Source organism: Cervus canadensis, chromosome 26, assembly GCF_019320065.1.
Source record: "Cervus canadensis isolate Bull #8, Minnesota chromosome 26, ASM1932006v1, whole genome shotgun sequence".
In the NCBI taxonomy this organism is placed as follows: Eukaryota; Metazoa; Chordata; class Mammalia; order Artiodactyla; family Cervidae; genus Cervus; species Cervus canadensis.
This window is the reverse complement of record NC_057411.1, coordinates 48,665,485-48,778,888: the sequence shown is the minus strand read 5'-3', so window position 1 is coordinate 48,778,888 and position 113,404 is coordinate 48,665,485. Positions and strand designations below refer to the sequence as shown.

The 113,404-nt window shown below is 50.4% G+C and overlaps 2 protein-coding genes across 8 annotated transcripts; one reads left to right on the top strand and one right to left on the bottom strand.

Moving 5' to 3' along the window:
• Positions 1-17,976: 17,976 nt before the first annotated feature.
• Positions 17,977-100,046, bottom strand: KIAA0232 (KIAA0232 ortholog). 7 transcript variants are annotated; one of them, XM_043447569.1, is made up of 10 exons: positions 85,349-85,359; positions 83,378-83,380; positions 65,858-66,359; positions 50,779-50,916; positions 40,316-40,382; positions 39,012-39,093; positions 33,625-36,922; positions 26,977-27,088; positions 22,589-22,686; positions 17,977-20,215 (listed from the first exon to the last, which is right to left on the bottom strand). In XM_043447569.1, exons 3-10 carry the CDS (start codon positions 66,086-66,088, stop codon positions 20,036-20,038), a joined length of 4,206 nt encoding a protein of 1,401 aa, XP_043303504.1. In that variant the 5' UTR covers positions 66,089-66,359; positions 83,378-83,380; positions 85,349-85,359; the 3' UTR covers positions 17,977-20,035. The 7 variants fall into 7 exon arrangements, with proteins under 7 accessions (XP_043303504.1, XP_043303506.1, XP_043303503.1 ...); XM_043447571.1 differs by lacking the exon at positions 85,349-85,359 and adding an exon at positions 83,557-83,567; XM_043447568.1 differs by lacking the exons at positions 83,378-83,380; positions 85,349-85,359 and adding an exon at positions 99,913-100,046.
• On the top strand, positions 82,537-82,788 carry LOC122427978 (40S ribosomal protein S27-like). The gene has a single exon (XM_043447576.1). The coding sequence runs from the start codon at positions 82,537-82,539 to the stop codon at positions 82,786-82,788; it is 252 nt and encodes an 83-aa protein (XP_043303511.1).
• Positions 100,047-113,404: the final 13,358 nt, after the last annotated feature.

Below are 113,404 nucleotides of genomic sequence, written 5' to 3'. Positions count from 1 at the left end.
GATGCCCCGCCTCTAGGATCATGCAAAGCCCCAGAATAAGAGAGCTCTTGTTCGCTAGTTATTGACCCATTCCTCAACGTCCTCCAAGAATGTGGGCTGCCTGAGCCAAACCGGGCTTATCTTGTTTACTGGTATGTTCCCTGAGCCTAAAAGACTCCAGAGATGGGGAGCTGGAAGGCCTGGATTCCAAGCTGGGCTTGGCGCCTGCCTGCCAGCAGCACTGAGGGCTGCCCCAGGCAGAACTACCAGGAAAGAAACCTCAGAGGGACAGGAAGGGTGATCTGTCCATCAGAACATCTGGAAGCATACAGTGAAGATTAGTGTTGGCTGCAGTCATTAGTGTTGGTCCCGAGAACCCCGGGCTTGTTTCTCCTGCCTGGGTCATAGCTCTAAAAACTCTCTGCACCTGCAGTCATGATGGCAGGAGGAGTGAGAGCTTTAAAAAGGAAACCTGTTAATAGAATACATGAACACCCTTCACAGTGCTTTGGGCATAATAGAAGCTTTATAAATGGTTGCATTTCTGGATGTTTTAAGGAAAGCTAATACCAAAGCCCAGTGTCCCCTCCTGAGCTGATTTTAAGAAAACACTACCAGAGAAGTACCGACTTGCTTTGGGCCTGACTTAATTCCCAGTTTAATACCTCAGATTAATAAATCTGCTTTTACAGTGTTCTTTGCAACCCTCCAAATCCCTTCCTGCCCTCATTCTCAGTCTTAGGGTTTTGAAAGCCGCAACGACAGAAACCCTTGTTCTAAATCCAGAGCCAAGAAAGTTTTCGTGGTCCCCGACTTGTGTGCCCTCTGTTGCCTGTTCCTCCCTCTCTTGCCATCCTGCGGCCACCCACCCCAGCCCAGAGCTCCTCCCCAGAGCCCATGTGTCACTCACACCCTCTGTGATTTGACCCGTCTCACCCCTTGTCACCAGCACCCACAGGTGCTCTAGACAAATCCTCATTACAGTTTCAGTCTAACGATTAAAAATATAATGCACAAGATTAGCCACGCAGCGGCAGGCACTCTCGTCACCTCTCAGAACCTCACACCTCCCAGGCCCCCATCTCCAGTGTGGAGACAACTGGATCAGGGTGGTCAGCACCCTGTCCCACTCTGCGGGCTCACTGCTGCCCGTCAGGAGGATGGGCGGCCATCCCAGTTACCCGGTGCAGACCTAAGCTGAATCCCAGACTGGTCCTCACCTGGGCCCACCTCCGGGGCCTGTGGAGCCGCTGCTCGGTGTAGAGAAGCAGCCGGCCTGCAGTTCCCTCGCCTCCTTTCCGGGCCCAGGCCTGGTGGGTGGCGGCCTGGCCTCACTAAGCCCTGAAACCTCCCCTTCCCAACTCTCCCCATCTCCACGAGGCTCATAGCATCTCCACCTCCCAAACTGTGTGGTGATGAAATGTAAAACAGCTGTCTGGCTTTGTGGGTTTCTGGCATGTTTGGGGAGTTCTTGGCGCTTTCCTAGCAGTGTAATGTATATAGAAAGTGTGTTGGTCAAACTGCCAAGGTGAGGAGAGACAGAGACCACTCCCCCGAGGGGTCCCACGGAGGGACTTCTCCAAGCCCGACCTCTGAACCTCCCCAGACTTGCTAAGCAGGAGTGGGAAGCCCTTCCCAGGGTGTCTGATTCCCACGGAAACCAGCCCTGAGCCCACTCTGTGCCAGCCTTCCAGGCTCCGGAGCACCAGAGGAGTCCACAGCCCACGATTCCTGCCCCACAGAGCCCCAGGGCCAGACCGACGTGGCAACTTACAAATGCAGCCACGTCCCCTTGCCAGGAAAATGGTAAATGACCAGGTGCAGACCCCAGAAAGGTCACAAGGAGGGTGTCGGAGCTGGCGGGACCCCTATGAGTCCTCAAGCCCACCCCTCTCGTTATTCAGGAGGGAATCCGAGGTCCAGAGAGAGACGTGCAGAGGGGCCCAAGTTCAGGTGGGGAAGCAGGTGGGCACTGGACCCAGGCCAGCAGCCATGCCCTGCCAAACTGCCCTGGCATCGCTTCTCAGGAGGTGTGGGGATCTCATCACCCAAATGCATATTTTACCCCTGACTTCCCCCCTCCCCAAAGGTGAGCTCCTTAGATACTTGTTGAATGGATGAATAAACCTTTCTCGTACTTGCACTCAGGTGAGCCCTCCAGGTAGCCTCTGCCATGCCTGCTGTTTCACCCTATCACCACACCTGCCAGGTGAGCCCCACACCTGCCAAGCTGGCACATGGACTCCTATTTCACAGGTGAGGAAACGCACTGGGAGGTAAGGCCGCTCAGCCCGGGTCTCACCACTCGCCCCCCCACTCCACTGTCCAGAAGCTCCTGCCCACTCGCTATCCCCCTCCACCCTCCCTGCCCCCACACAGCCCCCGTTCAGGGTCACTGTTTGGGTTGGGGGGGGTGGTGCAGGGTGCAAATGAAAGCATTTGTGACAGTCACGCTTCCCTCGGGCTGGCAGCGGGCCCGTCTCCACCGGGCAGAAGCCGGTTGTGCAACCATCGTTTATTTCAGAAGAGCTTTCCTCTGGCCCAAGGGCTTGCAGAAATCCAGGAAAACCTATCCTTTCTGTCTTTATGCCTTGGCACATGGGAAATCACCATCGAGTTGGAAGTTCTCGTTTTTAGGACACAATGCCTGGAACTTGGGTTTCTCTTATTGTTTCTGAAAACTGAGCCAGATGAGAAAAAAAAGAAAAAGTCAGGAGTAGCCCAAGTAGCTGGAGGTAAGCCTTCCGGCAACCTCAGGCCCAGAGAAGACAGAGACAGAGACACAGCGATGGAAAAAGAGTCATAGCAACCAGGGTAGCCACCACCAGCCTCTGTGCTTTGCTCCTAGAAGCAGCATCTGACCCTCACCCCAGGCCATCAGCTCACGTTTACTCAGCTTTAACAAGTGCCGTTACCTGTTTCTTACCATCAGAGATTAAAATCAGAGGCTTCAGAGAGGCGGAACTCCTAGAAGTAGCACATTTAGAAGAGGGAGAAGGCGTGGCTGCAGAAGAGGAGATTATAAGACACTGAATACTTTTTGTCTAATGGTGCACTTGTAGGGAAACTGTCCTTATAAAATTACCCCCAATTTCAGGCCAAAACTGTTGTAAAAAGATGCTCCGTGCAGTTGTTACTTACAACAGGGAAGCGGGTGTGATGTGGATGTCCAACCATGGAGGGAAAGGTTAAGTAAACAGAGAAACTTCTTCTCCAGGGGATCTTCCCTACCCAGGGATTGAACCTCGGTCTCCCACATTGTAGGCAGACGCTTTACCCTCTGAGCCACTAGGGAAGCCCAAGTAAACAGAGAAACTTCTATGCAGCTATTTTAAAGCCCTCCAAATAGTTAAGTATACGACTTCCCTGGTGGCCCAGTGGTTAAGAATCTGCCTGCCAAGGTGGGGGACACAGGTTCGATCCCTGATCCGGGAAGATCCCACATGCCATGGGGCAGCTAAGCCTGAGCCTGTGCCCTAGAGCGCCCAAGCCGAAAAAAAGCACTGACAACCTTGCACCCTGAAGCTTGTGCTCCGCAACAAGAGAAGCCACCACAATGAGGACCCCATGCACCACAACTAACGCGTAGCTCCCGCTCCCCACCCCTAGAGAAAGCCCACGCGAAGACCCAGCACAGCTAAAAATAAGTAAACAGCTTTTGAAAACTCTGTTTAAAAAAATTTTATCATAGCAAACAGGAAATGCTTGTTATAAGAGTGATACTGAATTTTAAATAAGACATAAGAGAAGACTATGAAATATCATCCACCAAAAGAAATGGGAAGACACCCTGAAATGATATCAGAACACACATGATTTCTTCTGATGACATATTTCAAAACTTGTAGATCTCCCACAACAAACGCGTGCTCTGTGATGAGATGTGTTCAGCTGCCAACTGATGGGGAACCAACAGTATTCAAGAGGCACAGGCAGCCGGGCCATCGGATGAGGGCTCTGCCCCCCGACCCTTCTCCCCAGACCAAGACAAGTCCTGTTAGCACTTTGCAAGAGGGAACACTCGTGCTCCAAGGGGTTAGGTAATCAGTGCTCAGCCAGACACACTTGCTGTGATGGATGGCCGACAACAGAGCCCTGTGACTGTGGTGTGTAGCCCAGGGTCTGTGACAGCGTCTCTAGCAACCCAGGGGTGCTGTATTGTTACCCTGTTTACTGGGGACACTTGACTCCTGGTGGGTCTGGATTCAAAGGTCACTGAATCTCAGGGCATCCCCTGTAATTGCTTGGAAGAAAGAAGTTATAATGAATCCAACAGACTCTGCAAAAAGCTTGGAACCCCCGGCCTGGCAATGGGACATGGTGGTGGGGAGTGGTGCAGGGGACCCCCTGTGGCCTGCAGCCCCCTGATGCTTAAGAGATGCCTGGAGCTGGAGGCCTTAAGACTCTGGGTGCTGAGAAACCACAGAAAGCCCGTGGGGGTGGGGCTCCACGCTGCAGCACACCACAGTGGAATTTTCCAAATAGCCTTGTTTTTTAAAGGCATTGCCCAGTTGCCTGCTGCTGCCTCCACCATCGGGAAGCTAAACCAATTTAGAAGCTGCGGGGTCGGGTCTCCCGTGGGAGCCACATGAGGTGGGGGCAGGGGAGGCAAACACTTCCAGGCCTGATGATCTGCCGTGGGAGGCCCTCCCAGCCCTTGGCGCGCGAGGCTCTCCCTCAGGCCTGGGGGCTCCCCAGCAGCATCTCGAACTCTCCAACATCCTCACCTTTGTGCCTGCCCTGCCCTCCGCCTCGGGCCCGGACCTCCTGGGATTCCCCACTCATACATACTTCCTGGTTCCCTCAGGGGTATGTGGCTCAGAACGGTGCTCCAGGTGCTCCCACCCTCAGAACAGCATCCCCAACTCCAACCCACCCCCACCCGCAGGCCGTACCGGGCTCCAGCACCGCCTGCCCCCCACCACCTTCCATGTGCCTTATTTCCTTGCCAGGTCTCTGGGTGATCCCCAGGTCCCCAGTAGCATTCAGGGCCCACACGGAGGCCCACCCTTCACCCTCACGGCCGCCGGGGTGCGCAGAGGACCTGAGGCTCCCGGGGTGGGGGGGAGACCTTCCTGCCCAGGCCCCACAGCTGCCGAGGATACAGGCAGGATTTGCATCCAGGCCCTCTGGCTCCAGGTAACATCAGCCGGGGTGCTTGTTTGGGGGTGACTGACGGGGCCCCTGGGGTGAGGTCCTGCCCCCTCCACACCCTCCCCACCCTTCCTTCCCCACTGTTCCTCCACCCGAGACCCCACTTTTTCCAGCCCCTGAGAAGAAGGTGGTGATAGGAGAGGACGTGAGCCTTAGGATCAGGCAGGTCTAGGCTGGAGTCGCAGCTCTTGATGTTTTTACTGTGTGACTTTGGGCAAGTTTCTTAACCTCTCTGAGTCTCGGTTTCCTCTTTCAGAGGAAGGGGTGCTCCACATACCTCGGGTGGGGGAGTGGTTTGGATGTCACACAGAGGAGGTGTATGATGTGTGTTGTCTCTCTTCCTGATGCGTCCACTTGCCCTGACTTACTGACTTCAACCTCTTCCCTTGCTCCACCATCCTAAGACAACCCGAGGTCTCACCTACCTTAGAGGAACCTTCTTTGAAGCACCCCACATTCCTCTTCTTCTCCTCAGCCCCTGTTTTCTCCTAATCCATCCACTCACCAATAAACAGCTGCACACACACACAGACGCACACAGTTGGCCCCAGCCCCATCCTGTCTATAGAAATTGGCTTCCTAAGTATCCCAGCACGGAGTCCACCTCCCATCCTTCCTCTGTCCTACACCTGGAGTGGCAGGTGTCCCCAGACCTCACGAAAACACTCCTGGAGGCTCCTTGTCTTTCTCTCTCCAGAGCAGCCCACCCACCTCTTTAGGGAGGAAGCAGGTCTGCGACAAACCTAGACAGTGCATTAAAAAGCAGAGACATCACTTTGCTGACAAAGGTTCATCCAGTCAAAGCTGCGGTTTTTCCAGTAGTCAAGTATGGATGTGAGAGTTGGACCATAAAGAAGGCTGAATGCTGAAGAATTGATGCTTTTGAACTGTGGTGCTGGAGAAGACTCTTGAGAGTCCTTTGGACTGCAAGAAGATCAAACCAGTCCATCCTAAAGGAAATCAACCCTGAATATTCATTGGAAGGACTGACGCTGAAGCTGAAGTTTCAACACTTTGGTGACCTGCTGCGAAGAGCCGACTCATTGGAAAAGACCCTGATGCTGGGAAAGATTGAGGTGGGAGGAGAAGAGGATGATAGAGGATGAGATGGTTGGATGGCATCACCAACTCAATGGACATGAATCTGAGCAAACTCCGGGAGATGGTGAAGGACTGGGGAGCCTGGCATGCTGCAGTCCTCGGGGTTGCAAAGAGTTGGACAGGACTTAGCAACGGAACAACAACAAGACCTCAGCCTCCCCAGGCTGGGTCTCTGCCCTGAGGGGCCCCAAGCCTCCTGACCCCCTTCCTGGCAGGCATCACCCATCAGGAGACCTGTCCCTCCCACTACCAGTCCACCCTCAAGCCCCAAACCTTATAGGCACCCTCTCTGCACCAGGCCTTGTACGAGGCTCCAATGTCCAGCTGACACCCCGGTGAACGCATAAACCAGGTCCATCTTGTGGACTCAGAAGCCTCCAAGGAAGACCTTGAGACTCTGCTAATCACGGCGATCTTCTGAGCATGGGCCGCCCACCACCTGTGGAGGGCGAGCTCGTGGCTGGGAGAGAGTTGGCTGCTAGCTTTCTGTTCTTGCTTGAATCTGGGCAAGGGGGCTTCCCAGGGACAGGCCTGGAGAGGTGAGGGTGAGCGCGGGTGGGCTTGAGAGGAGCAAGGTGGAGCCCGGCACAGTGTCCCAGGAGGCCAGCCGGGGCGACTCTGTAGACAGATGGGCAGACCCACCTCCAGAGCGCGCCTCCTTTAAGTCTGGCCTCCGGCAGCCATCAGAATGTCCCCCTTGGCCATCAGCCTGACTTTCCATCCCCTCCCTTCCCAATCTGGCTCTAGCCTGACCTCGCAGCCCCCCGCCTCCCCTCTCCCACCCAGGCTGGCCATTTTCCAGACGGGTCACAATCGTGGCTGCACAGACCCCACCTTTGCTTGACCTGTTCCTTCTGCCTGGCCCCCCTTCCTGCCTCCTCCAGCCGTCATGACCCAGGTCCCCCTCGGCCATGTGCCAACCCCACGCCCCCCCATTGCCCACGCCCGGCGGAGCTGGTCCTGCCCTCCTGAGAGGCTGGGGAGCCCCTTGCTTATCCCCTCTGGCCCTCCACAGTGGAACATGGCAGGTGAACCAGATTCTCCAGAGGAGCATGGCCCCCAAATAAATTAAGGGTCTCCCAATCCCACGCAGCTTGGCCTGGGAAGTACTGGGCCGTAAACACCTGCCAACCGGTCCAGTCCTCCTCCCATCTCTGGGGGTAAGGGGGTGGGTTTGGGGGTGGAGAGGACCACTCCTCAAATCTAAAATGGGCCAAGAGATTCGCCAAGAACCGCAGCTGGTGAAGGGCGCTGTCTGGAGCCGCCGGGGTGACAGGTCGAGCGCCCCGGAGACCCCTCCCTGCGCCCTCAGAACCGGTCAGTGGCCTCTAGACCTGTGTGTCCATCTGTCTCCCCATCAGGCTGTGAGTCCAACCCTGGCACACAGGCAGAGCTCAGGATGGTTGGAGGGCGGCTCTTCCTGAGGTCGGGGGCCCACCCCCAGGCCTCCCAATCCCAGGGGGCCCAGTCCTCCAGGGAGATTCAGGCTTCGCCGAACAAGCGCAGCCACTGCCCCAGGGGAGACCCCGCCTGGGGCTGCCCCGGGGAGGTGAGCAGAGCTGGGTCTGGGCTTCAGGGGCAGGAAAGGGAAAGCTGGTCACCTGGCCTTCCCCGGGGTCCACCAGGCCCCTTCCCTGCGGGCCCCCTCGCCCCCAGGTCCACCCCCCCGCCCAGCCCACGTGTGGCTCAGAGGCTCCCACTCCAGGAGACAAACCTCTTCCGAGGCTCATTTCCAGCTGCCACCAAACCGGCCTGACCGAGCTTCCAGAAAGAGCCGTCCACACGCTGCCGCCCACGCTGCCTCCCGCCCTCTCATGGCCCGTGAAAGGCAAGGCCGCGCTTCCTCACCGCTGCGCCCCCAGCACGCGGCGGGGCTTGGAGACACCTGTCTGGCACTGTTGCCCCTCTCTGAGCCTCAGTTTCCTCATCTGTAGAATGGGGGTGACCGTCGCCCCCTCCCTGGCTCTTGGGAGCCCTCGGGTAGCTGTGTCTCTAGGGGGAGGCCGGGGCTGAGTGCAGAAGGGGCAGGGGCAGCACCACCCAGGGGAGGTGAGTGGGTGGGTTTCGGGGGGCCCTGACCCGGGCCCACACTGAACACAGAGCCTCCCTCAGCTCCCCATCAAGGCTCCCAGCAGACATCTATGTCAAAGTTATAGGAAGGGCCCAAGAAGCCTCTCTGAGCCTCTCCAGAGTCTTGTTCGGGGAGACCATGTGGGGTCAGAAAGAGGTCTGGGCTTACAGCCAGGAGACCAGGGTCCCCATCCTGGGTGTGGTGCCCAGTGTACCCCATGATGACGGGGTTGGTGAGTTTAATGTGCCCCAACTTAGACTGCTCATCTGTGAAATGGGCACATCAAGAGGTGTGGGGTTAGGTCTTCCCTGGTGGTCCAGTGGTTATGAATCACCTCACAATGCAGGGGTTGTGTGTTTGAGTCTTGGCTGGCGAACTAAGATTCCACATGTCACCCAGCAACTAAGCTGGCATGCTATAATGAAGACCCAGCACAATAAAAAAAAAAAAAAAAGGCATGGATTTACCTGCGGCGTGGAGCATGTGGCACAGACAAAACTCTGACATGTGCGTGTGGAGTGAGATGAGCTAGACTCTCACAAGGATGACTTTAGAGGTACAGGGAGAGCACTTGCATTCTTGTGCATTTTATATTGTAAATGGAAATAAGTGGGAAAGGCTGGCCTTCCGTTTGCAGAAGCTATTAATATAAAGCACCTTCATGGAGACCCTGAGTGGCCCTCGATGGGTCCAGGGCCCAGGTAGTCTGGGCCCCTGCTCATTAACCAGCTGGTGGCGTGATTTTTGCCTACCTTCTATGGGTTAGGAAACTTGGTCTCTTACCATGACTTTTAAAATTTACCAAATTATCTCCTGTATGCCAGGTCATGTGCTCAAAGCTAAGGACCCAGGAATGATTCAGGAGCAATCCTTTTTCAGTTTACGGGGGAGACAAGTGTGTAAAAGGATATTACATTTTTTCAAAGTTTTACTTTCCCTCCATGTGAGAGAGTAATACCCATTGTGGAAAGTCAGGCAAATGCAGACGTGTCCACAGAAGAGCATACAGGGGCTGCAATGCTGCCTTCCCGGTGAGAGCCACTGGAAAGCGTGCCACGCAAACCTCCTGTGTCCTCCTGTGGGGTGGGGTGGGGGCTCTGGGAGCCGGGGGCCGGGGCTGCACTGGGGCCTAGGAAAGAACCAAGGTCCCCGGACAGAACCAGCAGAGCTCCCTTCTCTGAGGGAGCAGAGGTGGAGGCCCAGACGTCACAGCTCCTCCTCCTTCGGGTCCAGGCAGACTCCAGAATTAGGCTCCCCTGCTGACCGAAAGGGCTTCCCCGGTGCCTCAGATGGTAAAGAATCTGCCTGCAATGCAGAAGCCACAGGAGATACAGGTTCAATCCTTGGGCCAGGAAGATCCCAGGAGGAAGAAATGGCAACTCACTCCAGTGTTCTTGCCTGGACAATCCCATGGACAGAGGAGCCTGGCAGGCTATGGTCCATGGGGTCGCAGAGTCAGACACGACTGAAGCGACTTAGCACGCATGCTGACTGAAAACCTCTCTTTGCACTTCCAAGTTATTATTCTTTACCTCTGGAGAGTGTTTTTATTGTGAAAGTTTCACCCACACCCAGAGTAGACTGAATGGTACAGAGGTCCCCTGCGAGCCCATCTCAACACAGATCCGTACTCTGCTCCTCCTGTTTCCCTCTCCCCATTCTTGTTATTTTTATTTTTCCTGGATTCATTTAGCCTGTACCTCAGATATATCAGAGCCCATGAAAATACTTCAGCTTGTTCTATGCACATCTGTAGTGGTAAGTGGCTTTTTTGGGGGGTTTTTTTGAGGCATAATCACAATACCATCAGATACCTAATAAAATTAATAATTCCTCAAGGTTTTATAACCCCCCCAAACATCTCTAAAAATGTCTTTTTATAGTTTGTCCAAATCAAGTTCCAAAGGTGTCACACTGCCCTTGGCAAACAGGTCCGTATATATAATATGTATATATTCATTTTTATTTGTTTATTATTTGGCTGTGCCGAGTTTTGGCTACAGCACGCAGGATCCAGTTCCCTGACCAGGGGTGGAACCTGGGCCCCCTGCGTTGGCAGTGTGGAGTCTTAGCCACTGGACCACCAGGGAAGTCTTTGGTAGCAGAGTCCTTTTGTCTCTTTTACTCTGAAGGGGCTCTCCCTTGGTTTTTCCCGGTCCACGTATTTGTTGATGACATTGCATTATCTGTGCTGCAGAATTTTCTGAGGTATGGATTAGTGGATTGTATGCGTGTGGTGGTGTTCAACAAGCCCCTCCTCCAGCCGCAGGATTCCCTTTAGACTCGGTTTTCATCTCAAGCAGCAGTTCTCAATTTTGCCCCCAGGGGAACATTTTGCAGTGTCCTCTGAAGAGGGTCCCTTAGGAGGCACTGAGCCGGAGACGGGAGCAGGCCCAGGGGAGGGGTCCCTCCCAGCATCCACACCTGGGCACTGGCCACACATCCGTCAGGAGAGGGCGGCTCGTCCCCTCTTCTGGTGATGACGTCACCTTGGACCAGTCTGTCCCCGTGCTGACAGCACGGGAGCTGATGAATCTGCAGCCACTGGTGATCATGGTCTTGATCAGCCGCGAGGGTTGCAGAAAGGTGAGACCTGCTGTTGTGTGTGTGTGTGTATAAGGTAAAAGGAGAAGGGGACCACAGAGGATGAGGTGGTTGGATGGCATCACTGACTCAATGGACACGAATTTAAGCAAACTCGGGGAGACAGTGAAGGACAGGAAAGCCTGGCGTGCTGCCGTCCCTGGGGTCGCAAAGAGTCGGACACTACTGAGCGACTCGGCAGCAAAATTATGACTTTAACACTTTCTCACATACAGTTTGCAAAGGGCCTTCCCATCCAGGATGGAATAACCAGGCTCTCTCACTGCTCTGTCGGAGGCAGGTCCCATAATCCTCTAACGACTTTCTGCAGACAAGGAGGCTGAGCTCAGGGGAAGGAAGTCCCACGGGACCCCGCGGCTCAGTGAGAGCACCAGGCTAAGCCTGAGCGGGACCACCCAGAGGGCCGCCCGCAGACTGTACTGAGCTCGCCCGGCTGCAAGGAATGGAGGAAGTGGTCTGTGATCGTCTTTTTAAAAAAAATTTTTTTTGTCAAGCCTCATGGCATACAGGATCTCCTGTGTGATTTTCTTTTTAAAAGCTACAAAAGTTCTACGAGATTCTCTAAAATCCCTCTCCAACCTGGGAGACCACCTCTCACCCAGGACACAGCGGTGCCCGGCTCACCCGCCTTCGGGCTCCCTGCCGCCTCCAGGCTGAGATCCAAACCCTCTCGAGGGGCGTTCAAGGCCCTCTCCCCACTGTCCCCCGCCTCACTGCGCCCGCCCCAGCCAAACCCACTGGGACAGGGAACTTGGGTTCTGGTTCTGACCCTGTGGGCCCTAAGGAGGGGATTAGTCCCTGGCCAGCACCCACAGGTGCAGGCACATTATTCCTTTTAACTCTGGGAGGTGGATTTCACATTTCCACTTTTCTCAGATGAGAAAACTGAGGCTTAGAGAGAGTGAGTGTCACTTCAAAGGCCACAGGGTGGAGGCCGGAGCTCCCGGGAGACTGGCGGGCTGGCCCTACCCTGGGCTCCCCGCACGGCCCCCGGCCAGCCGTCCTGCCCAGGGCTGGGAGGAAGGTGGAGGCCCCCCCGCGCTGCACTCTTATCGGACCTCCCCGGGGGGCGCCTCTGTTTTCTGTGATCTGCAGCGGCCCTGGAGAGCGGATCATGGCCAAGCAGGAAACCACGTTGTTAACGGCCGGTCTGCAGAGTCCCGGGGTGGAAATGGAGCCCCGTATGTTTCTTCCAGATGAAACGGGTAACTCGTTCCATGGGAAGGCCCTTTGAGGGTGTCAAGTTGAGGACTGTACCGCCTTCCTCCCCCGCCTGCCCTGCTCAGGGACACCACGTGGCCTTGCCAAGGCCATCAGACCATTCAGGGCAGAGCCGGGTCCCAATGCTTCACCCCACACCCCCAGCCCACCAACTTCCGAGACCGCTGAGTGGGGTGGAGCTTGGGGGCTGCCAGGCAGGGAAATTGGGGGGCAAGATGAAGAAGAACCAGCCTTCTAATGGCATGGCCACCTGGGCTTGGGGTCTTCCCCACTTTTCCTTCAAACTGCTGAGAAATTCTAGATGTCTGGAGCTCGGGCAGGCTGGAGAGACCCTCAGAAGTTTATCTCGGAGAGATGAAAGAGGAAACCGTGGTCTCCTAATCATTGCACAAGTAGGGCCAAGGGAGGCTGACCTGCTTAGAAAAATGAAATTTATTTCCAGCATCAGGCTCAGGGTCTGGCACATCGTAAGCTCTAAACTAAGCTCTAAACTCCAGCTCTAAACTGGAGAAGGAAATAGCAACCCACTCCAGTATTCTTGCCTGGAGAATCCCTTGGACATAGGATCCTGGAGGGCTATAGTCCATGGGGGTCTCAAGAATTGGACACGACTTAGCGACTAAACCACCACCTCCACCAGGCTCTAAACGTGTTTGTCAAATGAATGAATGCAAGTTTCCAAACTCTGGTTTTGCAACCAAGGCCCAGAGACGTCCCTTTCTTCCGAACCGGTAGCTTAATGCCAAAATGAAGTGACACTGGCCCCCAGAAGGCTCCAGACTCTCCCTCCTTCCATGCGACGACTCAGGAAGGTCCAGGCGTGGCCTCCAGGCTCCTCTGCTCACAGGCTTGTCCAGGTCACAAAAGGCCCTCCCAGCACGATGCCGCCAGGCCTGGGAAAAGCGTTTTTGAGTGAGGACCAGAGTTCAGCGTGAGGACAAGACTCAGAGGCTCAGGTCTCCCCACTTCCTCCCCAGCTCGGGAAGGGGAGGTCCACGTGAGGGATGAGCCTGGGGAAGTGAGGCGCCCAGAAGGATCCCTGAGATGCTACAAACACCTGCATCATGGGAGAGCGGCCAGACTCAGCCAGCACCCTGGTAGGGCCTTAATGGGCAGGGGAGGTAGCCAGCTGGATGGAGTGCCCGGCAGTCTTAGGCTCCCGAGGCTGGGCATGGAGACAGTCACAGATGTGTGTGTGTGCACGCGTGGTGACCGGCGCATTGCAGGGAGCCAGGGTCTGCCACTGAGGGCGTCTCCCCAGGGTCCCCAATCCCTCTGAGCCAGCCACCCTGGGGCCTGGATGGCTGCAGGGGGGGAGGCCGAGGGCCCAGGCAAGCGTTGGCTGAGCAGGGCTGCCCGCGATTGTTGGGGAGCAGCTCTCGGGGTGCGGGAGCACGCCACGGTCACGTCTGACGTGTGTGACGGCAGGAGCTGGGTCCTGAGCGGGGCCACGGGAGGGGCCCCAGGCCTGGGCGGGGAAGAGCTGGGAGGCAGGCCTGGAGGGGCCGGATGTGCTTGACCCTTGGTTAGCCCGGGGGTCTCAGCACACAGCCAGGGCTCGTCTTGGGCAGAGGGAGGACCTACCCCAAAGTTGGCCACCCGGCTTGGACCTGTGCTGCGGCCCTCAGTCTCATGGCCTGCGGCCCCCAGGCCTCCCTAGCCCAAAGCTCTGCAGTCAGTTCAGCTCCCCCTCTGGGGGGATGGGATGGGAGGGGGGCAGTGTGGAGGCCGCTTGGGGTGGGGGTCCCCCCCACCCCCACCCAGGGGTGACCTCACAGGTCTGCTCACTCAGGCGGGCGGGCGATGCTCTGGACCAGGCCCCTGGACTTCCTGAGGCTGGAGGGGGCGGCTCAGAACCGGAGCCCAACCCGCAGGGACAGGAAGGAGCGGAGGGGAGGAGCAGGGGGTGGGGAAGGCCCAGGTGGGCTCGGGGCCTGTCCCCCCACACCGGGGGGTGGTGGGGAGGAGGCAGCGTTCCCTGCCCGTCACCGGGTTGGCCCAGCCTGGCCCTGGGAGCCTGGGGAGGGGGGTGTCCTCGATCCGCGGCCAGGGAGAGGGTGCCCAGCCCAGGGTCACAGGCTGGCCAGGCGCCTTCTCGGGTGGGCAAGGAGAAGGGAGGTCCGCGGGCCCTCACGCAGCCCCCTCTGGGACGAGGCTGGGGGCCCAGGGCAGCCAGGGTGGGGCCCAGAGGGTGGGGCCTCCTTGGTTCCCCCTGAAACAGATCCCCCCACCCCCCACATGACCCCTGGGCTGTGGCAGGAAGTGGCCGGCCCCGGGTCTGAGTGGCAGCAGGCCGTGTGCCTGGGGCCCTTCTGCCCGCCTGGTGACCCTGAACCAACAGGCACACTCGGTTCTGCTGCTACCGCAGCCGCCCCCACCAGGAGGGACACGGTGATCTCGTGACGGGTGAGAGGAGGGCTAAGGCGCCGCCTGAAGGCCGCGTGACCGCGCTGAGCACCCAGCCCCCGCCCCCGCCCCCCCCAGCCCCGTGCTCTGCAGGGCCTGACCCTGAGGCAGGGCTGGGCAGCCACTGGGTGGAGGGAGGGGAGAAGGGGAGGAGAAGGGGAGGAGGGGTACCCGGCTGTCCCAGGCTGGGTGTGCCAGCTTCCACTGACAGCCAGGGCAGCGAGGCGTGCATGCTCACCCAGGAGTGGGTGGCCAGCGGAGGGGGCGGGCGGGGGGGTGTTGGCTGGGCCGGGACTTGGCCCCCGACAGCCTCACTGCACGGCTCACGAGGACCAGAAAGAGACTGTTTGGCGGAAGCGGCTGACCCCACACGCTTTGTAGAATGGGGTTTTGGCGAGACGAGAGAGGCTTTCTTTGGGATGGGTTCTGTGGTCAGCGTCCACTTCGAATCCTGGCTCCACTGCCCACCAGGTGTAAAGTGGGAAAAGAAAATGTTAAGTCACTCGGTTGCGTTCGACTCTGTGACCCCATGGGCTGTGGCCCACCAGGCTCCTCCATCCGTGGAATTCTCCAGGCCAAGAATACTGGAAGCCATTCCCTTCTCCGGGAGAGCTTCCCGTCCCAGGGATTGAATCCGGAGTCTCCTGCAATGCAGGCGGATTCTTTACCATCTGAGCCGTGCCACAAGCTGTGAGACCTTAGCAAGTGATTTAACTTCTCGCTGTGTCTGTTTTCTTATCTGTAAAATGGGGCCACTGTACCTACCCCACAGGGTTGTGAGTAAACCCTGCTTGGATGGGTGCCCAGTGCGTGGCGAGCCCCCCGTGTGGGCTGGCAGTGTTCCCGGCCCAGACAGGGTGATCCCCGCCGCCCACCACGTGGCAGGCCAGCTGCAGTCTCTAAAAGCAGTGGCTCATGTCCTGGTCTCTGTGCTCCCTACAGCGCGGCCAGGGAGGCCGCCCACCAGCGGCTCTCAGGGGAAGCCGGGCCCCCCTTTCTGCCCCTGGACCGCTGTGCAGACAAGCTGGCCTCCAGGCCCCCGTCTCAGCCACTCAGCCCACGTGCCCGGGCCGCCGGGATGGCACGTGCAGTGGTACTGACTGAACCCCAGCACTGCAGGCAGACACCCACACGGGGGCCGTCACACCTGCGCCGTCCACTTAGCTGTGACGCCTCGATTCCTGGGAACAGAAACAGTCTCCAGGTGACTAGCTACGGTGCGCAGGGCGCCCCCCTCCCCAACCCTGCTTTGGCCGGTGGGTGCCCTTGTGACGCTCACGGTACTTTGTAGAACCACAGTGAAAGGATGGAGCTGATGGCTGGTGTGGCCTAAGGCGCACACCTGTGCCGGGAGGTGACCGACGAGAGAAGCCCTGGACACAGCGGAGGGTGCACTCCCGGGACACCAACCATCTCGGTGGACACACGCCCTCTGCTGCACTGCTGGCCTCTGGTCCTGCCTCCGTGTGGCGGCCCCTCGCCACCATACTGACCACCCAGCCGGTGCCAGGGCCAAACGGAGGAAGAGGTTAAGGTCCAGCTGGTGAAGATGATGGGGGCATGCCGAAACAATGCCGCCCGATGTGTGGTCTGCAAGTCAGCGCTCGGGGGCTCATCTGGTTCCAGGAGCTGCTCTAAGAGCTGGGCCCTGGGCCTCCCCTTACAGATGTCCTCTCAAACTGGGCTGCCTGCGGACTTCACAGAAAGCGGGGCTGAGGCGGGCTGGGAAAAGTGAGGCTGACCCCTTTAGCTTGTCTGCAAGATGCAGGCTTCAGAGATCTACTCTCCACAATCGTGGGAGAGCAGCTCTACCCTCTTCAGAGGGAGAGGTATGTATGTGTGCTAAGTCACTCAGTTGTGTCCGACTCTTTGCAACCCCATGGACTGTAGCCCTCCAGGCTCCTCTTCCGTGGGCTTCTCCAGGCAAGAATACTGGAGTGGGTTGCCATTTCTAACTCCAGGGGATCTTCCTGACCCAGGTTTCGAACCTGAGTCTCTGTGTCTCCTGCATTGGCAGGCAGATTCTTGACCATCACACTACCTGTGAAGCGTGTAAAAACATGCCCGCACATCCCAGAAGCCAGAAGGATGGGCCGAACACAACTCGAGCCCTCTGTGCCGATGGAAGGCGAGTGCTCAGCGTCCGGAGGGTGAGAGAAAAGGACGTTTGGGTTCACACACAGGTCCATGGGACCGCGTGTCCGTGTGGATGTCCATCCAGCGGCAGGCGTCCCGAGGGCTGGAATTGACCTTCCAGGGCCGCTGCCCGAGGAGGCCCGTGGTTAAAGGCTGTCAACAGAGAAATGTGACTTAGGGTACTGAACAAACGTGAGGGGAACTTTCTCCATGTTGGCGGAACTTATTAAATCCGTGTAATAGAATCATAAGCTATAAAAGTGACACAGATTGTTACTGACATGAAAAGATCTCTGAGGAAAAACCTATTTCTGAAGCTACAGAAGAGCAAGTGTAGTACAACCCTTACTAAAAACTTCTCTCTATATACAGATACCCACATAGACACTCAGCTGTCTGGGAAGGTGTTTCGCACAAAGCTTAGAAGCTGTCCTCTTGGGGTGATGGAGGTATGGATGAGTTTTCTTTCATACTTTTAAAATAATACATTGATTTCTTAAAATGTACAGTCATCATGTTATATAAATACACATTCCCCTAGCGCTCCCCCAGAACAAAAAGACTAAGGTTTTTCTACCATCACAGGACAAAAAGGTGTTTTTCTTTGCAAGATTCAGGCAGTAGTTCCTAGGGGTGGGAATGGGGGGGGCAGGGTAGGTTCTTTTCTCAGCAAGGCCCCACCCACTTTCTCCTCCAGCAAAGCAAATGCCAGTACTTTCAATAGTGCCCCTAAGGAAGAACTAAAGAACCTTCATCTGGAATTTAACACATTATTGACTGGGGGTGATCTTTGCAGAAATTAACACCTATGGGTGTTACCTAAGTGGGAATTACTAAGGTGATTTGTTACATTAAGTGAATATCCACATGATTTCTGGTAAGTTGCTAAGAGGAGGCTGGTGTTCTTTTATAAAAGAATCTTTGCTACAATAAACAAAGACAACCAATGGCTTTTTTTTTTAACTTTTTTATTTGGTGTTAACTCCACAAGAAAACAAAACAAAACAAAAAAATCGGTTACTCTGGTGTACGTGAAATCAGAACAATACAACCACGGGAAAAGAATCTCAGCCCAGGAATGGGAAACTGGTGCTTCAGTGCTAAGATGTGCAACGCGCTTCATACCACAGTGCGTTTCAGCGTTTTGCCAACTTTTTAAAGAGATGCTTTTTCTTTGTGATCACTCACTTACAAAACTGAAAACCACAACTTTCAACTCCGTCGCTGAGAGCCTCCGGGCTTCAGCCACTTAGCTACGAAAACAAATAAATACGTAATCTGTTCACTCCCTCGCCCGCTTGTAATCCATTCCCGTTCCCCGTGGGAGGTGCGACGACTTCCCGCCAGTGTGAGGAAGTCTGCACCATGACCACCTGGAGCCTTTTCATGAAAAAAAAAAAAAAAAAAAGCAGCTGTCCGAAATCACCGAGCTAAAGGTTGTGTCTGAAATCTATTTATTTGGTCTCGGCTACACAAGCAACGATTTCTAGGATGATCGTCACTGTAGTGATTTTTTTTTTTTTTAGGAATTTTACAACTTCCAATTCTTTTTTTGCCTTTGCTGTTAAAAATTATATTTCAGTGCAGACGCTAATCAATTTTTAGGAAGCTCTGGAAGAAAGAAAAATACATAAACCCTTATAAAGTCTGTAAATAAATAACAGCAACATAAAAATCTTACACACGCGCGCGCGCGCACGCACACACACACACACACACACACACACACACAAACCCACTTTAAAGTGTCAAAGATGTGCTGTATAAAAACAAACCCTGACGTGTGGTGAGACCAAACCCCACGGCCCATCAGGTTTCCCACAGTGAGGACAGAGAGTGCCGGGGGGGTGACTCCACGGCCCTGGAGGGAGTTTCCTGCGTCATCATGAAGGCAAGGCAACGAAACCCAATGCTTGAAGCAAACCACGTATTCTCGGCCAGCTCAGCTCCCAGCTAGTACATATTACGTGTCTAGTGCCTGCCAGAATCAGTGGTGGTGCTGTCTCATCCAGTTAAGACTTCCCGACGTTACGGACACGCTCAACTGATCTCACACGTCGGTTAAAAAAAAGAAAAGTAACTTTAAACGTTTAGGTTTTGCAAATATTGCTCCTTCTAACTTCAGCCTGTTGCGCGGCGGCGTGAAAAGCTTGAGGAAGTGACCGCTGTGAAACGGATGGGCCTGGACGAGACGGATCGAGCCCTGGCTTCCCGACGACACGGGCGGGGGGCCTGTGGAGCCCTCACACGAGTACGGGAGAAACCAGGGCTCTGCTCCCCAACCCGCCACACACAGAACTTGCCCAGAACATTCTCTCAAACACAAAAGGAGATCTAAGCTACGCTAAGTCAGAGCCACGAGCGCAGCCAGCTGCTGCAGCCAAGGTCTCTTTGGGGTCGTGAGGTGGCCTTTGTTGCAGGTCAGACGTTTACAATCTCAAGTTCTGGGGGGGGGCTTGGATTCCATGTTGGTCACCGCAAGAATCTCACCTGCAACTCAGGTCCTCACCGAGTATTGCAAGACTCACCGCAAACAACCCTGACCGGTGTCTGGGGGGGCGGGGGGCAAAGAGACTGCGACGCGAGAGCGGGCTGGGGTGCGCTGCCCCGCCCTCCGCCCCACCTGGCCTCACATGCCACCCTGTACCTCCAAGTCCTTGGCTGCCTCAGCTAGCGAGGAGGTCACCGACCATGGCACTGTCCATGGTACGTACTCTAGGGGAAGATCCTAAGATAGAAAACACAGTATTTTTGTTAAGTCTCTAAAAGCACACCCTTGCAGTTCCTACGTTAAATGTACATGAGATTTTTTTTTTACTGAATGGAGACCCAGGATGAGTCACCCGGGCTGCCCTCTGGCCTCCAAAGACAGGCACTGACCCGCTGCGGGGGTAAGCGTTCACACCCCAGTTCAGAGAGGACAGAGCCTGCGTGTCCCCGAAGCTAGAGTCTCTGAGGAGTGGACGTGGGCGCTGACGCTGCGATGCTAGCAAGGGGGGGGGAGGGGGGGGCAGGGGCGGTGACGGACTGCGGCCGGAAGGGGGCGCTGCGGCAGCGAGAGGACGCGGAAGGCAGTGATGCTTCTAAGACGAGCACATGCACACCCGTTCTAGTCTAGTTCAGAGCCAAGAATTTTAACAGCTTGGAAGAAGGAAAAAAAAAAGAAAAGAAAAGAAAGAAAATTTTCAACAGGACAGCTGTCCTCAACTCTAAAATAAGCAAGAAGAGAATTACTGATCTGAACCAGTTAATTGAAGAAGAAACCTAAGTTGTTTAGATTAACAGGCCTCACAAAAGGGTACTTTCCCCCTCACATAGCAATTAAAAAAAAAATAACTTGTACTGCTCTGCGGGGGGGCGGGGTTAGAGATGAGTTCGGGAGAAGAGCTCCTCCTCGCCGGGGTCCGCCCACTCGCCTCCACCGTCCGAGCCCGAGTCCTCCGCGGCAGAGCCCGCGCTGGAGCGCGGCGTGCGGTGGAAGCCGTTGGGCTGGGCTCCGGCGTCCGGCTCCGCTGTGCACCTCGCTTCATAAACAGAAGACACCTGAGGGGAGAGGGACACGGTCACAGAAGGGGCCGGGGGAGGCGCTTTTTTCACATACAGAGATTAGGGAACAAACTGATGGTGGATATTTCCCGGTGGAGAGTTACCAGACTCTCAAGTTCTCCTGTTTGAAAGCAAAACGAACCACCTCTCCCTCCTGACCGGTAAAGGACCCCAGACCCTGATTCTCCACGTTCCAGCCCTCCGGAGTCTCCGAGTGCGGCCTCGCCCTCCTGGGGCTCTCATTCCAGGGACGGACAGCAAGCAGACCGATCCACCCACTGCCCTCCCAGCTTCCTGCTGCGCTGACCAGCTGGGGCGGGGCGGGGCGGGGAGGGGGGCGCTGATGGGGCTCCAGACAGGAGTGGCAGGGACAGCGTTTCTTTCGAGGAGATGCTGAGAAGAGAGCTGGGCCACAGAAAAAGCAGAGCTGGCGGGGACCCTGGGGGTGTTGCTTCTGAACTGGGGGCCCGCTGGCATGGGGGACTTTTTAGAGAAACTCTTGGTTGTATGGGACTGCCCCCCCACCCCCAGCAGACAGGCAACATCTCTGGCCCTCGGGACACTAGCTGCAAGTGGTGGTCCCTCCCCAGTCACAGCAGCCAGCAATGCTTCCCTGCACCGGTCACAGTTAATTAGCCACGTCACCCTCCCCCGACAGTGACTGGGTAATTCTTCCCGCTCCTCCAGTGATGAGCAATGCCCCGTCGGTCATAGTAACTAACAAGCGCCCCCCCCCCCCCCCCCCGCCACCCAGTGGCTAGCAAAGCCCCTCCCTCGTGGTGACCAGCACCCCTACTTACTACAGTAACTAGCAATGCCCCGGCCAGTCATAGTGGCTTAGCAACACCCACCCCGCGCCCCAAGCATCCGCCCCCACCCCCATCTCCAGATGGCAGTACTGTCCCTGGTTGAGAGCCCCCAGAGGAAGGAGCACAGAAAGACTGCCACACCAATGGGGGAGCGGAGGACGTGGGAGCAGAGAGGCACGCAAGGGCAGACACAAAGGCCTGGCAGGGAGATGCATCCACTCCGTGCCCAAGGGCGAGAGGACATCGCGGTTAGCAGTTGGCGGGGGTCGAACTCGGGGGCTGAGGGCACGGCTCCGGCCGACACGCAGGCTCTGGCTGCGCGACTTCAGAGGCGTGTTCGGGAAATCTGTGATCGTGTGTGCTCGGTCGTGTTGGACTCTCTGTGACCCCATGAACTGGAGCCCCCCCCCACCCCCGCCAGCTCCTCTGTCCACAGGATTCTCCAGGCAAGGATACTGGAGTGGGTTGCCGGACCCTCCGGGGACAGGGGGTGGGTGGGGGGAATCTTCCCGACCCAGGATAGAACCTGCATCTCCTGCTTGGCAGGCGGGTTCTTTACCCTCAGAGCCACCGGGGAAGCCCCTCGGAATCTTTCCAGGCCTTTAGTTTTCTCATCTGCAGGCTGGCACAACAGCACCCGCCTCCTGGGCGACTGAGGCAACAACGCGTGGCTGCTGTGCCTTGCGGTGTGAGAGAGACTGTTGGGGGTGGAGGGGCGGGTGGAAGCAGGAAGCCCGCGGCGAAGCCCACGGCAGCAGCGGTGCGGCAAAGGGGGCGGGGGAGTGTGAACCGCGGAGGCGGGAGAGGCCGGAGGACTGGGGTCGGCTGAGAGGTGGGCGGGCACACGGACTGCGGAGGTGAGGAGGGACAAGAGCGAGGAGGTCTGGGCACTGAAGCTGGGGCGGCGGTCAGGGGGCAGAACGGTCACGGAGCTGGATGCAGAGAACGCTGGGGACCCCCAGACGCCTGTCTTGATGCGTTAAGTCCAGCAGGTCCACGGACACAAAGACCACGGGGGCGCTGGGGGGTAGGGGTGGGGGGGACTTTCACAAGACTTCGACTGACACTGACAAATCACGCCGAGAAGCCAGAGGGGCTCCTTTGGACTCATTCAGCTGCTGGCCTAACCAGGCGAGGTCCGGGCCCTCCCTGAGCCGGCCCCACAGAGAGCTCGGGCCGGCGGACACGGTGCGTTCAGCTGCTGCAGCGCCGCAGCGGAGCCCCACGCGGGCGGCGGGCGGGTAGGGCACACTCGGGGGTGTGAGTGGGGGGCTCCTTCCTGATGCGCATTTTGAAAGGTGGAAAGGGTGTCCACCCGAGCATTTTAAGGGGGAACGGCAGGGTCAGCCGTGTGTGGGGCAAACACGCTCTGGCAGGAGGGACGGACTGCAAGGAGAAGGGGGGCGGGGGGAGGCCTTGGCGGTGAGTGGGAGGCGAGGCAGGCCAAAGGGCCGCAGCCGCAGAGCTTGGTGACGGGAGAGGCAGCCGGGAGGCTCCCGGGTTGTGCGGGGCGCTGGCGGCCACTGCGAGTTAGTAGTAAGGAGGAGGACAGTCCACTTACCCTATTAAAATCTAACAGACGCTCTTCATTACTGGGCATTTCTTTAACATCTGGATACTCTTCTATACCATTCTCTCCCTTGGCATTTGTATAACATTCTTAAATCATTTTGAATGGAGAAGGGAAAAGAGGGAAAGGGAGGGAGATTTCATTAAGACACAGTCATGAAACGTACCATTCTTCTTTTTTTTTTTTTTTGCTGAACAGTCAGATGGCTAAAAGCAGACATGGTCAGCCTCAGCCAGGTGTGCGCCAGGAAAACGTTAGGCCAGTTTTAAAAAATGCTTCTAATGAATTGTTCATGGAGTAAAAAAAAAAAAAAGAGGCCAACATAACCGTTAATCCCACCACGAGACACTCTCTCAACAACACACTCGCACCTCTAGGTGACAGGCCCTGGGAACACAGGATAAAAAGGGCCCGCAAGGCCCCGGGGCTGGACGTGGTGCGGACGGATGACGCGCCGCGAACACGCTGCTGGAGAGAGACGCAGCGCAGATGAGAGGAGGGGTGACGGGAGGAAACACAGGGCAACACCCTCTCTGCTCTTCCTCAGCTCAGCTCCGAGCTAAGCCCTCGGAGGACAGAGGAGGAGGGGGAGGGGGCGCGCAGCGTGACCGGGGAGGGCTCGGGACTGCACGCTGGGAGCCGAAGGCATCAAGTACGAGTCACCTAGCCCTGTGGGTCTCAACCCTGCTTTCGCGTGCAGATCACCTGGGGAGCCTTAAGACCAGCCTGGAAGCCCCAGTCTCAACCATTTCCGGAGGGGCTCCCCGGCGGTCCTGACGCTGGGCCGGGGCTGAGGCTTACTTAGCCCAGGCGCCTTCACTCTGTGGGAAGGGGGCAGGGCAGGGGGCCTGACGTCACGTGAGTCAGCATCCAGCCAGCCGGCAGTTACTGCGCGCGCGATGAGATGGGACCCGCGGGGCCCACGGCGGCAGGGCCAGCTGGAGGACCACGCCTTCCCGCCACCCCCGGAGGAGGGCCTGTGCACCCTGTGTGGCCTCCCCACAGAAGGCTGCACTGTCCACAACCTTCAGTTCCGACAGCCTGGGGCCCTCAACCTCCCGGTGCAGATTCTTGAGAAACCCCAGGCTCTGTGATGAGACAGGTTGTCAGCTGACTCTGGAGGATTCTACTTAACTGTGCTGTAACTGGGGGCAAATTAGTGAAAGAGCCCCAGTGCTCTCATCTCTAGAGAGACTTCTGTGCAAGTTAAGATGGGTGCGCGGCCTCAAGTGCAAGGTTGGCACAAGTGGCAAATGTCTTCTCGAGCACTGCTACCCACGGCCCTGGCTGTGGGCCCACCCGCCCTGGGATGGGTTAAGCTGGTTAAGACGCCCCGGCTCCACCGAGGCAGGAACCCAGCACCCTGCCTGGGCCATCAGGTTTTCTCAGCTTGCCTGTCAAGCTCTCATCATCCCCGCATCCCACGGCACTCGCTACCCCTCGGATGAGGTGGGATGGTGACTATGTCCTTGGCTGGGACTTGCCAGTAGGTGGAGCAGGTCTCCCCCAACCCCGCCACCGTCCCATTCTCTTCCTTCTTTAGGGGTTCTATGCGGACAGAAGGGATCAGTGGATGCCACGGGTATCAGGAGAGGGCGATGCTGACTGCTGTCAGGGTTCTCCATGGTCCCCACGTTCCGGGTGACCACAGGCCAGGCCAGTTCTGGGCATTTTAGCCTTTGCAACTATTCTCTAATTAAGAGAGCCATCACTTTCAGCCTCGTTTTACAAATACAGACTGTGGAGGCACAGACAGGCCTGTCATCGCCTGAGGTCTAGCAGCTGGTGTAGGAAGCACTGGGTTCCAGCTCAGCTCCATCTGCTGAACCCTTAACCATCACGTACAGAGTCCCTGCAGAGCCCTCTAAGACCACAAGAACACAAATACTTTTCGAACCCAGTGCGGGAGCCCCACAGACGGAAGCCTGGGACAGCCCAGGGAGGCACAGTCGCACGGTCCTCGTGGCGGGCGCCCTGGGCCCAGCAGGTGCACTCCTCTCCCGCCCGGCTGGGCCCCCGTGTGGACCTCTGTCCACACACGGTCTCGGCTGTCAGACGCAGCCTGCCGAGGCCCCTGCGTGGACCAGGCCTGCAGCTAGTCCCAGCTGTCACATGCTTGGGTCCTGATTCCCTGGGGTCCCTGCGTTTCTAGTGCCCAGAACAGCGCCTGGCATGAGATAGGTGTGCAAGAAGACTCTGCCAAGGGAGCGTGTGTGGGGATGCACAGCAGGGCCAGGGAGGTTCCCTCGCCGCCCTCCGGGGCCATGCCGCTGCCCTCCGGGGCCTCCGTCTCCCGACTCGCTTGGAAAAAGGGACGCTCCGCCTCCTCCTCCCCCACAGGGAGGCTGGGGCTCCCGGGTCAGGCCCTGACTCAGAGCTGCACGGATTCTTAGGAGGCGTGAGTGGCATCAGAAGCTTCAGGAGCGAGGGGAGTCAGCAGGCCTGGCTGCTGAGTGGGTGAGAGGCCACCTGGTCTCCGGGCTGAGCTTCTCCTGAGACTGTGCCCCACCCTCACCGCCCCGCCCCCCCGCACTGGAAGAACCAGGCTTTGTGACATCACCACCAGGCAACCACCAGGGGTAGCTGTGAGTGGCAGGCAGGTCATCTGAAAGCCTGGCTACCGTGCTTGTCCACTGAGAACGTTCCTGCAGGCCACACCGCAATTACAGAGAGCCCCGTGTGCCACGAGCTGCGTGCAGCGCCTCCAAGGCACGCGTGGGAACCACAGGCCAAGAGCTGCAGCGGCTGCCTCGCCAGTGACAGGAGGCCAGGCTGAGGCCACCAAGACACCCCGCGGCCCAGGACGAAGCCGCCCAGGGTGCTTGGGTCACCCCCACGGCCCAGGGACGAAGCCCACCCAGGGCGCTTGGGGGTCGCCCCGCAGACCAGGGTGCTTGGGGGCCACCCCTGCCTGCCCCGCACCTCCTGGGCCCCCTGGCCCTCCCCGCCCCCGTTCCCCGTGACCGCCGCTGGGGCTCGCTCAGCCAGGGCGCCGACGGGACTCAGGTCAGGGTCCAGTCTACACTCCTATCGTCCCCGCGTCTCCCAGGCGCCCTGTGTGGAGGCCGCTGGAGAGAGAGCATGCTTGGACCTCAGGGCTACGGCCTGCGTGCAGGCCTGGGCTGAATAGCTAGTTCTGGGTGTGCCATCTGAGGCAAAACCAGGCTTTTTGTGGGTGCTGTAAAGACTGAAGCACCTTGGAAATAATGAAGAGCACCTAAATATTAGCTAATAGCAGAGGAGCCGGCCTTCAATAGAGGCTGTTAAATAAAAAAGATGCTGGAAATGAAGACTCTGCTGGCCCTCATGACCCTCGGGGAAGGAGGCTGACAGGGGTGGGGAGCCGCTTCTGTGCCCACAGGGCAGAGAGGAGACTCGAACAATCCCAGGTCCCCTGGCCGGCTGAGGCCAGGCAGCAGGGCGCTGCCCCGCAGGCGGGGAGGGGAGACGGGACGCACACGTGAATACGCAAATACCAACCGGAGCCCGGCCTCCTCCCACGGCTCTGCGCGGAGAGACCGTGAGGCCAGCGCTGCAGCCGGCAGAGCGCAGGCGGCCACGGCAGGCCGCACAGGGTTAGCCTCGAGCTGACCGCTCAGCCGCCTCCTCGGTTCTCTGCCTCCCCCAGAATGGCAGAGCCGGGCCGTTTATTGCTTCCAAGCCCCCCCCCCCCCCGGGAGGTTCATGGACCTTGGGCAGGTTCCCCAATCTGCCCTCCGTGTCCCGCTCCCTGGTCTGCCCGAGTGCCCTCCCATGGCTCGCTGTCACGGAAAGTCACTCGGCGAACTCTGGCCTCCTCCGCACAGCACCCCGGGGCTGCGCTCTGCTCTCCGTCCCCCACAGCTGCCTTTGTCACCCCAGACCACGGCAAGAGCCCAGGCTCCCCGGCAGGTGCCCTCCAGTCTCTCCATTCCTCCCCACTCCAATTCTGTTGCTAGAATTGCTTTAAAAAAATAAATGCACCCAACCTGACACCCTCCAACGTGAGCTCTTGTAGGTGGCCCTCTCCTCCTCCCTGTTCAAACTCTGCCTAACGCGGCAGAACTCGCGAGCCTGCTGACCAGCTTGGCTTGTCCCCTGCTGGTCTCTCCAGCCTCGCCTGGGCCCGGCGATTCCCACCCTGACTGGCCACTGACACTTCCGCCTTTGCCCCCCTCACTGGGGGCTTATGTGTCTCCACGGCCCGCCCAGCCAGAGGCTGTTGATGGGTGTAAGAGCAGGGTCCAGCCTATGCTCACCTCTTGTGTCCCCAGTTGCCCCTGACCAACGCCCGCCACACAAAAATGCTTCTGGACCAATATTCACAGCCAAAGGAATAGACTGCTCTTTAAGGAGTTAAGAGATCTGAGCGGGTGAAGGATCACGTCAGGTCTCCTTACCTTCACACTCCGAGGCAGGGAAAAGAGGCGAGTACAAGGCTTTTTCCCACCAGGTTTGTTTCTCTTGACTTCGGTTCATTCCATGCACATCAGTGTTCAATACAGGGAACTGCTTAGATTAAACCAAACACAGACCAAGTTTATAAACTTTCACGATAAAAGGGAAAATTCAGGCATTATCAATAAATAACTGCAAACCCAGGATTTTTTTAATTGATCATTTTTTTTATATTTTTCTCCATTTTATGGGCTTCCCTTGTGGCTCAATTGGTAAAGAATCCACCGGTTCGATTCCTGGGTCAGTAAGATCCGCTGGAGAAGGGTTGGCTACCCACTCCAGTATTCTGGCCCGGAGAATTCCAGGGACTGTACAGACCACGGGGTTGCAAAGAGTAGGACACGACTGAACGATTTTCCCTTTCACTGTTCTACTAGACAAGGTGAACAACAACAAAAAAGCCACGTTCACAGCACATAAAGGAAGTTTTTGTTCAAAAAAGCACTGATACTGGAAATGGGAATATGAAAAATACAACAGGATTATCACAAGACTAAAAAAATAGGAAGTAACCTCGAGGAAAGCAGGTTCCCAGATTTGGGGACAGCAGAGCTGGAGGGGGCGGGGTGGCCCTGAGCCCCTCCCCCCACTCTCTTCTCCTTCACACACACAGGCAGGAGGGGGTCAAAGAAGCAATGCCACCTAATGGTCTTTGCAGCAGTGATCTGCTTCAGCGAGAACCAGAAGGAAGCTGAGACTGAAACCACGTAACCAAAGGGACAGCGATTCAGATTCAAAACAGGAAACGGAGGTGGAAACGAGAGGAGGGCGGGACTCCGGAGCACAGAGAGACCCCGCAGCCAGCCCGCGGAGGCCGCGGCCCCCGCACAGAGGGAGGCGCCCACGCCGGGGAGGGGACCAGGTCGGAGCCCGGGCCCCACCCTTCACTGGCAGAGCTCCCGTGCTCCAGCGGGACCTGCCCACCATCCTGGGTGGCGAGGGCTAGGTGCAGTGTGGCCATCACACGTGATCAAGGAGGACCCAGGCGAGGGGTCCTTAGAAGACGGGGCAGGGCCAGTCACAGCCCCCACGGGTGCACCCCAGTGTGCTGGGGACAAGGCAACCCCTGCTCCCTGCTCCTTTCCTGCTCGGCCTGACGCCAGGCCCTCCAGGGTGAGGCCTGCTTTGGGCATCTCCGCACCTCCCACCACCCCTCACAGCCTCAACAAGGGTCTGCTGGATCGATGCACACGCTCTATGAACGCTGCTGCATAGACCTTTGTTTCAGAAGATGTTTCATCAAGTTTAAAACCTGATCTGTTTCAGCAACCAATGATCTTCAAGTCTCAGATAGGATTTTTAAAATTCTAAACAATGTAAATCACTTTATCAAAAAGTTTTCTGACTCAGGAACGTGTGTTTATTAAACTAAATGAAAAATATATGTCAAATCTTGATTTTCATTTAACTTTGAGAAATACTCTTCAATCAGAAACTGAAGAGAATTTTGTTGTCTGCCCAGAGCAGTCAGATAACCTTTACCATTTTCTCTTGCACCTTATTCTAACAATAACGATTAGTAAAACTATTAGACAAGCAGGTCAATTAGACAAGGTCAACTGCACCGAGGAGGCCGGGGTTAATGCAAATGAAGCCAGCAACGTGCCAGGTCTGCGGTTAACTCGAGGTGATGACTCTTGCATCCAGCATGCAGCTCACAGCACGGGAAGGCCTCTCTGGAAAGCCCTGGCCTTGTCTGCAAGGCACACCTGTCTGCGTGCAGATCCCCAGTGCCTCAGTGCTAAGGACGGCTCCCTGGACAAACGTGTCTCCATCACCCAAGGCACTACAGAGGGGCAATGGATTTGAAGGTAACCAGCTCCTACCTGATAAAGAAAAATACCTGGGGTGGCTGTGGAACGACCAAGTGTTTATTCAGGTGGCTGCAGCTGGACTGCTTATCTTTTAATCCTTTCCTGGGATTCGGGGCATGGGGTCAAGAGTAGGAAAAGGGAGAGGACCCATCAGGACGTACAGGACAGGTGGGGAAGAGCAGGCTGGAGGGCGTCAAGGGACAGACAGGCAGCTGGGTCAGCAAGGAAGGGAGGAGATGAGACAGACACAAGCCGACCGGGTAGTGAGTGCAAAGGCAGGAGCCGTGTCTTGCTGATGGGCAACCCCCAGGAGGGCTGGCACAGAGTGGGGATGCCACGGCCGCTGGCCTGGAGAGAAGCTCCCCTCCCGGCCGGAGGCCCTGATGGTCCGGCACACTGCTCCCGCGGCCCTCCTGAGACCACCGTTAGTTAGCTCGTGCAGTTTCTGCCATTGTCTTTAAGTTTTTTTTTCCTGCATCCTTCATTCGAGTGTCAATTCCAATGGTGAGGACTTATTTCTCCTGTTTTGTTTACACTGAATACCTGGTCAGTGCATATGCATTACGTTATTGACATCTTTCCACTTAGCTATTTCCAGCATTGAAGCCTGCACGCTAAAGGTGACCAGGAGATCTTGCTTGAATAATGTCTGTTTAATGTATTAATTCACCTTCTGGCGTGGCTGAGAATAAGAATGAAGACAGGCTGGAGGAGATGGAGAACAGGACCGAGTACAGCCCTGGACGATCCCGGCACATCTGTCTCAGCTCCACTCCCTCCCCTCCAGGCCGCTCCAGGCTCGCTGGCTACCCGGACACCTCTCTTCAACTGTGCCTTGGCAACAAGCCCTGCCCTGACTCGGGGGTTCACTGCGGCAAACTGCTCCGAGGAACCCCGTCCTGCCACGTCCTCCTCCGCTCAGCCTTCCCACGGCACTGGTGTTCTAATGTACAGGCAGCTTCACGCTGCTCACGGATTATACCTCCACGATGCAGGAGGCGCATCTCTCTCTGTTCCTTTATGGCCGGCACCTAGAACAGTGCCCAGACAGAGTCGGCCCTTAAACGTGTGACGGATGAAGGAAACAGTAAAGAGGGAAGATGTGGACACTATCCAGAAAGCCTTATCGGAAACGTCTGTAGCAGGAGATGGAATGGTCAGTAATTCTTCAGGAGATGAAGGTTGGGTAAACGCTCGCTGTTTTAAATCCTCACTGAACACTCCTGCTTCTGGGGATAAGAACGGAGTCTGGGGCCCCTGCTCTGGGTTCTGTTCTGCAAACAGAGCGCCGAACGGCGCCCTCGGCCACAGCCAGCTCTCGTTATTCACCTCACAAAAGGAAGAGGAAGAGAGACGCCCTGCGCCAGGGAGCCCCGCTCGGGCATGACTGTCGCAGTCCTCCTTTCCGGTCGGGAAGTGCGTGGCGGTGGAAGGAGCTCCGGCTCTGGCCCTCATGCAGGGGTCTGGGGCGAGCACCCCACCCTCCGGGCCCACGTGCCCTGAGCCGTCCCCAGGGGGAATGTCACTGCGGGCATTCGGTAGGGAGCTGGTGGCAATAGAGGGCACAGCGTCTGGCGCAGGTGGGCTGGGCCCTCGCGCCCTCCGATCGTCAGAGCCCCTGACCCCCACGGCACTGCTGCCTGTCCCGAGGGACGCTTTCCCCTCCTGGACTGCAAACTCCTGGAGGCACGACCAAGCCTCTTGCTGCTGCTCTGGGCCTTCAGGGCGGGCACGACAGGGAGTCAGCCATCGAGCAGACGACAGCGCGGACGCTCCTGCCACAAGGTCACGCAGAGCCGGGCACCAAGGCACGCAGCCGCTCACCTGCCCTCACCTTTCCCTCGCTCCTCGGCCGCCGCGACCACGTGCTGGCTGCCACCCTGCACAGATGAGCTGCTCACCCGCGCAACTGCTGCTGCTTCTGCCTGGCATGCCCTGCCTCCCCCTCTCCGCCCTGGACGCGCGGGTCTGTGTGCCAGCCTCCTCCGCACTCTCAGGCCAGGTCGGTCCTCCCCTGGTTCCCACGCATCCTGTGTTCACCCTCCCCAGGCTGTCACCCCTGCCACGGCAAACTGTGTGGACCTGAACACCCTCAAAGGACTTCTCTGTGGCTCAGTTGGTAAAGAATCTGCCTGCGATGCGGGAGACCAGGGTTTGATCCCTGGGTTGGGAAGTTCCTCTGGAGAAGGGAATTGCAATCCACTCCAGTACTCCTGCCTGGTAATTCCATGGACAGAGAAGCCTGGCGGGCTACAGTCCGTGGGGTCGCAAAGAGTTGGACATGATTGAGTGACTAACACACACAAACATCCTCAAATGTAAGGAACCAGCTAGGAAATTCTAGTACCTCCAAATGATGGAGTAATATGCAGAAAATAAAGAAGGTTGATTCTAAATAAAGTGTCATTTCAGTCAAAAAACCACAAAAAACGGTCGGACCGAAAAAAAGTAGAGAGAACATATGTGAACACGTATGTGCTTCCACAAGCACACAGGTCCTCAGAGGCAACATGCCGGGACTCACACTCGCGGCTGGGAGGGGACCAGTGTGCCACGGACACGCCCTCCTGGAACGCCCAAATCGGAACCACGGCAGAGAAGACCTGCGCGATGGAGAACAAATCAGCTGCTCACAGACTGGTCTTCAGGACCAGGCTGAATTCTCCCGGGGCAAGGACAGCCTCTGGTTCATTTAAGGCACCGGCCACAGGATGTGGGCGATGTTTAATAAATGTTTGCTGAACTGAACTCAACTAAGGTTTTGAAGAGGATCGTTAATTCATGCTTCTGGGTACCAATTCTATCAGAAATCCTACATTCTAGACCACCTGTGCTCTAAAACAGATGGGCAACTAGTGACTTCTTAAAAAAACAGAGCCATGCCCTCTGCAAAGATTGCCCTCAATCAGGGAAGTGGGGGGAAGATGACCTGGCTGGAGATCTCTGAGACGGACAGGCAGCGTGAGAGTGAAGAGGCAAGATCCTGGCCCAGCCTGGGGCCTTTCGGGCCACCCTCAACCTTTCTGCAGCTCAGATGCAGCTACGAGGTGGGAGCTGTAGGCGACACTGCTGAGACCAGGGCTGCGGGGACCAGCAATGGTGTGGGTCCTCTGAGGACTTAGCTGGTGCCCCAGACCTGTCAGGTCTGTTGGCAAAAATCGAAGGCGGGAGGAGAAGGGGACGACAGATGATGAGAGGGTTGGATGGCATCACCGACTCGATGGACATGAATTTGAGCAAGCTCCGGGAGTTGGTGGTGGACAGGGAGGCCTGGCGTGCTGCAGTCCATGGGGTCGCAAAGAGTCAGACACGACTCAGCAACTGAACAGACCTGTCAGACAAGCCAGAGCTCTGATAACACACAGAGACGCCAACACGCTAGGAGGTGGAGGCCTGTGGTGGTGGCTCTGACGCAGACTCTCCTTCGTCCCTCTTTTTCTTCCTTTCCCCATCTGGAGCCAGGCGAGACACACAGGACATGCGGGCACTTTTAAGGATGAAAGTGGGCGACCAGCAAGCAGATGGAGGCTAACAACGTCATACTTTTTTGTTGTCCTGAGCAGCTCAGATGTTACTGTTTTGGTGGGATTCAATTCCTGGCTAAAGATCCCCACACAAGCGCCTCAGACAGTGATTCTCGGGTCGCTGTGGGGGCTTCCCGCCACCACCTGCACTTAGGGCCACTCCGAGGCGCCGACGGGACACATGGATGAGATGCCATCTGAATCCAGGAGGAGCTCACAACAAAGAAAGGACACCGAGGACTCATGCAAAATGGCAAATGCAACTAAGAGGAAAGGCATAAAGTGCATGAAAATTAAAAGGAGGGAGAAATGATTTCTGCTGCAGGTGGAGCAGAGAGGAACGGGGGGCACCTTGTGGGTCCAGCTGGACGGAGCCACGTGAAGGGCAGGTGGGCAGAGCGTGCAGGACCACGGACGCAAGGAAGGGTGACCCAGCTGCTCTCCAGCCACAAGTGGCCTCACTTCTTGACACCTCCACCTGACTTTTCAAAAAGTTGCCTCTGGAAAAGGACCAGGCGTGCAGAGCCCCAGGCTTTTCCTTGGGAATGGGTCATCCCCTTCACTGTTACTTCTTGTACAGTTTAACCTCAGACCACTTCTCAGCAGTAGTCAAATGGTACAATGACTCCATTAACAAAACTATTCCTATTAACCTCATTTGACAGGCTGACCCATACAGTTGGTGTAACTTCAGGAATACATACTTTGTAATAAGCATGGGCACACCTGCAGGGGTTCTGTGGAAGTTATTTTGTTACATTTGTATTGAGGGTTAATTGCTACACGTACCACAAAAAATTCCAGAGAATTCTACAGAGATGCAATTTATCTTACATGTAAAATGTAACTTTTTATAAACTAATCAGTGTTGCAGAGACAGTCAGACAGGCTTCCTACTTCAAGAAACCCTTTGCCGCCACTTCTGAGGAGCAACAGGGCCTTCCAAAGAGTGAACAGCCACTTCTGGATTCATCAGTTGTGAATGCTTTGCTTTAAGCATAGCACATGCATGTTAAGACCACCCAGAAACACCTCATACTCTGATTTATTTAAAAATGTCAACTGTCTAGTTCAAATTGATAAACATCAAATCCACATTAAGTCCTTATGTAAAAATCATAGGGATGCTAAGTTTTAAGATGTTCAAGCTAAATTCCCAATAATTTAACCCTATCTTTTCTTTGCCTGAAATGGCTGTTCTTAAAGTCTGATCAAATCCTCCCACCAAGCACCGATCCCCACTGACACATACCTCTTCCAGCTGTCCTGAAGAAACTGGATCATCTTCATAAGCAGGGAACTGACAGCCCGCTTTGCAGCTGCAGAAATGACTAATTTCCTCCTCGCACTGTGCCGTGATTTTACAGTTTGCCTCTGGGCTTCCCAGGTCGATCTCCAGAGGTTCACTCACGCTGCACGCCAGGCACGGGTTCCGCTCTCCTGCCGGGAGGACCCCGGCCGACTCCTCCTGGGAATCCAGGGACGTCTGCGCACTCTTCTCCATCCCAGACTTCTTTAGCCTGGGGAGGAACTTCCCAGACTCAAGCTCGGACTTCCCATAGTAATGGCCTTCTTTCTCTGCGTCCTCTTCCAGGGGTTTGAGATCTGCCTGTGGATCTTCAAATGTATCGACTTGAGAAGGAATGGGAATATTTGCTTCATCTCTCTCGGATTCAAATTCTGACTCGCTTCCTCCTCCGGGGGAGAGTTCAGACGCAGAGATGGGGCGAAAATGAGTCCTGGGGGAGATCCGGATGGCCCGGTACTGGGTTCTGTCGACATCGCATATCCTGGGGTGGAAAACTTCGCTATCGGAATCAGAGCAGAGGATCGATTTCGGTTTGAAGCTAGGACTGAAAGATGCAATCCCTTCGGGTTCAAAGGAACACTCTACATGGAGAACTTGTGAAAACGGATTGCTTAAGTCAAAGGAAGAGAAGGGATACTCGAGTCCAGGATCTTCAACTTGAAAGTTGCCACAAGCTCCTAGTAAGTCTTCATGGAAGATGAAGGAAAATCCCTTATTCAATCCGTTTTCCCCGCTCTTCGGCTGGTCGCTCTGTTCGAAGGACACAAAAGGTTTCCATAACTGCCTGTGACCAGGAGCGAAGCTGTTTCCGGGGGTCATAAAGACATCTGTGCCCGCTATGGTCACCACGTCGGAAGCGGCACACTGCAGCAAGCTTCCTTTGGCGTGGCTGGGTGGTACGACCGCCCACTCCCCATCGCTGTTGAAGGTTTTGAGCTCTCCGTAAACCCCTCCCAGGATGAATGAGTTCTCTTTGTCTTGGGCCACGTCCCAAGGTTTCGAGGGGGTGGTGTAGTCCCCGCCATCCACCTTGGACAGCTCGCCGGACACAAAGGCTCTCTTCTCCAGGGTCTCTTTCTGGCCCTCCCACAGATGGTATTCTGATCTCTGCACGGCCTTGTTGGGCTCCTGGAGGGGCTCCATTGGAGCCTCAGCATCCAAACAGCAGCAGTAGTTATTTACATCTGTCGGAAACAACTCATCATCAACGCTTTCTATTTCTAGCAGAGCTGCAGAATTTCTATCTGCCATCTTTGTCCAAATGTCTTTAATAACCCCTGAGCTGTAGCCATCTCCGCGCGGACTGCCTTCACTACACACCTGCGTAGTTTCGAAGGCTTTGTTCTCTGCTTTTTGTTCTAGCTGAATACCACAGACAGATTCTAGTTTAGATTTTTTTTGGAAAACTAATGTTGGGATTTCTCCTAAAGTCCTATTGTTTTGCTGGCAAGTTTCATCCTGCAAAAAATCTAGGAGTTCTTCATCTACATAATTGGACGAGACTCTAGGAACTATATAATTAATATCCTCTGCGTTAAACTGTGTGGATTCTTCAAACTGGATATTTAACGTCTCATTGTCTGAACGTGTTTCTTCTGAATGGGACCACGGACTACAAGTTCTTGTTGAAAGATTAGAACAGTGTTCATTTTCTTCAAAGGCACTATTTTTGGTCCATATTAGTAATCTAGACTGTGTTTTCCCAAGCATGTTAGCACTAGAATCTGTATTTTCATTTCCCAAGTTGAGTGTTTCAAAAGAAAATGGTAAAACAGAATTACTGCATTGCACTTCAAACACTGAAAAACAAGAGTTTATACCAGATCCTTCATTAATATCTGAAAAGAGCTCTTGATTGCCGGCCAGCAAATGCGGATTGAGCACTGTGCTGTCTAAAGTCGGGGAGAGTCGAACCGGGGAGTCCCCCGCAAAACTCTCCCCGTCGGCATCGCCAGAGCTGGACGAACAGCACTCCCAGAACTGGGCCAGGCTGCCGAGGTCTTGCAGGAGAAAGCCCTCAGCGCCCACAGAGCTGGTACAGTCTGCCCATATTGCACGTTCCCCTTGAAACTCCATTCCATCTAACACTATGCAACATTCTGCCTCAAAATCTGTCTTCTCTTTGCTTTTTTGTCGAATCATATTCAAAATCCGACTTTCTCCTTGCGTGGTTTCTGAGGCACCGGGATCCAACATGGATTGGTCAATATCCACTTCGTAGAAGTGTGTTAATTCTGACAGATGAATATCATCCAAGTATTTGTCGTCCTCTGGCAGAGGACAGAATGAGGTCCCAGCGAGGTCGATATCCTCATTTATGACTGCAGGCATTTCTACAAAGTGACCATCGATGAAAGTGCCTGCCGCGAGGTATGTCTTGTGAATATCGTTGTTGCTGATGCAGAGACCGTGCACCGACTCGGACAGCTCCTCCACGGCGGCCGAGGCCGCGGCGCCGGCGTCCTGCCTGTTGCGGTAGGTGGTCTCCAGCTTGCTCTTTCTGCTCAGAGGGACGAAGTACTCGGCGATGGGCTCCGTGTACCACAGCGGCTCCTCCTTGTACTCGCGGTCCGCCCTGCTCTCCAGGAGCAGGTCTCCGCCCTCGGCGGCGCCCGCCTCCTTCCTGCCCGGCTCCTTCAGCGGCCGCCTGCCCCGCTTGCACAGCTGTCTGACGGAGCCGCCGCCGCTGCTGCTGCTGCTCCCGGCGGCGTGCGGGTGCCTCTCCGCCTTCTCGGCGTGCTTCAGCGAGAGCCGGCCCTGCGCGCCGCGCGCTCCCTTCTTGCTCCGGATCTCGCGCGCCTTGTGCCTTGCCTTCACGCACTTCGCCGCCGCCTTTGGCTCCCCCTGGTTCCCGCTGGAGCTCGAGCCGGCTTCGCTGGAGCCGGAGGACCAGGAGCGCGGGCGCGGCTTCCCGTCGGGCCGGTGCCGGCTCTGCTTCTTGTACGGCGGCGCGGGCCGCTCTTCGCCGGGCCCGTTCCTGAACCTGTTCTCCTTTTCGCTGTGGCTGCGGCCGCCCTGCGTTCTCTCGTGCAGGCTGGCGGGCGCATCGCCGCTTCTCTCCCGGATGACCTCGCCTTCGCTGTTGCAGTCCTTGGGGGAGGGCGTGTCTGTGCTGGCTGGAGGGGCTGTGGACGACGAGGACGAGCTGGAGTAGGAGCCGCCTGCGGACTTGTTCCACACGGTCATGATTTCCTGCAGGCAAACGGGCTTCTCGGAGAGCGGTGGAAACGCTTCATAGTACCTGAAAAAACAAGCAAGAGATTTCAAAAGCAGGCGCTCAGACGTATCCGATATAGTAAAACATCACCCATCAGAGAAATGGGATATTTCATTTCAACAGTCAGTGTTTACACGTCATCCATGAGTGAGCAACTTAAAAAAAAACAACTGACAATACAGTAAAACCTTTAAATTTAGGTCCATGGATCAAGCACTTTCAACGTTCAACATCGAGGTAAGCGCTACAGGAATACTTAGAGAATATGTTAAGATGATGACTTTAAACTTTGGATTTTCGTAAAGTTACAAGTACAAATGGGATACGGTGGGAAGAATGTTAATATTCTGATAAGGACTATCTGAATGTGAATCTCAGCTCATTTACTCTGCTTGTGACGTTAAGCGACTCAGGGCCGCTGCCTCACCTGGAAAGTGGGGGTACCGTGGCTTCTCTCACACGGCTGTCACGCGCACTAGAAACAGATGCGGGTGAGGAGCTGGAGAGCAAAGCAGCTGCGAGCACACGCTCTGAAGCCACGCTCCCCGAGCCGGAGTCCTCACGCTGCTATCTGCCAGCTCCGTGACCTGAGGCACAGCTCCTAAACCTCTCTGTGGCCTAGAACACGGGCTGACCACAGTATCTATGTCACAGAGCTGAGGAGGGGAGGAATGAACATGCACAGGAAGGCAGAAGGGCACCTTCGCAGACTCTCACTGTGTCTCCTTCTCAGGAGCCAAGCGCGACACCCAGCTGGTTAAGCAGGCCGTCAGAAATGGCAGCGATCGTGGGATTCGAGGGTTCGGGAAAGGGGATGGATGCTGGCGAGGCCCGGAACAATCAGGTTGTGACTGTTCAAACGAGGTGGACCACACCTGGGCCTGATGTTCCAGGCATGCTGCGGTCTGCTGAGCGCCCACTGTGTGGCGTGGGAACCTGGGTGAGGATACGAAGATGCCCCCTCCCCGCGCCTCGTGAGAGCAGCGGCTACTGCAACAAGGGGCGGGAAACCAGGGAGGCTGGCGTCGGAGGGCTTGGAAACAGGGTTTCAGTTTCCAAGAAAACTGGTAGCCATGGAGGGTTTCAGAGCCACACAGACCAGACTGGCAAAGGAGGACTCGGGAGAGTCAGACCGGCTGCCAGCGTGGGGACTGTCATTGCGGAGGCCAGTCAAGGTCACACACGGAGTGATGGAGGGCTGGGTTTTCACGGGCCTACGCCGGACTCTCGTTTTCCATCTACACCAAGCTGCCCGACGGAAACATACTGTGAGCTTTGTGAGTCATTTTTAATGTTCTCGGAGTCCCGTTAGAAGTGTAAGAAGAAACAAGTGACATTAATTTCGACAGTGTATTTTACTTAGCCAGATATATCCACACGATCATCTCATATAAACTCAGTAGTAAAAACACTAATGCAATGCTTTACATTCTTTTTTATATGAAATCTTTGGACTCGGGTCGGAACGCAAACAGCTCATCTCCATCTGAAACAGCCACGTGGAGAACGGGCACCAGCCACAGGCGGCCACGCCTACCACGCCGGACGGCACACGCCACGCCGGACGGCACACGCCACATGACCAACGATGTCCTGCTTTCCCCTTAAGATTTACAAGTTTGGAAGACTCCCCTGACACGTGTGGTAAGGAACTCTGCTTACAATGCGGCCAATTTAAATACAAACCACTTATGAAGAAAGCTGGAAAAGCATCTTCAGGAAACAAGTCTGACACAGGCTCCTGACCTGCCCACGCTCCCTCTGTAATCAGCAAGGGGAAGCTGGCTTCCTTGTGTGTAAAACAAAGACAAACTTCATTCCCACTGCTGGCTCAAAGGACTGGCATTGAATTTCAAAGGTCATATATGAACGGACCATAAATAATAACCTTGTTTGTTTCATCAGATTCACAAATATTGATTCAATGTGTGTGAAAAAAGATGAGACCATCTTATCCACCTTTGGATTCTCTGTGTCGGGCACACAGTAAGTGCTCAGTAGACTCCTGAGTTATAAAATAGCAAACTAAACAGAAGATGACAAACTAAACCTGTAAACCACGCAGCGGGGCAGTCATTAGAGTGACTTTATCATGGAACACAGTCTGACGTACATTTCCACTTGATCCTTCGCTGTGGGCGATAGTTCTGCCTCTGGAGAGGGAGACCCCTCTAACTTCTTGTGAATCTTCTCTTCTGTTAACGAAACAAAAATTCAGAAAGATCTGTCTTGTATCAAGTCGGTAAATGCTCCTGTTTTTAAAAGTTTCTCAAGTAAATTTACTCAGAAATGACACAGGCTTCTATGGCTTAAAAAGAACTCAACACCAGTTTATCTTTTTAATAAAAATCTTATTTCTTCAGGGGCTTCCCTAGTGGTCCAGGGGTTAAGACTCCACGCTTCCAATACAGAGGGTGTGGGTTCGATCCCTGGTCAGGGAACTGAGATCCCACATGCTCCGTGGCACAACTGAAAAGACAGTCTTTCTTCAGCCACTCTTTCTTCAGTGAGGCAGAGCAAACTCTGCTCAGCCGTTAACACTGGGCCGAGCTCTCTCACCTCATCACTGACAGAGTGCGCTAGAGGCACGTAGTTACAAGACTGAAATCTCTGGGTGCTTATTAATTACACCGCAAGGGCAGAACATCTGTTAGGATTCTAAAAATATTTTCTCACAAGATTCTGCACTCACGGACTTTATATTGCCTCTTCCTGATTAACACTGATATGTAAAGAAAGTTACTACAATTAGCTCTGTTACTTAGCATCTAGGGGAGCAAGGGCTGTGTTTCAACTCTTAGCTCACGATCCTGCCCTCAGATTAGAAACAAACTGTGCCTTTAAAAAGGCTTGGGACTTGGGGGCGTGCAGCAAGATGACCATGAAGAGGACAAGCAAAATAAAGACCCTTAACAGGTAATTCTCATTCTATGGGCCTGCAGAAATGCTGGGAAAGAAGCTGTGAGTGTTCACAGATCACAACAACTCGATGGGCCTGTCGAGTCTGCCTTTCCGAAATCATCAAGACTCAAGGCAAGAGCTCCCGCGGCCAACCTGAGTGAGAGGTGACACACCTCTGCAGGCCTCGCTGCCACCCAGGCAAGTGTTAGTCTGGGATGGTGGGGAGGAGGGGGAGGATGGAGGAGATGAGAGATGACTGCTCCAGATCCAGAGCTTCATCTCCTCTCCGGGAGTGCTCCGGCAGATGAAGTCACTCCTCTGAGAGCAAGGGACCTCTCTGCAGAGGATGGCCGTGGGCTGACCAGCAGCCACCCACAGCCAAAGACGGGGCAGGACACCGGCCTGGCGACACGCTGGGCATGAAGACTTCGGCTCCGTGCGCCTTCTTTCCGATCGGTTCTGAGGCCGGTGCCCTGCGTGGTGGATGTGGACGGCCCGCGGCGACCGCGCTCTCACCTTGCTGGCTCTGCAGGTCCTTCAGCCTGGAGCAGAGCTCCTCCACCAAAGTCTCAATGCCAGAGCTCTGCGGGGACAGAAGCGACACGGTGACTGCCAGGTATGGACGAGTCAGGCTGTCGGTACACTGTCATCTTAACAGGAAAGCTTTACAGATCTTTCATGTTTCAAAAGAAATACATTACCCATATTTAAATGAACATAAGAGTCTAAAAACTACAGGTCTGTAGATTCAATCCAGCAGACACAGTTTACTAATAAAGCATATTCACCGGCACTTGCTGATAGAATGTGAAAATACTCATGAGACTCCCGGACTGGCCCGTCTTCCCGGGGGTACAGCAGCTTGCTCACAGGGGAGCCTCAGGGCCTAAATGCCTGTCTTACAGCTAAGAGCCCATCACTGTCAAAAACATTATTCAACATCTGTAGCATCCGTGTGGGCAAAGGGCTTGTCCCAGGCTTGATACAAATTAAAATCACAAAAACTGCCTTCTGGTCCTCTCAGCAGTTCACGGTCTAAAGAAAACAGGTGATTTCTTTTTCTTTTTTCCTCTTTTAAAGTGAACCACTCATGACTGGAACAGAAAGAGCAGATGGAAAACAGATGTCATCACTGTGAACAAATGTGAAAGCTGCACTGCATGGGTCATGGGTAGGGTGCTGACCTCTGTACAGAATCAGGGTAAAATTTAAGGAGAGGGCGTGGAAGAGTCTGAAATTGGTGGGAGGGTGGGGGGAGAATAAGAGCCTCACTTGACGGAAAAATGAATGATGCAGACAGGCGTGAGCAAACCTTTCACTACGCAGACTTTCAAACTGGTAAAATTCTCTCTCTCAAGGGAGGAAAAGGAAACAACCTTTCACAAGGTACCAGAAAAGTGAACGCATTTCCCAGGAGCTCTGTGTTTACTCAGCAGCTGAAAAGTCCTACTTAAACTGGAACCGAGTCCCTCTAGGTGGGCATGACCCGAGCGGACGCACAGGACTCTGCTGCCCTTCGCCCTCGCAGGGCCTCGAGGGGCTAAAAATAGAACGTTACCCCATTTGCTTCCCTCAAAATGACTCAGCATGAGCATTAGAGATATCCTGAAGGAGAAACAGCACGGTCACACAGTCTGAGCAGCAAGAAGGATCACAATGCGAACGGCTAATTGTACACACTGATTAAGTTACATGCTATCCACATCACAGCACAGCGTTTGATGGGAGACAGGACAGAAGGAGAAAGAGGGAAAATGGGCCAGGAGAGAGCTGACCTTTCCTGAAGAAGCCCTAGAAACCACGGCAGGGACTAAGTCATAAACACGACTCCAACTACACAATTCCACCAGGGAGACTCGCTTACCATAGCGTTCAAGGTGTGATGAGTATGGCTGCTTTATTCCATTTCCTCCGGACCATGAACCTAACACCAGTGTCAGCTGACTGCCGGCGGCACGCTGCTCTCTGCACAGCAAGCCTGTGTCGCTGTTTCTAAACCCGGCGCCAGCCTCCAGCGCAGAACACCCAGCCCAGGGCATCGCTTATTCCACTCCGGTCAGTGCTCTGAGCCGGTGGGCACGTACTGTCCTCCACGGGCCGGCCGTGACCAGTCACGGGACGCTACTCGCTTCTAGGCTTTGTCTTGGAAACTCCTTCCAAGCAACTGTAAAATTCAGTGGCTCTGGACAGTAATGCAGCTTAGGAGTGTATCCATTTGCTCTCATATGCAAATGGGAGAGGAGCAACATGCGTGCTCCACAAGGGACAGACGCTGCCACCAGGCCTGTCTGCCTTCCTTGATTCCTGCAGCATCCTAACTACAGCTTCTCAAAAACAAAATCATTAGACCGCTGGGTTATCCCATGAGCAGACAGAACAAAAAAGGGTGTCAAAAGCCGCACTGGACCCTGTCATCTCCCAGCAGGCATTCTAAAGTGAGGATCTGGTGCTACTAATGAGAAATCTTATCCTTCTTCCCAATTATATTAATTAGATAATTTTAATTATCATACTTTAATAGCATATCATATCCACAAGGGCATTCAAGAACACCCAGAGCCTACAGTATTTTAAGGAAGAAGTATATTATAGTCATGCATTAGGGATAACTCAAAGGGAGAAAAATGGTGTAGATTAAAAAAAAGAAAAACAAACACTAACATTCTACCATTTAACTCAAGAACCACTTTTGCAGCTGCAAGATGGATAATACCCATTTACCTCCCAGTATCAAACCAACATGAAAAATTTATCTGGAGACCATAGGATCACTCTAAAATGCAAGTTACAGTATCCAAATCTTTATACCAGGAAACCACACACAGAGCCTGGTGCTTTTCAGGAGAGGTCTGGGAGGCAGTCTTCCGTAATGGCCATTTACTCGTTTATTCCTCCCTCATTCAGAACAGCCTGCGAGATAAGCCCGTCGCCCCCGTGGAGCTTACACTCCACTAACTCCCACATCTCAGGAGACGGCCCAGAGCAATGGACCTGGGCCTGGGTCCCCGGCCCTGCCCACACTTGCTGGGCGGCCGAGTGCAGGCCTGCTCCTTGTGTCCGAACACCCCCATCTCAAGGTTCCCGAGAGTAAACCAAGGTGAGCGTGCCTGTCACGTTAGTCACTCGAATACTGGTGCCTCTCTAGATGGTGGGTATGATTTTCATTTTCCAGAGTCTCATTTTTGGATTATCGCTTTTCAAACACCTTGGGATTTTTGCTCTGAGCTTGAGGTTGGACGATTAAGGATGAGAAACCGACCTGATCCAGGGAACGCGAGGTCCTCTGGGTCCTGCCTGCCCCCCACGGTGGGGCCCTGCCGCCTTCACTCCCCCCAGGCCCAGGGTGGACCCAGGGGCACTTCCGGGATGAGGGAGCCCGGTCAGACCCTCAGCAACGAACCGTCCCCAGGCTTCTGGGAAAGCCTTTTCACTGGTTTCCTGACAAACTTCCATTCCCACCCCACAGCACGGGGCTTCCTCCTCCTCTCTTCCCATCCTGCTCAGCTAAGGACTTTAATCTTTAGCATCAAGAAAGCAAAGGCAGTCTGACTTGTCCTGCCTGGTTATCCCTCCTCTCCGCAAAGGTTTCTGTGGGTTTCATGTTAATCATCTCAAAGGCTAACCTTTTACGGAGAACCTTTTCAGACTGGACATCCCCTAAATGCTGGACGGACAGCCCCACACCAGCCCTGTGATCACTGACCGGTGTGACATGCAGACGCACTCAGCTGCCCATTCCGTGCGGACCGGGGGTGGGGGCGGAGTCAAACAGACGTGGGTCTGAATTTCGCCTCAGGGTTAGCCACAGGACCACCCGAAAGTGATTCACCTACTGAAGCCTTCCTTTCCACACCGGGAAAATGCTAAGAATACCACTTCCAAATAGCTGGGTTTTTGACTTCTTATGTGTTAGCTGCTCAGCCGTGCCCGACTACGATTCCACGGACTGTAACCCACCAGGCTCCTCTGTCAGGGGAATTCTCCAGGCCAGAATACTGGAGTGGGTTGCCATTCCCTTCTCATGGAGAACCTCCCAACCCAGGGGTCGAACCTGGGTCTGCCGCATTGCAGGCAGATTCTTTACCATCTGCGCCACCAGGGAAGCTGACTTCTTGTACTGCTCCCCTAACTTCTTCTATCTTTTCTATTTACCGCTGCTTCATTTTTGGGTCTACTTCCTGGGAGACTTCCTCAGCTATACCTTCCCACCCTTCTTCCAGCCTTTCATTCCTATTGTCACGTTTAGGACTTTCAGGAGACCATCCTGCCACGTGACTGTTTCTCTGCAGCAACCTTCCCCTCAGTGAGGAGCCCCCCGTCTTCAGAGCTGTGGAAGCCAGGGAGAAGAGAGCCCCGCGGATCCACCCGTCAGCCTCCGGTTTCGCCGTGCGATCTCACGCTTCCCCGCAGAGGTGCGGGGCGCTGCGCGCCTGCCTGGCTCCCCCTCTCCAGCAGTACCGACGGGACGGCGGAGCCGCACACTGTGCACTCTGGGGACCAGGTCTCGGGGACTCGCCCCACAGGTCTACGGGGACTCCTTGGCGAGTCACCGGCAGGGGCGACGCCTGTCCTCTGGGGATGCCGACTCCGGACTCCATCGGCCATCAGCAGAGCCCCAGCCTCGTGCGGAGAGGGTCTCGGCGCTGAGCCGGCCCTGCGGAGGCGCTGGACAAGCCAGGAGGGCAAGCCCGGATGGTCGGGTCCCCACTCCGTGGGCGGCAACGGGCTGGCCCCTCACACAGGACCGGCTCGGGGCTGCCCAGCGGGGCCCAGCCCGGCCCACAGTACCGTTCAGGAAGAAACAGACGGGAGAGCGGGGAGCGCGCCCAGAATGTACGCCAGGGCTCGGCGCCAGGCCTTCCGGTGGCCGCGGAGGCGTACCAGCGCGTGGCGGGGTCACACAGACAGTGCTTCAGGCAGCAGCGGGACACACGGGCACGAGGATGAGAACACATCCGAGGGTGAGGAGCTTTAGAAAAGCCCAGACGCACAAAAGGCGGTCTCTGCCCTCCCGGGGGGCTGGAGTCCCACCCCTGAGCGCAGGGGCGTCCACACACACCCGCCCACGGGCGTCCCCAGCTCTCACTGCTGCTGTGAGCTCTAGTCCGTGCTACAGAGGAGGAGAGAGGCGCCTTCCACAGGCCACGGAGGCAGGTAAGAGAAGACCGTCTTTCTGGTGAGGTCCGCAGCTTTCATCAGACACTCAGCCTGTGATGCCAGAAGATGCTGAAAGAACAGCTGACTGGAGTGCAGCAGGCTGAGGACGGAGGACATCCTTGAGCAAAAGCGCTGCACGGGATGGGGACTCAGAAACAGTCCCCGCTGCGGTCTTCACCACGGTCAGAACTGGGAAGCCCCTGAAAGGGCCACGACCCGGAGAAGAAACAGCTTTATAAGTGTCACAATGGACAGTGAGCAGTCAAAGAAATAAGGTCGTACCATCAACATAGATAAAATCTCTCAAAACGGTAACTAAAAACAAGTTGGAAAATACATACAGGACGATACCGCTCCTTTAAAGTTTACATGCAGAACAGTCCGGCTTTGGTTATCGTCTCACGGAACATTCAGTAGAAGGATACAGACGTGCAGGGGAGATGGACAGGTCCCGCGTGGCGGTGCCCACAGAGAGAGACAGAGGGGGCGCACCCAGGGAGGGGATGTGGGGGGCTCAAGCCGTGCTCACAGCTCCGTGCTTCCCCAGCCTCGTCCACAGGGGCGCAACGCTGCTCCGGGCTCCACACTGTAACCCCCCCATATGCCTCTTTTTATGCCCTCACCCTCACATTGTTATAGCAGCCCCTCTCATTTGTTTCCTTTTTCACACCCTCGCTTAGAGCACTTAATAGTTCAGGAAATTTCCTATAAAAATCCCCACATTTTCCTAAAGAGACAAAAAGACCCGGCACCCCCAGGACGATGCTCCCTGCTGAGATCACCAGCCCCTGCACCCCAAACACACGTATCCAACTGCATTTTCAAGATCTCTGCTGGCTCTCCCAGGCACCTCATGTTCAAGTCTTAATTCATACCTGTCCACTCAGAGCTAGTATTCCTTCCTGAATTCCCTTTCCTTGGTAAGGGAAGAGTCCACTCCTGCAGTTGTTCAGGTCTGTCTTCCTTGATTCTGCGCTCCTTGCAGGGGTGGCACCCCCCGGGGCTGGGGGCCGCACAGCAGGAGGTGGGGGGGGGCAGAGCTTCATCTGCCTTCCCCATGGCTCACATGATGGCCTGAACCATCCCCCCGCCCCCCATCCCATCAGGGGGAAAAGCTGTCTTCCGCTAAACCGTTCCCCAGTACCAAAATGGCTGGGAACCGCGGCTCCACCCCACACCTGATCTTGTCAGCTCTGCTTCCAAATATATTTAGAATCCAACCAGGCCTTATCGTCGGTGGCCTTCTGGACTCCTGTAACAGCCTCTCACCTGCTTTCTGGGTCTACCTCTGCCTAGGAACCTACCCGGCCTCACCCGGCCCATGCACTCTTCATGTAACAGCCAGCGGCACGCTATTAGCAGGTTAAGTCAAGTTGCATTACTCCTCTGCTCCAAACTCTCCAACATTAGAGGCTTCTCAGAAGAAAACCTGGAGCCCTCATAAGGGCCTATGGGCTTCCTTGAAGGCCCAGCTCCATCTCTGCCCAAGGAGATAAGGCCTGGGCTTCCGTGGGCAGGGCTGGCTGTGAAACACAGCAACCAGGAACATCTCAGCTTTAAAGCCCACGGGCTTCTCGGGGGTCTGGCCTGTGGAGGGAGCACGGCATCACAGCGCGCGGGGCACACAGGGCACCCAGACGGGGCCCTGCACATGTCGGATGCTCTGTTATCCAGAATGAATTAAGTCCAGGTGCTGGCAGGCAAAGGAGCAACGTACCTGGTCAAAATCCACCCTGACAGTAAACCGCCATGAACAGCCTTATGTGTTTTTTATACACATCTCTGTAGAGCATATAAATAATACATATGCAAAATACTGAGATGTACTATGGACTTTTACTGGCAAGAAGAATGTCACTGGTGAACTTAGCTCAGTGAGAGAATATGAGCAACTGCAATGAGACTCCACGGTACCAAAGACATAGATTCTCTACAAGGCTCTTCAAATAACCACAGATCAAGTCAGGGGCCCACAGTAAGCAGTGTGCGGTTATTTTCAAAACTAAGTTATCCATGGCTGATTCATGTCAATGTATGGCAAAAACCACTACAATATTGTAAGTAATTAGCCTCCAACTAATAAAAATAAATGGAAAGAAAAATAAAAATTGAAAAATATATATTGAAAAATAAAAACTAAGTTAACTGAACTACCCAAGTGATCATTGCATTCTAACTTTATTTCTTCCCCAAACAGGGCCCTTGTTGAGTTTCTAATATCCTAATCACTCCCCAAATGGGAGATGAAATACTAGCTTTGATTCAGTTTTAAGTAGCTCAATAAAAATGAAACAAATATAATTATTAAAGACAAAAGCAAAACGATACAAAAAGCTCTAACTCTGCAGAGAGAAAACAAAAGGAAGTAAACTTGAGGATTCAAGAAACAATCGCTGGTGCAGTTCAACTCTCTCTGTTCTGGAAAGGGGGAAAGGGGGTCCGTGTCCACTTAACCACAGCAGGCACGTGCCGTGTCCACCGGTGACAGAAACAAGCAGCTCAGGCTGACATCACGTGCGAGAAACGCCACTGGGGGATGTCCAGTGGCCACCACTGAGTCACAGCACCATTCCTCTACGGCCCCAGGACCAGCTGCACTTGAAGTGAATGCAAAATGTTACAGAAAACAATGAGTACCAGAGAATTCCACGCTACCTGCATGTGTGAATGAAGACTGTAGCAAAGGCAGTTTCAGCTTGGACCTGACAAACAGCCAAGTCCATTACAGAGCAGGGTCCCCTGGAGGAGTAAGCCAGCGGCTCGCACATCTTCACGGTGCTGCCAAACTATAACCAATGTACAAAGTTCTGACATAACTGAACTTGCCTATGGTTTTGAACACTTCTCAGATGACTACAGAGCGGAGCAGGTCCAGAGGCCTGCTGTGATGTGGGTACACCTTGATGCCAGGGGTGAAAGGGGGACAAGAATCACATCACAGGGATGCAAAGTGCAGTCAGAGAAGGCCGCTGTTCTGCTTAAATCACGACGCAGTCGAGAGTCTGAGGACAGTGGACGCTTTTACAGAACAGCCAGCGCTGCAGCTGCAGTGGTCACGTGTGCACACAGGCAAGAAACAAGAACTCATCTCACACGTGACAGGTGACGTCACCGCTACCTGTCTACCCCCCTAACAGGGTGAGAGCATCACCTGCATCCCCGTCTCGTGATTACATCACTAACACTGCACTCGATCAGACTGTGAACTTGTTAGTGGCTCTGGCTCTCATGGTTCGCAGTGACCGCAGGGCGCTGCGCTGAGAAGGGCGTGCAGCTGGTATTAGACCTGCGCGGGAGCGAGCGAAGCACAGAACTGCAAACGTCACCGTCCTCGGTACTCGGGGAAGGAACACCCCCCCAACCCCCCCCCCCCCGCATACAACATACACTGTGGCCGAAATAGAAGACATCTGTGCTGTAACTCCCCACGTAGGGCCTTCTCCCATCTTTTCTTTTCAGTGAAGCAGATTCTACAAAGAAAAACCAGGGGACTTGCAAACGGCCTACACCAAGCTCCTGGTGAATGCCTGGCACTTCCACTTCCTCAGCCAACTTTCATTTGGTAAGATTAGGGAAAAAAAAAATCCTTGTTAGGAAAAAGCAATGCAACAGTTTTTAATAAAAGAAGGAAAGAAGACATATATGCTTCACTGGCTTTGAAAACAAAAACCCCACCTTTGACAGCCAGGCTAAAGCAACAATTCCCTGCACTGTCCTCTCTGCCTGACCTCGACCTCCGGTGGGCACCCCGAGACCCCACGGGCTCCTCACTGCAGGAGGACAGGGCCCTGTACTGCACATCAGCTGTCTCTACTCCCCCTCTGCCCACTGACCTAGCTCCTCATCTTTCGCTCCACTTCGCCATGAGTTAAAGGCTAGAGTCATTTCTCAGCAACTTTGCTCCAAAGCGGAAATAAGATCCTTTCCCAGATTGAAACTCCCTACTCAGATTTTCCTCCCAGCCATGACTCAGCAGTAGCGTCTTTGGATTTTGCCCAGAGAATTTACCTGAACTAACCTCTCACTTTTAAAAGCTATCTGCATTTTGAATTCCTTTAAAAACTCTGAATTCCTCTCCCAATCTACTACCCCCTTCAGGGTCACACAGGAAACACTTTTTGGGTAACTGTCCAACCACCCCCTTTTCTCTGAGGACTGCCTATCACTCAGCCCCTGCTCCAGGCAACTCTGTCCCCTTGATGCAGATTATCAAACCAGAGGTAGACAACTGGCCCCAGTCCAGCCAATCAGATTCTCCCTCTAACTGAACGGGCTTGGGTACCAGACGTCAGGTAGAGAAGGAACAACCCAGAAACAGGGAGAGGAGCAGATGAGAGACTGTAGGTCATTAGACACAATAACTCTGGCTGTCAATCATTTGGCTCCCAGCTCAGGCTGCTGCATTTCCAGCACTGGGTTTCAGGGAGAGACCCTTGTCTCCTTCACGTATATTTCCACTTTGTCTTAAACAAGGTTAATTATGTTTCTACGCTCTGTAATGAAAAGGTTCCTAAGACAGCCACCGGAGCGGTAATTTTCAAACTCCTACCCCACAGTCTATGAGGCCACAGCTTCAAGAAATCTGAAGTTAACAATGTCGAAGGGGGAGAGGGAGAAGAAAGAGGAGGACAGGGCGAAAGCCGAACTCTTCATTCAGAGGCTGGAGTTCATTCAGCTCAAGAGAAGGTCAGTACCTTCCACATGACAGGCACGCACTCTGCTGGGCACCAGGAGAAGCAAAGCAGGGGAACGGGGAACTCAAGAGTCCTGGCACAGCTGTGAAGGGAAGACGGGAATGCACAGACAGGGCTCCCACAGGCCGCCCTAAGCAGGATGAGAACACACGGCTGGGAAGCGCGGAACGAGCTTGACAAGGCGCGCATGGAAGGTGGCAGTCAGAGAGAATATGCGGATTATCAAGTGTAGCAAAGCTGGCTACCCCAACCTCAGACCACTAGATAATTTAGGGAGGAAGTTTCTGAAGGCCAGAAGCCTCTCTACAGACACCCTGTAGGAATCTTCTCACTTTAACTCTGTATTAGAAAGGCACCTAAAAGCACCTAGGTCAAATAGCATGGTAAAAACAAAATAATTTTCTAAGTAGTTATAGAGATTACATCTTTTTTTTTTTTTGGAGATTACATCTTATAGTGAGTAATAAAGTGAGAATTTGTAGCACGAATTTAAATAGGTGATTATACTCTACAACTATTCTATTTCAGGTTGCTGAAGGACATGAGAAATATTTTACATGAAATGTTAAAAGAGCAATAACATCATCCTACAGTATTTTCTTTAAAAACAAACAAAAAGTTATGAATTAAGCAAATAAAGTGATCTTAAATGTCAGAATCATTATCACACTTTTAGCAATATATCCAAAAGAAGTAATAGAGATGTGGAAAAAGCACACATGAAAACATTCTACATAGTGTAACAAAAAATAAAAAGCCATCTAAATACCCAGTAACAAAGAGCATACCAGATGGCTATTGGAATATTACTGGATAATATAACTTAGCCACTAAAAGGTAATGTAATAACAAAATGAAGTATATGTTGAGTGGGGAAAAGATATAAAATGAGGTATTCTCTAATCACAACAGTACTTAAAAAAAAAACACATTACAGAAAACTCAATACATACAGAAAAATGCTATAAAGGAAAACATGATAATGTTTACATAACAGTGGTAAGATAATGAGTACTTTATTTTTCTAAGCTATATTTTTTTTTGGTCAAGATGTATTATTTATAAACTTTTAAGAAACACCTCCCCCTTTTTCCTCCCCGAAGTATTAGAAACCAAATGTAAACTCACTTCATCAGAAGCAGATCGAAGACACTGGACAGCAGCCTGTTTTTTCATTTCTTCTAGAGTTAGATCTGAGCCCTTTCTCTTACTCTTTCCCCATTTCTTATAAGCTCCTTTTTCCCAGCCCAGGAAGATGTCATTCTCCTGAAATAAAATTAAGACCAGTTTCAGTGATCAACATAAAGTTTCAAACACTTATTATTTCCCACATACTTACACACACATTTCCCCTACAAATATCTTCATTCACAAGTTGGTACACATTAATAAATTATGAGGCCATAGAATGCTGTCAATCAGAACAATAATCAATAATCAATCAGATTATTCAGGATAACCCATCATTTTAGTACCTATTACTGAGATTACTATTAGATTATTATTTAGGATTTATGATCTCAATAAATCTGACCCATTTATATTTGTAGTAAATGCTAAAAAACAACTCAGACATTCATATGCAAATTTCAGTGTTATTTAAATTTCAGTATTAAAAACTATACACACAAATGTCCTCTTTTCTGTACTTCCCACCTGTCAATAGCAAGTGTTCACATTATTAGCTTTTTTTTTTTTTTTTGGCCATGCCTCATGGCAAGGGGGATCTTCAAACCCATGAACCCCTTCAGTGGAAGGTTGCGCAAAGTCCTAACCCCTGGACAGCCAGGAAAGTCCCTTACTAACAGATTTTAACATTTAACAGTTGGAAGGTTCATTCCTATTTCTATATCTTGCAGTCCAGAAAGCAACAGATATAAAATATTCTGTTAGTATTCTTAGCTTATTCTTCCCTTGATTATATAATGCCTGTTATAAAAACTAAGGAAAATTTGAAAAATAGGAAAAAAGCAAATCTTCCATGATCCTACCACCAGTGAAAATAAGAACAATTTCACACACTTTAAAAAAAAAGAAAAAACACGACTGAATTCACACTATCTGTATAATTTTGCACTTATATGGTAAATGCTGCTGCTGCTGCTGCTGAGTCACTTCACTCGTGTCCGACTCTGTGCGACCCCATAGACGGCAGCCCACCAGGCTCCCCCGTCCCTGGGATTCTCCAGGCAAGAACACTGGAGTGGGCTGCCATTTCCTTCTCCAATGCATGAAAGTGAAAAGTGAAAGTGAAGTTGCTCCATCGTGTCCGACTCTTCGTGACCTCATGGACTGCAGCCCACCAGGCTCCTCTACCCATGGGATTTTCCAGGCAAGAGTACTGGAGTGGGGTGCCATTGCCTTCTCCATTGTAAACTTTACCTGCATATTACTACAAATTCTTTGGCTACATAATATTCCAATAGGTTTACTTCACTTCCCTAAACTGGGACTTGAATATTTTTAACTGCTCTGCTACGTCACTTTGCCTTTCATTTGGTAAGTTACTATTAAAACCAATGGACATATGACAAGAGTTAGAAAAAAAGAGATTAGAAAGAAAGACTAAGGCAAATTAAGAAAACTACTCAGAAGAATATCTGGCCTACAGTAAGCCCTCAGGAAATGGATATGAATTAACAAATGAGCTGGAATAAAGAAGGAAAAGCACAATAATAATTAATTCAAAAAATCTTTAGGATCAAATTCATATACCATCAACTGTCTGTCTAGTCTTTACTTTGATCAAATACATAGAAATTACTTTTCTGCCACCAGGTAAAGAGTGGGAGGGCCCTTCTCTCCATACTCATCGCAATTAACATACTTTTTACATAATTTCTTGGGCATGTCTGAGCATCTCATGAACCCAAAAAACATTTTCTGGCTGAGTGGTGTCACTTCCATTTGCCAAGGGAAAATGTGCCTGATGACCAAGTAAGAACTCTCAGTCTGTTTCCGCTTATCTACCGTGTTTGGCTAGATGTCATCTAAAACCTGACTCTGACATTTCTTATCAGCAATATCTTCGGGAGATAGAGCTTGTCCTTTCACAAGGATGGGAACGGAACCATGACAATGTAGAGTCAAAGCTTCTGAAGGCAGAGAATGGTCGTAGCCTGGCTCTGTTGCTCACGGTGTAAACAGTAAAGGTAGAGACGTTCTGTGTCATTACTCAGAAGAGGGCTCCTTCCTTTCTGTCTCAGTTGCTGAGACTGGCTTTCCCTTTACTGAGCATTATGAACACGTTTCTCTACTGAAGCCATGTTTAAGCTCAGCAGGATTAACAACACATTTAAAGGTCCAAACAAAGTTTTCATAGACAGACAGACAGACTTTCAAAATTCACATGGACACACAGTCCTTCGGGAGGGCAGTTTGACCATACACATCCAATATCTTAAACACGTATATGTACTTCTGATCAATTACTCTTGGGAATTTAGCCTAAAAAAAAAATCACCAAAATGTGCACAGATTTTGCTATAGTGATGTTCAACATATATTTCTCAACAACAGCAAACATGGACAAACAACCTAAATGTCAAGAGAGGAGGACTTGGTGAATAAGTTATAAGTGACCAGGCAGTAAGATACAGCCATTAAGGAGATGACGAAGCACATCTATCGACATGAGAAGCTATCCCCAACATATTCAAGAGCAGCAGTTCATACAACAGTATGATCTCATTTTTGGTTCAAGTACACACGCACGCCTGTTAATGTGCATTCAAATGTCTGAGAGAAATGTACAAAGAGACCACCAAGCCTGACTCTTGGTGAGCGGCAAGAGGAGTCTACAATTTTTCTTGTAACTAGGTCAGACTCCTTGAATGGTCAAAAGTTGTTTTTTTTTTTTCAAATGCAAAACTTGTAAGTCAAGAATAGAGAAATGAAGAGTTCCTATAGCTCTTCGCCTAGAACAAGTGTTTGGTACCTGCTTTGTCTGTCACATACCACAGAATTTACTTTTTAAATATACAATTCAGGGGTTTTGGGTATAATTCACAGGGTAATGCAAAAATCATCATTATTTTTAAAACATTTTTCATCACCCCAATTGGAAGGCCTGCGCCCACCAGCAGTCACGTCCTGTTTCCTTTCTCCCCCAGCTCACCGTTAACTACTAACCTGTTGTCTCTATGGACTTTGCTGTGCTGGGTATTTCGTATAAATGAAATTACACAATCCACTTCTTTTCCTGCCTGGTTCCTCTAGGTCAGTGTAACACTTGAAAGGCTCATGCACGTTGTGGCATATTATCAGTACTTCATTCTCTTTTATGACTAATGTTTCAGTCCATGGATGTACCATATTTTGTTTATCCATTCATCCACTGATGGACATCTGAATTCTTCTCACCTTTTGGCTACTGTGAATAATACAGCTATGAACATTCAAATACAAGTTTTTCTACGGACATATATTTCCAGTCTTGCTGGGGATATATCTAGGAGTGGAACTGCTGGGTCACATGGTTACCTCTAGGGTTCAACCTTCTGAAGAGATGCCAGGCCTGTCTATTCACTCTCTTGATGCTGTCCTTTTATGTATAAAAGCTTCTCACTGTAATGAAGTCAATTTACTGATGTCCTTTTTGGTGTTTGTGCTTTGGTACCTTATCTAGAAAATCACTGCCTAACCCAAGTTATGAAGTCATAAAGATTTATGTTTTCTCCTAAATTTTACAGTTTCAGCTCTTACATGTAAGTCTGTAATCCATTTTCAGTTAATATTTATATGTGGTATGAGACAGGAGTCCAACTTCATTCTTTTACACGTGGTTACCAGCACCTTTCTCTGAAGACTACTCTTTCCCCACTGAAGGGTCTAGTTGGAAATTACAATGGTTTATTTTTGTACTTGCAGTTCTGTTACCTATAGCCAGTCACATGTAGGCCAGGATCAAACCGTCTTGCTTACAGGGGCCATGCAGTAGGTTTTAAAATTGGAAGTGTGAGTCCTACAACTTTGTTCTTTTTCAAATTCTTTTGGCTATTCTGGGTCCCTTGCATTTTGCATGAATTTCAGGATCAGCTCATCAATTTCCGCAACAAAGGCAGCTGGGATTCTGACAGGGGTTGCCCTGAACCTGCAGATCAGTTTAGGGAGCACTGAGACGTGATGGATATTAAGTTTTCTAACTATGAACATGGGATGCTTTTCTACTTATTAGGTTTTCTTTGATTTCTGTCAACAATGTTTGTAACTTTTAGTGTGCAAGTCTTGACTTCTTTTGTTAAACTTATTCCTAGCAATTTAATTATTTTTGATTCTACTGTAAATTTAATTTTTCTAATTTCCTCCCTTAGGATTTTCTACATATAATGCCATGTCATGTCAATAGTTTTTGTTTTTCCTTTCCAACCTGATGTTTTTTTTCCCCTTACCTAACTGCCCTGTTAATGCTGATTTGTAAGATTTTATGTATCTCATATTTGAAAATGTCTTTTCACACAGATACTGCCGAATACTGGTATTAATCAATAGGCATGGGTTTAATGGAAACTATTTGTCGCTTAGAAGGCATTTATAAAATTCTTCTTCTCTTGATATGTGCCTTTTCAACGTGTTATCACATTGCAGATCACTCCTAAGTGAAAGTGAAGTGGGAGCTCTGCAGCGAACAGTTACACAGATTCCGAGATAAGACATTTTCCTCTGCACTGCGTTAGGGAGTGAAAGATGTTGCGGAAACTGCACAACATACCCAGTGCAGACTTGTGTGGGAATGGAGGTTTTGCTTCTTGTTTTAACTTTTGACATAATGAAAATGAGTGAAGCAACCTAACATTAATTGTGACTCAAGCAACGTTAGCTGTTAGAGTGAGCCTACCTTATTACAAATTTTCATTTAAGTGCTATTTTGCCTTGTAATTTTAGGCTGAATTCATGAAGAAACAACATCAAGTCTATAGGTAAAGCTATACAAACATTAGCATATGCGATAACTGTTATGTATTCTGCTCTTTCCACTTACTATATTTGAGAGCTCCCTTTTTCTATTTTTAAGCTTCATTTACTTTGTGAATGTATTATGACTTACTAACCTTTAGAATTAAACTAGCAATTAGGTTTTAAAAGAACACAGTATTTTAAAAAAAGCTCTATACTTCTACTGTTATATTTTCTATGCTGCAAACTCATTAAAAGTCCACTTGGACATGAACATATAACATTAAGTGTGTGCCGAATATTCACTAGGTAAACTCAGTAAAGCCTGGCATGCTGCAGGCCACGATGTCGCAAAAGCGTCGGACACGACTGAGCGGCTGAACAACAATGAATTCAGTAAATCAAGTTATGACTTTTCAAAGTCATAACCTTGAAGATAAAATGCAATTATCAAGTCCCCAAAGAAGCTATGGCTGAGAACCTATTATCAGGTACTTGTCCGGTCACTATCGCGAGGGAACGAACTTAAGGCTAGAGTTCTGATTGACTTTGTCTTGCTGTCTTCTATCACAAAGGCAATTGAGAGCTGGAGGAAGAAAAAGGACACAACATTCTGAAACACAGCTAGGATCAGTGACGTCTGCTCTCGCCGCCCACTCCTTCTCCTTAGCAGTCCTGGAACACCAGAATCACCAGCGCCTGAATGGGACTAAGGCTCCTCCCAGCTCTGGGCCCTGATTAGCTGAATAGGAATCAGCACGTTTCATGCATCTGGCCACAGGATTGGCTGACAGAGAGGCAGATGACCAATCAGAAGCGAACAGTTGAAATAAAGCACCTCCCCCGCCCCAAAAGGTTTCTGCCGGGAATGCAAGGACCACACCCTCTGGAGCGTGTGGTTCAGTTCAGTTCAGTCGCTCAGTCGTGTCCGACTCTTTGCAACCCCATGGACCACAGCACGCCAGGCTTCCCTGTCCTTCACCAACTCCTGGAGTTTACTCAAACTCATGTCCATTGAGTCGGTGATGTCATCCAACCATCTCATCCTGTTGTCCCCTTTTCCCGCCTTCAATCTTTCCCAGCATCCGGGTCTTTTCCAGTGAGTCAGTTCTTCGCATCAGGTGGCCAAAGTACTGGAGTTTCAACTTCAGCATCAGTTCTTCCAATGAACATTCAGGACTGATTTCCTTTAGGATGGACTGGTTGGATCACCTTGCTGTCCAAGGGACTCTCAAGAGTCTTCTCCAACACCACAGTTCAAAAGCATAAATTCTTCGGTGCTCAGTTTCCCTTATGGTCCAATTCCCACATCCATACATGTCCACACATAGGACAGGATGTTTGCTAAACCTGATGCTCACCTTCTGCCCTCCAGCCCCAGGGAAGCTCTGCTGAACTAGGCGGGGGTGGTCCTGATTCCGGACTTCTAGATATATGACATTCCTTCCCAATTAAGCCAATGTATGCCAGATTTTTGACTGCGTGTGAATGAAAGATGCAGCTAGAATTTGAAGAGAGCCCTCAGTAATAAATTCACTTCTAACAGCTCAGAGGAACTGTAAATTGCCTCTAAGTGAGTAGCACAAATTAAATGAGCATAATGTCACCTTAAGTACATCCTTTTTTTTTTCCTACTAGGTCATCAGCCAACATGTTCCTCATTGGCCTTCCTGCTTTCAGTTGCCCAACCCAGCTCACCCACCACAATGCTGCCATTTGGCACTGCTGACTAAACACAGCAGCAGGTCTTCTTGTTTCTGGGACTAAAATATCAATCCCCTAGTGAAACACAATGACAGGTTCTTGCGAACCAGCTTCCTGCTCACCCTTCTCAGTCTAATCTCCTCCCACCCCTCACTGCACCCCCCTGGCTCCCAGCATCAGGCCCTCTTGTTTGTTTCCTTTCAAGGCTGTTCTGACCCAAACTCTGCAGCCAGAGTGTGGCAGGGACCCCTAACCTGGCAGCTGTCTCCTAGGGTCCATCCCCAGTCATCGCCACCATCCTGTCGTCATCAGTGCCCAGCAAGTCATGGGCACTCATGTGGTGAGTGAAAACTTAGAGAAGTGCATTAAATGCAGTATTTCTAGTCAGACCATTTTCTCTATTCCATGAAAAGATTTTACTGTAACACCCCACCCTTTTTACTATATCTGAGGAAGTTTGTGGACATGAACTTGTGCACCCACCATTATTACTAACCCCTACTCCTTATATATAAAGTTAATTTAATGTCTGTTAAGTGAATGGTTGTTGAAATACAGTATATGCAGCAAGATGCCTGAGGGAGGCAGGATGGGTCAGTTGTTATTGTTAAAGATTATGGTAAACGAAAACACTGCAGATGCTCGCCTTTCCAAGCAGTGAAATGCTAAACTAACAGGGATATACTGCAAAGTACATTACACGTGGGCGGAAAGAACAAACAAGTTCTGCTGAATACAGAAATGATCCATCTCAATGAGCAATTAGTACTAGGATTATTCTTTCTTAACCTGTGGGCAAAAATAGAAAATGCAACAATCCAGCTACATTTCTAGAATAATGGACTCTGAGGGAGAAGATACAATTAATTAAGGGATTTAAAAGAAACTGCATCTGGGACTTTCCTGGCAGTCCAGTGGTCTTCTGTGCTTCCAATGCAGGCTCTGTGCTTCCAATGCAGACTCTGTACTTCCAATGCAGGCTCTGTGCTTCCAATGCAGGCTCTGTGCTTCCAATGCAGACTCTGTGCTTCCAATGCAGACTCTGTACTTCCAATGCAGGCTCTGTGCTTCCAATGCAGGCTCTGTGCTTCCAATGCAGGCTCTGTGCTTCCAATGCAGACTCTGTGCTTCCAATGCAGGTGGCTCAAGTCTTATCCCTGGTCAGCGAACTAAGATCCTACATGCCACATGGAGCGGCCAAAAAACAGAAAAGAAACTAATAACAAAGCTACAGAAATCGAGACAGTGAGGTACCGGCATAAAGACAGACATACAGACCAATGACCAGAACAGACGGCCAAGTAACAGACCCTTACAGTCATGCTCAAAATGTTTTTAATAAGGGTGTCAAGGCCATTCAATGAGGAAAGGACACTCTTTTCAACAAATGATGCTGGGAAAACTAGATATCCACCTGCAAAAGAAGGAAATTTGACTCTTAACACACAACATATATAAAAGTTAATTCAAAATGGATCAAAGACCTAATACTTAAAAGCTAAAACTAAGAAATGTAGGGCAAAGATTTCTTGGATATGACACCAAAGACACAGGTAACAAAAGAGAAAACAGACAAACTGGGCTCATGAAGTTTTTTAAATTTAGTGCAACGAAAGACGATGAATAGAGTGAAAAGGCAAACTCCACAGGAGGAGGGGAAAATAGCCACAGATCACATATATGATAAGGGGTTAGTATCCAAAACCTGTAGAGAATATCTAGAACTCAACAACAACAAAAAGAGATTCAAAAATGGGAAAAAGACTTGAGAGTCTCCAAAGAAGATACACGTAAATGACCAGTAAACACATGAAGAGATGCTCAGCATCATCACTCATCAGGGAAAATGTAAGTGAAAACAAGGTTCCGATTAGGACGACACCGACAGGACAGAACAATGGTTGGTAGGACGTGGAGGAGCGGGAGCCTACTCACTACTGGTGCAGCTCTCGTATAAAAGCAGACCCACCACAGACCCAGCAGTCCCACTTCTGGAAGGTCCCGCTCAAGGCTGAAACCAGCGTCTTGATGAGACATTTGCATACCTGTGTTCATACAACTGTACGGCTCACAGAAGCTTAAACATGCAAGAAACCCAAGTGTCCACTGTTGGATGGATGGATATGCAAAATGTGGCATATCCGCATGACAGAAGACTGCTTGGCCTTAAAAAGGAAGGAAAGTCTGACACCTGCTGCCATGCGGATGAACCCTGAAGAGACAATGCTCAGTGAAATAAGTCGGTCACACACACACAAAAAAACAAAAACAAGCATCGTATGATTCCATTGATAAGAGGTCCCTAAGAGTAGTCAAAAATCATAAAGACAGAAAGCATTGGGTTGGCCAAAAAGTTCACTTGGGTTTATGTTAGCATTTTTGGGGGGTGGGGGGGACAACCTTAATGAACCTTTTGGCCAACCGAGATGATGGTGGTTGCCTGCGGCTGGGGGAGGGGAATTTTATAAAGCTTCCATTTTATGAGATGGAAAGGGTTCAGAGATGGATGATGGTGGCATAACATTATGAATGCGTTTGATACCGTGGGAATGTGTACACGTCAAGATGGGCGGGATGGCGGCGGTGGTGAGGAAGAAGCTTCAGTCACTTCTCTGAAGGGCGGCCCCAGTGTGCAGCTGCGGCCTCTGTGCTCACCTCCACCACGACCCCCCTCCACACAAGTCACACGCCTGACAAAGAAGCGCACGTCCGTTCATTTCTTTAATAAACATCTGAGCCTCTCCTACATCCCACAAACTGTCTCAAGGGCTATGAATACAGCAGAAAGCATGGCAGGCAAGGTCCCCAACTTTGTGAACTGCATATTCCAGTGGAGAAGACTTACAAATAAACAGAAGGCATGGCAAATAATCCTACAATTCTGGGTGTAACAAGTATTATGGGCTTCCCTGGTGGCTCAGATGGTAAAGCGTCTGCCTATAATGTGGGAGACCTGGGTTCAATCCTGGGTCAGGAAGATCCCCTGAAGAAGGAAATGGCAATCCACTCCAGTACTCTTGCCTGGAAAATTCCATGGATGGAGGAGCCTGGTAGGCTACAATCCACAGGGTCGCAAAGGGTCAGACACAACCGAGCAACTTCACTGGTTAAACAAGTGTTATGAAGAAAAATAAAGCAGAAAAGAAGGCTGAGAATGGAAGGCTTCTTTTTAAATATGGTGGTCAAAGAAAGACTGAGGCTAAGACAAGCCAAATAAACACCAAACTAAACAAGTAAACACACAAATATCCTCTTTTAAAAAGTAAGCCAATTCAAGACGTGGTGGGAAGCGGCCTGCGGTTCGTTCTCTACACCACAGGGGCACCAACGCTGACAAGATGAAGGCACCTGCAAGCAGAACATCAACAACTGAAGGAGCAGGGATAACTGAGTCAGAGAAAGGATCACCGTGTCGCGGCCGTCAGAGTGACAGTGGATCCAGGTGGGAGCCATCCGTGGACGGTAAACTCATAAAGTCTCCCCTGGACAGGTGGCCTGGAAACCACGCAGCACGGTGCTCAGCGTCGTTGTGCAGAAACCTGGCGGCCGCCGGCGCAACCAGAGTCAGCGTCGACAAGAACCAACCAGACTGCTGTCGCGCGCTGTCCGCCGTGACGCACCAAGAAGGAAGCTCTTCGCCTGCGTGATGCTACTGCCCTAAGGCCCACGTGCAGTCTAAACGGGAGGAAACAGACGCACCCACAATAGGGGACACTCTGCAAGATAACTGGTCTGTACGCCTCAAAAATGTCAACGTCATGAGACACAAAGGAATGATGAGGAACCACTCCAGGTTAAAGAAAATTACAGAGAGACATGACCACGAAAGTCAATGCATGATCCTAGGCGAGGGAAAAAATTACAATGGAGGACATCACTGAATCTCAACAGTACACTAGGTCATAATGTGTTGGAGTTAATTTCCCGGATTTTATAACTGTCCTATGGCTTAGAGAAAATGCAATCAATAAATCATATGCTGATTCATGTAGGAGAGACGGGCATCAAAAGGAGAGGGGAGAAATAAGCAGAAAGTGGGAAAATGTTAGCAATAGGGGCTGACTGAAATTCTTTGCCCTATTCTTCTAATTCTTCTGATGTTTGAAATTATTTAAAAAAAATAAGTTAAGAAATTTTTAAGATGATTATATGATTTCTGGCATTAAACATCTTATAAATTACTGGGAAAGACACATTCAAATAACCATAATGAAGAGCAGAAATATGGTCAAGTTTGGAAAACAACGATATTGTTTTCATCAGGAATTGTCAGAAGTGCATTCACAGAGAAAGGTGACCTGGGCCTTGAGGGATGGATTAGAAAAGTGGTTTATATTTACAGGTAAAAGTGGTTATAATGAATACCTGGTTTATCTAAGCATTTTATCAGAATATGGTAATCTTAACCAAAAAGATTAAAAAAAAAGAACACTTTGTGAAAGTAAAATGACTGTGACCAACTACAGTATCTACATATTAGAAGGCAGCTGTTGTCCAGGACTACAGAGTCATCAGCCGATGCCACAACGGTGCTCCCAGCCCTGCCCAGATCAGAGGCTTACACTTCACTCTGGCTGCCTGTCAGCCTCGACCTGGATGAGGGCCTGATCAGCTGCACTTCCTACCCCTTGGTCCAGGGATGCTGGGACAAGTACAGACCTGTTTCTTAGACCTCAGGAGCTCTCTGTTTCTTTTAACCCAAACTGAGAAAAGCCATGAATTCATCATGACAAATAAGGCCAGTAGTTGAAGCCAGGATCCTAAAACTAGTCACTTTCAAGGTCAGGCTAATTTCAAGGACTGAGGGGTGAGGAAACAAACACCCCCAAAGTGGAGTCACCTGACCGCCAATGGACGGGGGAGGTGAGGCCACGCCGGGTGTGACCCAGGGACCAGGGAGGCAGCACGCCCCCTCGCCTACAGCGGGCTCTCGAGCATGCCTGCTGGGCAGAGTCTGAGCCACAGGAGGTCAGCTCAGCACCTTCCCGTGGCTCCCTGCCCTGACTCCCTGCCATATCCTCCTCCTTGAGGCTCAGAAAAGTTACCGAGAGGCTGGCTGACCCTTGGGTCCTCTCCTATGAAAGGGCATATCCAATATGACCTTCCCCATCAGCACGAGACTTACGGGAACTGTGCTAGCCTGGGATGAGCAGGAAAGAATTTCAGGATCCTTTTGGCTCCTGGTGGATTCTCCTTGTAATTCTAGACATGCTGTTTCCACTGACCTTTATCCGTCCTGTGTCCTAAACATGAACCAGAACAGGGAGGAGCAAACATGCAGCACGCTGACAGCGGCCAGGACCCCTGTTCCCCAACTCCCTACGGCGAAGAAAGAACTCAGAGGAGGTTCACAAACAAGTCTGATCATGTAAGTGCTCAACTGTAATCTCAGCAGCAGTCCTACGTTTTATCCCTTTCAATATCCTATAGCATTTAACACTTAAAAACTTTGACTTGTGTCATATGAGTATATATTTACAATTGAAGTATATGATTTCTGAGTTAACAGAAACACCTTCCTCACTTCTGGAAAGAATAATTCTACTTTGGTTGTTACTCATTGTTTAGTCGCTCAGTCGGTTCTGACTCTTTGTGACTCTATGGACAGCAGAATGTCAGGCTTCCCTGTCCTTCACTGTCTCCAGGACTTTGCCCAAACTCATGTCCATTGGGTCGATAATGTCATCCAACTGTATCATTCTCTGTCAACCCCTTCTCCTCCTGCCCTCAATCTTTCCCAGCATCAGGGTCTTTTCCAATAAGTTGATTCTTCACGTCAAATGGCCAAAGTATTGGAGCTTCAGCATCAGCATCAGCCCTTCCAATGAACATTCAGGACTGATCTCCTTTAAAATGGACTGGTTGGATCTCCTTGCAGTCCAAGGGACTCTCAAGAGTCTTCTCCAACACCACAGTTCAAAAGCATCAATTCTTTGGTGCTCAGCCTTCTTTATGGTCCAATTCTCACATCCATACATGCCTACCGAAAAAACCATAGCTTTGACTAGACGGACCTTTGTCAGCAAAGCAATGTCTCTGCTTTTTAATATGCTGCCTAGGTTTGTCATAGCTTTTTCTTCCAAGAAGCAAGCATCTTTTAATTTCATGGCTGCAGTCACCATCTACAGTGATTCTGGAACCCAAGAATATAAAGTCTGTCACTGTTTCCATTGTTTCCGTATCTATTTGTCATGAAGTGATAGACCAGATGCTATGATCTTAGTTTTCTGAATACTGAGTTTTAAGCCAGCTTTTTTTTTTTCACTCTCCTCTTTCACCTTCATCAAGAGGCTCTTTAGTTCTTCTTCACTTTCTGCCATAAGGGTGGTGTCATCTGCACATCTGAGGTTATTGATGTTTCTTTCTCCCGGCAATCTTGATTCCAGCTTGTGCTTCATCCGGCCCGGCATTTCACATGATGTACTCTGCATAGAAGTTAAATAAGCGGGGTGACAATATATAGCCTTGATGTACTCCTTTCCCAATTATGAACCAGTTTGTCGTTCCTTGTCTGGTTCTAACTGTTGCTTCTTGACCTGTATACAAGCTTCTCAGGAGGCAAGTAAGGTAGTCTGGTATTCTCATCTCTTTAAGAATTTTCCAGTTTGTTGTGATCTATACAGTCAAAGGCTTTAGTGAAGTCAATGAAGCAGAAGTAGATGTTTCTCTGGAATTATCTAGTTTTTTTCTATGATCCAACAAATGTTGACAATTTGATCTCTGGTTCCTCTGCCTTTCCTAAATCAAGTTTGTACATCTGGAAGTTCTTGGTTCACATACTGTTGAAGCCTAGCTTGAAGGATTTTGAGCATTACCTTGTTAGTATGTGAAATGTGTACAATTGTGCAGTGCTTTTTGTGATTGGGATGAAAACTGATCTTTTCCAGTCCTGTGGCCACTGCTGAGTTTTCCAAATTTGCTGGCGTATTGAGTGCAGTACTTTTACAACATCATCTTTTAGGATTTGAAATCGCTCCTCTGGAATTCCATTACCTGCACTAGCTTTGCTCACAGTCATGCTTCCTAAGGCCCACTTGACTTCATACTCCAGGATGTCTGGCTCTAGGTGAGTGATCACACTATCACGGTTATCCAGGTCATTAAGACCATTTTGGTACAGTTCTTCTGTGTATTCTTGCCACCTCTTAATACCTTCTGCTTTTGTTAGGTTCATACCGTTTCTGTCCTTTATTGTGCTCACCTTTGCATGAAATGTTCCCTTGGTATCTCTAACTTTCTTGAACAGATCTCCACTCTATTTGGTAGATTTAACATTTTACTTGCCCCTAAAAAAGTATATTTACATTTACTGGAAAGATGAAGGAAAATAACAGAGCTTCGGCAAGAAAATTATACAAACTATTGACCACCAAAATAAAACATTTTCTGAGGATTAGGTTTTTACAGGTCAACCCCCTCTAAACCTTACTTGACCCAATTGTCACCAGATAGGCCGGTAACCAATCCGGAAGCAAGGAAAATGTAGAAGGAACGAGCGAACACCAGCAGTGAAGAACACTCTGCACAACTAACGCGGGACAAGTGTTGGGCTTGCTGCGAAACCCCCTGCATTTATAAGACTCCTCTGTGGTTCGGAACGTCAAAGCCAGTTTCTTCTGTCAATGAAACTCTGTTCCTGCGTTCAGAGTTCCTAACAATGGTTTAAAACAGCAACTAAAAACTGCCCACAAAACACTCAGCTCTTTTTTTTGGCTTGTCTGCGCCTCGCCACATGTGGGATCTTAGTTCCCCAACCAGGGATTGAACCTGTGGCCCCTGCAGTGGAAGCGCAGAGTCCTAACCACCGGAACACCAGGGAAGTCCCCAGCCACTCCCTTTTAGGTGAAATCTGTGCCCCGCAGTCACTCAGAAACCACCCGCTCGGTGCTGAGAGCGCTGCTTCCCTTTCAGCAAGCCTCACACTCAGCAGCTTCTCCTGGTGAGTGAGACCAAAGTTGAGATCTTTGTCAAGAACACGGATTTGCTTGCTTTATTCACCTATACACCTAAGTCAAGTAAAGTGTATAATGGCTCACTTAAGTCATTTTAGTCATGTCCAACTCTTTGTGACTCCATGGACTACAGCACGCCAGGCTCCTTTGTCCTCCACTATCTCCCAGAGTTTGCTCAAATTCATATCCACTGAGTATTTCAGGTTATATGCTTTACCAAAATTTTAAGTCTCCTGGTTCAAAACACACACTTGGATTCATAAGCAGCTTATCGTCACTGTTGGAGATGAAATATTAAAATTTGAAATGTTAAGGAGTGTTAATAGACACAATGATTAAAACATGTAATCATAATGTCTCATTTTCCTAAACCAATATTCTGGAGCAGTGCTACTCCCAGGCAGCAGGTCATCTAACTACTACCACCCGTGACAAGGTCCAGAGTCTGTGCCAGGACGTCGAGAAAGTCTCAGAGACAGTGACTGAACCAGAGAGTGTGCTCGGTGACTTGCTCATCTGTACTCTGCTATCAGCTTAAAAGTTTCTGGACCACAGCCATCTACCTGCTCCAGATTACGAAAGCACTCTCGGGAGGAAAACGCAGACATGCAGACACAATCATGAGCTTTCACAAAATATTTACAGTACGTAAATACCTGTTCCTGCAGGTCGTAGTCATAGCTGTCATGCAGCAGAAGACTGAGGACGTATCGGGTATAAATCATGGCATCAATGCCACATTTCTCTAGCTCTTGTCCCAGCCAGGTCTGCACGGGACCCAAAGCATGAAGCAGAGACATTTCAGAGACAGATACGGGGCCTGGGTAAGAGCTGGAGGAGCTTTCAGATGGTAAACCGTCCACAGCAACTGTACAGACAGGGCGCATGAACTTAGGTGGCTGACATCCTTAAAATGCGAAGCATTTTCTGCAGTGATGTTCTGTTGGTGTCTGGAGGGGATTTTCACTCCAGTAAAAAGGAGAGATGCTGGACATCTAGGGTAAGCATTTATTTCTGCTGGCAGTCAGCCATCTACAACTGAATTTCCCTCTGCAGGCATGACCAATGAATCATCAACATCCTGATATTAACATACATGTAGATATGATTTTCTACTTTAATTTCACATCGAGGCCAAATGTAAGTCTCCAGCAGAACCTACAAAAATAAGAGAGAAAAAAGGTAGCATTATGTATAGATATAAATAATTGATCTTTTGAAAAAAAAAATCCAAGTGAACCATTCCTTTTTGACTCTCTCACCACTTGTGATACATGCCACTCTTTTAATAGCTTTTCCCACTAAATTAACACTTTCAACATGTCAAACTAATCTAACAATGGCTTTATTAAGTCATAATATTCTTTATGCTAGAGTTCTGATTAATTTATGCCACTAGAAAATGAAAACTAACAGTGATAGGTAAATCTCATTGGATCAGCTTTTATATGAATTTTAGCAGATAATCAGAGGGCTACCAAAAATGACTTTTAAAAAATGTATGAGTAGTTATTTCTAGTAAGAGCATCAAGCCAGAAAGACAGACAATCCTTACCAAAAATTTAAGACTCAGCTTTCTGCATTTTATCTAGAACTACATATTAGATGTTACATACATTAAATACAAACAAAATATGCTTAAATCCACCACAGGACGATGTTACTAGATTAATGTATCACTAAGTTAATGTATTCTGGGCTTCCCAGGTGGCACAGTGGTAAAGAATCCACCTGCCAACACAGGAGACACAAGAGATGCGGGTTTGATCTCTGGGTCAGGAAGATCCTCTAGAGTAGGAAGTGAAAATGCACTCCAATATTCTTCCCTGGAAAATTCCATGGACAGTGGAGCCTAGCAGGCTACAGTCCATGGGGTCAGAAAGAGTTGGACACGACTGACCGTGCACACACAGTCATATGTCTTCTGCGACTTTCTAAAATCTTCTCTACCATGCTATCTTTTCTGAATTATAAAATCTAGATAAAGCAAAGATTTTCTATGTTTTTACTTGCTAAAATTTTCCAGCTGACTCTCAAAATTAAAACATCTTCCAAAATTCTTTTAACACATTTGGATCTCAGGATGCCAGGCGGATCATCAATTAAACAATACATTCAATTCAGGACACCCCCTGAAGCAGGTGGACAAGTCAGTACTCATCCAAGGAAGGTACCCCAAGACGACGCAGAGACTTGAGGCAGTGGCTCTAAGAAGTAGGTGAGAGAAGGTAAGGCAGCTGAAGATACAGGGAAAATGTACCAGAGAGGGGAACGCTGCCCAGAGGAAAACATCAGACACTGGCAAAGGGCTGCTCCCGCACCTTCAGCAGAGTGTTAATCGGGGCATGCAGGCGAGGACCCAGCTGGTGCACAACAAAGGATCATCACGGAGGGAAGGCGGAGACAGGCCCAGGGCTCAGCATGGCCTGGGACGCTGCTGGTTGCTGCCAGTCGGGGCTGGAAAACCTCACAGTTTGGGCCACATTAGGTAGAGGGTTCAGGGGGTCTCGACTCTGTAACGGGGAGTCACTAGCCCTACAGTAAATACTGCTCCGGACTTGCCTAGTACATCTTAAAATTCAAGGCCCCACAGATCACACTGCTTCCAATTATTTTCACTAAGGCCCCAGAACAAAGTTCAAGGAATTCACAGGAATGCAAAAATATCCACCGCCCAAGAAGATAAAATTTACAACATTTGGCACCTAATCAAAATTAGCAGACATGTGGGAATTCCCTGGAGGTCCAGAGGTTAGGGCTCTGCACTCTCACTGCTGAGGGTCGAGGTTCAATCCCTGGTCAGGGAACTAAGATCCAACAAGCTGCACAGTGTGGCCAAAAAATAAAAAAACTAGCAGGCATGCAAAGAAATGGAACACAAAGGGAGTGGAAATGAGGAGGAAAATTAACTGAATCCAATCCAGAATTGACACAACAGTTACAATAAGGAGAAAAAGACTTTAAAACAGAAATTATGACTATATTCCATAAGTTCAAAAAGATAAAAATCAAATATCTAAAGATAAAAAGTACAATGTTTGAGATTAAAAATATAGGATGGAACTAATGGCAAATTAGACATTTGAGGAGAAAAGATTACTGAATCTTAAACCACACACATACACAAAAACTATATAAAACGAAATATGGAGAGGAAGAGAATTTTTAAAAATTAACAGTTTTAGCGAGCCGTGTGATAACTTTAAGAAAACTATATATTGGAAGAGAGAATTGTTACATATTACAATTACATATTGGAAAAGAGAGAAGGACAGAAAAAAAGTTTTTGAAGAAATAATGGCCAAAATTTTTTCCAAATCTGATCAAAACCAAAACATGCAGATCCACAAAGTTCAATAAACTCTAAGCACAAGAAACACATAGACATCAACACATAATGAAACTATTCAAACCAGTGATAAAAATCTTAGTGGTGGAGGGTGCAGAGCACATTAGGGAGAACAGAACAAAGATAAGAAGGACATCAGATGGTTGGAAGCAATGCAAATGAGAAGGTAAGAGGGCAGAAACTGTAAAATACTGAAACAACAACAAAAATCTGTCAACTGAGAATTCTCGACAAAAGCGTATTTCAAAGTGAAGTTGAAAAATAAGACTCCTTCAGACATGAAAAAGATGAAAGACAGCATCACCAGCAATCCTGCCCTAAGAGAAATGTTAAAGGCAGTCTTTTTGGCAGAAGGAAAAAGAACAGAACAAATGTGAATGCACACACAGGAACAAGAGCACCACAGACAGGAACTTAAAATTGTCTTGTTACTTAAATATCTTTAAAAGATATTTAAACATTATTAAGATATTATTAAGATATTTAAAATGGAGGAGGACTTCCCCGGTGGTCCGGCGGTTAAGTATCCGCCCGCCCGCGCAGGGGACACGGGTGTGATCCCTGGTCGGGGAAGATCCCACACGTCGCGGGACCACTAAGTCTATGCACAGAACTGAGCCTGTGCTCTAGAACCCGCGCTCTGCAACGAGAGAAGCTGCCGCAGGGAGGAGCCAGCGCCTCGAAACCAGGGACTAGCCTCCACTCGCTGCAACTAGACAAAAGCCCACACAGTGATGCAGCCAAAAAGAAAAAAAAAAAAAGGTAACTGAGGGACTTTTCTGTGAGTCCAGTGGTCAGGACTCCATGCTTCCATTGCTGGGGGCCCAGGTTCAATTCCTGGTCAGGGAATTAAGATAACAGGACGGTTAACAGAAACAAAGGTAAGGACACGTTGTGAGGTTTATAACATATGCGTAAGTAAAATGTATGACAGTCACGGCATAAAGACCAGGAGTGGGGAAATGGAACAGTATTATAAGGTACTTATACATCATATGAAATGGTATAATATCTCTTGAAGACAGACTGTGATAAAAGAGCTGTTAATAACCATAATAGATTTAAATGGCATAAACAACCAATTAAAAGGCAGAGATGGTCAGATGGGATTTTAAAACAGCAAGACCCAACTATAAAAAAAAAATGATAAAAATGCTAGATTAAGAGTAAAGACACAAATAGGTTACAAGTAAAAGGGTGGGAAAAGACATATCATGCCAACATGAATGAAAAGGAAACCAGAGTGTTTACATTAATATCTGACACACCAGATCTCATAATGATTAAGGGGTCAATTCATCAAAATATTTCTAATAGCAGAGTTCCAAAATACACGAATAAAACTGACAGAACTACAAAGAGAAACAGACAAATCCACAAGTATTCTAGATTTCAGTATCCCTTTTCTCAGTCTCTGAAAGAAGCAGGAGACAGAAAATCAGGAAGGCCGTCTATAGAGGACTCAAAAAACATTACCAACCACCTTGACCTCAGTTCAGTTCAGTTCAGTCGCTCAGTCGTGTCCGACTCTTTGCGACCCCATGAACCGCAGCACAACAGGCCTCCCTGTCCATCACCAAGTCCCGGAGTCCACCCAAACCCATGTCCATCGAGTCAGTGATGCCATCCAACCATCTCATCCTCTGTCGTCCCCTTCTCCTCCTGCCCTCAATCTTCCCCAGCATCAGGGTCTTTTCAAATGAGTCAGCTCTTCGCATCAGGTGGCCAAAGTATTGGAATATCAGCTTCAATATCAGTCCTTCCAATGAACACCCAGGACTGATCTCCTTTAGGATGGACTAAGACAGGCTATATCCTGGACCACAGAAAAAGTTGCAACAAAAGGATTCGACTCATATAAAGTATATTCTCTGACCATGGAATTAAATTACACATTAATAATAGAAAGATGTCTGGAAAATTCCCCAACTATTTGAGAACTAAAGAACATATTTCTAAATAACCAATAGGGTAAACAAGAAATCAAAGGAGAAATTAGAAAGTATGTTAAATTGAATGAAAATAAAAACACAACGTATCAATAGGTTGCCACTAACGCAGTATTTAGGGGAAGTATTTTTAGCACAAAGAGCCTATATAAGAAAAAGGCTCAAATTGATGACCTCAATTCTCATCTCAAGAAATTAGAAAAAGAAGAGCAAGTGAAACCTAAGCTAAGCAGACGAGGGAAATAAAAGATGGGAGCAGAAATAAAAGATGAGGGCAGAAACCAAAGAAACAGAAAATGGAAAAAGAACGAAATCAAAAGCTGGTTCTTTTAGACAACAAAATGGACCTTCAGCCAGACTGTTCAGGAAAGAGAGAAGACGTAACTACCAATATCAAGAATGAGGGAGGCGAGGTCCCTGCAGACTCTACAGATATAAGAAAGATAACAAGACGATGTTAGAAAAAAACTTCACACCAATAAACGAAATAAAATGAATGCAGATGAAATGGACAAATTCCTTGAAGACACAAAGCTCCAAAGCTCACCCAAGAAGAAACAGCATGAATAGCCCTGTACCTATAAAAGGAACTGGGTTTACGGTTTAAAACTCTCCCACAAACAAACTTCCAGGCCCAGCTGGCTTCAAAGGTAAATTCTACCGGATATTTAAGGAAAGTACAATGCCAAATCTATATAAACTGTTCTCAAAAACTGAAGAGGAGATATTACTTTCCAAATCACATTAGACGCCAGTATTATTCTCAAACCCAGACTAAGACATTGTAACTAAATTACAGACCACTATGGCTCATGAACACAGATGCAAAAAATTCTAAACAAAGGTTCAGGAAACTGAATCCAACAACATACATCAGACCCACAGTACAGTGGAATCAGAAGAACATCATTAACAAACGGTATACTAATTGTCTTGGCCAGAGAACTTCTAAAAATCTGTTTCACTGTGAACAACTTGGTGGAAGGCTTTTCCCCATTATTTAAATGCATAAAGATTTTAAAAATTCACACGACAGACTCGGTTCACTGTAAAGACCGATTAAAACAAAAAAACCGTTTTAGTGTACTATGTTTACTTTAAAACGGTTGTGGGATTCTCTCTGTTGTCATTAAGAGAGTTAGCCAGGGGGAAGGAACCAAGAAGGAGGTGAGAGACAAAATAAAGCAAAACACACTGAATGCTCAGAATCTCATCAAAGCCAGTTAAAACCTTGCATCATTACCCCTAAGAGGTTCTTGCTATAATGTGTTCAATAGTTGATTTCATAGAAATGTTAACTTGCCCATATCCTAACAGTCATTAGGGGTTATAGTTTGCTCTTACTGTCTCCACAGAACAGACTCAGAGGACGGAAGGAGAGAGAGGAAAGGCTGGCGTGTCGGGGGAGGAGGGGCATCAGACTACGTGGTCACTTGGGCTGCGCTGGGGAGAGGACCTTAGCAACAAGGGTCTGAGAAGAGGCATGCCAGCACGACAGGTCTGAACGTTCCCAAAGCTCCTCGCTGTGAACCTGCACTGTTAACAGGTGACCCAGGTACAAATACTGGGCTGTTAACTAAGCTTCCCTTCTCCTAAGCTGCAAGCCTTTGGCAGAGGAGCAAACATTTGACCCAATGGAAGCCTTGATATTCTAGTTCTGAACTGAAAGTTACCTGTGTAACCACGTTTATGGCTTTTTATGCCCGGAGCTGACAAGCATGTGCAAAATCCACTTATCATTCACCTGGCAAGTTCAAGAACACAGCTGGCAAATACCAAAATGCCAAACTCTGTCTGTTCACCTTCACACTCATTCCAGAACATGAAGTTTAGTTAGCGTGAAGGTAAATTGCATTTAGTTAAAATTCTCTAAAAAAAAGAAAAAACACAACAGTATATATTCAAAGGCTGTTTTGTCCCATTTTCCCAACTTTTTCTTTTATGAAGGTTTACACTGAGAAAAAAAGAACCAAGAACCTTCAAATTATCTTGAGCATCTTTCTCCCACACAAAATTAACCTAAACCATCCAGTGGTCATGTATGGATGTGAGAGCTGGATTATAAAGAAAGCTAAGAGCTGAAGAATTGATGCTTTTGAACTGTGGTGTTGGAGAAGACTCTTGAGAGTCCCTTGGACTGCAAGGAGATTCAACCAGTCCATCCTAAAGGAGATCAGTCCTGGGTGTTCATTGGAAGGACTGATGCTGAAGCTGAAACTCCAATACTTTGGCCACCTGATACGAAGAGCTGACTCATTTGAAAAGACCCTGATGGTGGGAAAGATTCAGGACAGGAGAAGGGGACGACAGAAGATGAGATGGCTGGATGGCATCACTGACTCAATGGACATGGGTTTGGGTGGACTCCAGGAGTTGGTGATGGACAGGGAGGCCTGGTGTGCTGCGGTTCATGGGGTCGCAAAGAGTCGGACACGACTGAGCGACTGGACTGAACTGAACTGATTCTAAAGAGTGGGCTGAATAAATGATAATTTTAAAGGTCCAACAATGATAGTCTCATTTTAGAATTTTGTCTTTTTTACTTTAAATTTTAAATGGTTTGAAACCTATATATATATATAGCTAATCAAATGCCCATGGAAGGATGTGCCTTCTTTAATTCTCAAAGGCAAGACAGATGAGTGGAAAGAGAACCAGCGTAGGTTTGGGGCCCATAACTTATCCGTAAAAGAGAACAGTAATTCCTTGCTCCCGACCTCTTGACTTCTCACAAGGTTGCTGCAATGAGCCAGTGAGAAACGCCTCCAAGCACTTGTGGCCTCTGCATTTCACGAAATGTCATACCAAGGGAAGGTGGTATTACTATAAGTTCCCCTTGTCAACTGTCTGCTTACGCTTACAGGACTCTTCACTAATATGACTATCTGAAGAACAGTAATAATGTAAAATACTTTAGGCTTTTAGTACAAAAAATACTCAATTTCCTCACTATCCTTAAAAACAAAAAACTATGACATCACCTTCATTTACAATAACCTAGTTCTAGTCATAGCAGAGTCTTTGCTTTTGTGAGGAACAGTCTGGTCTCTAGCACAACTTCCAATGGGACTGCCAAGAGCTCAGGTGGCAGAGTGCAGAGGATGGACTCAGAAGTGCCATGGACCCGTCTGCCCCGTCTCCCGTGTTCTACGCTGTACGCATCTGCAGAAGTGCCATGGACCCGTCTGCCCCGTCTCCCGTGTTCTGGGCTGTACGCATCCGCAGAAGCGCCATAGACCCGTCTGCCCCGTCTCCCGTGTTCTGGGCATCCGCAGAAGCGCCATGGACCCCTCGGCCTGGTTCCCGTGTTCTGAGCCAGGCATATCCGCAGAAGCGCCATGGACCCGTCTGCCCGTTTCCCGTGTTCTGAGCCACGCACATCCGCAGAAGCGCCATAGACCCCTCAGCCCGGTTCCCGTGTTCTGAGCCACGCGCATCTGCAGAAGCGCCATGTACCCCTCGGCCCGGTTCCCGTGTTCTGAGCCACGCACATCCGCAGAAGCTCCATGGACCCGTCGGCCGGGTTCCCGTGTTCTGAGCCACGCGCATCCGCAGAAGCGCCATGGACCCGTCTGCCCCGTCTCCCGTGTTCTGGGCATCCGCAGAAGCGCCATGGACCCCTCGGCCTGGTTCCCGTGTTCTGAGCCAGGCATATCCGCAGAAGCGCCATGGACCCGTCTGCCCGTTTCCCGTGTTCTGAGCCACGCACATCCGCAGAAGCGCCATAGACCCCTCAGCCCGGTTCCCGTGTTCTGAGCCACGCACATCTGCAGAAGCGCCATGGACCCCTCGGCCCGGTTCCCGTGTTCTGAGCCACGCGCATCCGCAGAAGCGCCATGGACCCGTCTGCCCCGTCTCCCCCGTCTCCCGTGTTCTGGGCATCCGCAGAAGCGCCATGGACCCGTCGGCCGGTTCCCGGGGTCTGGACGGCGCGCGGAGGCACTGTTAGGCCACATTGTCCCCAGCAGTACAGACGCAGGCGCTCAGCACACACCACTTTCCTTGTGCGGCCTACTGTACTGTTTCCACGTGTTTCAAGGGCTCTAGAATTAAAAATAGTCCCGGGAGTGAATGAACATCACCCCCCAAAGACCTGGGGGTTGACGAGAGCCTCCAGGCCAAGTTATTAATATGAGCCTGGTGGAGTGTGTGTGGGGGGGGGGGGGGCGTCCGTCAAGCCCCGCTCACTCCCACGCCACCCCCGCCCCCCACACAAGAAACCCGGCGTCACCCTCCGTCTCCAGCAGTCAGGGCCCTGGGGCCTGTGACACCTACGGGAACAACAACAAACTGACTCCTAAAAATGAACGCATTTAATTCTTTAATTATCTGGTCCAAGTGTTTTCAGAGTGATATAATTAGTCCCAGATGATTTCTCTATCTAGGAGAAAGGAAAACACATCTAAGTACCTAAGTCATTACATAAGAACTTTTTCAACAAACTGCCAGACAAAACTTGGTAATGCCACAATCTTCAAATGAGTAATTTAATGATGAAGCAGTTTCCCCCCCCCTCCCCCGCCCTGCAGGGCTGGCGATGCTGAGGGGGTGGGTCTGAAGAAGTTCACTGACCTTTCAAAATTTCCTCCCCATGTAACAATGCTGTAAGAAACAGTGGCCGTCTCTTACACTTTGTAACACCACCAACAGCGATGAGAAGAATTCAAAGGCAGCTCCCGTCAGGGTCCTTAGACAGCTACAGGGGACACTCTGCAGCTCAGCCTCCTCAGGCTCAAGCAGAAAAGACACCAGCAGAAACTAAAACGTACTAAGGTACTCCCCCCCACTCCCTTCTTTTTTTGGTGACATACGTATTTTTAGGTTTGCTCAAAAACTCATAAAAATTATTTCGAAAAGCACGCTCTCTTTCTGACACGGAACGTCCGTGTTACTTGTGGGCTGTCTTCTCAGTTGACGTGTGTCACAGCACAGCCGATCAGAGAGCAGCAGACCGCCAATAGCCGTAAACCCGGCTTCTTCGGGCCAAGTGTAAATCTTGCGCAGCTCTGCTCAAGCAAATATTCACTTGCTGAAGCGTTCTTTTAGGGTCTCAGAGCCCTTTTCTTTACGCGCAAATTTATAATACATATTTTTGCTATAAAGTTTTTTTAAAGGATTTTTTAAAATATGTAAACAGAAGAGCAGACATATACAATTTCTCCACTCTACTACAGTTCACTGTTAATATAGTGGTATGATCGTGTTTATGTGACTATTTTCACACAGAACTTAAAAGCTTTCATTACTTCTACATATTAAATACGAATATATACTTTCATACCCTGCATTTTTCACCTAACATTATATCACTGCAGTGTTGCTCTAGAGCCTTACTGCGTTGTCTAATACAGCGGCCTCTAGTCACACTGGCTATCTAAATTTAAAAATCAGTTCCTCAGCCGCATTTCAAGTGCTCTTATAGCCACATGTGGCTAGCGGTGACCCTGCAAATATGAAACACAGGACATTTCTCTCATCACAGAAGTCCTACTGGACAAGGCTGGCTTTGACGCTCCCCAGCAGATGACTGTGTTGGGCTAAATGAGAACCGTCGGCTCTTTCTTCAAGAGTCCCCACGCCCCTCCTCATGTGCCTGCACACCACACAGACGCTCCTCCTCATACCAGAAGATGAGGTGCCTACCTGCGCCCCAGAGGAACTGTGTGAGGGAACTGGCAAAGCTTCACCCTCAGGTCTGAGAGGCCTCAAACGTCTCAACAAGTCAGATTTCATTACAGCAGAACATATTCACACAATTATGATTGTGGAACAAAGCCAGACTGTAGAGAATGGTAAGAAGAGATGCAGTGAACTCTGGTGTTGGAGAAGACTCTTGAGAGTCCCTTGGACTGCAAGGAGATCCAACCAGTCCATCCTAAAGGGATCAGTCCTGAGTGTTCATTGGAAGGACTGATGCTGAAGCTGAAACTCCAATACTTTGGCCACCTGATGTGCAGAACTGACTCATTGGGAAAGACCCTGATGCTGGGAAAGATCGAAGGCGGGAGGAGGAGGGGATGACAGAGGATGAGATGGTTGGGTGGCTCATCACCGACTCAATGGACCTGAGTTTGAGTAGGCTCTGGGATATAGTCCCTGGGGTCACAGAGTTGGACACGACTGAGCGACTGAACTGAATTGAACTGAAAAGAGCAAAAATAAATGACAAAAGAAAACTGACAATAAACAGGACAGGGGGCCAAGGGCCACATTTGGGAGGAAGGTTATTTAGTCCAAGACAGTGGGTGTGCTGCAGAAACCACTCCCAACCGCTGGAGATGAACGCAAATGCCAGTGTCTTGCTCGTGCTCCATGTCCATCCTGGACAGGCAGGGACGCCTGGCACAATCACTGAGCAGAACCACCCTGGGACATAGGATGACCCTGGCCGCCAGCCCTGAACCCTGCCAGTCCACAAGTGAGAGAAGAAGAAAGGCTATCTGAACCCAAGTGTGTACCCGAGCTCTGAAAGCTCCTGGAGCGAGTCACTCCCCCCTCATCAACCAAAGCAAGTCTCAGGGGCTCACTTCATTTACACAAGGGGTGTGTGTATGGGGGGGATAGTGCCAGGGAGGAGAAGGAAGGGCAGCAACAGGCGTCAGCAGCCCTGGTCCTCACGGTTACTTCAGGGGGCAACGAACAGAGGGCTCAAGAGGCAACAGCTCTGCATCTGACATGTGGAGTCCAATGCTGGACCCAGCCGTCTGGGGACTCAGACGGACATTCAAAGCCACGGATGAATTAAAACATCGCAAAAACAAAGAACCCACACAAAAGAGACTCACTTTAATGCTCAGAAAGGATTCTGGAGGGCAGGAACACTGCAGAGGTAAGAAGGGCTAGGCGGTCACGGAGTGCAGTCCTGCCCTGGGCCCTCTAGGCAGCCTTCACATGAGGCCGCCCTGTGCTCTCCGGCGGCACTGAGGGCTCTCGCTGTCCTCAGCAGCCTCGGCCTTCAGCGACCCCCCATCCCCACGCTTCTCCAGCCACCTCCTGTGCGGGGGCCCCCTCCAAACAAGGCTGGTCTTCAGGGCCTGGCCGTGACACGGTCCAGGTGCTGTGCGGCAGAGCTGAGTCCTCTGGCAGGTGATCAAAACCGAGTCTAGCCAAATACTTCCCAATCTAATGGGGGAATGAAGTCTGAAGAAGAAAGTCTGGGAGATAAAACAATATTCATACACTGGCATGGCAGGGGGGTGTTGGGGGGGGGGCACCTGGGAAGCCCCAGACACACACGCCTCCCGGAGGCTTCCCGCGTCCTAGGCACGATACAGACTTCTTCCCATGGAACCCACCGCCCTCCCTGTGACCTGGTACGGGGTAATTTATGCCTTCACTCTATTTTTAACAGGTCCTTCTTCGCTATCAGTTTCATCAAAAAATTGTTAAAAGTGCTCAATATTCATCAAAGGCCTATACTACCTGTGACTATCTTTTCATAATTTTTCAATTTGGGTGTCCATAGGATTTTCACATAAAGAAAAGCCTTTGAAGGGGAAGGGTAAAGGGTATAAAATAGAAAAAAGAACACAGAAAAGAGAATAAAGAGATAGATGTCTGAAACACTATGACTGTTCATATTCTACTACTTTCACAAACTTCCTAAATAACTTTTGCCAGGAAACCAGAGAGGGCACTCACATAATGAGGGGGTTAAGCATATACATGTAACCCTTGCCTATTATTTTCAGATCTCAGTACACTGATTTGGAACACAATGTACTGCTTATTCTCTTTAGTAGGTAGCCTGGCTCCAGAGCCAATGTATGGTTCAAAGAGAAAATCCAGAGAGAACTATGGATTCTACCCCACAGCTGTATCACTGAGGACAGGATCAGGGGCTAAAAGCCAGTCATGTACACCTGTTTAGCCATGTAACTGGAAAACTGTATAGAAATGGACAATCAGACCTACAGTCTCTTCCCCATCGAGAAGTGTGTCTAGACCTAGGAAATGAATAAGGCTCCATTATAAAATAATGCAATCAACAAATCTACTGTGGGACATAAGTTCCTTCTGTGCAAACAGGAAGAACTGCATAATAGATTAAGAAGTTCCACTTTTACTAGCCAGGTAATCAGAAATGATCAGTGTATATCCTCCAGGGCCAAACAAAATGGATTTTTTTCATGAATGTAGGACAGTTCTCAAAGATAAATAAGACTACTACCTGACAATAAAAGTAACTAGCAAATGCCTTAATAAACCACTGCCGTGTAACAGACCTTGGTTAGTATCTGTTTAGAAGGAAGAACCGACTGTACCAAGGCAAAAAACAGGAGAAAGTGCTCAGTTCTACCTGAGAATCACAAGTACTAAACAGACTCCCATTAAAGCAAAACGGATGCGACGCAGATCAAGTGTGAGATGAGAATGAATAAAAGAGAAGAACTTGTCCAACTGGGATGAATTCTCCTCTACTGACTGTGCTGTTGTCAAATGCTCATAGAAATCACAGTCCAGACCAGCCTTCCCATTCTGATAGCTTTAACTGGGCTGAGCATGAAGCAGATGAACTGCTTGCGTCCAGTAGCCCCGCTTTATTTCTAAGTCTTACTGGACTGGCAGGTACTTGCTGACTCACTGCTTAACACTTCTGGTCTGAAAAGCTGAACTGCTTTTTCAAAGATTATAATTTATTTGCAGGTTGTCACAGTACAGTAACCAATGAAGCGTTTAGCTTAGACGTCAGAATTCTTTAGCAGGGCTGTAAAATGGTAGTTTTTATGCCTTTAAAAAAGTCTTTACAGAGATTTAGAAAAATGCCCCTATTTTCCCCTAAAAGGGGCAAATTTCATGTCATACAGTTTACAGGATAAAAAAACATACCATCTGGGTCAAAACATACCATAGCCATCTGGGTCAAAAGGGAGACAGAAATGTATATACCTGTATCTGAAGTGAAGTAGTAGTCTAAAAGATTACAACGCAGCTATCAAAGAAAACCCCCAAATTGAAACAAAGTTCACTACTATGGAATTCTGGAAAGCTTTTAGAAAAAATGTTGGAAAAGGGATGGAACAACTAAATTTTAGGAACCTAAAAAATTGTTAGGAGCAAGTTAAATTGATCTTACTTTAAGAAATGCATATTTTCACGAACCCAAAGCAAGTTTATTAGTTTTGTTTTCACAGGGAGCTTCCCTGACCAGGGATGGCAACTGTGCCCCTGCAGTGGAGTGCAGATTCCTAACCACTGGACCTCTGGGGAAGTTTCAAAAGCAAGTTTATTTGGAAACAAAACAAAACAAACCAGGCAGATTTTTGGAATTTTTGAAAATGCAAAAAGCTCCAACATAATGAAAACTACTCTGTCAAGGATGAAACATTCTATTAAGTAAAAGAGTAGATCACTGTGAATTACAGTAAGTTTTCAAAGTGATACTGCTGCCTGTCAAAATGTCTTACGTACAAAAATTTTATAGCTTTCAACTACTCATCTCAAAACTACAAAGTAATCTATCTTCTGAGTTTCAATGAGTGGGAGAAAAATGGCCGGAAATCCTACAACTCACTGGTGAGACAGTGAGCCAATTTTTCGGTAGTTACTATTAAAAGCCACTGTATTACTTAATACGCATTGTTGTCGTTCGGTCACTAAGTCATGTCCAACTCTTTGTGACCCCGTGGAACGCACCATGCCAGGCTCCCCTGTCATGGATCACAGCCTTGTCATGAAAGAAGCGCTTGTATTAACTCAACGAAGCTGTGAAACATGCCATGCAGGGCCACCCAAGATGGACGGGTCACAATGAAGAGTTCTGACAAAATGCGGTCCACCGGAGGAGGAAATGGCAAACCACCCCAGTATTCTTGCTGCGAGAACCCCATGAACAGTATGAAAAGTAATATTAATAATACATATTACAGTTCTCTAAAATGAACCTAGGTAAGAAGCACTATTTGGGTAATGTTTTAGGTCTGTCAACGAGAGATACCTAATTCAGTATGAAAATTTTATACAGATTATCTGACTTGTATCTTACTAGTCAGAAATTTTCAAGAATCAAAATAAAATCCTCTATTTGATTTTGCAAAATGATACAGGTTTGAAAACTCAGAACAGGTTTGCTATACATATTTTCATTCTGCATCCATTAATTACATGCTTCAAAGATTAGATCAAGTTTTTAGATGCAACTCTTAAGATAACCATGTATAGCCTCTGGGAAGCTATTTAAATGAACAGTGTCAAGGTTTAAAAGAGAGCCTGCTAGTTTCTCCAAGGTGTATTCCAGGTGACATAAAAATGTATCACTTCTGTTATAGAACTACTTCCTTTTTGCATGAGTTAGGAAAATACCAGGGCTGAAATAAAAAGTTTTTCTTTTTTAATTTTAGGACATCTTGAAACTTTTTAATATGGTAATAATATGCCGGTGGAACCTCCAGGAAGGAAACAAAGTGGCATTTCCATACTTGCTAAAGACCTGTTTTGTGTTCCTCGGAATATGCTTTGGTAAATATAATCTTCTGACCAGAAAGAATTAACATTTTCTCTAAGGCCCACACTGTAAGCAAGACATAGATCATCTAAGGTCCTTACAGTCTCAATTTTCACAGGACTGAAAAGTTAACCTGGGACTTCCCTGGTGGTCCAGTGGTTAAGAATCCACCTGCCAATGGAGGGGACCAGGGTTCGATCCCCGGTCTGGGAAGATCCGCATGCTGTGGGACAGTTCAGTCTGCGCACCATAACTACTGAAGCCCGAGTGCTCCAGAGCCTGTGGTCTGCAGCAGGAGACGCCCCCACGAGGAGAAGCCCCGCACAGCCCATCTAGAGAGTTGTCCCCATCCTCTGCAACCAGAGAAAGCAGCTACAAAGACTCAGCGTGGCCAAAAAAATAAGTTGTTTTTTTTTTTTCCTTCCTTCAGGTGGAGTTTATTCGCCATCTGTACCGTCACAGCTAAATTTTATAATCACTGCGACTTGAGGATATGCTGCTGCTGCTGCTAAGTCACTTCAGTCGTGTCCGACTCTGTGTGACCCCATAGACGGCAGCCCACCAGGCTCCCCCGTCCCTGGGATTCTCCAGGCAAGAACACTGGAGTGGGCTGCCATTTCTTTCTCCAGTGCATGCAAGTGAAACGTGAAAGTGAAGCTGCTCAGTCGTGTCCGACTCTTCGAGACCCCATGGACTGCAGCCTACCAGGCTCCTCCATCCATGGGATTTTCCAGGCAAGAATACTGGAGTGGGTTGCCATTGCCTTCTCCAAAAAAATAAGTTTTTAATTTTAAAAAATTAAAAAAAAAACTGAAGACTAATTTAGGAATGATATCACTAGGTATATCCTTCTCCTTTTCTATAAATAATCTGCATAAACTGTACTATTCTATTTAGTAAAGTCAATCAGTACTCCTTTCTTTGTGGTATCGGAAGCTTCCAGGGTCTCCCTTTTCCCCGGGGCATGCCTGGGTTCTCATTTATCACCTTTGATGACGTACACGTAGAGGCCGCTGGCTGAGCCCACATCCTCCGTGCTGTGACTATCTACCGGTACACACGACAAGCACCGCGGGAAGGCAGGCACCTGAACACCGCGGGGGTGTCTGCAGCCACGGAAACGGTCTGGAGTGTGTTTCTATTTCACACAACCACCAAGCTATTTTTTAGGGGATCAAGGCAGACACCTGATGTTAACACAGGATATTAAGGGCAGAACCACTGCCAAGAGCGAATCCAACTGGCCAATGGATCCACACTGGAGGAAAAAGGATGACTCTGGGGCTGGTGGAGATGCAGGCGAGAAGCACGGTACCTGATCTAACAAACGTGCTGAAAACCTCAGAAATGCTACTAAGTGTGCTCTGAGGCATTCCTGAATTTGGGAAACACGCTGAGAAGCCCTATGACACTTGGAGCCCAAGTGACTACTTGTCTTATGTAATTCTCCTTAGATCAATGAAACAGATATATTTTTTAAAACCCAAAATAAGAGACAGGCTTAAAGACAGGCTAACAGTGCAACATTCCTAAAAAATGTATTTAAAATACCATATCAGCCCTTTCCGGCGGTGACGACCTCCTCACGAGAACATGCCTCTCGCAAAGGATCCTCTTCATCCCTCTCCAGAAGAGGAGAAGAGGAAACACAAGAAGTGCCTGGTGCAGAGCCCCAATTCCTATTTCTTGGATGTAAAATGCCCAGGATGCTATAAAATCACCACTGTCTTTAGCCACGCACAAACAGTAGTTGTGTGTGTTGGTTGCTCTACTGTCCTCTGCCAGCCCACAGGAGGAAAAGCAAGGCTGACAGAAGGATGCTCTTTCAGACGGAAGCAGCACTAAAATCACCGTCTCAAGATGAACGGGAAACCATCCCAATAAACAAGTTTTGGATACAAAAAAAAAAAAAACCATACTCAGCAAAGTGTGATACTCAACAAAGGTGATACATTATGGATTGGAATTTTACACTAATTAAAACTCTCCGGGATTTCCTTGGCGGTCCAGGGGTTAAGACTTATGCTCCCAACGCATGGGGTGTGGGTTTGATCCTTGGTTGGGGAACTAAGATCCCACATGCCACGAGGTGCAGCAAAAAAAAAAAAAAAAAATTATTGAAAAAACAAAACCAAGTAACTCCTTCCCTCAAAAGACAGAGTGAAATGATTTATATAAAGAGCCCCAATACAGGTCAAAACTCTTTAAAATTTCATGGATGTGTTCAAATCCTAAGCTTTTTACATGGACCGTGGCTGTTAGCTTTATTCCCAGATACCAGGTTCCAGATGCTCCTAGGTCTTCTCCACAGTGGTCATCTGCACATCCCGCCCCCACTGACGCCCGGGCTGGGCTGCGGAGCGCGGGGAAGGGCAGCGGCACCAGCGGGGCGTCCTGTGTCGTGGATGTGATTATACAGGAAACGTTTCCACACTTCCTCACTAAGAAGGATGTCTCTCTAGGTTTTCCGCAGACATTCTTTATTGGTTAAGCACATTTCCTGCTAGTTGACATCTAAGATCATAGATACAGTTCAGTCACCTGAATCCAGAATGAGTGAGCAAAGATCCTTTCTCTTCCTTATAACAGAAGCTGTGGTTTTCTTCCAGCAACAGCAGAAGCAGCTTATGCTTACTGAAGCCTCACCATCTAAGTGTTCCCTTTTTTACAGATGAGGAAACTGAAACTGAGGAAATGAATTTCCCCAAACAGAAAGAAAAGAGGAAGAGTTGGGATTTGAAAGCAAGCTGAGCTGATGCCAGAGTCAAGCTCCTCACCGCTGCAGACTATCCCGTAACGACTCACAACAACCCAGAGGGGTCCTTCTGGCCCCAAAGGGGACGGCCTCAGCGGCACTGGTCTGCATCTAAGTCTGGCTTTCCAGGGACTCCGTCCTGCTTGAACAGCACAACTGGACCATGGATTCTGTAAGAGATCCTACCGTCATCAAAGCGGGATGAATCAGCAGGGGAAAGAGAGAGGCAGGATTAAATGAGATGAGGATTTAATTCACATTATACAGGGTTTCAAATTTTTGAGAAGCTGTTGCTCCAAGGAGCTCCATGCGACTGATAAATATTTGAAAACACGCAGAAAATCAAGGAAGGCTAGACCACACCAAGAAAACAGCAGGTCAGCATAGATAACACTGAAGTAATGTAAGTTTCAGGAAGCCAGTGTGTTTAATCTGGGAAAGAAAAGCTTAATGTGCGTATCACTCTGTTCACCATCGAACCCCCCACATGTGCATGTCACACACTCGGTGGGGGTGTCAGCGCCCCCATGTGCACAGTACATACACGGTGAGGGGAGCCACTCCCACGCACACTCATGTTACATACGGTGGGGGTGTCGCCCCACGCATGTACATATTACATACATGGTGGGGTGTCACCCACACGCATGTACATGTTACACATGGTGGGGTGTAGCCCCTCTCACATATGTACACGTTACATATACAGTGGGGGTATCACCCCCCCACACATGTACATGTTACACACAGAGGGTGTCACCCCTGCACACACAAGTACACATTACATAGATGGGGGCTGTCACCCCCCACACACATGTATACATTACGTACACAGGGGGTGTCACCCCCCACACACATGTACACATTACATACACAGGGGGTGTCACCCCTGCACACACACATGTACATATTACATAGACGGGGGCTGTCACCCCCACACACATGTACACATTACATACACAGAGGGTGTCACCCCTGCACACACATGTACACATTACATACACAGGGGGTGTCACCCCACACACACATGTACACATTACATACACAGGGGGTGTCACCCCTGCACACACACATGTACATATTACATAGACGGGGGCTGTCACCCCCACACATGTACATATTACACACACGGAGGGTGTCATCCCTGCACACACATATGTACATATTACATACACAGGGGTGTCACCCCCCCCGACATATGTACATATTACATAGACGGTGGGGGGGTGTTGAGTGGAGTCAGAGACAAAGGGGAACAGCCCTACCCTGTATTTCTCCAGAAGGTCAGCCAGTAAACCAAGTCACTCAAAAACATTCTAAGAAAAACGCCGCCCCCCTGGCCGCACCGTGCCCCCTCCCAGGACTGCCCCATGTGGTGAGTGGCTGGCGCGTGCACACAGCTCCAATCTGGGGTAACTGGAGCTCCGCGGCTCCGCGGCTCCCCGTGGCGGGAAGGAAGCAAGGTTGGGCTGGGCCTGCTGGGCGGCCCGACAGCTCCCTTCCGCGTGTGGGTGCGGCCCCCTCGGGCACGTCCGAATCCCCAAGCTGCATGCTAAACTGTCCGCACCTGCTTTCCAGAGCACCCGCCCACCAAAGGACTCACAAAGGAACCGACGGCCCCATCAGAGTCACAGGCCCCTTAGCTGAAACATCAGAAACAGCTGCCACTTGGGGTAAGTCTACTTCGTGCAAGACACCGTGGGGGACACAGGCAGCCTCACCTGGAAGGCAGTGGTGGAATTTAAAAGCAATTTAATGTCCAGCAATTTAAAAGCCAGGAGAAGTGACTTCAGCACATGCACGAAATGATCATGCCTCCACATCGTTCGCCCTGCAGAAGAGGCCGAGTCCACGATTCCACTCTGTGGAAACGCGTTTTAAGAACACAAGTGCACTAATCAAAGTCCTAGGCGATGGACTCACTCTCAGTCAGTCACTCCTCTTCATTCTCTCACAACCACTATTCATTTTTCCATCTACCTCTGCTCAGACCCTGTGTCAGCGACTGATGTCCTCAGAAGGAAGAGGAAATCGAGGCAGACACACTCAAAGGGCGTCACATGAAGACGGAGGCAGAGACCAGACTGGTGTGCCTGCACACCGAGAAATGCAGCCCCAGAGGTCAGGGGGGGCACGGAGCGGGTCCTCCCGCAGCATCTCCAGGAGCCAACCCCGCCGACGCCAGGGGGCCTGCTGACTCCAGGACCGAGCGAGAACGTCTGTGGTCCGCAGCCGCCGGGGCCCTATTTAACGGCCCTAGCCGTCTGCGGCACGGCCCACCCTACGTGTGACTCCAGCTGCCTTTCTTCTCCAGCAACGTTTATCCCGGTGAAAGGTGTCCAGGGAGGTGACATGCTCAGAGAGGGGTCACCTAATCCAGGGCTGTTCAAACATTTCTCAAGGTGGCAGATCCCAGGACTAAACCTGAGAAGGGCTGAAGCGGCACAGGTGGGGGGGGGGGGCCTGCCCGTCACCCAGCCCCTGCCTCACGCAGGAAGTCACCCGGGCTAAGAACTCTTCTACCCATTCATTCATTCAGCAAACGTCTGAGCCCCTACGTTGTGCAGATCCCTCCTTCACAGCATCAGCAAGCACTGAGGTCAGCCAAACCTCCTCGTCTCATGGGTTAAGAAACTGAAGCGTGCACTCAAGGTCCCGGGTCAGGATCGGGGTCACTGTGGGCCCAGGTCCAAAGCTGTGTCCTCTCCGCCATACCGTTCACCCCTCATGTGACTTGCAGCCTTGCCGGCATACGATTTTGAAGAGTCAAAGACAAGCCTTTTTACTTCGCATCTAGCCCATCCTTCTTTTTATTAATCTGCTTATTTGGTTGTGCTGGATCTTCACTGTTGCACCCAGGCCTTCTCTAAGTTGAGGCAAGCGAGGGCTCCTCCAGCTGCGGTGCTCAGGTTTCTCATTGCAGCGGCTTCTCCTGTTGCGGAGCACAGGCTCTAGCGCTATGGTTTAGGTAGTTGTGGCGAACAGGCTTAGTTGCTCCAAGGCATGTGCGACCTTCCTGGACCAGGGATCAAACCTGTGTCCCCTGTGTTGGCAGGCAGATTCTTACCCCACCTCCCCAGCTAGCATATCCTTCTTAATGATGGTTTCTGGATACGGTTCACTGTCCCCACAGGTCTCGAGGCATCGTGAGAAGCTGGGAGACCTGAGGCCAGAGCCAGAGAGAAAGCGAGATGGGCCCTGCTCCAGGGCAGCCATACAGACGGCGGGGTGCTCCCCAAGCCCTTTCAAGGGTACGGCCGGCCTGCGCAGGCAGGGCCCCAATATGTCCCACTTAAGACGCGTTTCGGTTCTGTGACAGTGTCTACTGCGTGTCAGTGAAAAGGCCTAGAAACACTGTTCTTCCACTTGAACATGTGCTTGTCTGGAGACAAGAGAATGAAATGAAGGGGGGGGGGAAAGTGTAATATCTAAGAGCAAAAACACTCGCCTGATATAAGTTGTCGTATAATTGCTAAGTCATGTCCGACTCTTGGCGACCCCATGGACTGCGGCACGCTGGGCCTCCCTGTCTTTCACCATCTCCCGGAGTTTGCTCAAACTCATGTTAATTGAATTAGTGATGCCACCCAACCATCTCATCCTCTGTTGCCCCCTTCTCCTGCCCTCAATCTTTCCCAGCATCAGGGTCTTTTCCAATGAACTGGCTCTTTGCATCAGATGGCCAAAATATTAGAGCTGAAGCATCAGTCCTTCTAATAAATATTCAGAGTTGATTTCTTCTGGAGTGACTGGTTTGATCTCCTTACAGTCCAAGGGGCTTTCAAGAGTTTTCTCCAGCACCACAGTTTGAAAGCATCAATTTTTCAGCGCTCAGCCTTCTTTACGGCCCAACTCTCACATCCATACATGACTACTGGAAAAACTACATGGTTGTCTAGGTTTGTCAATAACTTTCCTTCCAAGGAGCAAGTGTCTTTTACTTTCATGGCTGAAGTCACCGTCCACAGTGATTTTGAAGCCCAAGAAAATAAAATCTGTCACTGCTTCTACTTTTTCCCCATCTATTTGCCACAAATTTATGGGTCCAGATGCCATAATCTTAGTTTTTTTAATGTAGAGGTTCATGCCAGTTTTTTCACTCTCCTCTTTCATCCTCATCAAGAGGCTCTTTAGTTCCTCTTCACTTTCTGCCATTAGAGTGGTATCATCTGTACATCTGAGGTTGCTGACATTTCTCCTGGCAATCGTGATTCCCGCTTGTGAGTCATCCAGCCTGGCATTTTGCATGATGTACTCTCTTTAGAAGTTAAACAAACAGGGTGCCAGTACACAGCTTTGACGCACTCCTCTCCCAATTTTGAACCAGTCCGTTGATCCATGTCCAGTTCTAACTGTTGCTTCTTATCCTGCAGACAGGTTTCTCAGGAGACAGGTAAGGTGGTCTGGTATTCCCATCTTTAAGAATTTTCCACAGTTTGTTGTGATCTACACAGTCAAAGGCTTTCGCACAGTCAGTGAAGCAGATGTTTTTCTGGAATTCCCTTGCTTTCTCTATGAATCGATGGATGCTGGGAAGTTGATCTCTGACTCCTCTGCCTTTTCTAAACCTAGCCTGTTCATATGGAAGCTCTCAGTCTACAAACTGCTGAAACCTAGCTTGAAGGATTTTGAACATAACCTTACTAACATGTAAAATGAGTGCAGTTGTGCAGTAGTTTGAACATCCTTTGGCACTGCCCTTCTTTGGGACTGGGATGAAAACTGACCTTTTCCAGTCCTGTGGCCACTGAAGAGTTTTCCAAATTTGCTGGCACATTGAATGCAGTACTTTCAAAGCATCATCTTTTAGGATCTGAAATAGCTTAGCGGGAATTCTATCACTTCCGCTAGCTGTGTTTGTAGTGATGCTTCCTAAGGCCCACTTGACTTCACAATTCAGGATGTCTGGCTCTAGGTGAGTGACCACACCATCATGGTTATCTGGGTCATTAAGACCTTTTTTGTATAACTCTTCATGTATTCTTGCCACCTATTTTTTTTTTTTTAGATGTCAAGTTCAAGCATTTAATTTTCCATTGAAAGTTTACCAAAACAGCAAATCTAAAGTTAAGGAAAATAGCAAGATAAGACGAGCTTAATTTAGATTAAATATGTTGAGGTAGACACACCATACCTCTTTTTAATCTCTTCTGTCTCTGTTAGGCCCTTACTGTTTCTGTCCTTTACTATACCCATCTTTGCATGAAGTTCCCTTGATACCTCCAATTTTCTTGAAGAGATCTCTAGTCTTTCCCATTCTATTGTTTTCCTCTATTTCTCTGCACTGTTCACTTAGGAAGGCTTTCTTATCTCTCCTTGCTATTCTCTAGAACTCTGCATTCAGTTGGGTATGTCTTTCCCTTTTTCCCTTACTTTCTGCTTCTCTTTTCTCAACTACTTGTAAAGCCTCCTCAGTTGAGTTGCTCAGTCGTGTCTGACTCCTCCTCAGAACACCACTTTACCTTCTTGCATTTTTTTTTCCTTTCGGATGGTTTTGGTCACCACCTCCTGTACAATGTTACAAGCCAGGCTCCTCCGTCCACAGAATTCTCCAGGCAAGAACACTGGAATGGGTTGCCATTCCCTTCTCCAGGGGATCTTCCTGACCCAAGGACTGGACCCAGGTCTCCTGCACTTGCAGGCAGATTCTTTACTCTCTGAGTCACCAGGGAAGCCTGGGACACCTACTGACCTACTAAGAAGAAGCCCCTGAGCGGCACCAGGAGGTCCTCTGCCCGCCTGCTGCCAGTGAAGCCCCAGGCATGCTCCTCAGCTCTGGAGCCCTAGGCAGGCCGAAGTGGACCTAGGGGTGGGGGTGGGGGGTGGGAATCACGCCGAGGAGGCACCAGCCACCTGAGCTACCTGTAAACCGGAAAACCAGAGGCTCAGGTAGCGGACGGTAACACGGTAGCGAGGCTCACTCCGGGACTGAGAACGGGAAAAGGAAGGCGACGAATTCTCACGGTCGTTTCATCAGGGGAAGGTTGCAAGATGAGAGGAAGCCTTGGCAGCAAGGCTTTGAGGGTTACAGTCACTTGCCTGCCTGAACTGCGTCCAGTCCTCTGAATGTGGGCTCCTTCCTACCGCCGAGGGCTGCGTCCGCAGAGGCTACGTTATAACTCTTGTGGGAAAGGCTGCCTTCTTGTCCTGATGAGACTCACTTAAAACACAAAAACAAAACAGGGTAGGGAGCGAGCCCGCTCGACAGCCCAGCTCCAAGCCTCGGTCGCCTTGGACTCACGCCCGGCTGGGAGAGGGGCTCAGGGCGCCCCGCTCTCCGGCACTTTTCTTTCCCTCCAGCTGCAGAGACGACGACCGTGCCCGCCCCGCCCCGCCCTCCTCTGCCCTGGCCTCCCTGGCACTTCTCTGTTTACACTCACTTCCTCCTTGGGCGCCATCCAGCAGCAAGACCCGAGTCACACCAACGTAATTTAAAAGTTCCTAGCAGCCATATTAAACAAGAAAAACAGATGAAATTCATTTTAATAATATATTTATAACTCGAAAGACCCCAAATTTTATCATTCCAAATATAATCAAGGTAAAAGTCATTAGTGACCTATTTTACATTCTTTCCCCCCATACCAAGTCTTTGAAATGTGGTGCACCGTTGACACGGGACATCTCAAGTCAATCTAGCCCTGTTTCCTGCACCCTGAAGCCGCGTGTGGCTCAGGCGGCCACCTTACTCAATGGCCAGGCCTAGCTGATCTCCACTCCTATGACTGTAAACATGTCTACAAAGAGATCTTTCCACACTTCCTCTCACCTCCTCCTCTCTCTTGAATCCCAAAATTATAGAACCATCAAGCTACCGGACAGGTGTCTAATCGGTATCTCAACTCACAGCGTCTCTTAAAAAACAAAACAAAACAAAACAAAAAACCCCACAAATTCTTCACCACCACCACCACCACCAGCATCCTTGCCATGACCTTCCCAACATCGATCGAGCTCAAGTCCATGCTCCCACTGCTCAAGCCAAAGGCTCTGGAATCAGCCTTGACTCCTCCGGTCCCTTTCACATTCCACCGACCCATCAGCCAATCCTCCTGGTCCTGCCTTCATGACCACCCAGAATGGGGGTCTTCTACTTGCTCTGCCCTCCCGAGCGCTGCTCTGCCTCTCAGATGGCTCCCCACCTGTCTCCCTTGTTTTCCCCAGGTCTCCGCTTGAGGGTCTTCTTGCGAGAGCGCCATTCCCTGTCCACCCTAAAAACACAGCAGCCCTCTGGGCTACATCTTCACGTGGCCCGTGTGTCCATCTGCTGACTCTCCCCCACCCCCACCCCCAGCACGGGACGGTGTGGTGGGCCACGGGTGGTCGGACAGTCCCGAGACCGCCTGCCGTGGGGGGCCGAGCTGACCAGAGCCTCCGGCCGCTGCACGTGCAGCATCACCAGGGCAGACATCAGGCCACGTGTCCCCGGGCTGCTTGCTCCCAGCAGTGCTGACCAGGAGGGGGTGCCGGCCCTCATCTTCTAACAGAGCCCGAAGCCTGGCCAAGGCTGCCTCCAGACTGCCCAGCCCTCTGCCACCTCTCCTTCCTGCGTGAGCAGGATCGCAGCACCCCTGCTCCCCCCCTCGCCCCCTCGTGGGTGGTCTAACCATCCTGGCATCTACGCCTGGGACACTGTGAGCGCAGCCAAGTGCTGTGGAAACGAATGAATCTCCAGGCGGAGCCGGGCCACGGAAAGGATGTCCATTTCTAAGTCAAAGAAAGACGGTGGGGCTCCTGCTCTGCCGCGCGTCGTGTGTTAACTTTAGGGAAGTGTCCTGGGCTCTGGGCTCCAGCTTCCTCATCAGTAAAATGAAGACACCACCACCTCTCTCAAGAGCTGTCACGAGGAGTACAACAGACAGTTCACCTAAGGTCCCCAACAACAGGCCTCACGTGGAGGACGTACTTTCCCAAGTGTGAGTTCACTCTCCTCTGTAGCTGCTTCTAAGAATCCCTCGCCTTCCGACTTCACCACCGACTCTGACCACTTGTCAACTAAATAAAGCCCCAAATGACCCTACACACCTTCAGGACTGCCACCCTCAGTGACAGACTTTATTTTTTTTGGGCTCCAAAATCACTGCAAATAGTGACTGCAGCCATGAAATTAAAAGATGCTTGCTGCTTGGAAGAAAAGCTATGACCAACCTAGACAGCATATTAAAACGCAGAGACATTACTTTGCCAACAAAAGTCCATCTGGTCAAAGCTATGGTTTTTCCAGTGGTCATGTATGGATGTGAGAGTTGGACTATAAAGAAAGCTGAGCACCGAAAAATTGATGCTTTTGAACTGTGGTTTTGGAAAAGACTCTTGAGAGTCCCCTGGACTGCAAGGAGATCAAACCAGTCAGTCCTAAAGGAAATCAGCCCTGACTATTCATTGGAAGGACTGATGCTAAAGCTGAAACTCCAATACTTTGGTCACCTAATGTGAAGAACTGACTCACTAGAAAAGACCCTGATGCTGGGAAAGACTGAAGGCAGGAGGAGAAGGGGACAACAGAGGATGAGATGGTTGGATGGCATGACCGACTCAATGGACATGAGTTTGAGCAAGCTCCGGGAGTTGGTGATGGACAGGGAGACCTGGTGTGCTGCAGTCCCTGGGACTGCAAAGAGTCAGACACGACCGAGCAAATGAACTGAACTGAATCCTCAGGACTACTTCAAAGAAGAAAACGCCCAGGCTAATGTCTAAAATTATTAAAACTAATAAAGCCACCAAGAAAATGTTTAATATGATCATTTAATTGATATTATTAATGATCATAATCATTAATACTATAATTATGATAAACATTAATATGATCATGATCATTAATATTATCAATGATAATTTAAAGAAATTAGAAGCTTGCTGGTTAGTTTTTCTTTTTTTAGGCTGCCTAGAGTAAGGGGGTTTCTCAAGAAAGTTCACCGAAACATTATGTACAAAAATGTTCGCAGTGTTACAATAACTTGGAAGTCTACTCCATCAACTAAATTCTGGCACATCCACACCATAGAAAACTAGGCACATCAAGGAAAACACAGTGAAGCAGATCTACACAAGTGGGGAAGACACAGATGCTGGTACTGAAAGCACTCCAGATACAAAGTGTTTGTTTACACATGACGCTCTTCACTGTGACTCCGCAAGTTTCAAGTACAGACATAGTTTTTTTTCTATGACAGCCAAGAAGTTTATCAGTCATTTTTCAAAATGAGTACAGGATGGGCAGGGAGTGAAAGAGATTTTTCTGATCAACTTAAACTTACTGCTTTTTTAGATTTAACATGTACTTTAAAAAAAATAGGCTTAAAAAAGTAAATAAACAAACAGGTTTTAAAAGAGTTGCCTGTATTCAAAACAGGGGCTTTCCAGGTGGCTCAGTGAGTAAAGAATCCACCTGCAAGGCAGGATAAGCGGGGGACATAGATTCAATCCCTGGGTCGGGAAGATCTGGAGGAGGGCACGGCAACCCACTCCAGTATTCCTACCTGGAGAATCCCATGGACAGAGGAGCCTGGCGGGCTACAGTCCACGGGGTCACAAAGAGTCGGACACAACTTAGCGACTGAGCACACACACATTCAAAACCATGTTTTGGTAAATCATACAAAATAGTTTTAATAAATTAAGTTTTATATTTTATAAAAATAAGAAACAGCTTTGATGATACTAACAAAAAATTAACAATATGATCAGTAATCATCATCTATGGGGGTAATCAAAGGAAGTAGTGGCAAGTCACCACCACCAAATAAAGGACCACAAGTGTGTCTGTTCAATTTCAGCTTTCTCCTGGTGACATTCTGTCGATCTGTAAAAATAGCTCAATCACTATGTTGTGAGACCAAACCTAATCCAGTTTTGTAAGTCGACTGTACTTCAATGAAGTATTGTCTTCAACTTTCTCACCATTAAAATCTTCAAGGAAGATGCTAGCGAGGAGCAAAAGGTTATCAGACACCTAAGAAAAGGCTCGTAACTGAAGGAAAAATAAATAAATAAAGAGCTTGACTAAAGGCCCAAACTTGGGCAAACAATTTTGAAACAGTTCTGACCTGGCTATTAAGATACCACAGGTACTTTGGGAAATGTAACTGGGCTAGAAAACAGACTCCTGGCTGGAAGGGAAAACACATCCCGCCCCGCTTCCTACCTCTCCCTGTTACTGAAGTTAACAACCGTTATCACCAAACAAGAACTCTGAAGACGTGCCGGGGCCCGCCACTCCTCCACGCGTGACTGGCTCAGGGGGCGCGCTGGGCGCTGAGTGACCACTCCCTGTGCCGGCCCGACAGACATCACACGCACATGCACACACACGCTGTCTGGTCTCGCTTCCTATCACATAACCACATACACATACACGCGTGTGCACACACACAGAGCCCGCACTCACAGAACTCACCTTCTCTCTTCACTCCGTTAACGAGGAACACGGACAAACCAACACCATCGCCAGCGCTTCTGCAGTTGTTCCCCTTCTAAACTGTCCTAGTGCTTTCAGTTCTAACCCATACTAGGCTCATCCCCTGGGACAGATCACCCTCAATTCTCTGCGGTGGGTTTTAAGAGAGACTGATTAGAAATATAGAGATTTCCAATGTGTGTGTGTTTTTTTTTAAAGCTCATAATCATAAATAAGGTCAGCAAAGTAGCAATCGAAACACACTCTTACGTGGCTGCAAGTTTAGGGAATTTCATGTTGTGTTAGAACCAGATACCACGCCGGATACAGCCTGTCAATCAGTAACGTGTATCATCTTAAAAACAGTAACTCAATGTTTAATTAAAAGTTTCAGAATTACAGCTGGTTTTCAGCACCAAGCTTCTCCCTCTCCAGCAAGACTGCTTGAGCAGACATAGGGAGAGACAGAGAACTCCAGAGAAGGCCTGGGGACAGGAAGAAGCTTCGGAGATGATGTCAGAAACAGAACTTCGAGTCATTACAGATACTGCATAAGGAGGACGGCCCTCTGGCTCAGTGGCAAAGAAGATGCCTTTCAGTGCAGGGGCCGTGGGTTCAACCCCTCCTCTGCGAAGAGGCCACATGCTGAGAGGCAGACAAGCCCGGGCGCCACAGCGACCAAAGCCGCAGTCCTGGAGCCCCCGCTCGGCAGGAGGAGCCCCCGCAGTGAGACGCCTGCGCACTGCGCCGAGAGTGGCCCCCACGCGCTGCAACCAGATAAAACCCCGTGCCGCAACGAGACCCCGCGCAGGAGGAAAGGAAAGCAAAGTGAGAAACAAATATGTAAGATTCTACCGCCAGATTACAACAAAAACACGTGCTTTACTTAAAAAAAAAAAAAACCGAGGAGAAAACATGACAACCCCTTTCCCACTTTCTTAAGCTCACTTACAGAAAGACTAAACTCGTCTTCAGAATAATTCCAGACCACCACCATGCATCTGCTTGTGCAAACGTTCCCTCCAACCCAACACTCACTTTTTTGCTTATTCTCAAAACCAGTGGAACAGTGAGGGTGGGGAGACCAGATGATTATTCTTTCTCCTTTACACAGGAGCCAGAAATAAATCTGGGAACACTGTAACAGTAACCAACATATACACTCAATCGACACACCTACCCAACCACTAGTGTTCTCTACACCTGCTGCAATTAACAGCTAGAGGTTGCCACTCCCTGAGCACTGACTACCGCTGGGCCCTGCTCTGAGTGGCTCGTAGATTCATGAAGCTCGCACACACAGCCATTCCAACCCCACTCCCCTTCTGCCAAATCAGAGAACCTAGACTGCTCGAGTTAATTCAGCCCAGCATTTAGACCAGTAAGACTGTGTGAAAGACTGTATCACACACTAGAGGGAGAGTCAGCCATGGTCAAGAATTTCCTCTCTTTCCTTAAGGAGTTTATAATCATGGAACGAATAAACTGAAGAGTCAGAAAGAAGAAACAGGTGAGTGGGGGCACCTCAAGCACCATGTGGGCGGATAGTGAGGAGTTGATTCTGAAAGTCAGAGGAAGCTTCTTTCATAGACACAGCGGCACTGAAGTCAAGCCTTCGGTACTAAGGATTCTGCTAAGAAGGGGAAAAAAAAGCAGAAAAGCCATTCCAGAGTAAAGAAATCAGACAAATAACCACAGAAGTGGCCAGAGGTCTAAGTGTTGAAACACCAGGTGGTGAGAGATGAAGCTAAAAGTTACAATGATGCCAGATGGCGTAGGTCTCAATGATTTCCTAACCCTTTAACACTAATTCTCAGCTGGCCAGGTGGTGATGCCTCCAAGGGGGAAATCTTTGTGGGAGTAAGCCTACCGACAGAACTAGGTTATAACCCTCAGGTGTGAAAGAATGGAGGGAGATGTTGAGAACCTCTGCTATATACCTGGGGCAGAGTTGGGGGGGGGGGCAGGTGTGATATGATCTGACTTTACATACTGAATAATTCTGGTAACAAAACAGGAGCACTAGAGAAAGGGAGGCCAGTCAGCAGTCTACCTACAGGAACAACCTCCACAAGGACAGACAGGAGCCAGGGAGGGCAGGGGCAGAGGAACTGCTGGGGGAGGGGGGAGGTTGATGGAAAAGACACATGGAGACAGACTTGGTAAAAATCTCAAGAAAAGGAAGACTCAGAAAGTTTCCAGCCTGGGGGACAAGGGGGACAAGCGTCCTGTGACGTTATGCCATCCTTCTTTCCTTTTAGCTGAAGGAGGGTGCACAGTGCACAAAGAACAGCCACTTTAAGTGACACCGCAAAGCAAAAATAGCACAGACTTCTCACAAAATAAAGAAACAGAAGTTCAAGAGAGATTTAGCTAACTTGCCCACAGTGACCCAGGGATGAGGGATGAGCCGAGACACAAACCTGAGTCTTCCAAATCCGGACCTTACGGATTTTAAACAAGCACCCTCAAAAGTAGTTTACTTTCTATGAGCATAAAAATCTCCAAAAAATAAACCCACCAAAAATGTTTTAAACAAAATGCTGGTAATCTGCTGGGAATGCAATTATATTTCAAAGGTAAGGAATGTTTTAAAACGTGTGCTCTGATCCCCTCTCCCAAGAAACTGACTTCAGTCAGCAGTGCTGGCTTGTAGACCCTGAAAGTTTCAACACACAGGGCAGAGGTGGTTTGTCTGTTATTTTTGTATAAAAATACCACTTGGTGTTTTATGAGAGATCAAAAATAATTGAAAAGAAATATTCTCAGTAATAACTATCTTCAACATCCTAAACCTCATTCCCAGATTCCCAGTGCCGTGGCTGGTACTGATGTTTGCTAGTAAAATACTTTATAATAATAATATTCTTCATAAGGTGGATTACAGACTTTGCCTTTATTCAGCAAACATTTAGACATTTTCATGTTGGGGATAAAACAATGACACGGTCACCACAGCCAGAGTTTAACAAACACAACACGTGATACAGGCAATAATGAAAGTAAAAATAGAGGACTGTGACTGCAGAAATGAATAATTCACTTTGATAGGATTTCCAAAGGGCTCCAGACAGGACCTAAAATCAGATGTGGACTTTTAAAAAAGTGGAGTGGGTGGAAGTGAGACAGGGCATTCCAACTGGAGAAAAAGATTACAAAAGGGATTGAAGCAGCTAGGCTGATCAGAGAACCGAGAGCCCTCTCGCGGGGCAGTGTGAGAAGGGAACCAAGACGACAGGTGAGGTTCAGAGCGGCTGGGGCCAGACTGCGGGGTCTGGATTGCGGTCTCCAGACAACAGGCAGGGTTAGAAGCTTTCTGAGCCAGAGACTGACAAGATCCAATCTGTGCTTCGGAAAGATGACCTGACAGCCGGTCAAAGTGCAGACAGGAAGGGTCGGGGAGGAGCCTAAGAAAGCTCTAAGCCAGGACAGGAATCAGAAGCTTTGACACATTAGCACCAGCTCATATTTTAAAAGGGACTGAAGGCTGACAGAACGACTTCACATCTCCCCTCACCTGATCATTCCAACCATCCTGTGAGACAAGTATCATTACGCTCCCCATTTTACAGATGAGAAAACTGGCTCAGAGGGCCATTAACTGCTCCAAGTCAAATGCTGCTACAATAGGGAGAACCTAGGCTCTGCACTTCTCCACACAAGGCAAAATAAAATCAATCTTACTGCTTTTGAAAATGCTACTGCAAAATAAAGCACAGAGTGATCTATGACATCTTTAAAAGAGTTTCTAAAATTCCATTTACTTTTCTTAAATGGTTACAACTTGTGTAACAAATAAGCTAATTACCCTTAAAATAGTTACAGATTTGCCTTCTGTTGGCCTCATGGTAAAGACCTGTACTTTTCCTGAAAAACAATGCATCTGTACCTCTACTTCTATCTTCTGCAATATTAAATATTTAAGAGTAATATTCTCTACTTCCTTCAATGTTTCAGTGGCCAAACTAGATGACACAGGTTTATGTAAAAACTGTTATACATGTGCCCAAACTGAAACAGTAAATATTTTTGAATTACTAAAAATTATTTAGCAAGTACAGTAACTGAATATAGAACACAATAAGTATTCATTGCAAGAAGCTTACATATAAGTATAAACGTTAGTCGTTCAGTTGGGTCCAACTCTTTGGGACTCCAAGGACTGTAGCCCACCAGGATCCTCTTGTCCATGGGATTCTCCAGGCAAGAATACTGGAGTGACTGGCCATTACGTTCTCCAGGGGATCGTCCCAACCCAGGGATCGAACCAGGTCTCCTGCATTGCAGGCAGATTCTTTACCATTGAGTCACCAGTGAAGCCCCAAAAGTGTATACCTACGCATAAATATAGCTATGCAAAGACACACTTTCAGGAATCATTTCTGTCGCAAAGAAATGTCATCAAGAGCCTAAGAACCACTTATGAATGGACCAATCCAAAATAACCGACGGGAGAATATTTGACCTTCAGGCTGCAAAGTGGGAGAACTCCCCACGTCAGATTCAAAGTCTTATGAAATAGTCAAGGTGCTCTGGCACCTAGCTAGCTCTAGGATTTGACTGTGTAGTTAGTTTTACCCAGGACGTCACCTATTATCAAAACTGCTTGCCCCCAACTCTTCACCGATCTCCTACCACTGTTTGTTTGTTTGTTTGTTTTTTAAAAAACACGCAAAGACCCAGACGTGTAAAGCTCACTCTTAAGAACCTAGAAGAAATATCCGACATCCAAGTATCCTAGATATCCAGGGGGCTTCCCTGGTGGCTCAGTTGGTAAAGAATCCCCCTGCAATGCGGGATACCCGGGTTCGATCCCTGGGTCGGGAAGATCCCCTGGAGGAGGGCATGTCAACGCCACTCCAGTATTTTCACCTGGAGAATTCCATGGAGGAGCCTGGCGGGCTACAGTCCATTGGGGGTGGGGGGTCGCAAAGAGTCGGACACACGACTGAGCACAGCACACCCGCAAGGGCTAGACATCCAAGCATTCACCCGCAAGTGATTAGCAGAAACCATACTTAGTTCTGTCCCCCCGACCCGCTAAATCTCCTAGTTTTTTTTTTTTTTTTTTTGCCAGGTTGGCTCTCCTGAGCTTGCCTCTAGAGCACAAAAAAATGAAAGGTGGCGAAGGAGAGAAATCAAAAACCCGGGTTCTGCCACGATTTTGGTGGTCTGCCCCAGCAGGCCCGAGTACAAGCGCGCGCCGCCCCGCTCTGTCCCGGGGCGCAGGCATCTATCTCTCCGGTGATCACCCCGCTGCTCAGGGCGCCGGGGGTGCCGGGGCGCAGGCATCTCTCCCCGGCGACCACCCCGCTGCTCGGTGGCGCCGGGGGGTACGCTCGCGCTGGCGGCCAGCGCAGGAGGCCGGCTCCGGCCCTCCGGAGCGCGCGCGCGCGCGGCCGTATAACCTTCGCCGGACCTGGCGCCGCAGGGCCCGCCCCGCGCGCGCAGAGAGCCACAGGCCCGCGCGCCCGCCCGCCCGCCCGCCCCCGCCGGCCGCTTCCCTTCCCCGGGGTCGGAGGGGAGCCCCTAAAGGACAATGCAGGACGAGAGGGGGCAGCGCCGCCGCGAGCGCCCACCCCGCCGGCCCGGCCCGGCCCTCGGGGTCCCGCGCGCCCCGCCTCGACTCCCCGGAGAGCCGCTCCCAGCGCGGCCCATTGTGCGCACTCATCGTCCGGCCCGCGCGCCGCCGCCGCCGCCGCCCGCGCCCCCCAGGCGCCGGGGTCCCCGCGCCGGGAGCGTACCACACGCCCGGGGCCCGGCCCCGCCCGCCCCGGCCCAGCCCCGGCCCGGCCCCGGCCCAGCCCCGCGGTACCTGCCGAGCGAGCGGCCGGGCGGCGCGGCGGCCGCGGCGGGGGCGCCTCCTCGCTCCGCGGGCTCCGAGCGGCTGCCGAGCGCCGGGCGGGCCGGGGCGGGCGCCTGACGTAAAGCGGCGGCGGCGGCGGCGGCGGCGGCGGCGCCACTCGGCGGAGGGCGGGGGGGGGCGGTGCACCGCGGCCGCTCCGCTCCGTTACCCGGCAACCGGCCTCAGCGCCCCGCCAGCCGGCTGCGCTCCATATCCTTCCGCCCAGGCGCCGGGATTACATCAGCGCCACCGCCCCGCCCCGGCCCCGCCCCTCCGGCCGACTCCAGGGCGCCTTCGGGGCCGCGCGCGCGCGCGCGCGCGCGCACCGAGGGGCCTGCTGGCTGGTGGGAGCGTTTCAGCGGCGGGTGGGTGCTGGGGTCGCAGGCGGGGAGGGGGTTGGAGGACTGCAAGCGGGAGCCCCACCACCACCACCCGCGGTGTGCGGGACGTCGGAGGGGAGACGCACCACCCCCCGCCCCCGGGTGCAGGGGCGCGTGGGGCTCCTGAACTCCGTCACCGCCCCTCCCCGCCCCCGGGCCGCCGCCGCCCAGGTCCCCGCCTTCGCGGGCACACGCTCCACCTGTCTGTGCACTCCTCCTCTCCCACCACCTCCTCGCCGCGTCCTGGGATGGCTGCAGTGGGCGGTTTAAAATACCGGTTAAAAAAAAAAAAAGAAAAAAAATCCAGAAGACAAGCTGAGGAAATGCGACAGGGCTCTTTTTATTAAGGAGGCAAAAATAAATTCTGGAAGATTCGGAAGTGGGAACAAAAATAGGCACTAACCTTTGAAGCAGAGTCTCTTCACACCCACTTACTTTTCCTAAATGTGATTCCTAGACCTGTCCTGAAAAAAGGCACCAGACAGGAAGGAGGAGCCCGAGAGGTTACCTACTTAACTTCGGAGGGAGGGGGACCTGCCTGGATGTCATGGTGCCCTGATGGATTTGTTGAACGCCTACTGGGTGCCGGGCTCTGTGCTTTGCTGTTCGGAACTTGCAAGGCCAGGTTCCCGAACCAGCTCCTGGTGGGGGAGAAGCTGACCTGCGGGCTGGGATGGGGGGAACTGGACCCTATGAGCTACAGGTGCTGGAGAAATGACCATGAGCTATTGATATCTGCACAGTATCTACCAAGTCCTCTGTACACCTGTCTTTTGTTCTTGAGAAGAATGCTGGACCAAGGCATGATCATCCCTCAACCCGAGGCTCTGAGAAAGTAAAGGATTCCACCTCAACTTCTGGCTTCCCTGATAGCTCAGTTGGTAAAGAATCTGCCTGCAATGCAGGAGACCCTCGTTCCGATTCCTGGGTTGGGAAGATCTGCTGGAGAAGGGATGGGTTACCCACTCCAGTGTTCTTGGGCTTTCCTGGTGCCTCAGCTGGTAAAGAATCTGCCTACAGTGTGGGAGACCGGGGTTGGGAAGACACCCTGGAGAAGGGAACATCTACCCACTCCAGTATTCTGGCCTGGAGAATTCCATGGACTCTATAGTCCATGGGGTCGCAAAGAGTCGGACACGACTGAGCGACTCTCCCTTTTACTGTTCCTGAGTAGGCGAGGAGATCTGGCTCCCTTGAACTGCACTCACTTGCAAGATTTGAACCCAGGCGCCTGGCTCTAAGGTCTGGGGTCTGTCTTCTTCTCCTTTACACAGCTCCCTCCCTTCATCCGTTGCGCCCCCGTTTATTTCAGCGTCTCCACGTGAATCAGTGCATTCAGCCAGTGTCTTCTCAGCGCCTGTTCTGGGTCTGGCTAGAGGCCGAGCCAGGTGGCTCTGCCCTCTTGGAGATCACACTCTGGGAAGAGGGAGAGGATGAAAGGCTGTGGGAAATCCAGGATGGCTTGGGTGCAAAGAAGGGGCAAATAATGGAGTCTAGTTCTCAGGTGCCCCCAGACCTGGGATTTCACAGACCTCTGAAATTCCCCACCAATATAAGGGATTGGCAAAGAGTGGTCAGCTTTTAATTTTTGCCACATTGTTAACTTTGTTGTCATCTATACTTATTATCATCGACTCAGTGGACATGAATCTGAGCATACTCTGGGAGATAGTGGAGAACAGGGGAGCCTGGCATGAGGCAGGGGTCGAAGAATTGGACATGACTCAGCAACTGAACAACAACGACATGCTCAGTATTTAGTGAAAAGGACTTGTTAACAGTAAAAAAATAAAAATACAGTCGGCCCTCTGTGTCCATGGGTCTGCATCTATAGATTTAACCAACTGTGGGTCAAAAATACTTGGGAAAAAAAAATTCCAAAAAGTTTCAAAAAGCAAGATTTGAATTTGCCACAACTATTTACATAACATTTACATTGTAATAACTATTTACATTGCATTAAAGGCTATAGGTAATCTAGGGATGATTTAAGAAGAAGGCAATGGCAACCCACTCCAGTACTCTTGCCTGGAAAATCCCATGGACGGAGGAGCCTGGTGGGCTGCAGTCATGGGGGTCGCTGAGAGTTGGACAGGACTGAGTGACTTCACTTTCACTTTTCACTTTCATGCATTGGAGATGGAAATGGCAACCCACTCCAGTGTTCTTGCCTGGAGAATCCCAGGGACAGGGGAGCCTGGTGGGCTGCCATCTATGGGGTCACACAGAGTCAGACATGACTGAAGTGACTTAGCAGCAGCAGCAGCAGAGATGATTTAAAGTATGGAGGAGGGGAATATGCATGGGTTATATGCAAATACTGTGCCATTTTATGTAAGAGGCTTGAGTATCCTCCAGTTTTGGTATTGAAAGGGTTCTGGAACCAACCCTGGCTGAACAGAGGGATGACTGTAGTAACAATAAATCTCAGACATTTTCAGAAGAAAGGTAACATGGTTGTCAACTTTGTACACACACACACGCACACACACACACACACGGTTTACTGACATTTTTCTCATTTTGCCACAGACAAGATTTTATAAACCATGAACTAGTAGAAGCAGAAGTCTTCTTTGGTGGAAGAGGTATTTAAGTTGAGTAGGGATGAACTAGGACTAAGTATGATTTTGAGGTGGTGGGGGAAGATTACAGGTGAGCGAATGAAAGCATCTTGTTTACTTTGTTTCCTTAACAGAAGTGCCCCCTTGCCTTCAGATCATTGGTTTTAATAAAGGTCCTAGAAGACTTGGGTGGCTCCAGTCTCGGACCTTAACACTTGCTGATTCCTCGTCACAGAGCCCTGTCTCCCCAGATGTTTGCACAGCTGGCTCCTCCTTGCTCAAGGCTCAGCTACAATGTCACCTGCTCAGAAACACCTTCCCTGTTCCCCACTTCAGAGAACCCAGCTTCCCAGGCACGATGCCACCATCCTATGTTTTTCTTCACAGCGCTCATCAGTGTCTGAAACTATCTTGGTTGTATGTGTGTTCACTCCTTAACTCAGCCTCCCTTCCACCCAAGGCCCATATCCTCGGAGAGCAGTCAGCTTGTCCGTGGTGCTCACCGACCCACCACCGGCTCTCCCGGTTTGTAGATGAAGGACTGAACGATCATCTCTAATGTGGTCCAAGCGGACATTCGTAAGAAAACAGCCCTGTGTTCCTGGGCGCAGTCGGGAACGGTGTTCCCAAGCACGAAGCCACATTTTCGTGTGCCAGCCTGCCCTGGACACTCCTGGATAGAAATCAGCCTGGACAGACTGGGGATTACCATGGCTTCTCTGCTCTTGTGGGCTGAGGTCCCCAGGGAGTGCAGAGGGGGCCCGAGGACTCTGGCATTAACACACAGTTGGTGTGGAGACGGACAGGTCCCGCTGCAGGCCTCTGTGTCTGGCTGCCATCATTCATTTCGCCAGCCTCAGAACCACCTGCCTGGGCTCTGTGACCCCTGCATGAGGACAAGGCAGCGAGAGTGGAATGTGACAACTCCAAGTGCCCTCTGACTTGGATGTTCAGGATGCCAGCAAGGATTCCCGCGGATGCCAGCTGGGGCGGCGGTTCTGCAGCCCCGTGCTGCGTGGGACCAGGCTGAGCCCAGAGTACTTGGTGATGCTCTGCTGCCGCATGCTGATGGACAGAGAGCAGGGGCCAGTCTTCCTCTTCTCTGTGACCCTGGGTGTGTAATCTCCCGCTCTGGGCCTCAGTTTCCCCTTCCCAGGGGACTTATGCAGGAAGGTTTCAAAAGTCTCCTATTTTTTTTTTTTAACTTTTTTCTGTGAACTTGGGAAACAAGGGCTTCCCTAGTGGCTCAGCTGGTAAAGAATCTGCCTGCAACACAGGAGACCTGGGTTCAATTCCTGGGTTGGGAAGATCCGCTGGAGAAGGGAAAGGCTACCCACTCCAGTATTCTTGGGCTTGCCTGGTGGCTCAGCTGGTAAAGAATCTGCCTGCAATGTGGGAGAACTGGGTTTAATCCCTGGGTTGGGAAGATCCCCTGGAGAAGGGAAAGGCTACCCACTCCAGTATTCTGGCCTGGAGAATGCTATGGACTGTATAATCCACGGGGTTGCAAAGAGCCGGACATGACTGAGCAACTTTCACTTTTGTAAACAAAATTTCAACGAAGCTACCCTTTGATGAAAGCAGGAGGCTGGGGAGGAGTGGCCGGAGGTGTATGGGAAATTTCTGTGCTTCCCACTCAGTTTTGCTCTGAACCTTAAATTGCTCTAGGAAGTAAAGCCTGGTTTTATAAATAAAGGAATGTGTACACACTTCAGCTGGGTCCAGCCCTGACACTAGCATTCCCTTTGCTGACACGCCTCCCCACCCCCAGCCGTGTATCAGGTGCCTGCCTCACACCATCCTGATCCCCACCCCAGCGGCAGAGGAAGGTGCAATTAGAGACGGGGGCTGTGAGGGGTTAGGTGGCCCCAGGCCACGCTACGGCGGTGTGGTGAGCACCGGAATTTGCTTGTAGCCTGCTCTCTGCCTCATACTTCACTCTGTTCTGCGAGTCCACCCCAAGCCAGCTTTTATTTACTTTTTAAAATTTAATTTCTCAGTTGCGACATCCAGGGTCTAGTTCCCTGCCGAGGGATTGAACCCGGGGCCTCCTGCCTTGGGAGTGCAGGGTCTTAGCTACTGGACCACTAGGGAAGTCCCCAGAGTCAGCTTTTGACTGAATATGATCTCTGACCAGAGAAGCTCCCCATGGACTCCCCCTTGTGTTCCTTCCCCTCCTATAAGATTCTCAGCTTGGACACTGTCAGTCAAGGAGGCCCGCGGGGCCTACAGCCCCTCCTGACCAGCCACCCCTCCTCTCGGTGGCCTTGCTTTCCTCTTAGGGGTGGCAGACACCCTTCCAGCGTCTGGAGAGTTCAGATTAAGCCTCTCACGCAGCCTCCCGGTATGACCTTGAGGAGCCCCCTGACTTTCGCCGGGCTTCCATTTCTGTGAGAAGACGGACGGGTCATGGACCTGCCCAACTCAGCTGTTGGTTGTGTTCAAAGCCAAACAGAATCCGCGGCGTGCTGTCCTCTGCAGACTCTAAGATACCATACAAATGTTGAGGCCTGCCATTATGCTTCCAAATTTGTCCCGAGGGCTGCTGGCTTCTCCTTCATTCCTACCCCTCCACCCCTATCTACAGGGAGCCTGAGCAGCGGCACCAGGGACCGTCCAGGGTGGACGTCGGGGACCACGATGGTTAAGCCCACGGGGTTGAAGCCGTGCTCCACCGCTTAGTGGAGTTTTCTGACATTCATCAGCTGTTTAGCCTCACCAATTTGCTCATCTGTAAGATGGTCTCGTGATAAAATACCCAGTTGAGAGGGCTGTTGTGTGGGGGATGCTTGAATCCATGGAGAGGGTCAGGATAGTGCCCGGAGCACAGGAAACACTCTCTCCACGCTGGCCCTTTTACTTCCTGCCAGCCTGTCCCAGCTCTGACCTCTTCTTTCCCTGCCCCCCACCCCGCCCCATCTACCACTTCACCCCATCACTCAGCACACCCCTGGGCAGTTTTGTGGAGATGAAGGACTCGGGTGTCTCTCTCCTCACCCTGATCTCTGCCTGAGGCCTCAGACTTGCACCCTGCACTTGTCGCTTTGCTGGTGGGGCCCCCACCCCAGCGTGTCCCCAGCGGCTGACTCACCGCCTTCCCCACTCAACCAGCGCCTCTTCCCCCCGCCTGTCACGGTCCTATTAAATTTGCTCTGGCAATGACCTTGCATCTGGCTCTGAGGTCCAGCAGACCAGAGTGGAGGTCCAGTGCTGCCATTTGGCTGCGATGCAACCTTGAGCGAGTTACTTCCTCTTGCTGAGCTGGCTTTCAAACCTCAAAAATAGAAGCACCCTCTTGGAGCAAGCACCAGTCTGTTGATGGGGCTGCCCGGGATCTGAAGCCCCTCCTGAGATTGGGGAATCCCCCGCCTTGTGAGTCTGGGTGGAAAGAAAGGCTGATGTCCCTCTCCAGGAGCCTGGAGGGTGGACACTGACCACACTCCCAGGCCCAGCACCGACAGTTTATTGTTATTAATAATGGGGGCTTCCTCGGCACTGGTTTGCTCTTCCATGCTCAGTAGGACACTGCATCTGGGCAACTGAGATGCAAAGGGCTTGGGGGTGAGTCTTAATCAAGGGATTAGCTCAGCAGTTAGGAATCCGCCTGCAATGCAGGAGACCTGGGTTGGATCCCTGGGTCAGGAAGCTCCCCTGGAGAAGGAAATTGGCCACCCACTTCAGCATTCTTGCCTGGAGAATTCCATGGGCAGAGGAGCCTGGCGGGCTGCAGGCCGTGGGGTTGCAAAGAGTCAGACACGACCTAGCAACTAAACAGCAATTAAACTGTGAGTATAGCCTACCAGCACCTTGTCAGCAACCAGGCCTTCTATAGGAGAGGATGCTCTGTCCAGCTGATATTTAAGAGCTTGGAGCAGGTAAGCAGGAAGACAGTCATCTCATCAGAGGGGCTCCCCAGCTGCTGTACCAGGGGGAGAAGCTGGGAAGGCATAAGAGAGGATGCTGTTCAGAAGAGCAGGTCCCACCTCTGGGAAGTCTGGGCAAACCCAGATTTTCCCCGTTGTCCTCCAGGTCTTGGGCGGGCCCAGCTCTGCACCATTATTGTCGGTGCACAATGGGGAGGTGGTTCCCAGCCAGGCAAGCCCGACAGGACGCGGGCCCTTGACCTCCCCGCGCTCAGGGCACAGGGCCCCTACGAGGGCACTGATGTGCTTGACCCCCCCTTCCTGGCTCTTGGGTCAGAGCCGCGTGACGAGGATCAGACACTAAGACGCTTTGAGGACTGCACCCTCTCCCTGGGACTCCATGTACCTGACAGAACATGACAGAGTGAAAAAGGAGGAAGGCACGCTGACCTGACACTGGGTGAGCGCCTACTGTATCCGTCTCCTAGCGCTGCTGTAGAAAGTACAGCGGAAATCTGTTGTCTCGCAGCAGCAGAAGCTGGAAGTCTGAAATTGAGGTGTTGCAGGGCTGTGTCCTTTCAAAGGCCCTGGGGGAGAATCCTCTCCTGCCTCCTCCAGCCGCTATTATTGTCCAGCCATCCTTGGTGTTCCATGGCTTGCAGACCCATCAATCCAGTCTTTGCTTTGGACATCATGTGGCCACCTTCTCCACATCTCTCTCTTCTTATAAGGATGCCAATCATATTAGAGTAGGGCCCCAGCCTGCTCCAGTGTGAGCTCATCTTTACTAATTATATCTGCAAAGACTACTTCCAAATAAGGTCACTGAGGGGCTGAGGATTCAGATCTCAACCTATCTTTTTTAGGGAACACACTTCAACCCGTAACATGGGCTAGTGTATTACTCACACTGGGCACGTGTGCATGCTCAGGCGTGTCTGACTGTTTGCGACCCCATGGACTGTAGCCCACCAGGCTCCTCTGTCCTTGGAATTTCCCAGGCAAGAATACTGGAGTGGGTTATCATTTCCTTCTCCAGGGGATCTTCCTGATCCAGGGATGGAACCCACATCTCCTGTGGCTCCTGCATTGCAGGCAGATTCTCTACCGCTGTGCCACCTGGGAAGCCCATTACACACACTGTCTCATTTAATTCTCATAAGAAAGGAGGAACTATTATTATCCTTGTTTTAAAGATGGGGAAACTGAGGCTCAGGGAATTGAAGTAATTCTCACAAGTTTACTGGTCTGCTAGTTCAGGTTCAGGACCAGGAAATAGCAGGTCCCTGTCAACCCAAATCTAGTTCTCTTCCCTTTCATCTCTCTGTCCACTGAGTCAACAAACTTGGCAGGCATTGATGGTAGGCACTGGTAGAGCGAGCATGGCTCCATGAAGCCTACAATCTAAGGACAGAGACAAACCAACTATAAAAAAAAAAACAACATAAATATATCATTACTAACCTGGACAGTAGAAAAGGCTGATGGCTGAAGAGTTGATGCCTCCAAACTGTGGTGCTGGAGAAGACTCTTGAGAACCCCTTGAACTGCAAGGAGATCCAACCAGTCAGTCCTAAAGGAAATCAACCCTGAATGTTCATTGGAAGGACTGATGCTGAAGCCGAAGCTCCAATACTTTGGCCACTTGAGGTGAAGAGCCGACTCACTGGAAAAGACACTGATGCTGGAAAGATTGAGGGGAGGAGGAGAAGGGGACGACAGAGGATGAGATGGTTGGATAGCATCACCAACTCAGTGGACATGAGTTTGAGCAAAGTCCGGGAGATGGGGAAGGACAGGGAAGCCTGGCGTGCTGTAGTCCATGGGGTCACAAAGAGTCGGACACAACTGACTGACTAAACAACAACAACATGATAAATGCGACAAGAAGAGACCAACAGGAGGAACCTACTTAGCCTTTTATCAGCAAAAGACTTCTATGAGGAAGTGATATATAGCTTGAGGTTTGGAAAATGAAGAGGACCCAGGTCTTTGTGATCAGTATGGGAAGGTAGGTTGAAGGGAGCATTCCCAGAAGAGAAATAGCAAATACAAAGGTCATGATGCAGGGCAGGTCATAGTGCACTGAGAAAGCGAAAGCAGTTTGGCATCGCTGGAGGATTCCAGAAGACACTGGAGATGGGTGTGTGTGTGTGTGTGTGAAGGGAGTGCAGGTCGAACGTGGCCTTGTAAGCTATGGCAAAGAGTTTGGAATTTATTCACAGTGCAAATGGGCGTCATGACTCTCTGATGAGTGTGCTATGAAATAAGTCACTCACCTTTTCAACACGTTCAGATTGAGCACGTATTATATGCTTCGTGCTATGGTTGGTTTAAAGCAGAGAAAGACTAGTGCTTGGGTTTGTGAGGAGTTTCCGATCTCCCAGATGCCAGTTCAAGTATCAGTTCAAAAACGCCCCCAAGACAGGGCCACCATTCAGGACCTGTGCGTTGGGAGAAAGAGCCAGGCGTCCGGGTCTCACCTGCTGGTGATCCTGGGTGAGTTACGTCCCTTCCTGGGCCTCCTGCCTCCTCCCTTGCAGAGCTGTCTGTGGAGGGTGTGTTCCTAGAACCTCTGAAAGAGAAAGACGAGGTTCCTCTCAGTGATCCTCTGCCCTTGACTTCTAACCACATCTCAGACTCATGTCAAGTGGCAAGTGTGTATCGTGCCAAGGGCCACACTGTGGCCAATGCTGTCTGGGTGACTGCTGAGCCTCAGTTTCCTCTTCTGTAAGCGAGGCTTAATAATACCTGCCTGGTGCAGAGAATGAGCAGTCAGAACGCCTGCTACGCCTGGAATTACCTCCAGGAAGGCTGTACACATTTGGACTGTTGGCGATGGATGCTTTTACTGAGCGCCTACTCTGTGCAAAGACCGTTCGCCTATACTGTTTCCTTTCAGTCTTGCCCACTGCCCCACGAAAGCCCCATTTTACAGGCGAGGACACTAAGGCTCAGAAAGATGAAGTGACTGGTCCCAGGTGACTGGACCAAGCATCATAATCCATCTTCCCCCTCCTGGCGTTCCGTTCACTTTAAATAGCCACGGGGGACTTCCCTGGTGGTCCAACGGCTAAAACTCCACGGTCCCAGTGCAGGGGGCCCAGGTTTGATCCCTGGTCAGGGAACTAGATCCTGCGTGCCATAGCCAAACATCCTGCGTGCTGCACCTCAGACCCAGCACAGCCGAAACACAAAACACAGGAAAAAACAGCATGGGTGTCCCAAGATGGGACTGACCTTCTGAGGATTGGTGAGAAACTTCTAAGTGGAGTATCTGTGTGTGGTCTGATCACTCAGCTGAGATCCTACAGGAGGAGCAACCGAAGCACTAGGAATGGGGTCTGGGGAGAATGAGCTCCAAGGACTCCTTGAATCCTGCAAGTTTGGGACAATAGGATTGAAGACTGGCTAAAGAGAGCATCAATTAAGCTATAGCCTGGGGAGGAGGCAGAGAGGGTGGTGGTTACAGCTGGAGTCTGGAGGCCTGAGTCCCAATCAACTGGGCTATAGCCAGAGGCCTGGAAACCTCTGACACCAGAGAGGTCAGTGTTGACTCTCCTGGCTGCACCTGGTCACTTCCAAGGCTGCCTTGAGAACTCAGTGAAAAGGGTGGCGGGTGGATGCCTTTGCCAGTTCATGCCTGTGCAAATACGGATTGACGCTTCCCCACCTCTGTCCAGTTGAAGCTAAATTGACACTCTTGCCCAGGTTCAAAGGACTGACTCCTCTCTTTGTCCCTGCCCCTCTCTGAGCCTCAGCTTTCTCATCTGTAAAATAGGTATGAGGGTTGTCGTTTCCACTTCCCAGGGTGTTGTGAGTTTGGAGGGAGACAGATAATCTACCTAACTGCTTGCTCACAGTCTGGCTCCCCATCTGAACCATAAGCAGATCACGTTGACAATGATAATTGGGAAGGCTGGAGTCATTTCCCGGGGGTTTGCCGGAGGCTTTGTTTGGCCATAAGAGACTTTGGAGTGAGGGAGATCCAGTAGTTTGTAAGGGAAGCTCAGAAAGGAATTGAGACATATAAGGAGGAAGGTAGGCAGCATTGCTGGGCGCTGTGCCGCATAACTGCCTTTCTGTTTTCCCATCAAATCTTCCGTAAACCATAAGGCCTTGACGATGCTTTTGGAGTTGTATTTGACTCAGAGCTCGCGTCAAGGGGTGTCCACGGCCCCATTCCCTCAGTGTCCCCTCATCTCAGCTGCCAGAGTGAGCTGATTCCAAATCACGTCAGCTCATGTTACCCCTCCTACCCCGAACTCCCCAACAGCTTCTCACGTCACACAGAGTAAATCTCAGTCCTTTCCCCACCAGGCCCTCACCCCGCAGGCCGCTTCTGACCTGCTCTCACGGCCCCCGCTGCCCCCTACAGCCCCCTGCTGTAGCCATATCGGCTTTTTGCTGTTCCCTGATTCTGCACAGTCAGCCTCAGGGCCTTTGTACTTGCTGTTCCTTTGACCTGTAATACTTTTCTTCCACACACTTGCACGATTACTTCCTCACTGCTTTTGAGCCTCAGTAAGAAATTATGTGTGTCCCTCTGCTGTCTTTGAAATGGATAACCAACAAGGTCCTGCTATATAGCACAGGGAACTCTGCCCAGTGTCACAGCCTGGATGGGAGGGGAGTTTGGAGGAGAATGGATACATGTATATCCATGTATATACATGTTCCTTTGTTCACCTGAAGCCATCACAGTGTGGTTCATCAGCTAAACGCCAATATAAAATAAAAGGTTACAAAAAGAGAATTAATTACATCAAGAACATACGCACACACACAAGTATATATAGCTGAATCGCTTTGTTGTACACCTGAAACTAGCACAACTTTACAAATCCACTGCAGTTCAATAGAGAAAAAAATTTTAAGGAAAAAAGAAAAAAAGAAATGATGTGTGTTTATTTCCTGTGGCTGCTGTGACAAGTGGTCACAGACTGGGTGGCTTTAAACAATAGGAATTGGTTCTCCCACAGTTCCGGAAGCCAGAAGTCCAAAGTCAAGGTGTCATCAGGGGCCACGCCCCCTCCGAGGCCTCTGAGCACAAGTGCCTGTCTCTTCCAGCTTCTGGGCCTCCAGGCATCCCTTGGCCTGTGGCCACACCGCTCCAATCTCTGCCTTTGTGGTCACATGGGGCCTTCACACGGCCTTCTCTGTCTTTTCTTCTTCTTAAAAGGACACTTGTCATTAGCTTTAGGGCCCACCTGGATAAAACAGGATGAACTCATCTCGAGATTTGTATTACTAATTTAATTCCATTGGCAAAGACCCTTTTTCCAAATATGGTCACATTCACAGGTTCTAGATGGATATATCTTCGGGGAGCACCATTGAACCCACTACACTATGGCCCTAAAAATCCTTCATGGTCACAAAATAGCACAGCCCCTTGTCTTTCTGGGTGTGTGGTCTGGTTTTGTTCTTCATAGCGCTAATCATACATGCTTTCCTGCGTATGGATACGTGTGTCTCTCCTTTTTTTTTTTTTAATTTTTGACTGGCTTGCGGGGATCTTAGTTCCCTGACTGGGGATTGAACCCATGCCCCTTGAACCCATGACCCATACCATGGATCCCTTACCACGGTACCTCCAGGGAAGTCCCCAGGGCTCTATGTTGAGCACAGCTGCATTCCCAGCCCCTAGCAAAGGGCCTCACACACAGCAGGTGCTCAAAATAAATACCAGTTGAATGAATAAATAAAGATCAGAGGATGCCAAAGATTTACAGTCCAGTTCGGGTATTCCTAAGAGACAGAGTTGTTCCTCACGGCTCATGGTACTATGGTGTTTACAGGGGAAACGGATGTAATTGATGCCTATTAAAATGGATACGATATTATGGCTTGTGTGCCATAATTATGTCACAGTCTAATGACAATGCTTAAGTACCCTTAGCAGAAACTGGCATCTTCCAGAAAGTGGTGACCTGAGGTGAGAAGACACGTCAGGTAAGGCGCTTGGCACGGAGCCTGCCCCAGAGCAAGCCGCCAGAGGCAGGGGGGCTCTGCGTCTCGGAGCCTCTGCTTCCCACGTGGGCAAGTTGGGCTGGGTGGCAGATCCCCGAGGCCCCTTCCGCTCAGCCTGGGAGACCTCAGTGGCAGGAGGTCCACCGGCCCTGCCTGTCCTGACCCCAGTCCTGGGGGCGGGCACTTCTCAGCTCTGATGAACACATCCATCCTCCAAAGCTCAGCTCATGTGTCCATTTGCCCAGGAAGATCTCCCATCAGACGGTCTGCCGACTCCCCTGTTCCCGCCCTGTAGTTCTGTGGCAATGTTTGCTGCCATGTCTGTCTGCCCGCAAGACTGGGCCCCCGACTTCTTTTATCTCTCGTGCGTCTGGTTGGCTGGGACGGTCCGTGCTCAGTGTGGGCTTATGGAACCAGGTTCAAAGTCGGGGGTCCAAAAGCCACCTCCTCCTGAACGCCTCCCTGGGGCCCCAGAGAAGGCCGCTTCCCTCCCCAGGAGCTCTGCTGGCCCCGCCAATGAAGACACCCTGCCGTCTCATTCATCTTTATTGTTCATAGACTCGATTTCTGCTTATTTGGTTATCTAGTGCCTGTCCTCCCCAATAGGACATCAGCCCCAGGGCAGGGACCTGGCCCAGAATGAAGCTTGATATTAATGCATGGTAGGTGCTCAGAGGAGACG

Excerpts from the sequence above, each read along its gene's own strand:
- KIAA0232 (XM_043447568.1), bottom strand. The coding sequence starts at position 66,088 with ATGCGCCCTGTCTGTACAGTTGCTGTGGACGGTTTACCATCTGAAAGC. Across the intron at positions 50,917-65,857 it reads ACTACGACCTGCAGGAACAG|GAGAATGACATCTTCCTGGG; the intron begins GTATTTACGTAC and ends ATTTTATTTCAG. Across the intron at positions 36,923-39,011 it reads GCGAAGGATCAAGTGGAAAT|GTACTATGAAGCGTTTCCAC; the intron begins GTACGTCAGACT and ends TTGTTTTTTCAG.
- LOC122427978 (XM_043447576.1), top strand. The coding sequence starts at position 82,537 with ATGCCTCTCGCAAAGGATCCTCTTCATCCCTCTCCAGAAGAGGAGAAG.